General features: G+C 39.6%; 10 protein-coding genes across 12 annotated transcripts in view; 6 read left to right on the top strand and 4 right to left on the bottom strand.

The window, feature by feature from the left end:
* Positions 1-15055, top strand: part of LOC129358304 (E3 ubiquitin-protein ligase MARCHF9-like) — a 16550-nt gene extending 1495 nt beyond the window's left edge. Inside the window, exons 2-4 of the mRNA XM_055027245.1 lie at positions 3521-3676; positions 12566-12758; positions 13928-15055. Of these exons, the coding sequence (XP_054883220.1) occupies positions 3521-3676; positions 12566-12758; positions 13928-14247 (669 nt within the window). The 3' untranslated portion in view covers positions 14248-15055. The remainder of the gene's footprint in view (positions 1-3520; positions 3677-12565; positions 12759-13927) is intronic.
* A 593-nt stretch (positions 15056-15648) lies between these two features.
* Positions 15649-28810, top strand: mettl1 (methyltransferase 1, tRNA methylguanosine). The gene is made up of 6 exons (XM_055027248.1): positions 15649-15831; positions 17142-17269; positions 17382-17566; positions 23373-23486; positions 25547-25648; positions 27134-28810. The coding sequence occupies exons 1-6, from the start codon at positions 15749-15751 to the stop codon at positions 27248-27250; spliced, it is 729 nt and encodes a 242-aa protein (XP_054883223.1). The 5' UTR covers positions 15649-15748; the 3' UTR covers positions 27251-28810.
* Positions 28811-44363: 15553 nt separating this feature from the next.
* On the top strand, positions 44364-52371 carry LOC129358301 (25-hydroxyvitamin D-1 alpha hydroxylase, mitochondrial). The gene is made up of 9 exons (XM_055027242.1): positions 44364-44663; positions 46535-46725; positions 47017-47207; positions 47388-47588; positions 47989-48152; positions 48246-48412; positions 48490-48571; positions 49834-50031; positions 51434-52371. Exons 1-9 carry the CDS (start codon positions 44436-44438, stop codon positions 51545-51547), a joined length of 1536 nt encoding a protein of 511 aa, XP_054883217.1. The 5' UTR covers positions 44364-44435; the 3' UTR covers positions 51548-52371.
* Positions 52372-54469: 2098 nt separating this feature from the next.
* mcrs1 (microspherule protein 1) lies at positions 54470-61417 on the top strand. Its single transcript, XM_055027243.1, is given in 15 exon segments — positions 54470-54639; positions 56126-56291; positions 56378-56516; positions 56612-56740; positions 56742-56765; positions 56904-57013; positions 57102-57210; positions 58086-58224; positions 58534-58609; positions 58722-58750; positions 59337-59429; positions 59852-59934; positions 60010-60097; positions 60335-60462; positions 61113-61417. Coding segments are annotated over 14 exon segments (1389 nt in total). The 5' UTR covers positions 54470-54639; positions 56126-56136; the 3' UTR covers positions 61200-61417.
* A 4335-nt stretch (positions 61418-65752) lies between these two features.
* suox (sulfite oxidase) lies at positions 65753-77263 on the top strand. 2 transcript variants are annotated; one of them, XM_055026259.1, is made up of 5 exons: positions 65753-65915; positions 68421-68491; positions 68636-68807; positions 70777-71046; positions 72358-77263. In XM_055026259.1, exons 2-5 carry the CDS (start codon positions 68433-68435, stop codon positions 73567-73569), a joined length of 1713 nt encoding a protein of 570 aa, XP_054882234.1. In that variant the 5' UTR covers positions 65753-65915; positions 68421-68432; the 3' UTR covers positions 73570-77263. The 2 variants fall into 2 exon arrangements, with proteins under 2 accessions (XP_054882234.1, XP_054882228.1); XM_055026253.1 differs by lacking the exon at positions 65753-65915 and having other exon boundaries at positions 68409-68491.
* Positions 77264-78974: 1711 nt separating this feature from the next.
* Positions 78975-83540, top strand: mmp19 (matrix metallopeptidase 19). The gene is made up of 9 exons (XM_055026275.1): positions 78975-79726; positions 79813-79898; positions 80030-80160; positions 80833-81045; positions 81162-81407; positions 81623-81730; positions 81896-82060; positions 82154-82281; positions 82888-83540. The coding sequence occupies exons 1-9, from the start codon at positions 79616-79618 to the stop codon at positions 83113-83115; spliced, it is 1416 nt and encodes a 471-aa protein (XP_054882250.1). The 5' UTR covers positions 78975-79615; the 3' UTR covers positions 83116-83540.
* A 1198-nt stretch (positions 83541-84738) lies between these two features.
* Positions 84739-99737, bottom strand: LOC129356746 (transmembrane protein 198-like). Of its 2 annotated transcripts, none has more exons than XM_055026304.1 (5): positions 99247-99735; positions 88194-88446; positions 87524-88099; positions 85953-86101; positions 84739-85781 (listed from the first exon to the last, which is right to left on the bottom strand). In XM_055026304.1, the coding sequence occupies exons 2-5, from the start codon at positions 88345-88347 to the stop codon at positions 85632-85634; spliced, it is 1029 nt and encodes a 342-aa protein (XP_054882279.1). In that variant the 5' UTR covers positions 88348-88446; positions 99247-99735; the 3' UTR covers positions 84739-85631. The 2 variants fall into 2 exon arrangements, with proteins under 2 accessions (XP_054882279.1, XP_054882284.1); XM_055026309.1 differs by having other exon boundaries at positions 85628-85781; positions 86024-86101; positions 99247-99737.
* A 2924-nt stretch (positions 99738-102661) lies between these two features.
* Positions 102662-115346, bottom strand: timeless (timeless circadian clock). The gene is made up of 30 exons (XM_055026338.1): positions 115263-115346; positions 114417-114545; positions 114174-114327; positions 113944-114058; positions 113762-113824; positions 112911-113012; positions 112675-112830; positions 112463-112596; positions 111580-111667; positions 111327-111503; positions 110545-110762; positions 110347-110450; positions 109402-109571; positions 109191-109316; positions 108931-109082; positions 108309-108406; positions 108110-108227; positions 107629-107830; positions 106760-106899; positions 106575-106654; positions 106336-106459; positions 106175-106257; positions 105873-106039; positions 105510-105729; positions 105281-105349; positions 105050-105168; positions 104175-104412; positions 103682-103733; positions 103526-103602; positions 102662-103249 (listed from the first exon to the last, which is right to left on the bottom strand). The coding sequence occupies exons 2-30, from the start codon at positions 114496-114498 to the stop codon at positions 103119-103121; spliced, it is 3759 nt and encodes a 1252-aa protein (XP_054882313.1). The 5' UTR covers positions 114499-114545; positions 115263-115346; the 3' UTR covers positions 102662-103118.
* Positions 115347-116208: 862 nt separating this feature from the next.
* On the bottom strand, positions 116209-123310 carry prph (peripherin). Its single transcript, XM_055026266.1, has 9 exons — positions 122675-123310; positions 121173-121233; positions 120500-120595; positions 118952-119116; positions 118390-118515; positions 118060-118280; positions 117915-117967; positions 116985-117058; positions 116209-116908 (listed from the first exon to the last, which is right to left on the bottom strand). The coding sequence occupies exons 1-9, from the start codon at positions 123295-123297 to the stop codon at positions 116846-116848; spliced, it is 1482 nt and encodes a 493-aa protein (XP_054882241.1). The 5' UTR covers positions 123298-123310; the 3' UTR covers positions 116209-116845.
* A 6540-nt stretch (positions 123311-129850) lies between these two features.
* On the bottom strand, positions 129851-138782 carry pmela (premelanosome protein a). The gene is made up of 12 exons (XM_055026249.1): positions 138621-138782; positions 137750-137845; positions 137450-137596; positions 137177-137311; positions 136173-136334; positions 135797-136075; positions 134547-135227; positions 134277-134432; positions 134078-134180; positions 132019-132224; positions 131840-131930; positions 129851-130371 (listed from the first exon to the last, which is right to left on the bottom strand). Exons 1-12 carry the CDS (start codon positions 138667-138669, stop codon positions 130221-130223), a joined length of 2256 nt encoding a protein of 751 aa, XP_054882224.1. The 5' UTR covers positions 138670-138782; the 3' UTR covers positions 129851-130220.
* Between the last annotated feature and the right edge of the window lie 1932 nt (positions 138783-140714).

Below are 140714 nucleotides of genomic sequence, written 5' to 3'. Positions count from 1 at the left end.
CAAAATTTAAATAAAATTATATGGACTGTTTAAACCATCGTCCTGATGGTGCAGAGACACAACAAAGACTCCAAACGTATCCAAGATTTTGTGTGTGGTTGTTTTCATCTGTAACACTCCATGCAACGCGGCCCAATTTCAAAGTAAAGTCACATACTGACTAAGATTAAACCAAACTGAGCATTCAGTTGTGATCTAATAATAGCTGCAGGTAGACAAAGAACTTCTTTTAAGAATAGTCTGAGGAGAAAACTCAGCATCACAGAAACCACCAGAAAGCAGAACAGAGCTCTTATCTTATATTTTCTGCAAATTCATTTAAAAAAAAGTATCATAGTGACTTGTATTTTTGTTGTAATTAAAACAGCAAGTATTTTGAGATCTGGAGAAGAACTTTGTTTTGTTTTTTTTGCCTTTATCTCTTAGTAGATAAAGCTTAAACTCAATCATATTGGATTGAGGCAATCTGTGAACAGAACTGATCAAGTTTTACATTAGACTTCATCTAATGCATGAATGATTTAAATCATTTTACTGCAGCTGTGGTTGTTTGTTTGGGTTTGTTGTCTAGAAGGTGAACCTTCACTGAATCTCAGGTCTTTTTCCATCGAGCAGCATCCTGTGTTTGAGCTCCAGCCATCTTCCCATCAGCTTTGACCTGCTCTTACTTGAGAATGTGTGAAAAACAGCAAATGCAAAGCAAAAATACGTTCCAAATCCCATTTCCACAAAGTGTTGGTCTGAACTTGTGAGAAGCATGCGCCGCTGCATGCGTCAGAAAGTTTTAGTTTCCTCTCCAGGTATAAAACTAATTAAAGACCCTCACACATCCCCCGGAGTCAGACAGAAAATAGAGCTGTCAGGCTGAGAGCCTTCAGGGAGCTGAATGATTACAATGACAAGAAAAAACACTACTCCAGATGTTTTCTGATTTCCTTGGAGGACTAGGGGAAAATATCATGAGATGAGGCCAAATGTATTTGTGTGAAGGCATTCAGGAGCAGATGCATCGTGAATGCCTCGCAGCGACGCTTCTATCTCAATCTGTTTTTAAATCTGCAGCCCCGGGTTCAATTCTTTAACATTTTCTATAGATTATCAGTTGAATTCAGGCGTGAGCTTTGACTTTTATCATGTTTATCTAAGCCTTTGCACTGTGGTTCTCTGGCTTTGTGCTTTGAGTTGTTGGGCTAATGGAGGATGAACTTCAACCCCAGTCTCAAACTTTTTACAGACTCCAGAAATGCATCGACACTGGCAGATTTTTTTTTTTTCAACTAAAGTTTTATTCATGTAGCGCTTCATAGCAGCAAATAGCACTTTGCAACATGCACAGATGACACAAAGAAAACAAAAAAAAAATGTTAGAAACTTAAAAAGTCAAGTTATCAACAGTGATTAGAATTCAACTCAAAGATATTCAATCAGTTAATCAAAGAGTCTCTTTAGATGATCAATGATCTAATGTAGAGAGGGAGACTGATCCAGACACCGCAGAACGCAAACTGTCACCAAGTATATCTTACTGCATTTAAAATAATGCAAGTAATATAAAAGTAACTTTTCAGCAACATATAGAAGCCTGCTTTAAGTAAATAATTCCTTAGCATTGTTGAAAAAGTTCTTGTTCTTATTGGCAGATAAATTAACTTGTAACATGGGAAAATTGTCTTGTTATAAATTAAATAATCTGGCAATGGGACTAGAACTTTTTTTAACAATATTGAGGAATTGTTTACTTATAACAAGCTTCTGTATCTTATTGAAAAGTTACTTATAAATCAGTTTTGTCTTACTTCAAGTTTGCTAAGATATTTGCACTAGAAACTAGACCCAAAATACTTGGTGAGATTTTGTGTTTTTGCAGTGGGAACAGCAAGGACCTTTTGGTTATTTGACCTTTTGGTTCTGGATCCAATGTTCATATATACTTACAGTAATTTACCAATAGTCCAAAAATAATCAAAGAAATGCAACCATCTTCTATTAAGACATTTCCCGGCATTTATGATCCCATATTGTGATGGACTGCAGATCGGCACTTCACTCATTTTTAAATGTTCAGCACTTTTTTGTGACAATTACCTTCCTGGAAAAGAAGAGAAACGAAACCTTCTGCGGCTGTCAAAAACACGGTAAAACAAATCATGTTCAAGGCAGTTAAGAGAATGACAGCGAAGCCGCTCTGAAGAACGTTCCTCTGAAGAGGAGGACGAAGCTGTCGGAGAGAAGACGGCGAGTCAACCACATCTGAGGGCTCTGAAAATAGATGCGGGATTTATCGTCACTGATGAAGATCATTTATCACTGTGAGTTACAGCCACAGAAAAATGAGGCTGTTTTAAACACAGAGAAGGTGGGAAACTGTAGTTCAAATGAACTTTTACACGTCAGTCTATTTCTGTCCCGTTTAATTGTATCTAAATAAAACGATTCACTGAGAGGGAAAGAAAATACGGCCGAATGTTAAAAACTCCCATTCAATCAAATCCGAGCTTTATTGGCCAAGATTGTGTGCTCAAACAAGGAATCTGACTTCTGTTTCAAGCACTCAAATAGGCATTTAGTATAAATATGCAAGATAAATGATTAAAGTGACAGTATGTACATGCACAGCCATTATTAAACATTTACAAAGAAACTAAAAAAACGGACAGGAGGTTGTGAAAATGCAAATTTGGTTATTTTATTTCTCAGTAGTTAATTACCCACCTCCCAAAGTTGTTATTGTATTCATCATAGTGACAGTCTGGGGACAGAAACTGGCTCTGTTTTCTACAAATAATATTTATGTTCTGCATATCACCAACCTGACGGTGAAAATTCAGCAGTTCATGTTTCATGTATAGTTTCTACAATTCTGATACTCCTGATGTTGAAATCCTTAAAATAAGCAATTGCTCTTAATAGTCCCCAAATCTCCCTCTTGAGCCTTGTTCATCACAATCTCAGCTAATTTAGCTTTTCATTTGCTCTGACTGTTCACTATTTTCTTGGATCTTTTTCCATCTCATGCAGTTCGAAACACATCTCAACCTTTATAGCAGGTTTTCTTCTCTTTTTCCCCATTTTGAATAGTCACTAAATCAACCAACACTGCATCAAATTCCTTACAACTCTGAATTAACTAAAACAAAATGTTTCTGCTACATTTATTTTATAGGTTTTTCAAACACATATTTTACATATCAGGGCTTTTGTTTGTGGTTTCCCAAAGAGCTGAAAATTGTCGCTTGCTCTGCATCTGTGTATTTAAATGTTTTTATATGCAGATTTGATTAAAAGCATCTGTTTTTTGTTTTCTTAATTGAAACTCCTACCTTATGGACGAACTCTATTCAGCGTCCACAGCTGGTGAATTTCCCTGTAATACTGCCAACAGTATGTAAAGTTATGCTTGAGTTATTTATTTGTCTGTCTTCTTTTATATATGTTTGGGTTTTATTTTTGTTTTTTTCTCAACGTTTCAATAGGCAACTCAGCTGGTGGTCTCATGCAGTGGCCTGTCTTTGTCCTGCAGGGGGAGCTGTTGAGCCCTTGTCGCTGTGACGGTTCTGTGCGCTGCACTCACCAGTCCTGCCTCATCCGCTGGATCAGTGAGAGAGGCTCCTGGAGCTGCGAGCTCTGCTACTTCAAGTACCAGGTTCTGGCCATTAGCACCAAGAACCCGCTGCAGGTACACACCCAGAACAAGAGGGGAGATCAGTTCATGAAGATGTCAGGTTTTGAATTTGGACAACCGGGTTGCATCTCAGAAAGAAAACATTTTTCAGTATTTGAGTGGTTGAAGAAAAAACAGAAAATATAGCCATCGCTGTGTGAGAGTCAGTGATCACTAAGTTGACACAGTAGCGTTTACAAAAAGCAGTAGAGTAAATTACTTCCTTGTGCCATTTTGCCAGATGTATTATATGTTCAGACAAATTAGGTTAAAGAACATTCAGAAATACACTTGGGTCATGGTTCAGCCCAGTTTGTTGCAGTTCCAGTTGGTTTAAAATTGTTTCATCGTCCCTGTCTTGAAGCGTGGCGTAGTGACGGGTTTACTGGAGGTCTTGCTGACATTTATGCCACATGCATTGTTAAATGTGGTAGCGGTGGCTTCAGGGCAGTAAAACAAAGCTAAAATTAAAAAAAAGAATGTGGGGTATTGTCTTTTCCACTCCAAAAATGTTAATCAATGTAAAAGTTCTATTGAAATAAGATAAATTTATGGTATGCATTTTATTACCCTGTCTTGTTGCATATTGCTTCATCTTTGCCTCTCTCTGAAATGAGAGTTTGTGACACAGTGGCAATTAATAGGTAATTTGGATAACTGAAGCTCTTGTGTAAATGAAACCATGATAACTCTGAACAAGTGGCCTGTTAAGCCTTATGTATATTAGAGAGACATTAGGGGTAGGTTCTCATCAAATCCCATTTTGACAGGTACCTTTGACCTCTATTTACCCCCCCCCCCATCATCCCCCCCCTCCCCCTCCTCCTCATCCTCCTCCTCCTCCTATTGATTTTTATCTTTTTTAAAGAGTAATACCAATACAACAACAGTTATTTAATCAAGAAAAATGTATATAATTATATACTATGCCTACTGAAGTTTTAAATAGATTTGGAATGGAGATGTTACTTCTGATTCTGTGCCTGGCCTACGACTGGGGTCTGAGCTGGGGGGCTTGATCAGTGACATATGGTCTGTGTGTTAGGTTTTTCTGTTTTCTCTCTGCTGAATTCAGAAAATGCCGTATGTCTGACTTTCTTTTTAAGAGTAATACAGCACCCAACAACAGTTATTTAACCAAGTAAAATGTATTTAACCAAGTAAAAATGTATATAATTATATACTAAGCCTAGTGAAGTTGAAATAGATGCCGGAGATGTTGCTTCTGATTCTGTGTCTGTGTTCAGCCAGGCCTACAACTGGAGGTCTGAGCTGCGACACGCAGGGCCTGCGAGAGAAGGAATGTAGTAGCTGCATACTTGCAAACTTTGCAGGATGCAGACAGAATGATAAATTAGCCACCTCGGGGGAATTCAGAGCAAGGCCCTCATGAACCCTGCTGGTTCATGAGGGCAAACCAGACCACATGTTTTTTTTTTGTTTTTTTTTCTCAGTTTATCGCTCTTTGTCTAAAGAGTAATTACCTTCAGTTATCTGTGAGCGACACACGCTTTAAACACATTTGAAACTCATAGATTTTTCTGTAACACTCACTAGTGTGATACATTTCAGTAAATGTTTCTCATTTGTACATGTACTTCTTAAGAATATGTGACTGTTTGTAAGCAGGCCAACGGGAGGTTATTCAAATTAGACTTTTAACTTTCCTTGGTTAAAGAATTTGTCCAGAATTTTCCAAAATTTATCCTCGCATCATTGTAAATGCTACTTTCGTTCAATTTTTTTTCCTGCTGCTGAATCAACACTGATCTTCCCAGAGCTTCATGCTTTCTCCAAAATATATAAACACATTTGAAACTCATACATTTTTCTCTGTAACACTCGCTAGTGTGAAACATGTCAGTAAAAGTTTCTCATTTGTAAATTTATTTCTTAAGAATATGTGACACTTATTAAACAGACCTTACTGAGACTACTCATATTTAAGTTTTAGCTTTCCCTAGAGTTGAAAGTTTTTTTTTTTCTCTCTTTCTTTCTTTATTTTTTTTTAACACTGCACAACTACGCTCCGACATGGTAAATTATTTTGTTACCTTTATCATTATCCACTACTTTTGTCTCTAACTTATATGCTGTATGTTTCTCGGCCCAAATGATGCTTTTTTCCTCCATCCATCATTTTACACACTTGAGTGTGTTCAGTAACAAAATGTAGTTGTTGAATTTTCCATTACTGAAGCTTATAAATGATCAATGTAAACTTTCAGTCTGTATTCAGATAGTGAATACAATTCATATTATTTAGATTGGATGTTTTAATGCATGCACTTGGATTTCTATCGATTTATTGAATAATAGTCTGCGTAAATATTTATCAAACTGAATGGCCAATAAGGTTTCATATAATTTTTTTAGTTTGGTTTTTGTTGCACAACTTCAAATATATGCTGGCTATCAACCAACCATTCAATCAGTGATTTTTTTTCTTTTTTTTTTTAAAATAACCCCTCTCACATCTTCTGACAACTAGCCCCAAGTTATAATAACATTAACTAAGTTTTGCTAATGGTGCACTTTACCTAAAAACAAATATTAAAAAAATAAAACATACTCACTACACAGCCCCTTCTCCCAGAGCTGGTCACAACATGGTGATTGTTTTTTTTTTTTTTTTTTTACCGTTAAAATTATCTACAGCTTTTGTTCCTTGCTTCTCATGATGCTATCTGTTCACTAATGTTCACTAATGTTCACCTCTTGTAAATGATAAGCTTATTAACGAACAATATGAACCATCAGCATGCGTTAAAGAAGATCATATCAGTCAGATGAAGTAAAAATATCATGATACTCAAAGCAATCAAAAATATATTGATCTGAAAGGTAATTTCTCCTTTTCAGGGAGCTTAGACTGAATGAAAGGAATTATTGAAATACACGACAAAATATTTAATTTGCAGAATTCCGATAATAGAACTTCAACTATGAATTGAAAGATTACATTGTATTTATTAACTGAAGATCACTTAATAAATCAACTGTTAATTAGTCATCATACTATGTAAATGACTAACAAATTTGAACAAACAAGAAACTTGACTACCTCAAGGGATTTCTCACATTGGAGAATCAACTGTCTGATTTTCTTTAGCCCATTAAATTTAACCTTACCAAAGCTCTGCAGTAAAGCAAACGGGTACTTAGTTTGAAGCCTGAATCAGATGCCTTCAGCCTTCTGCTGAACCTGGACTTTGGCCGCTCTCAGTGTAAAATAAAACATCAGACTTTTTTAAAAAAAAAAAAAGTCCAAGTGAACATCACTTAATTATCATCAACTAGTTGTTTATACTCATCTTAAACCATTGGCAGGAATCTTTGGATAAAACACACAAACAATTTTTAAAAAAAGCTTTATCAGTTAATCTATTTAAATTGAGTCCACGCAACAACTAAAAAAAAAATAAAAAAGTGAACTATATGAAAGTAGTGAGGATTTTGTGTGCTAAATGTTTCACGTTTTAACATGCCCAGCACACCACACCATTTCTGCTCAAGCAAACCACAAGGTTTTGAACAGGACAACTATGTCCCAAAAAAAAAAAAAATGAGACCGTGTATCTTTATTGTATGTAGCAAATATATTGCTGCTGGTGCTGCTGCTGCTGTAGGTAGAAAATAAAAGAAGTTTTTTGCAGAGAATAATATTCTGGATGATTTAAGAATATTCTTTGCCAAAATTACACAGTGTAACTACACTTGTATTTTATATGTTGCAGTAACTGAATCTTTTGAGGCAATTGGTTTGCATAAATTTAAGTAAATCCAACCTATTTTCCTGTTCTACATACTTAGCTAGCAATTTGCCAGTTAGCTTCCCAGTCTGAATTTCTGTGCAACGTCTTTATTCAGTCAACTCTTCTATCCTGTACTCCAATTCTATTCCAGAACTCTGATATTCTACATCCACTCTGTGAATGTTTTGCTTGCTTGTTGATCTTCAGCATGCTCTTCAGGCAGTATCAGGTTTCTCTTACTTTAAACCGCCCAACTTGCACCTGATTGGCACTTTAGCCTTTTGATTCCCTCCCAGTGAGGCGGTGCTTCACAAAGCAAATTGATTGTCAATCTGTTGCTCTCTGCCTGGTGGTTGTTTCAGAAGATGAGGAAACATGGTGACTGAGGTTTACAGCCAACTAGCCAGATTATGCAGCTTTTTTTTACTAGATAGCGGTCCTAAAAACTACATACCTTTAAAATATGAACAAATACGTACAATTCCTTAATTATTTGATTCATGGGTGATACAAGTTTGGTCATTTGGAATGCAACTCAAGGACTGTGGCTTCTTAATGTAAGTATTTCTGCTACTGGACAAGAAACAAGGTTAAAAGATGACAGTTGTATTTACTGAGAGCAAGACTATGTCTAGTTATCAGGACAGACTGAGAACTGTAAAAAAAAACTGTTGGATCCATATGACACAATTATGATCTTAATATGACAGAGGAGGGAACCGGTTATCTGCTCCAACAATGTATTAGCCTTCAAGGAAATCATTTTGGATGCAAAGAGCAGAAATATCTCAACATCAGATTATTATTATTGTTTTTACTCTTATATCAGTGATTTAAAACATTTTTTAAATTTTTGATACCATGCGGTGCCATGCAGTACCATGTGGTCGACCGCAAAGTTGTGCGTGAATGTAAAAGTCAATTATTTTTGTCACCCAAAGAAAATTGTAATGTGTTTATTATGAGTAGGATTAACCGAGCTGAAGGGAAAACAAAGAAAAAAGGAGAAATAAATATTCAGCGATACAGAATTGACTCAGCAAATATGAACCTAGGAAATTATTGAAACCTTCAAGAATTTTATGTGGCGTAAGATATTTAAGAAAAATAATCCTGATTCCATACTCATGAATTTCTTTATCTGGTTGTTATCTCTAAAATACGTTTTTATGTTGAACCCCAGACATCTCACCTCTTTCCCACAGTTTTTTTACACTTTGTTCCACTACTTATAGTCAATGTTTTAAAAAAAAAATAAAAAACCCAGTACAGAGTTTTGAAGCGATGGAGGAAATTTACGTCATATGGAACCTGTTGAACAAAGTGCATCTCATCCCACAGGTAAGAACAAAGTTACAGAGAAATATAGTATGTATTTAATTTAATTACATTTTGCTAAGGCTCAGGTTTCTGTTCAGGTTTCTGTTCAGGTAGCAGCAGCAGCTCCAAAGAGAGGCTCTGCCTCGGTGTGGCCGTATCTTTGGGAATCCTGAACGTTTTCCTTTTGACCGAACTCATCGCCCTCAGTGTACACAGTGAGTCTTGTTATAGTCATCTTAAAGATGTAAAAATGAGTACATTTTATGTTTCTGTTATAAAAAAAATGTCATTGATTCCTTTCTGAAATCGAACTGATGAATTAGCAAGGGTATAAAAAAGAATAAAGCTTGGTGACTCAAAGTGATGCAGAGAGCTGAAACATTACGCGATGTTACATGAGTTTGAATTATTTTCAGCAATGCTTGCATTTGCAGCATTTAGGGTAGAATGTCTCCTCTTTCTTTTTTTTCAAACGATTTTCTGTTCAGCGTTACCTCAGTGAAGTTATCAGTGAAGTTATCAGTGAAGTTAGCGTTCACGGAGGGAAACTTGTTGCTGTTCTGCTCAGTCAGAATGTTGCTGATGTCAGAAAAATCTGCTGTCATGTCATGAGCTGGAAACAAAATAAATAAATAAAATCAACAAACGTGTTTGCAAAAACAAGTTGCATCGTATTTTCACTTAAGACTTACAAAATAATTTCATGATTTTGGCAAAAGTGCCAATCAGGTGTAAAATCTGCTGTAGAATTTAAACTGAGGTAACGCTGAACAGAAAATCGTTTGAAAAAAAAGAAAGAGGAGACATTCTACCCTAAATGCTGCAAATGCAAGCATTGCTGAAAATAATTCAAACTCATGTAACATCGCGTAATGTTTCAGCTCTCTGCATCACTTTGAGTCACCAAGCTTTATTCTTTTTATACCCTTGCTAATTCATCAGTTCGATTTCAGAAAGGAATCAATGACATTTTTTTTATAACAGAAACATAAAATGTACTCATTTTTACATCTTTAAGATGACTATAACAAGACTCACTGTGTACACTGAGGGCGATGAGTTCGGTCAAAAGGAAAACGTTCAGGATTCCCAAAGATACGGCCACACCGAGGCAGAGCCTCTCTTTGGAGCTGCTGCTGCTACCTGAACAGAAACCTGAACAGAAACCTGAGCCTTAGCAAAATGTAATTAAATTAAATACATACTATATTTCTCTGTAACTTTGTTCTTACCTGTGGGATGAGATGCACTTTGTTCAACAGGTTCCATATTGACGTAAATTTCCTCCATCGCTTCAAAACTCTGTACTGGGTTTTTTATTTTTTTTTTTAAAACATTGACTATAAGTAGTGGAACAAAGTGTAAAAAAACTGTGGGAAAGAGGTGAGATGTCTGGGGTTCAACATAAAAACGTATTTTAGAGAAAGCAACCAGATAAAGAAATTCATGAGTATGGAATCAGGATTATTTTTCTTAAATATCTTACGCCACATAAAATTCTTGAAGGTTTCAATAATTTCCTAGGTTCATATTTGCTGAGTCAATTCTGTATCGCTGAATATTTATTTCTCCTTTTTTCTTTGTTTTCCCTTCAGCTCGGTTAATCCTACTCATAATAAACACATTACAATTTTCTTTGGGTGACAAAAATAATTGACTTTTACATTCACGCACAACTTTGCGGTCGACCACATGGTACTGCATGGCACCGCATGGTATCAAAAATTTAAAAAATGTTTTAAATCACTGATATAAGAGTAAAAACAATAATAATAATCTGATGTTGAGATATTTCTGCTCTTTGCATCCAAAATGATTTCCTTGAAGGCTAATACATTGTTGGAGCAGATACCGGTTCCCTCTGTCATATTAAGATCATAATTGTGTCATATGGATCCAACAGGTTTTTTTTACAGGTCTCAGTCTGTCCTGATAACTAGACATAGTCTTGCTCTCAGTAAATACAACTGTCATCTTTTAACCTTGTTTCTTGTCCAGTAGCAGAAATACTTACATTAAGAAGCCACAGTCCTTGAGTTGCATTCCAAATGACCAAACTTGTATCACCCATGAATCAAATAATTAAGGAATTGTACGTATTTGTTCATATTTTAAAGGTATGTAGTTTTTAGGACCGCTATCTAGTAAAAAAAAGCTGCATAATCTGGCTAGTTGGCTGTAAACCTCAGTCACCATGTTTCCTCATCTTCTGAAACAACCACCAGGCAGAGAGCAACAGATTGACAATCAATTTGCTTTGTGAAGCACCGCCTCACTGGGAGGGAATCAAAAGGCTAAAGTGCCAATCAGGTGCAAGTTGGGCGGTTTAAAGTAAGAGAAACCCGATACTGCCTTCAGAGCATGCTGAAGATCAACAAGCAAGCAAAACATTCACAGAGTGGATGTAGAATATCAGAGTTCAGGAATAGAATTGGAGTACAGGATAGAAGAGTTGACTGAATAAAGACGTTGCACAAAAATTCAGACTGGGAAGCTAACTGGCAAATTGCTAGCTAAGTATGTAGAACAGGAAAATAGGTTGGATTTACTTAAATTTATGCAAACCAATTGCCTCAAAAGATTCAATTACTGCAACATATAAAATACAAGTGTAGTTACACTGTGTAATTTTGGCAAAGAATATTCTTAAACTCATCCAGAATATTATTCTCTGCAAAAAACTTCTTTTATTTTCTACCTACAGCAGCAGCAGCACCAGCAGCAATATATTTGCTACATACAATAAAGATACACGGTCTCATTTTTTTTTTTTTTGGGACATAGTTGTCCTGTTCAAAACCTTGTGGTTTGCTTGAGCAGAAATGGTGTGGTGTCTGCTGGGCATGTTAAAACGTGAAACATTTAGCACACAAAATCCTCACTACTTTCAGATAGTTCACTTTTTATTTTATTTTTGTTGTTGCATGGACTCAATTTAAATAGATTAACTGATAAAGCTTTTTTTTTAAATTGTTTGTGTGTTTTATCCAAAGATTCCTGCCAATGGGTGCTGTATTACTCTTAAAAAGAAAGTCAGACATACGGCATTTTCTGAATTCAGCAGAGAGAAAACAGAAAAACCTAACACACAGACCATATGTCACTGATCAAGCCCCCCAGCTCAGACCCCAGTCGTAGGCCAGGCACAGAATCAGAAGTAACATCTCCATTCCAAATCTATTTAAAACTTCAGTAGGCATAGTATATAATTATATACATTTTTCTTGATTAAATAACTGTTGTTGTATTGGTATTACTCTTTAAAAAAGATAAAAATCAATAGGAGGAGGAGGAGGAGGAGGAGGAGGAGGAGGAGGAGGAGGAGGAGGAGGAGAAGGAGGAGGAGGAGGGGAGGAGGAGGAGGAGGAGGAGGAGGAGGAGGAGGAGGGGGAAGGGGGGGGGGAGAAGATGGGGGGGGGGGTAAATAGAGGTCAAAGGTACCTGTCAAAATGGGATTTGATGAGAACCTACCCCTAATGTCTCTCTTATATTTATTTTTATACCTTGAATTGAATTTGAAATAAATCAAGCTCAGGTTGCCAGTGTGTGCACCGTACTCTCTCTCTCTAAAGCAGAAAAGTTTTGCTTCAAAATGGATCGAATCTCATTGCCCCAACCCCCCCGCCCCTCACTCCACCGCCCCCCCCCCCCCCCCCCCCCCACACACACACACACAAACCTCTCAATTTCACCACCACCATGATAAACAAGAATTTCACTAGACAATAGCCTTTCTTTGTTCATTATGCATACATATACTGTACATAGATTGAAAATTGTTGGGTTTTTTTTTTCTGCATTCTGTCTTTCTCTCTGTCTTTGAGTCCAGTGGCAGGCCATTTCTCTGACGGTGATTGAAAGGGTGCAGATTGCTGCCATTGTCCTGGGCTCTCTCTTCCTATTTGCCAGCATTTCCTGGTTGGTGTGGTCGTCGCTCAGCCCCTCGGCCAAGTGGCAGCGGCAGGACCTTTTGTTCCAGATATGCTACAGCATGTACGGCTTCATGGACGTAGTGTGTGTAGGTAAGAGATTGGAGCTCTCTGCTGCGTTTTGTGAAAGTTTTCAGACGTGTTGAAGTGCTTCATAAGTTTTTATTTCAGTCACAAACATCAGTGTAATTTATGATATGAGAGACAGATGAATCAGTTGACCCAGCAGCAATTAACTCAACTCCACAAATCTGGTCTTTATGGTAGAGAAGCTGTATGTGGTAGGAAACTAACGCTGCACACCAGCCTGAGCAAATCCTCCTGACTGTGAAACATGGCAGCGGTGGCGTCATGCTGTGGAGATTCTTTCCTTCGGCATGGGAATTGTAACCGGTTAGAGTTGACAGGAACATTAATTGAGCAAAACCGAGACAACCTTGAGGGGAAAATCTGCTGAAGACAGCAAAGGACTTGGGACTGGGAGAAAGTTTCACCTCCAAACATCCAGACCTATGATGGGATGTTTTAGATCAAAACATGTTCATGAGTTAGAGTGGCCCAGTCAAAGTACAGATTAGGAATCAGTACTAATAATGTTGAAAATGATTGAGCTGTTGCAAAAGGAGGATGGGCACGAATATCTGTCTTTACATAAGACATGACATGAAAGAGCAGCATAGGATAGATCTTCAAACTGATTTAATAAAATTTACATGTAAGAATTTTGGAAAACAATGAATCCTTGCACTTTACAGCCATGTTCTATTTTGTGGTACTCTACACAGAAATCCCATGTACTGAATTGAAGTCTGGTAGCAGTAGTTAGCTTCTTCCACTAACAACAAAAATAATCAAACTCCGCCAGTTTTCCAGTTTCCAACTAGAACACAATCAATTTTTAAAGCAAGCACTAACAGTGAACTGCGCTCCTCTGCATAAAGGGAAAGTTTTACAAAATTATTAAAATATTTCCTCCAGCTCAGGAGCACAATAACTTAAATTAATCTGTTGAGGATGAAGAGTTTTATGATTAGTTGTTCTCTCAAAATGTTCTGTACTTGTTTACAAGTCTGAGTCCACATTTAAGTGACAAACACTTATTGTATGTTGAAAAATTATTTGTCTGGCTGTAAATCTCCAAAATTCAAACCCGGTACATGACGTACCTTCTGTACTTTTTAGTGCTCTTGTTGAACAATAATTCTGTTTGTAAGACTATTTCCTGCCCCAATCTCTCCCGACCTTTTGCCCTTACCACCCAGGCCTTATAATCCACGAAGGATCATCTGTTTACCGGATCTTTAAGCGCTGGCGGGCGGTGAACCAGCAGTGGAAAGTGCTGAATTATGAGAAAACCAAGGATCTGGGCGACTCCATCAGTTCAAGCAGCAAAACCGCCGGTCAAGTTGAAAGGAACTTTTCAAATGGCATCGCGGCCGACGGGCGGAGAACGAGTCGACACGTCAGGGCTATCCTCACCCACCACTGTGGCTACACTATCCTGCACATCCTCAGCCAGCTGCGGCCCTCGAACCTGCATGGTGCCAACCAGGAAGTGGTCATGAGAGTGACCACGGTGTGAAGTCATGCTGCGGTCTTTGAAGAGGAAATAAAAGTGCTGATGAAATAAAATCCTTACGTGCCATAAAAACTACCTGAGACTGAAGTGGTAAGATGTGCTCTCAGGTTCGTCCTGAGCCGTGACGAACCGTCTTTTTCAGACTGAGTAAAAACACATGACTGGAAGAAAAAAACATTGATTTGAATTGTGTCCTGGTCTGAATAAGCATGAAAAAAGAGAGTCAAAGGATGAAGAAAATAACATTTCCAAATTTTGTTCAATAACACCTTTTCTGAACGCATCCATCCTTCCTTTCTTCCTTCTTCCCTTCAACATATTGAAAGCCAGCCCGTGGCTGAAGTATCTTCCAAAGCCTCATGGTGAGGGGCAAAGGATACAGAACTGTGGAAAGTCACGTTTGGAAAAGTCTGGGATTATTCTCCAAAAACCTGGGCAAACTTTTTATTTATAAACCCTGTGACAATTTTTACCATAATAAATGTCTCAAAATGTGACTTTGACTTTTTTAAAACTTTATTTTATATATATATATAAAAAGGGCAAAAAAGACATGTCACAGATATTAATATTGCTCCCATCCTTTCCCTCATAAACTGTACTTTCACAAAGAAGCACAAGCAAACACTCCTAAACGGTTTAACGGTTTACACCCACCTTCAGAAAAAAAGTTGATGTGGCATATTTGTTAAAATGTTTTAAACTGATGTCTGTATTAAAGTGTATGTTGACTGGAGGACAAATATGCCAGTTTCATGTTGTTGTTGGGTTTGATGGAGAAAACTTTCATCTATTAAAAGGCCTTAAAATAGTTTTATGTTTTTAACCTTTTTCTGTCACTAATGTTAAATCAGCTTAAACACTTTCTGTGTCAGCTCAGGTATGACCGGAATTATTTCTGTCTACAGTGTTTTCTTGTGTGGCATCATCAAAAAAAATAACAAGACAACATAAGACATCAGAAAGAGAGCATTTGCCAAATCTGGTTAATTTTTGCATTTTGGCCTGAAAGTCTCACTTTTATCTATACAAACAAGTTTATACAAATATGAACAACGTGGGGATGTTCAGCCATGATACAGTTCAGGTTCAGTTCATTTACTAATTAAGGTATTATTCATTTGGATTTTTTTATTATTTTATTTTAGTCTTTAAATATACACATTTGCTCATGGTCTTATATTTTTGTCTGCCTGATGACATTATAAAATCTTAAATTAGATGTCATTTTGCTTGATTTCCCTTTCTACAAAATACTTTTTTCACTCTTACTCTTTTTGAGTTCTCTGTTTCCTATGTCAACTTTCACATCTAAAATGAAAAACGCCTTCGTCCACGGTGAACAAACCTGGCAACCCTCACCGGACGCTTTCTGATGACGTCAAACCTCCGCGACTCCACGCATACGTGACAAACAGGAATCAACCGCGTTCAGGGCCAGAAGTGGCTTCTTTTTGCGTGTGTCTGTGGAGGTTTTGGCCCGTGTTGCGTGCTGGAACCCAGCATGGCTTCCACATCGATGCCGCAGAAGCGCTACTACAGACAGCGAGCCCACGCAAACCCGATGGCCCACCACACGTTTGACTAGTGAGTGGATTTGTCCCACGAGCACAACATCCAGAGTGATGTGCAGAGCCACGTGTGCCTTTTCCTCTTCTATTCCGATAGAACATGCAGGACTGAGTGTCTTTAGTGGAGCGATGCTGTTGTTTATAGACAGTTATGGGGGTTAAAGATGCATAAAATAACCAAACCTTTTTAAAATAGCAGACTGTGGCTCTTAAAATGAAATGGGGGCAGAGGGGAACATTCAGAATGACGCTACAATCCCTAAAACTAATATTGTGCTCATTTAACTCCTCCTGGCTCATTAATTATTGTGTCTCCACATATAATCTTTCTAATTTCCAATAATTTCGGTGTCTGGCTTTTCGATTCCGATTTTTAGGGTCATAATTCGATACAGAAACGATTTTTAGTTCATAAACCAATTTTTTCTACTCAAATGGAAAAGAGATTGTTTAAACCACTGACAAGAAAAAAAGACGATGTAAATAAATACATCGTATGCAAACAATTACTTAAGGTTCCTTACTGTGTCTGATTTCATCAGTTTATATTAAACAAAAATAGATTTCTATGTTAAGTTTTCTAACTTAAATGACCAGTATTAGGTTAGTTCAACTGTCTGGCTTTTTCTTACCTAAAATTAAAATATTCTCAATGCATACGGTGGCCGAGTGCGTAGTGCGATATAAAAATACAATTAGAAGCAGTAAAGATGTACAACTTAAATGTATTTTAAAATCAAATTTTGAGCATTTTGATTTATTTTGACGTAAGTTACATTAAAGAGAAAATAAGTTTTCAAATTATTTATTGTAGTTTTAATTTTTTCATTGTAGTAGTAATTGTTTTAAAATTAGATTGTGTACTCTTTGAAATGCAGATTTTTATATTCTCCAGTTAATATTTTGTAATTTAGTGACATAAGGTCCCCAGTTCCTCTGAAGTAACAAGAAGAGCCTTTTGTCTTTTTTTAGCTCCTGTCTGTTTATCCATCAAATTTATGGATCCAGCTGCATCATCTTAGTGGTTACTTCATCACATAGTTCCCTCACCTTATAGACAATTCAATGCTCCTGATTAACTTTACAGAATTTTTGGACTTGCCCCCTAGTATTGAATATTGGTCATTATCAGAGATAGTGAAGAGAAGGACCTGCGATGTGTTGCATTTTCAGCTTTGTGCTGCATTTTGAAGTTCTGAAGTCATCTGTGTCTGGAAAATCTCTTTTAATGTTCCTTTCATCAAACCAATAATGTTAGTTTGGAGAAATAATTGTGATCTGACTTGGATTTTCTATAGCTGACCATGTTTTGCTCCTCCTCTCCAGCCCGGTGTGTCCTGAAGAAATGGACTGGTCCAAGCTTTATCCAGACCTCATACCTGGTCCCTCACCAGAGACGGAGGCCCCTAAAGTCGAGTTTGCAGACATCGGCTGTGGATACGGGGGTCTTCTGGGTAAATAAGTCGCTGATCTGAAGGCTGGCGCTTTTCTCTGTTTTAAAATAGTTCTGTATTGATCCAAGATTTGTGTTTCTGTCTTCACCCTTTCTTCTTCTCCTTTTGCCAGTGGAGTTATCTCCACTATTCCCAGATAAGCTCATGTTGGGCTTGGAGATCAGAGTGAAAGTATCGGATTACGTGCAGGACCGCATTCGGTCTCTGCGTGAAACGAACCCGGGAAGCTACCAGAACATCGCGTGCCTCCGCAGCAACGCAATGAAGTACCTCCCCAACTTTTTCTTCAAAGGACAGGTAGACTAACCTCTATGGATTTATTATGGGATTTTCTAAATCAGAAACAAAAAAGTGAGATAAAGGGAATAAAGGAGAGAAAGACTAGATATTTTAACACAATTTGTATTTATTTTTTACACGTTTAAGTTTTGTGTTGGTTTTCAAAATTCTGTATTTGTCAGTCGATCGTCAGCACTTACCGGCTCTTCAACCAGTCAGATATTATTGGTTTACTTCTCACACAATTAGGTCAGAATCAGTAGCCTTGTTTCTCTTTGTCACATACATACATTGTTTGAGCCATTTTCTACGACCTATTTTTTTTATGGCCAAGTCACTTTTTATTAAACAAGCACATCGTAGGGGATATAAAAAGAATCATGGAATCATTTTTTTCCAGCATGAAATAATTATGTAAAAAAAACTACTTCAGTTTATTTATAGAAAGCAGATATACAACAAATGTCAGATCAGAGCTCTTTACAAAAAAACATCAAGTATATACCCAGAAATATACAGTCAAATCATGCCGATAGATTCAAAGTCAATTACATACATTTAAATTTGATTCTACGTATTAAACAATGCATTTTATTATTCAAATAAGTAGAACGGCTAATTTCTCAAGAAACCCACTACTCCCAAACGACCATTTTTGCGACATAATTTTGTCGTCGTGCTCTGATCTGCTTTATGAAATGTATCAGTCCCTCCTGCATCCACACATCATGATTCTTCCACCCCTTTAATTCACCGCTGGGTTTTCTTTTTCCTCTAAATAAAACACTTTTGGGTTCGTCAGACCACAGGACTCATCTCCCAGAATCAAAGCATTCATCTCTTCTACATTTACAAATTATAATCTGGCTTTCATGCTTCCTCCTCACTCAGCACTAGCTTAGTGCAGCACTTGTTGCTGTAATAAATTTCTCAGCGGCTTCAGACAGCATCTTCTAAAGATGTTCCTTAAATTACATCCATGTATGTGTCTTATACTTGTGAATGAGCCCGTCACAGGGTTCAAGAACCCAAGACTTCATCTGGCATTTCTCAACTTGTTTAAAGGCATAATCTTAGTTTACTTAATGCAATAAAGATATGTGTAAAGATGTCTCTCTCTTTTTATTCTGAGAAGATATTTATATCTGAGCTAGTTAGAGAAATACTTTAGATGTGTTTCTACAAAAGCACCAGATTTCAAAACCTCAACAGTTGTTAGTCCATGTAAGGTAGATGTGTCACGTTTTAATCCATGAAATCCCAACGGTCATCATGAGATGAAGAGAAACCATTTAGGATGTTCAGGAAGAGAGCTCCTGTTGACAACAGTAACACAGTTTACTGGTGAATTTACACTGAAAAACTATTTCAAAGTTCTAGAAAACAAGTGGGGGTGTAAGAACGAATAAAACTCACAAGACACGTTCATGAGAACAACACGAGATTTTGCTTTAAGGAAAATTTTAAATGCAAATGGTCCTTTAATTTGCAAGATTTTGCCCCAAACTGAAATCATTCTTTCTTTTGTCTCTTCAAACTACCAACTACTGATGTTCTGCAGTGCAACATCTCTAATTTCCTACCTTAAACCTAAAAAAATGAAAAGTTTTCTGTAAAGACACTGATCCCATTTTAGCTGTTCAGCAAACTGATTACTGCACTGACGAAAGCCCAGGCCATGTGTTTCATAAAAAGGTGCTTCGTTTATCTGTAACAGATGGAGTTAATGATATTATGCAGATTATTTAATACATCTAGGAATTTTACAACAATGGGTTCACTGACTGGGGAAGGACATTATGTCGGCTCAGCGCAGAGGCTGTTCACATTAAATACTGTAATCTGGGACTTGTTTGAACTTGCATTAGATTACACCGTGTGCTTTGTGTGGGAGGGGGGGATAAATTAGCTAACCTAGATAAAACAACATTTCACCTTAAATGCCCCCTGACTGGGTATAAACTCGGAAACGAGCGCGCGTACAGAAGAGCTGTAAAAGTGTCACGTATGTATAATTCACATCACAAAGGTGTTTCATATAAAAGTCCACACACGGAATCAATCTGCTGTGACTTTGCCATGCTGTTCAGGTTAAATCAGAATGATGTGAGCTTTAATTATGCTTCCAGACAGGAGACGCTGTGCCAAACCCAGATTTGAGGCGCTTTAAATGAATTCACATGAACTGAAAGGATCAGGAGAGACTGGTTTTACTTTAGGTGAAGACAAGCTGAGTGAAAGTGTTCATAACCCTTGACCTCTTTTCACATTTCTTTTTTTTTTAATCTCACTTTTATTGGGAATTTATTCGTTGGACGTTAATAAAAGACTCAAGTTGTTGACTGGCACAAAAAGGGATGAATTGGTTTAAGAAAGAATACAACAAAAACTCTGAGAAATATGCAGTTCATTTGTATTCAACCCCCTTTTCATCTCATACTTGGTGGTGGCAGCATCATGCTGTGGGAATGCTTTCTTTCAACTGGAGCAGAAAAACTTTTCTAGTTTATTAGAAGATAGATGGACTTTAACTTAGACTGGATAATAAATCATAACAATATGTGTCGCAATAGACACATTATCAATATCAATAGAAAATGCATCTGATAGAATATTCCAGGGGTGTCCAATGTGTGGCCCGGGGGCCATTTGTGGCCCTTTGTCTGATTTTGTGCGACCCCTAACTGCAATTCAGAAGTGATACAAATTTGTCCTGCAGATGAAGACTTTAAGTTTGTAACCAGGGTAAAAAAATTGTAAAAATTGTGGATAAAACAAAATGATATTGATATTTAAAACAAAAAACGAAAGAATAATTATCGATTTCGAACGATATGAAACACATTGTGATACGTTTTTCAGCCCTATTGTTCAGCCATAAATCCAACTGTGTGTCCGTCCGGGTTAGGACTTTCCATCCAGTAAAAGAGATCAAAAGTATGGGAAAGACATAAATATCTCCAAAGAATGAGAGCTGTAAAGCATTTAAAGGAGTTTCTACAAAGAGGAGATTGCAGAGGCTAACGATACTGAAACCAGCTCTTTAGGTACTATGTCTGGAAAGTCTTGAACCTTTTGTTTCATAAGCCCAATTCACATGGGGTAAACATTATCTGGGGATCGCATATATTAAATAAATGACTCACCTATGTCTTTTTTTTTTATGTGGCACAGGATAACCAAAGCCTGAGATTTTGCTGATGTTAGCCTTTTTGCCTCAACTCTGGGAATGACGTGAGTCAATGTTGAAACAATATTACAGGCTCCTGGGTGCTGTGTTGTCGCTAGCGCTAGCCAATAACAGAGGGCTTCAAACAGAGGATATGCATGATGTGAGTCATCACTTGCATCTGATTTTGCTTCATCCTTTTCGTTTTGATGCCGTGTGTTTCGGGACGACAGGGTTTTGCTGTCCCAGACCCAAAAGGTTTTCAGTGCAGTCTAATGCAGCCTCCATTCTTAAAGCGCGCTTCGGATCCGCCCACTTCTGTCCAAATCAAAGCGATTCCTATTTATTAGTGTTTTCACGTGACTTCGTAGTTCAGCAAAATATAATTGGCAATTTGAGAGGAAAGTTTTACTTTACACATTACTGACATGGCCGATTCACACCGGATTAACAACACTGACGATCTCCCTCATTATTACAAGCAGCATGTGGTTCCTAGGTAAAACTAATCCCATCAGAAAAGGGCTTCAGATGACTAAACAGTTTGGAAAATCCCAGACGATGATGTCAGGGCTTCATGAGCTTCACAACATTTGCATTAATTGCAAATGTTACTTTAAAGTAACACCTTAAACACGCTGCTGCCGTGTGTCACAGCATCGTGACATTAAAACAGAAAAGATATAAGACAGAGCACTGTGGATCTTCACCAGTCTGATTCATCCTTGTTTACAATCAGAAGCATGAAGCTGAAATATTTATGTATTCAGATAATTATAATCAAGCATAAATAGCATGGGAATGTCCTGCTGTCGTTCTGTAACTTGTTTCAGTGTGAAATGGGCAAATCAACCCCAGAACCCCAGAAAGCAAAAGACATTGTGAAGATGTTTGCTGAAGCTGGGAAGATAGCAGGGCTGCAACGATTACAGTTTTTTGGCCGATTACCGACCTTTAAAAAGCCTGACCTGCTTGTCCTGATTTTGGCCGAAATTGTTTTTTTTTTTTTTTGTCTGAAATGTCGCTAAATATAGCTAGAAAGCCACTGAGTTGGTAACAGTGGGGTTACTATTGTTAACTGCAAACATGCAGACATGACCTGACCTCAAACCTCTCTTAATGGAGAGCAGAAAAGAACAGTGGCTGACTCTTAGGGCTTTGTTGAGGTAGATAAGCGTCACACGTCGGTATCGGCCAATCACCGATTTTCCAAAATTACGGAAATGGATGCCGATGAATTGTCTGGCTAATAAATCGGTGCACTCCCGGAAAAGAGTGTCAATATCCTCAGTGAAACATGTCCTGTACTGATGTGGGCTGTAAGGCGGCTCAGAGAGGAAGAAGCTATTACTAGAACATTAACATAATAAACTAGACGTTCTCTGCCTAGACGTCTTTTGTTGCAAAGTGTTAGTCAACCATTTTTAGCAACAATGACTGGGGCAACACTCTATATTATCCTACATACTCAACAGGAGAGGCCCCACATTCTGGATCTTATCACACTGGATACCTGAATCCAGTGTGATAAGATCAGGGGGTCCGGGGCCCAGCGCCACTGCCTGTCACAATAACAAATTGTCCCAGAAGTTCTTGCAATAAATTATATATATTGGTATTGGTATGACGATGTAAGCTCGTGCTCTCAAAGATTAATACACTTTAATTTTGTGCAGAACACTGGAATATATTGTAAACATCCAAAAAAACATATCTAGAACTAATGAATAAAGAGGGAATAAAAAAACCAAAGCCATAAACCAAATGGATTAAGAAGAACAAAAATATTAATTAATTGCTTAATAACATTGCTAAGTATGGCCAGGTTCACAGGTTATAAATACATCAGTTCGGGAATCATTTGTAAAGTCATTTAAATGTCCCTCAGAGGAACAACTGCTGCATCGTTCATCTTTAGTTTTCTGTGCAGCTCATAATTAGCATAAAGAAGAACGAAGAGAGGACCACCCAGTTCAAAAGTTGGGCATGTTGCGCCTTTCTCTCTCTCTCTTTCTCTCTCTCTTTCTCTCTCTCTTTCTTTCCTTCTCTCTCTCTCTCTTTCTCTCTCTCTCTCTCTCTCTCTCTTTCTCTCTTTCTCTCTCTCTCGCACACGCATGAGCCAGCATATTCCACAAAGCCGAAGCACTTTTCTCTTTTCGCCTCTCTGGTTTGTTTTGTACCCTAAAAATGATTTGAAGCATTGAAGTTTTTCCATCTTCCATCAGCAGCTCGGAGCCCCTGAGGCTGTTCCCGGTGATTATCCCCCACATCGTTCTGCCTGTACCAGATGTTATTTATTTTAACGAATAAAAGGTGACTGGAGTTATCTTTTTCTTTTATATATCAGCCAGACTCATATCAGTGGTGCCTGCACTTGAGCGACTGTCAAAGACAAACATGGGGAAGTTTGTGGTTAAAAAAAAAAAAAACGTCAAGAAGGGAAATTCCAGTCTTGCAAGAGTTTATGAATATTATGAAATGTTCAGCAGAGAACTTTTCTGGTCCTTCTGTTTTGTTCTTCACTTTAAATGAAGGGAATAAAAATTTTGGTGAACTGTTGATGGAAATTTTCCTAATTTTTTGTTTGGCCAACACAAATGACTTACTTGTTTTCTCTGTTTGCTTGACTAATTGTTCCCACTGTTTGTCTTGTAGCTCAGTAAGATGTTCTTCCTGTTCCCCGACCCTCATTTCAAGAAGACCAAGCACAAATGGAGGATCGTTAGCCCCACGTTGTTAGCAGAATACGCCTACACACTCAGGATCGGGGTATGTTTGAGCGCTACTTGTGTGCAGAATAACATGAACATTCAGAAGTGGTTGGATACTGTTGAAATCATTTCGCATTTTAGTGTTTGTTGAATTGTCTACTGAGTTCAGCTTTACGTCTGCATCTGAATAAATCAGAATATCATCAAAAATTCATTTTATTTCTTTGGTTCAGTCATTTACATCTTCCACAAGGAGAGCAGATCTACAAAAGTGCATTTTTGAAGAAGCTCCTTGTTCGTAGTGTTTATGAATAGTGAAGGAAAGTTCGGTGGAAGGAAAAAGTGTGGTAGTAGAGTGCGCATTAGCCAAACTGATGCAGACAGTGTTAAGAGGATTGTGAAGTAAAGTCCATTCAGGACTTTGGAGGAAAAATTTGGATTCTGTTTGCCTCGTCTGTGATCAAAATGTTTGAAACTCTTGGCATCTCCTGATGATTGTAATTCATGAATGATACAAGTGATGGAGACTTTTCATTTCCATGAAAAAATATTTTACGTACAGTGGATAAACACACTTTTACTTTCTCTTTAACTTCATATTAAATAGCATAACATCGATCCTGTGACTTTTACATGAAATCAAATATTTAATTCATTTATTAAATGTGGCTAAAAACAAAGAAAAGTGACCCAAGTCTTATTATTTCTGAGAAAAAAAGTTATATATTTTTTCAATTTGTTTTCCAGTCAATCCTAAAGTAATTTGCAAACTGAATTCCTTTCTCTTAATAAAGAAAACGTGCAAAACCCAAAACTACAGTGATTTACACATTACTATTCTGCAAAATGCTTGACGACTGTTTAATTGTAATCTTGCATTATCAGTTTATTATTGAGCAAGTTAAAAATATATATGATTTAGTTTTTATAATGTTAGTTTAAATAAGATGTATTTTTTGCTGTGGACTTGAGGATTTTGTCCCACTTGACAAAAAGGTTTGAATATTAAGGTATTTATAAAGACATAACGATGTGGGCCATCATAGCTATAAAATGAAATCATCTTTTGTTATGTTTTTATTATGCGATTAAAAAAAATAACTGATCAGCTGTATTTAATCTGTGTAAAAATTTTAGTTGAATTACTAAAATAAATTTTCTGATTTACACATAAGCTCATTTTTATCTTCATCCCAAAACCTGCTGCAGCAGTGGAAAGCTTTTTTTTCCCCTTCACTGTCATTTTATCAGCAGCTTGTGTTCAGCAGAAATCAGTGAATTCAGTGAAATCAGTTCGGGCAAGCCGCCTGCGGCCGGGTGTCGGCCCCGCCCCGTCGGAGCCGACCCCGCAGCTGCGGCACGTTTGAGCAGAGCAGCGTCGCTGACGGAGGGTTCAGAGAACAATGGGAGGCTTGTGTCTAAATGGGACTTTATTGTTTTTCCTCAACTGACGGATTTGTGCGTGTGTCGGGGAGTGTGTCGACGGGCCTTCGGCGTTGGCGCGTTGCCAGACGTTCGCCGCTGGGTGGGAAGACCGTGAGCAACCTGCCTATTTATAGAGCTGCTCTCATAGCGTATCATTTAGTCATCACTTGGGTTGAATTTAAAGTATGATCAGATGACACCACAAACAGTAAACAGTAGTGATTGAGCAACAGAGATTAATGTGGCTGCACTGCTGATAATGCCGTCTCTCATCATCGTTCTGCCCTGTCGGAAGAAAAAAAACAACTAGGTTTTACGTGCCGAAATGCACCACTGTGGAAATTTGTTCCACTGCTAAACTTACTAAGAAATCCATTTTCTGGTAACTTTATCTTCCTCGCCTCCAATGCAAACTGTATTGACACAGGTGATTCACCTCTGTACTGTCTGTTTGCTATTTTTATCTTTTTACATAAATTACCCTGTCAGGGTGGTGAAAGCATCAACTTTGAGCCCAAACACTGAACTTTTCAGAAAAAAAAGAGCAAATTTTATTATCAGTGGAAAAGTTCACCTGAATGATAACTGGATGTGTGTTTGAATTTTAGCCAATTTTTTTTTCCCAGAAGTGTCCTAATGACCTTCATGTGAATATTGTTTTTTTTTTTTTTCCGTTTTCCCTGGTTGCTGCAGGGTTTGGTGTACACCATAACAGATGTGGAGGAGGCGCACGTCTGGATGGTGAAGCACTTCAGCGAACATCCGCTGTTCGCACGTGTGCCAGAAGAGGATCTGGTATGTCCACATGCAGCTTTCAGCCCCAAGTTCATGGAAAAAACGACACATTTCAGGATGTGACATTCAGTGTTTTTACACTTAGCTTAATTTGCTTTTATGTTAAGCATTAAAAAAGTTATTCTTTATGACACAAGCAGTGTTTATGCCCTTCAAACCCATCCTGAAACGTCACAGTGTTTTAAGATTTTGTGTGATAGGGCATGATTTTAATGTTGTTTTTTTTGTTTTTTTATCAGCAAAAAATATTTTAAAAACACCCCAAACACTGAGTAGAAACGTTTTTTTGACATAGTTAAATCTCTCCCAGCTTTGAACATCTAACCTTCTGATTGGTTCAACAAACTGCCTGCTGTTTTTTTCATATGAAATGTTTTATTTCTTGCTTCGCCGGAGCAAGAACCCTAACCTCTCTTTGGATGGATGGTTTCCATTTTGTTTGCTAATACAAATCTGAAAGCTTCTTAATTCTTTTTATTCAGTCCCCGTTTCTCTGATACCCCTAAATAAAATCCAGATCCTTTGTGAGTCACCTGGTTAGTGAATGCAGTCCGTTTGTGTTCACTTCAGTTCCCTGAACGCCTCAGAGGTTCGCCAGACTCGACGGGTCAGGCAGAGGCTTTAAAGCAGGATTAGGTTGTTGAACAATGTATGAGAAGAACATGATTGTTGAAAGAAAGCAAAAAAAAAAAGATTTGAGACTCAAGTGGAGGTTCATCTTCCAGCAAGAGAAAAGCTCTAAATGTACAACCAGACCTGCAATCCATCCATATTCACGTCGAAGTCCAGACCTAAATTCAACCGAAGGTCTGTGGCACGATTTGAATCTTAATGTTCTTGTTACGCAAAGAAGAGAGGAGGAAAGGTTTCTACCTTTATGTGTGTAAATCTGCTGGAGACACTTGCAGCTGTTTTGAGTCAAAAAGGATGGAACATGCACACCTTTCAGAATATCATTCAAAAAACATTTAAAAACCATGTTTATAAATGATTTTGAAAACATTAATGAGCTTCTTTGTGTTGGTCTGCCACATAAATTCCAACTAAAACACACTGAAGTTTGTGATTGTAGCAAAACATGGAAACGCTTAGCAGTGAACCTTACTGTATTTCAGCTGCTGCTACATTTCATATCTTTAACAATGAATAAATACATTAGGTCAGCTCCTTTATCAGTGTTTAGGACGAGACGTGGATTATGATTACGCCAAGCGATCATTGCACAGCAGTGTGGAAAACTCACAAAGTGTCAGAGAGCTTTGGATCTGCTGCAAAGTCCAAACGATCCCCGATTCTGATATTTGTCCTTAAACACATCCTCTGAATGAAGTTTGGAGGATTTCAATCTGTCCTAAGTGAACCAAATCATGCACTTTTCAGATTATTTTTTTTATTTCCAGACTTCCATGGTCTGAACGTCACAAAGTCTTTTATATTATTATTACATATCATTTAATAATAATAATAACAACGTTTATATTACAGGTGGATGACGTCATCATAAGCCGCTTGAGTTCCTGCACTGAGGAAGGAAAGAAGGTGCAGAGGAACGGCGGGAAGACCTACCTCGCAGTTTTCCAGAGGATCGAGGATCCGCTTTGAAATCAGACACTTTGGACTTTAATGCAATACTTTAATGTGTTTAACCACATGGACAACAAAGCTCCTCAGTCGTCTGGAGACTCCTTCTCCTTAAACACCAAGTGAAAACAATGGCTCACTAGACAAAAGGTTATTTTCTTTTTTTATTTATTTTTATTTCTTTCAATGTACATTTCCCTCACCGGCTGGCCAGGCACCTCTAATTTTGAGGTTGTTTATGTTTTTTATTCCAAACCTGGTTGAGTAAACTATGCAGCTTTTTATAAGACAAGATCTCTGTGTTTTCTTTGCGTACCATTCCTTCAGCGGCTTGTTTGTTTTGGATCGTCATCTGGCTGCAAGATTAGAGAGTTTTCTGTCATGACTCAACGTGATGAACATTTATCCTTATCTATCGGCCCATCTTTGTGAAGTTCAAATCAAAGTGGTGTTCAGCAGTAACAGTAGCATTCAGTGTGCATTGTGTGATTGCTAGCTGTATATTACAGGTCGGTATGCGGGTCTGTCAGGGGCATGGAAACGGGACGGCGCAGGTCTGAAAAGGCCTTGTGCTGCTTCGGGCTGTGGTGATTATCAACAGGACAGCACATGCCTTTACGTTCATAACCCAGACACTGGAAAAACTGAGCTGAGGAGGGAAATGCTGAACCCTAAACACTGGTTCAGTTCTTGAACTGAGACGTGTCCAATTAATCAGGTTAAGCTTTTTGTTTTTGCTAGATTCATATATTCTTCTGCATGTCCTACATGAAACATTTTTCCAACCAAATCCAGGTAAACTTGAACCACATTAACCTCTGATTAGTAGATTAAATTGCGCACATAATAAGCGTGTCAACCAAAGCCTCCTGGACACCTGAAGGTGAAGAGAAACAATGTTTTTGTAGCGACTCCTGGGAAAAATCCAAGGTTAACCCAAACATAAACCAGAGACCAAACACTTCCCGGTGCTCCAGTGGTTTTCCCAGGCGCCTGAAGGTTTCTTCCCATGGGACCGTCAGCTCTACGCACACAGAAAAAAAAAAGAGAAAGAAGCTTCTCAGGAACGTTTTCATGGCCATCACAGCAGTCCTGAGGCGCTGACCTGGTCCTGAAATTCCCCAGATCCATCCCCAGGATCTGCCAGCACAAGCCCCGAACCATGAAGTTCCAGGTCCGGGTCTTTCCTCTGGGCTTCTGAGTCAGAGCTCCAGGTAACAACTGGGCTGCGTTCACACAGCAGCCAAATGCAACCTAAACCTGCCTATTCTCTGTCAATATGCGACCCATATCCGGCTTTCTCACCGGTTTGAACGGCCCGATTCAGATCTTCTGACCCAAAGAATCATATCAGTTCCACTTCTATACATGGACCTGATTGTTTTTGAAGCATTTCATCCGGCTTGTACGCATTGATACAAGACATGCGTCATAATTCCTCACCAGAAAAAAGCAGAGGCGGTAAATCTGTACATAAACACTGGTTGGAAATTATTATGAACTTATAAAGAAGTCTGCATCACATCACTGTCCCTCCACGCCCAAACAAGAGTCAGTTCTCCACAAAGAAACCATCGCTATTAGTTGTCCTCCATGTTGTTATGATCTTGCGATTATATCATTAACTCTCATTGCTGAATAAATGCTAAAGATTGATCCATAATTGACTCCATCCATTATTGCAACCATAAATGCGCTGCTGTGTGCATGCAGGTCACTTTGTGGACGTAAATCGTTGGCACAGAAGTCTGATTGCGGTCGGGTTGAATTAGTAATATGAACAACCAGGCTAAATGAAAAAAAAACTGCAGGGTGAACGTGGCCTTGGTGCTGATCAGAACCGGACACACAGATCCACCACGTCCTGGGAGTCACTTCCTCTATTCTCTCTCAAGCCAGTGATGGACTTTTGTTTGGTTTTTGATCAAAAAATCAAATTTGAATTTATCTTCCCATTATTTCATCCTGGGTGCTACCCAGAGTAAAGCCATAGATTTCACCCCTTAGTGACGCATTGGAGGAATTTGAGTAGCATGACAGGGTCTGAGAAAAAAACGCAGCTGTTTGATGCTCTGAACTTAGACTGAATGTCGGTGGTATTGAAATGTACCAGCTTTTCACACTCGTTTTTTCTGGTCATCTGAATGCATAATTTTTGTGCTTCCCTTTGAGTATAAACTGCTTCTAAAAAGAGCCCAAGAGCTTAAAGAAAACAGATCTCTATTGCTGTTTTTTGGTATCTGGAAAACGAAGGAATGTAACATCACAAAGCAGCAGGAACTGCCCAACCTGTCACCAACAACCCTAGCTTAGTTCCAGGACGTCTGATCTGTTGGTTTTACCAGAGAAACATCTAAAGCGTGCAGGACAAGCGTCCTGAGGACCACGGATGTTGACCTCTGGTTTAAAGCACTTCCCTTGGTGAAGCAGAATGAAGAACAACATTCAGCAGCTGTAAAGCTTGAAGGAGTAATGTTCTGTGAGATTTTGTCTCTTAATTTTTATTGGACCAATTTTGGCGTATAATTCTGTGCTTCAGCCAGATATTAGCTGTAGGAAATAGGGCGTCATATTTGCCCAAGAATACTTTGGCTTTCTAATGACTTCATGGTCTTGCCGTTGACGGCGAGGCTCCTGCGTCCAATAGCCACTAAAAAAAGTCCAAATTGTGCCCCCTCACCCCCAGGCTTAACGGAATGCAGTGTTTGTACTGATTTAATATTTAGTTTTCTCCAGACATGTCCACTTTAGTCTCATGAGTCATGAGTTGTGATCCATTCAGATGATACTTAACCTGCTAAATGAGGTCTGACACGCAGCTTTTAGAGTTTTTGTTGTTTCCATGAGCATTTCGTGGTTTGACCGTAAGGGTGAGTTTACTTCTGGGAATATTGACGACCGTCTTACAAGTGGAAATGATTCCACTTGTGAATAATTTGTCTCAATGTCAAACGGCAGACTTTACTTTCCTTGTGGCATCGTAACCTTTGCCAGATTGGTGGGTAGGGACGGTCTCTCTCCTGAGGTCGCTGCTGATGCCTCCCCTCCCTGGTGGCCACACCTCACTCACTTAACCAGGAGCATTATTAAGAACACCTGGCTGCTGCTTTCCCCTTTAAAACCTCCGAAGGGTTTAGTTTCTCTCACTTTTCTTTTCTTTTATAAGTGGCACCGTGGGATCCGTTGTTCGTCTTTGTACGCTTGATGACGTAAGAGCTGACACAGTTTGGATTCTGGTAAAGAACAACATCTTAATCGGTATTAGGGCTGAAACCACTAATCAAATTAATTGATTACTGGAATAATATTCAACTACTTTAGTGACTGATTAGCAGGAGTATACACACTTTAAAAAGGCCAATTGCTGAAACAGCAGTAATTAAGTCAAAGCTGTATAAAAATATAAACATGTTGGAGTTGAAATAAAAAATGAGCTTCATCTGAAAATGATGATGGTTATTGACTAAAATGTCTTCGGTTTCAGCTTCACTGGGTACAAATTCTGTTAGATAAAATCTCCTTTTTGATATCCAATTATTAAACGGCCAACGCAAAACATTGTCTCCAGATTACTATTTATTCAAATAGAAAGAGCTGAGTTTATGTTCATGGTAGAATTATTTTGCATCTTTTTCTACAAAACAATGTGCTAAAGAAATGCTGGCCTGTTACAATTCAGGCAAATGCAATAACATAAAATGTTTTCTTATTTAAAAAATATCAGAAGTTTGAATTTGTTTGCTTGTATTTCTAATATCGCAGAAAAAGACTTAAATAAAAAATCTGCAGAATGTGCCAATATTTTGTACGATCAATCAATGAATTGTCAGAATAATCGATAGATTAGTCGATTATTAAAATAATCACTGGTTGCAGCTGTAGACCACACACTTTGTTTGCTACACCATCCCAGTTGATAATGCCTCCTTTTGCATTCACACTCAGAAATTTGTTCTGGATTGACATGATACACAAAGCTTCTTTGAGTGTCCTCAACAGCTCTTTAAGATTTGATGTGTTACACAGATTAGCTGCACATTTGTTAGCGGCTCATCCACGACGTGATGCTATTGGACTGATCAGTAGATCACCTTTGGATCCATCCTGCCGCTAAATGTTGCAGCTGAAATCAAGACGGGTAAAACCCAGCAACGTCTTTCCAGTTTGTTATTGTCCAGTTTTGGTGAGTCTGTGTGACCTGTGGCCTCGGTTTCCTGTTTTCAGCCAACAGGATGGGCCTCTGTTGTGGTCTTCTGCTGCTGTAGTTCATCTGCTTCAAGGTTCATCATGTTGAGCCCTCAGCGACGCTGATATGAGGCGCTGCTGGCTTTCCTATATCTCAAACCACTCTGCTTATTCTCCTCACTGCTTGTTTCTGGGCCATCTTTTAAAACGCGAGCGACGGCTGCGCTTCAGATTTTGAAACCAGCCAATCTGATGCCAACAACAAAGTTTAAGTGAATCTGAACTGCATTCAGATTCACTTAAACTCCCTTTCTTCCCCATCCTGATGCTGAGTTTGGACTTCAGCAAGTGGATGCAAACTCCATCTACTTAATAAGGTCATGAAATATCACTAACGAATGGAAACATCAGGATTTTATGCCGTGAGCAGGGATTTCCTGTTTCTTTCAAACATTTAAATGCCACCAGTCACCATATGGTTTGCTAATTACAGGATGTATTCACCGGATTACTTTTACAATGCGAACATTAATCGCTCCAATAAAGCACTAATGCAGATGAGGACATGCTCTTCTTTATTTCACTTATTGCTACCACGTGGCAACAAAGCCCTCTCAGCGTGCCAGAACTGCATCATGCAGCAGCATTTAGTCATCATGCAGGATTTTACGGGGCGAATGTGTTGCCTCTGCGGAGAATTCATTGCATCTGGATGTCTGAATGTTGTGGAGGTCAGGGGTTAATCCTTCTCTGAATGTGTTGAAAGGTGGCAGCTGCCTGCTGTTATCATTACATAATCATAACAGCTCCACTGTGCCATTTTTTTTTTTTTTTACTCCTCAGGTTACCACACATTCTTCACTGTGTGTGGAAAACCAGCTAACCAAATAGCTTTGTTTTAGCTTGATACTTCACTACAGCTGGGTAAAGTCTGACCTTTTGGAAAATTCACTTTCATAGTTTTCTTTTTTTTTTTTTTTGGCAAGAGTTGGATGATAAATTATGGGTTTCTCACACGATCAGCTAAAACTATGTGCCCTCTGGAGTATTTATCCAGCTTCATTTTTAGATTTTAATTGTTTGGAAACTTTTTTTTTTAATAATTTAGCATCTTTTGTTATTTTTACAGCTTTCAAGATCTGAACATTCTTGGAAATGTGCTGCTCTTTTTTCCCACTATGAATAAAGTGGAAAAATAGAGCAGTTTTTTTTTTCTGGTTCATGAACTGTGAAAGTCACGACGACCCTTTGACTGGAGCTGTTTGGGGTAATAAATGTTGAATGTCCAGTTCTCCACTTATATAAGTGATATAACGTTTTTCTTATAAATCTATTTCAAAATCTTCAAAATTCTGTCATAACTTAATAAAAATAGCTTTTTGCATGTTGGCTGAGATTATAATGTATCTACCTCAAAGAGCAGGAAGAAAGGCTTAATTAATGATGTTTGGTCATAGCCGCTTGTGATTTTTTTCAGTGAAGACAGATTTAAACGATCTTTACAGCTCACTTTTTTCAACATTAAGGTAATAGGAGATATGAAATTTGTCGTAGGGGGCAACAATAAGAAATGGGCCCAAAACAGAGTCCTGGGGAACCCCACGTCATGGACTGAATGTGGCAGCTCAGAGGCCTTCACAGGTAGCACAACTCACAAACATCTTTTGAGGATCCGCGTTCTCTGATGCTGAAAGAAACCATTTCTTATCCTTCACATGAAGACGGTTGACAAATGAACAGGAGTGCGGAAAATGTTTGGCAGCAGCACAGGAAGTGATGGGAACTGAGACGTGGATGACGGTTGTGCAAGACGAGGGCTGCAGGTGGTGCTGGAGTTTGGAGCGGTACAGTGAAAACAGCAGCCAAAGAAAAGGAAAGAGGCGTCTGTCTGGATGTAAACAGTCGTGGTTGTACATTGTATCTAATCTCAGCTGTTAGCAATGCTCTTTAGACAGAGGGAGGAAGAACACTCCCAGATAAAGCTGAAATTGTCAATAAACCTGAAGTTGAGAGAGAGCAGGTGACTGAAGTGATTCGATCCAAACCTACCAGTGAGATAAAAACATATAGTTCTCTCTGCTCTGCTGCATGAACAGCAGCGTCGTCTGTATAGAGTTATATTTCTCAGATGCTGTAAAGGCCCCGTGATCAGATCTGCTCAAACTGTTTCATGCAGGATGAGATGAAGTCTATATTATATGATTATAGACTTTAAAATACTGTTAGTTTATAAATCACTGGACGGCTTTGCACCACAGTACGTTAAAAATCTGCTGGTGTTGCATCAACCTTCCAGACCTCTCAGGTCTTCTAGCTCTGTTCTAGTTCTGGTTCTGGTTCTGGTTCTGGTTCTGGTTCTGGTTCGCATCCTCAGAACCAGAACCAAATGAGGAGAAGCAGCATTCAGCTTCTATGCATCGCATATCTGGAACAAACTTCCAGAAAACTACAAAGCAGCTGAAACACAGAGTTCCTTTAAATGTAGACTAAACACCAGCTGCTTAGAGTTGCATTTGAACATTCATCAACATTTTGATGTGTAATGACGGCAAAATGTTACATTTCAATTGTTGGCTGTGTTCACTGAATTTTAATTTTTGTGTTTTTCTGACGTAAAGCACCTTGAAATGCCTTGTTGCTGAGATGTGCTACACAAATGAACTTGATTGGTTGATTTTCACATTTAACCGAAGAAAAAGGTTTTTCTTTGTGTCATTTAATAAATGACACAAAGAAAAACCTTTGTGTCATTTAGGTATGTGAAATTGACATTTCACATACCTCTCTGTGAACGAGCCATGAGTTTTATCACAGAGCTCAAATTTTGACCTCCGACCATCAAGAGCAGAAAACCATCTGGACCATTTCATGTTCAGCCAGTGATAAATCTGAGAGCGTCCTGCTCAATGTAAGCAATATTAGCTGTTCCTATGGATCTGTTGGGGATTTTACACATTTTTAATAAGCTGTGTTGTTTTGTTTTATTTGAGTTAGAGATGTTTTTTTTTCAAATGCTGAAAAAGTCTGTTTATTTTCTGTGTTTACATTTATTCTTTTTTGCACAATTTCTACATAGATCACCGCCGCTTCTTGTTGACCACGCAGGCTTTTTTTATATATAGTACTGAAGTCTTAGTGACTAAAATGGCCTTATTTCATTATATCTGGTGAACCTATTTATCCTGTTAAAAACTCCAAGTCCAAGCAAAATTGATCAAACTTCAAATTGATGAAGGACAGAAAAGACTCTTAAAAGATTCATTTATTTTGAGTTTTTTAACACATCTTTTTCAGAGTTGCTAACCAATTTCTCTACATCTGTGAATTATATAATAACATAATATGGTACCTTGTTAAATCTTCAAACTATTACAAAAGTCAAATTTTTTAACACGTGTTTTCCGCCCGTAGCGAAAAACTCAATATGCTTTTTACACCAGCCTATTCTTAGCGACACTGGTTCATGTCTGGCTGTAAACCAAGAAGTATTATGTCACAAAGCGTGCTGGTACATAAATGTGTTAAAGTGACAGTTAAATTGTGCACAGACGAGCTTTGAATTTAGTCCCAGCCGTCTGATGTCAGGCTCTGTTTTTATGGCTAGAAGTTTAAAGTAGCAGCAGGCTGAAGCCAACGCTGTGTGTCGCAGGCTGCAGACTTGGGTTTAGGGCTCAAGGTCAAGGAGCAAATTAGGTGAAGAGGCGGTTGTGCAGCAATGAGGTGAAGAATCAGAGAGGATAACGTTCTCGACAAGCTGGTAATGATTCAGTGTTGGAATAAATGTTAAATCTTTCCAACTATGCAAGCGGTTCTACGTCAACTAGCCTTATATAACTACGTTTTCATGATGTTTACGATGTTTTCATGTTTTCTAGTTGCACGGTTTAACTCAGTCCATGTCCAGCATGTGTCCAGCTGACACATCAGAAAGTGGCTCCTGTTCTCAAATGTTCAAGGTAAACGTTGCTGCTGCGCCTATAGGAAGAAGCAGCTGTGGGGAACTCGGTGAATGTTTATACCTGCTGGCCATGACCTCAGTGCCAACAGCATGCATGATCACTGAAACACATGGCCAAGTGGTCATCAGTCATGTCTAGACAGCTGCGTGCTGGTAAAATCTTTATTTAGGCATTTTTGTGACAAAAACAAAATGTTTGGCCCTAAATGTCGTCTTATGTGTTTTTTTATTTATTTATTTTGTTTTATACCTTTTGTGACTTTATGATAATTCAGAAAGTCCAGATGTGAAATAATTTATGTTTTTAGTCATCAATACGTTCAGCAGCTGTGCGGTTCTCCTGTCAAAAACTGCTGCCATCTGTACATTGCGATTCTTCTTGCAAAGTCATTGAGTTTTTTAGGTTGGGCTCATGGAATATAAGATCTATACAAAAAACTACAAAAACGGTAATAAAAAAACAAAACACATCACGTTAATTATTTCTTCCAAATGAAATTATAAATTATAAACAAATCCATCACGTCTCACCCCCTATTTTCTGAATTTGATTGATTTACAGTGAATGAAAATGACTGAATCTGAATGTAAATGTATGTCTGCTTGTGATTTAATGCATCGAGTTGAATTTTATGAGCCAACATGTGAAGGTGCTATTTAATTAAAGTGAACTGTGTTAAACTAAAAAGTCTCTCCAGTGAGGTCTGGGTTTGATCCTGATCCGTCTCAAATTAACCTGCTTGTATTATAGAATATAATCCTTAAGAGACATTCACCCTCCACACCAGTAGGTGGCGGAAAAGCACCAGTTCCTTGTTTGTCAGCTTTCAACACGTCTTCTTTCTAATACAGCTTCAGTTATCAAACCCAAAGAACAAAACCGAGCAGGAGCTGAAGGAACAATGCCATTTCCTGTTGAGAAGTTTAAGCAAGTTTTTTTATTTTATTTTATGGAAAATGGTAAATAAGTGGGCAATAAATACTGTCCAATAATATACAAATTATGGCTAAATATATGTGGTCACTACAGATGGACACCAGCTTAAGCTAAATCTGGGGCAAAGCGTCTTTTATTGATGCGCACAGTCTTTGTTTTAAATAAACTAATAAATAAAATTTATCTGAGCCTCCTCAAATGTCTGCAGAGGCCTGCTAATGAACCATTGTTTGATTCAGGTATGTTGAACCAGAGAACAAACTAAAACCTCCAGGATTGACTCTGGACACCACTGGCTTACACTGACATGTGTAAGCCCATAATATTTGTATGATAAAATGTTTTAATTATGTTCCAGCTTAGCAGAACATCCTGTTTTCCTCCATTGTGAGCTGTGGTTTTGTTACAACCAGCCAGAAAAAAAAGACGTCTGGACTAATGAGAACAGGCCAGTAGCTAAAATTAAATATGTGGCGCATCATACCTAAAATGTGATGTCATGTCAGGGTTGTACAGGGTTCAAAGATACAACGTACAAGACATTAATAATAATAAATCTGAGTAAACAACAGTTAAAAGTTGATACATTTTTTCAACCACGGACAATACGGAGGTCAAAAGTCTATTCATCCTGTGCAAGTTAGCAAAGATGGGGAGGACGTTTCAAGTTCATCCATATCTTAGTCTCCTGTCTGGATGCCTTTTGTGACTGGTATTTACAGATTTAATTGAAAGGAAGAAAGAATAATTTTCTTTGTGATCACTCCCAGCCTCAGCGGGTTTATGTCTCACGTCAAGCTCAAGAGTGAAGACGGATCATTACCCGCTGCACGTGTGCACTCGCTGCAGTACGTCATATCGAACCCAGATGAACAACTCCTTCTCTTATGTCAGACACATCTGCAGCCCAGATGTGTTCTCAACCCAACAGATGCCTATTCCCACACCTTAAACACCTATTTGACATCCAGTACATGTTATTTTTTTTAACTACACAATCTTCGTGAATTACCACATATGTACCAGTAAAAGTCTTTCTTTAGACATTTCATTGCCCTTTTTGTCCCTTTTTGTCTTTATTACCACATCTTCGTATGCTGTGTACTCTCAAAACACTGTTGGGCGTTTGGCAAATGGTCAGTTTAACTTAATTTATCTGACTGGTTTCAACCGTACGCACGTAAAAGAGCAAAAATGATTTGCAAAAAGCCCAAATGCTGGGAAGAAGTACATTGTACTGGGTAAAATGATACAAAACAGTGAATAGCATGCACTCATAGAGCACAAAGAGAATGGACAGGAAAAATGCAGTTCACAAGTTTTACTGTTTTAACCAATTTAACCTTTCTGCCATCGTGCTGCGCAATACTTTGCAGAAAACAAGCAATCCACTTCACATTGAACACACCATCCCCACGGTGAAACATGGCAGTGGAGGCGTCATGCTGAGCGATGCCATTCTTCAACGGAGACAGTGAAGGTGGTTGGAGCTGATGGTCAGATGGATGGAGCCAATTCTGGACCAAGAAATGTTTTCTGTCCACAAGAGACTTTAAACTTTGGGAATAACCCTAATCAATACAATATAATGCAATAAGATAAAACGGTTTAGAGTTACATCAAAAAAACGTGCGTGAGCCAAATTCATATATTCATGTATTTTGCTCCACCGTCTCAGATGAAGCGAAGCGATTCATTATGGATCCAGTCCTTCTTTCTCTAAACCCAAACAAGCACATTTGAACACCTGGTTCTTCCTTTGGTTTCTCCTATTCTCCCTCCATCCTAAACTTTCCAAAATAAGGTTCTGTCATCATCTGACGTTGGCACACCAGGGTTGAGTCAAGCCAAAGGACATCGGTGATGTCGGTAGCTCTGGTGTCCAGGGGAGTGACAGAGGAGTTCCTGCCCACTGGAGCAAGACTGGAGGAAAAGGCCAGGCCCCTCCAGAGGTGTCATTCCAACGTGTTTGTTGCTCGCTGACAGCAGAAATCCTCCTTTAAGCATAGACAGACCTGTGTAGATGTTGTAAAACACTTTGTTCTATAACAGGACTCTTGAGAGACACATAAATTAACTAAAACAAAAAAATGAATTAATTAAAACCACTGATCTAAAGCATGATTGTCTCAGTGCGACCCAAAATCTGCAGCAGCGGCAGATTTACTGTTTTAACCAATTTAACCTTTCTGCCATCGTGCTGCGCAATACTTTGCAGAAAACAAGCAATCCACTTCACATTGAAGTGGATTGCTAGCGAGGGGAGACCCTCGCTAGGCCCCCTCAGGACGAGCCTGAAGACTGAGAAAGAAAGAGACAAATGGACATTCATGTGCACCTGGGAACACAGACACACATCTCTGTGTGTACAAAGAAACTCTTCTCTTGACACTCAGGCATGCAGACATGAACTATAACACACTAGTCTGAGCGTAAAGCAGACCCCACCCCCGGGCACGCCGCCAATACAGCATGGGGGAAATACCTCTGCCGCACCCTGAAGCATGGCCTGCAACATGACCGCATCAATGCACCCCAGCACAATGAAGCCATTATGGGAGAGTATTCATGTTTCTTATAATCAGTAGTAAAGACGCCATTTTATTTGCAGGTGAAATAAAATATCAGATTTAGTTTTACGTGCCTACAAACTGTTTCTTGTTACTTTCATTGCCGTAGAGAAAGAAAAAAAAACCCCTGAACTTTTGCACATTTTCTTCAGCTGCAACCACAAAGTTCAATGTGTGTTATTTGGATTTTATGTGACAGACCAACGCAAAGTAGTGTATTTGAATTCAGGCTGCCTGAGTCAGCTGCAAGTCTTTTAGGGTCTAACAGCTTGACACATCCAGAGGCTGAAGCGTTCGTCAGCTTTTCATTGTGAAACAGCTCAGTCTCACTTTGGATAAAGACCATCTGTGAACCAGGAATCATAGGCCTTGCTACAGATTCTCAATTGAAAATAGGTCTGGGCTTTGACTGGGCCATTCTGACAAATGTATTTGCCATTCATTGTTAGACATTTTCTTTGTCTAAATGCATCTTAATCATTGGTGTGATGTGTTCAGGGTGATGTGCAGTGTTAGTTTTTCTCCTCACTCAGTGTTTTCCATGTATGGCAGAAGATCGGCTCTGGTCTGAGTAACTGGGGAAGCTTCTTCCATCCTGTTTTCCCTGCATCACTTTGAGAAATGTGCAAAGAAATTGTTCTGTCAACAGATTCACCCACCTGAGCCGAGGACTCCTGTACCTCCTCCAGAGATACAGTTGGCGTCTTGGCCTTGGTAGTTTAGGTGCATGAGTGAGTCTCTATTTCCATTTTCAGACGATGACCAGCGATGTGCTTAGGATGTTGATTTATAGCTTAACCCTGCTTTAAAGGGGCGGAAAATGTCAAATTGGCTTTTTGCATCATGTCATTCTCTCATCAGAAACATACCTGGAATGTTGCCTGGATGTTTTCAAGCATGTTTGAGAAATCCTTTAGTCTCCCTGGCAACCACTGAACTGTGCAAAACGCCGGGTTGGACATAGCTCCGCCTTCAAGACGCAGTTCCTTCTCAGAGTTGCAGTTTTCAGGTTTTCGAGCTTCCGCCTCGCAGAGCGAGGTCATACTGTAAAACATATTTCTCCTTGATCTGGTCTTTCTTGGTCTGTGTGATGCTTTTTATGGCTGTCAGAGTAAAGCTTATTGTTATAACAAAGAGGGAAACCTTTGGCAGGACACTTTATGGTCATTATTGGGAGGAAAGCTGTCTTTATGTCTTAATGGGGAGTTGTTTTTCCTAATAGTTGGTCAACTTGAACTCTTTATCTCCACCTGGCTGTGCACCGTAATGAGTCAGGCAGTTTTAGATCTCCGGGACAATCCTCTCAGGTTTGATTTGTTTGCAGTTTGAGTTGTGCAAGACCAGAACCAGTCAAACATTCGAAGATCTTGTTCTAAAACGTTGTTTATCTGCTCAAGCAATTTCAGAGGTCACCATTTATCTCCTATTCTCTGAGATAGCTATGCATGCGTAGGTATCTTTATGCAAGTTCAATGCGAGAGTCTCACACACTTTTGTCTCATGTCTATACATAATGTAATGCTGCAGGTGTGATTTCTGGCACACGTTGCACACTTATCCCCCACAACTCTGCGGCGTCTTGCATAACAGATCAGGCAGATTCACGTGTTTCAAGGTCAGGTACTTCAAACATTGAGGTCAGACAGAATCAGTTCTGTAGCCATCATTCAGTGCTGCATCTGCATCGATACTACTGTCTGTAATCCAACGCTAAGAAACTCTAACTTGATTTCATTGTAAAATTGCTGTAATCCATGTTTGTAAATCTAAAGGGTTTTTTTTTCCACTATGCTATTAATTGAACAGTGATTGAAATGAATGTGCTTTACAAGACGCATGGTAAGCACTACTGATGTAACCTCGATTGTTGTTCGACAAAAAGAGTGAAGTCTTTACAAAAATGAACCAAAGTACAAACAGTCCTGCAGGCCAGTCAAATCAGTCATCCGACAAATATTGTTTTTTTTAAAACACCAATCACTGTTTCATAACCATATTTTTACATGACTAATACCTTACTACTTGGGGTATAGAGTTAATAAAAAACAAAAACAAGTGATCACTTGCATTCTGCTAATTCTGTTTCACTGAATCATTAATTGAAAGTGTGCATTCAGTCACCGAACTCAGGTCGCTCATGTTTTGAACTAACAGGAGCCTTTATTTACAGATGAAGGCAACCAGTCAGTGGTCTCAAACCGCTGTCCTCTGGAGCCGGAGTCCTGCAACTTTAAAGGGCAAAACATGTGGAGAAAACTATGTCAAGTTATTTAAAACATTGGAACCAAAACCATAAAGAGGTAAAAAAAAAAAAAAATCCAGAAAACGACTATTTTGAATGGAAGTAAGTGGGAAATACTCAGCTAATGATTGACAAAGTCTGAAGTTAGTGAGAGTATGCCCGTGTGAAAAATGGAAACTTGTTGAAGCATTTTGCTAAACCACAGGTTTCCTGACCAATAGAAAACTGGTGCAACATTTTTATGAGCTACGAAAGAAGACATTGACAGTTTGTCCAAAAGCCATCAAGCGCCACAGCACATTGAGATGCATGGCGGCTCAGACATCATGGTACGGGAATCCCTTATATGCTAAGATGTTGGGCCTCTTTGTTGAATCCAAGAGATTGTGGATCAGTTCAAATACATCCAAATAGTTAAAGAGGTTGTGTTGAGTTTTATCGCAGAGGAAATGCCCTCGAAAGTTGTTTTTCCAACAAAATAGCAACCCTTAACACACCAGTAAGCAAGTATTGGTTCCAGACCAACAAGATTAACTTTATAGGCAAACCCAGACATTAATGGAACAGAGAAGATTTGTGGGGATGACATCAAACAGGTCGTTTCTCAGGCAAAACCAAGAAGATTAGAGGAAATGTGGAATCTGTTCCAATTGTTCTGGACTGGAAAACCTGCACACAGGTACCAGAAGATAATTGACTCCATGCACAGATGTGAAGCGTTTCGCAGAAGCAGGGGTTATGCAACTAAATATCAGTTCAGTGGTTCACGGGAAAGCCAAATCTTTCTGCATGTTTAGGTCATACTGTAAAACACTGAGTTTTCTAGGAACAGAGCAAACAGTGCGTTTCCTCACGTTCTGCAGAGTGACTGCAAGCACAGAAAAATTTGTAATGTTCCTAACAAAAAACTAAATATGTTAGCCTGTTGAACTACATTTTAAAATCGTAGCTATAATTTTAAACACAACAAAACATCACAGTATGCAGCAATAAAATAAATAAATAAATAAAAAGAAAGAAACGCGTTGATTCTTTCACTCATCCTGTCCATTCATGGTGGAGTTCAAACTTCACAGGACAAAGGTCCACACGAGCAGATTACAGTTACTGCAAGTCATTGTTTAAGAACTCCATAATTTTTAAAATGGTCTCTTCCACTAAGCTTGACGCTTTAAAATGTGTTTCTTCCTGCTGGATGCAGCTCATTGACATGTACATCCTTAAGGACATATTTTGTCCATCACTAAAGCTAAAGCCAAGCACTGGGGGACAGGTAGCTCAGAGCAGGATTATACTGTCGTACGTTTTACATCTCAAAGTGATTCCACAGGAAAAAATAAATAAATAAAAAAACACATCAAAGCAGTGTGACAACATAAACCTCTTTTAGTAATATGGATTTGTGGCACCAAACTGCAAGCTTGTGATGGGATGCCAGCTGACACAACATCTTAGTGCTGCATTGGACTGAAGCAGAGGATCTCCAGCTGCTCTTTTGCTAACCCAGTCACCCATATACCAGGGATTATGTACATCCACTGCTAAATATGCATACGCAATCTTTTGAATGGTTTCTGTAAATGTGTCAGTCCGTCTTGGTGCTTCGAATGAAAGACAGTCTCATTTTAATGTTCCAGGGCATCTGAACAGATTTCAGTAAATTTAATCTGAGCGTACTCCGTCTGTAATCAGATGTAATAACAGCTGTAAATCTATTCATTTAAAGTAGGGATGTCTAGAGAAGGAACAAAATGCAACAAATGAGGCCCTACTCTGAGTCTTTGGCATCCACAATTAGAGCCATCGTCCACAAATAGAGAGAACATGGAGCAGCGGGAAACCTTCCCAGCACTGGTCAGCCGACTAAAGTTACTCCAAGAGTGCATCGATGATCTGCATTCATCTAGAAGATTTAAAAACAATCAGGACTACATCTGCAGATGTCATTTGCTTCAGTGAAGGTCAGAGTTCATGGCTCAACAACAAGTAAAGAGAGACCAGGCCAGAAAGGCCTCCGTGGAAGAGTCTCTGTGGTTCCATTCCAGTTTTAAGAGCTTTTGAACACATCAGCTTGAGAAATAATCAACGTTATGTTGATCCCTGTTAACCAAAACACCAAAGTCCGATTTTTAATGTTTGGCTGTTTTATCTTAAATTCTTTGTTGAAAAGGAAAATGGATCAGTGATAAGTATGACTGGTGCATGAAATATTTAAATTTTTCTTAGTGTTTGTAGCCCATGATGTCACCCAGTCAGCCCCCATCATGCCTCTGGAACCCGGTCAGAGGGATTTTAATTAAGCACAGCGCACAATACCTCAACCTTACGACCAAGTTACGAAATGATCTCCTGCCCACCTTCCTGCTGGATTTTAAGTTTACGTACAAATTACAGTTGACTTTATCTTTCCAGTCAGGTAGATAATAACAGCTCAATCAGTAAACTGAGCAGAGACAAGCTAAATAAATAAATAAGTTAACATTTTTCAGATTTGGGTGGGAAGAAGACAAGAATTTTACCAGCTGGAGGACAAAAAAGACAAAAGTGAAGGCATGCGAAACATTTGAGTTCATCTGTCCTGCAGCCGTCGGCGCACTGCTTTTCTCTGAAACTGGGTGATCTAAGATTTCTGGTGAATCGAATGTCAGGGCAGATTCTGACCACAGGACCCGGGGGCAGTTACTTCACCATCATCGGTCACTGTGTGCCCTTTGGATGAATTCCAGTGCAAATGAATTCAGGTCAAGATTTTCTCCCTCACCAGGAATCTCAGCGATTCAGTGTCACAGCAGTATGCATATTAGTTCAAGTAGCCTATTTTTCATCTTTGTGGTTTTAGACACTGGGGTTTGCAGAATTTGCATTTATCAGATTAACGATTTGGAGAAAAATCCACCTGATTTCCACCATTAATACAGTTTGCCCTAACAATGGCCTGGGAAGGAGTGGGTCGCCAGAAAAGTGTCAATTTTTAAGAATATTGAGAACAAAGTGCCTCCCAAGGGTAGAGATAAGCCTGAGAGACTACAGAAATCATGCATTATTTATCCAGGTTATCCACGTGTGCTGTTTCTGGGCTGGTCTGACTTAAGGCCTCTGATTGGACACACCTCCTTCTCCCGGCAGCAGTCCCCGTCCAGGCGGGGCGGGACCAGACCAGCCTTCACACCCATGATTGGTCTGTCATAAGAAAATTTACATCTTTCGCTGACTGGGTTCCAGAAGCACCTTGTGCGTTATAAATACAGCCTGCCGCCGGGAAAACAAAATGAGCATCGACGTCCAGGGGATCCGCAAGCAGACGCCAGCGCTCCATGATCTTTGTGAGGAGGATGGTGCAGCAAGCGCTCCGAGTGTCCGTCCGTAACGCCTTCCCCCTGGTCAAGTGGATGGAGAGATGGGCCGAGAGCGCAGCGGCGCCTCCGCTGGGGAGCGCCCAGCAGGCGGTGAGGACCCTGGACGACATGCCCGGACCGACGGCCGCCAGCTTCGCCTGGGACCTGTTCGCCAGGGGGGGTCTGTCCCGGCTGCATGAGTTACAGGTAAGGAGGAGAGGCTGAAAAGGTGCGGGGAGGGGGGAACCCATCCCCAGCTCACTGATTATCCATGCAGGGGTTTTTTTTTTTTAGTCAGTGGCGGTGCATGGTATAATGGTTCCCTGGGCGAGTCCCTCCTCCTGCGCCCCCAATCCTTCCCAACAGACTCTGGGTTTTTATTCTGCGTTTTAATGACTGGAATGTTAGTTAATTGACTGATTGTCAATTTATTCAGGTGTGAAGGTCAGAAACAGCAATGAAGAATCTTCCTGGAAACAAAACCTTCCTTTTAGTTCATTTTCAAATGAAACAGTTAAATCCTGACATAAGACTATTAACGATGCTGCAGTGTGATCAGCCGCTTATATTTCTTGAATCTCAAAATGTGTTTTTGAAGGATCTCTGTTTAACACAGACCAACAGTACCTGAGCTCAGTCCTGTAGGCTTTTCCAACACACCTGAATCAGACTAATGGCTGCTGATGAGGGAGTTCAGCCATTTGATGCAGGTGTGTTGGACCAGGGATGCATCTAAAAGTATTGGACCTTTAAAATAACTCAAACAGAGATTGACCAGTTTCAGTATTTTGAAGTTTGAACTTGAAATAATAAAATGAAACAAACCTTTCTTTACAAAAACAGCACAATTATCCTTTAATTTAACCCCAAATTGGAAGCTCTGCAGCTGACACCAAATGTTCTGTAATTAGCATCCTCATAAATATTTTGTTATAGGGCTTTTGGTTGTCCTGGTGCTACACTACAGGTTTCACCTGTGGATCTAGAGATTTTCACCTGGGGGTCAAAGAAGAGGTAAAGAATGTAGCTTTGCTCATGCAAAACTACATTCTCCAAGATGTAAATGGAGCAAATAGAACATCGACAAAAAATGCTTTTTCCAAGAAAACTCTCATTTTTTCTGTTTCTTACCAGATATTTCATTGCACAGTCTCTCATTTTCCAAGTGTTACAAACAACTACACTGCAAACAAACGTCATCCTTTAAGAAATCCTCCTCCCCCCAATCACCTTACAGCGGTTTGACAAGCATCTATCTCAGATTCTTTCAGGGCAGAATCTGAGGAAGGAATGTACTGACTCTGGAGGCGTTTTTACAGCTTAAATTTTAAACTCAACTAGAAGTGATCCAATTAAAGAACAAATACAGGGACGGACTCAAAATATCATTTACCTCCTGCGGGTTAGACAGATTGTTCTTTCTTTCCACAAAACCAAAACGTGAACGAAACGTCTTTGTTCTGTCGTTCTGCACAAGTTCTGATTTAGTTTGCAGTCAGTTTTCATGACAAAGTAAGAAATAAAAGGTTGTTGATCCACTCAAACTCCCAGTGCAGTGTCCAAAAAATGCTGACAAGGTGACCCGACTCGGATGCTGACAGACATAACTACAGATAAATTGATTATATTGTTTATTCATAAAAATAACTTTGCATATTGGACTGTTTGTGCACAGGGGCTGACCAAATGTATAGAAGGTGCCACTGTCCTCCCTGATCCCCCTTTAGTTGCAACCCTGGATGCTTAAGAGCATTTCATTCAGAGCAAAGAATTCTTTTTTTTCTGTATTGTCATAATCCAAAATATATTCAGTTTGTTTCAGTATTTGTGTGTGAGCTCAACATTTCAACCCCCATCTGCTCATTCAGAATTATGCCTAAGACGCCATGCATTTTTAATGCAAACCATTTCATTTTAGCCCAATTTTTTTCCCACCACTGCCCTCCAGGCATCCCATTTTCTGTTCTGCTTTAATCTAACAGAGCCTGCAAATCAAAAGAGAGCAGATGAGGAGAAGAAGCCAGTTATCTCGTAGCCTGCAGAGTTTTTTTTATAAGCCTCTCTTGTCTCTTTCCCAGCTGGAAGGACTGCAGCGCTATGGGCCCGTGTGGAAGGCGAGCTTCGGCCCCATTCTGACGGTTCACGTAGCGGATCCGGCCCTCATAGAGCAGGTCCTGAGGCAGGAGGGCCAGTACCCAATGAGATCAAACCTTTCATCCTGGAAGGACTACAGGAAGCTGAGAGGACATAACTTTGGACTTTTGACTGCGTAAGTGTTGCTGCCTCCATGAACGGCAGTGATTCCAGTTCAATGACTGGCTACAAGAAAAGACCAGCCAGTTAGTGAAAAAATAAGCTCTTCAGACATAGGTGGTCTGTCTAAAAATGTTTAAAAAAGACCTCCATTTGGGTCAGAAATGTGAAAATGATCCATAGAGAAGATATTCAATGGATGGCACAATGGCTCCATGTTAATTGCACATACATTTGATGCGTGACCCACATGATGACTTGAATTTAGTCCATTTGCCATCACTAGCATCACTATTTCTGCCCACAGCGAGGGAGAGGAGTGGCAGGAAGTGAGAAGTCTCTTGGGGAAGCACATGCTGCGTCCGAAGGCTGTGGAGGTTTACGACGAGACCCTGAACAGCGTCGTCAGCGACCTGATTTCCAAACTTCGCTTTTGCCGTTCCTCCCAAGGCCTCGTAACTGACATCACCAGTGAGTTCTACCGCTTCGGCCTCGAAGGTAAGGCCCCGCGTCGTCTGAGAAGCAAATCCATGAAAACCAACCGGGATATCCAAAATAGCCTCTCGCTGCCTTGCAAGGCATTAGAATTCAAATATTTCCTCCAAGACCCAAGAAAAGTAGCTGTTATGGAGTTAATTATTTTCTTCATCTCCTCCATTGTCTTCTTTTTTTCCTCAGGTATCTCCTCAGTGCTGTTTGAGTCCAGAATCGGATGCCTGGACCCGGTTATTCCTGAGGAGACGGAGCGCTTCATCGAGTCCATCAACACCATGTTTGTGATGACTCTCCTCACCATGGCCATGCCCAGCTGGCTGCACCAGCTATACCCTAAGCCCTGGAAAACCTTCTGCGACTGCTGGGACTACATGTTTGAATTTGGTAGGCGAAGCAAACGAAGCCACAAACGTCAACAGTGCATCTTAAATATTTCTTTAAAACGATCGGCACACAAAGAGGCTTGAACTGATTCTTGAAGAAATTTTAAAGAAGGATCTAGATAAGCTTCAAGTTGAAGGGCAACATGTAAACATAAGCGAATAAATAAGTACAGCATGCTGTATGTACTTTTTTTCCGATCTCCCATTGGTCGTTGAAGACGTGCACAGGATTTATGAGAACATCAAACATGTTCAAAAATAATCAGCCTTGATCGAGACACCGCAAGCTCCTCTGCCCTGAATGTCAAGCGTGTTCTCAGGATAACTTTATATGATTACCATCAAGACTTGAATAGAGCTGCAACATCCTTGCCTTATTGGCCGTTGATCTCCTTTTACAGCCAAAGGTCACATCGACCAGCGCTTGTTGGCCGAAGCCAACAAGATTGCCAAAGGGGAGAAAGTCGAGGGCCGTTATCTCACCTACTTCCTCTCACAGACGGGGCTGCCGATGAAGACTATATACAGTAATGTCACAGAGCTGCTTCTGGCTGGAGTCGACACGGTAAGGGAGAGGATTTTTTTTCTCCTGGCAGATTTTCCTTGGATCAGAGTCCAAGGAACTCAAGTAGGTTAAATCAGTCCTGTTGGTTTTCAGATCTCCAGCACTATGTCCTGGACTCTGTACGAGCTCTCCCGTCACCCAGAGATCCAGGATGCACTCAGGGAGGAGGTGTTGACCGTACTGGAGGGTCGAAGGATACCAAACAACTCAGACGTGGCCCGTATGCCCCTCATGAAGGCCACAGTCAAGGAAGTGCTCAGGTATAACTCAGTGATTTATCTGCCGTTTGTATATTTCTCTCTGTCTGACATTTTGGAGTTTTTTTGTTGTTGTCCAGGTTATACCCAGTTATTCCAGCCAATGCACGGGTCATTTCAGACAAAGACATTGAGGTGGGAGGCTACCTCATTCCTAAAAACGTGAGTAAAAAGCAACATGTGAAAATGCTTCTAATTGTCAAACAATCTAGCTTACTATCTAGATCCACTTTAGTCCACGAGGTCCAGAGTCCTGAAACTTTTTGAATGACCTTTTTAGCATTTTGATGAGCTTTACAATGTCTTGATAATGGACATACTATTCAGTTCCACTCTGTTGAAGCAGACTGACTGTGATATGAGGAGTCAAGATCAAAGGTGGACAGTCTCCCTCCTTGTGGACTAATGTCTTGCATGTCTTAGATGAAGCTTTGCACCAGGTTTTTTGGGATCCATTCATTGAATCAAGTGTGTTTATGCAGAGTTATAAGACAGAATATGCAGCATATGACTGGAATTGCACATCTTGATGTAGCTTCAGGTTCTGTCCCCTAACACAAATATTTTTGCATTTTACAATCCATTTGGAAGTCTTTTAGAGGAAAAACCTGCTTTAAACGTGTAGTTTTTATGTACAGCTTTCACTGGAAGTCCAGGGATTAAAAAAAAAAGTAATAACTCATGCTTTGATTCCACCGTTGTAAAATTTTATGGTCAAGACAGTATTTCCACCACCAATTGGACTCACTGAGCAGACAGGGTTAAGCCCTAATGCTCTATATGACATCATATTAGTCCAACGATAAACATAATGCATTATGTCTCATGCTTGTTGCAAGCAGGGACTGTTTTCTGTCTTCCAATAAATGGATTGATGCCAGCAGCTCCACCCTAACCACACCATTGTCCTATGGACCTGCAACTAGAGGAAGCCCAGAAATAGTGCAGTACGGGTCAATTGTATGGGCCGCTTTTACAATGGAAACAGACAAAATAGTGTATGGAACCGCGCCAAGCCGGGCCCTTCTGATCAGTGGAAACCCACTTTTCACATTCCCAGTTTGGGTTTCTGTTCTAAAGAACAATAACGGCATGAAAGCAGTTATTACGGGACTTTTCCCTCATCTGTTTTTCTCTGATTCTTTTGAACTTGTGAACTGAAGACGTTCGTGTCAGGGATGAAAGACTCACTTGTGTCAAACAAAAAACAGTGGCTGCAGTTGCTTTGGGAGGATAAGTAGCCTGGTATTGCTTTAGTCATCCTCTGAGTGAGCTTCTGCATCTTGATGTAATTTCTGTCAATATTAATGGTTCATATATCCACATGCTGGCAGAGCAACTTTCTCAATATGTCGGTAGAAATCAATTTGCAAAAATCTAGAATGGTATCTCTATACATCTGACTAGAGCTTCTTCTCCAACAGACGTTGATCACTTTGTGCCAGTTTGCCACATCCCGGGACCCGGCTGTGTTTCAGAATCCACATGATTTCCATCCCTATCGCTGGTTAAACAAAGACGGGGCTCATCACCCCTACGCCTCGGTTCCCTTTGGCGTGGGAAAACGTAGCTGCATAGGTCGCCGGATTGCGGAACTGGAGCTTTACCTCGCTCTATCTCGGGTAAGTTAGCTTAACTTAATCCTTTGTTTTTCTGGCATTGAGAACAGGTGACTTGGTATGACCCTTTGACCTGCTGAAAAGTCTTTACTTGCAATGCATAGCTTCACCAATAAGTCTTTGCTCTAGTTCAAGAATTGAGTTCTGTATCTTATGAAGGTATTTAACAGGAATCTAAGGGGAAATTAGCAGCTTTCAGTTTGCAGGACAAGGTTGAAACTACATCACATTAATCAGATGAATTTCTAACTAACAGCAGGTTTAACTGAATGTCAAAACTGTAAAATATGATTTTAAATATGATTTGCTTTTACCCTTGACCTATTTTCTGGGAACAGATAAACTGTGCTAACATGCTGCATTAAAGTATCTGAGCGTCGTAACTCTGCTTTTAATTGCTTTTAAAGCTGTTAACAGGTGTAACAATTTTGTTTGGATAAATTTGAAGCTAGCTGCTGTCTTTTCCTTAAAGGCACCAAATAAACGTTGGTGCCTTTAAGGAAAGCTTCATCTGAATTGTCTTTATTTCCATGCTAAAAACAGCTGTTTAATCTCTTAATCAGAAACTATCAAGTGATTTGGATGCCTTAAAGGTGCTTCACTTCATTTGGAAGTTGAATTTATGTTGTATTAAGACTTTAAAACCTATTTTCCACTTTCAGCTAAGCTTACTTCTGCCCCAGAGAAAAAATTTTCTCTTTAAATGCTGAACTAGGTCAAGTCTTACTTGAAAGACTGGTCCTACTTTGGGCCACTTGGTAGTTGTATATCTAAGCAAACAAAAATGAGATGTGGAGTACCTCAGGGCTTCATTCTTAGATAACAATTGGTGTCGTCACACTCTCTCTTGCTCACATTATTACAATCTTTCTGCCTATTTCTATGTGGGAAGACAGGCGTCTTTATTCCACCGTGTCACCCATGGCCATAGTCCATTACTGTCATTGTTGAGTCAGGATTTTCTGTCATATTAGTGAGTGAGAGGCAGACAAAACGGAATTCAGAGATCGGGAATTGAGAACCAAATCAGGAAACAGTAAACCAGGAAAATGTCACCTCAGTCCTTTAATAAACGTCGTGGCTCCAGAAACAGTTGGCGTTGCAATATTATTTTACAGTTTTGTTTTATTACCTTGTCAGCTATTTTCTACTGAGTTTATTTCTGAGAGTTGTCTCTGACGATGTTAATATTTCTAATGACGTTTACTAACTCAATGTTTAGGTAAAACGAATAAAAGCACAAATTACAATTAGAAGATTAAAGTAATTAAGCAAATCTCATTCCTTATCAATTAATTGGATTATGTGGCCGAGGGATTTCCCATCACAGCCCAGGACTTCCTTACTTATTTGCTTATTTGTGTATTAATTTCGAGTTGCTGTGTCGTGTTCCTGCTCTCGTCAGATCCTGATGGAGTTTGAGGTGAAGCCAGACGCTCAGGGTAATTCTGTGAAGCCGACGACTCGGACGCTCCTCGTTCCTGAAAATGCCATCAACCTGCAGTTTGTTGAACGATGAACTCCTCTTCTGATCCCGATGGGTGAACGTGAGCTGTGCCCCCTGCCACCCGGGCTGCCCTTTACTCGGGCCGTGTGAGGTGGGAGAACAGGCAGGGCAGCGTTATCGCATGCACCACGAGGCTGCTCAGGCGCAGCGGTTCACGTCAAAGCGGGTCTTCGACCTTTGACACATTTATTAGAAAAGCCCGCCTAACCCCGGCGTGTGCCGGCTGGCACATAAAGAGGGAGAGGGCTTAACAGCACTTTTAATGCTGAGAAAGATGTGACAGAGAAAACATGAGTTACCTGCACTGTTCCTAGAGAAAAATCTTTAGAATTTCCTGTTGGGCTCATTAGATCAGTTCAAGTTACGAATGAATGCGAGCCGTGCTCAAATTAAGTGGATTTGTTCTTCTTTTTTTTTCTTGAATCTTGTAAAACCTATGAATTGGAAATCTTGCACTATTAAGCACAGTTACAGTGTCCTGAATATGTGAACATTTTGTGTTGAAACATTGGAGCCGATTGTAGTGCAGTAAGAAAGCTGTGTAGGTGTAATGATTAACATAGTGGGACCAGTACATTTTGTCAGGGAAAATGCTTTAAAAGGCAGCTATTGAGAACATACCTGTGTGATGTCACTGAATTTGTGGACGTAATGTCCTGAAACAGGAAGTACAGTGTGTCAGCTCATCTAAATGTCCAAGTTACAAGTGGGGCATTATTCTGCAAAATCTTATGGATTTCACCATTGTATTTATTCCAATATGATGCCGCTACTGTAAATGTCAATAAATGCATTTCAATAATTGACACTTAAGTCGATTAAAAATGTAAAATCTCTCCTGTCAATGATTTATTTCTTTGTGCATCTATCCATCCATTCATTTATGTCTGCAAAAGGGAGGTAAAAGCAGCAGTTTGACATGAAAAGCTCCCAAAGCATCACAATCTTCAAGGTGAAATGAACGACTTGCAAAAATATCTCTTTGAATCTCACACATTTCAATAAATTTTACCTGGATTTTCTAGGTAGGACAAGTTGGTGCTTATATGTGAAGTGGAAGTAAAATTTTGCATGGGTTTCAATATCTTTTGCAAATAAAAGTGTGAGAAACGTGGCAAGCATCTTTATTAAGGACGGACCTCTGCAGATCTGTCCTGTGCTGCATTTCAGCTGGAGGTCTTCAGGTGTTTCACCTTTCAACTTCCAGAGAATCGGAAGTTTACATTTTTGCACATTTGTGAATTTTTACACATTCTTCTTTGCAAATTAGTTCAAGCAGACTGGATGGAGAGCTTCAGTGAACATCTTTTTTTATCCCTGAGGAGTTTTTGTTGGCTCCAGTGGCCCATATTTTTATGAAAGTAGGCTGACAGGAAAGAGGGGATGGAGACAGATGCTGGCAAATGTCGCCGGGGCCGGGAGTCGAACCTGCGACAGCTGCGTCAAGGACTAAGGCCTCCATATGCGAGTTGTGCGAACCCACTATGCCACCACAGTACGCCCAGAACATCTTTTTTAAGTCTTTCCACAGTTTGTGGGTCCTTAGATTTATATTTGTACTTCGACTATGCCATTCCAATAGATACATTTGTTTGATTGAAACCATTGTGTCTCTGGTTGTTTTACAAGAAAGAATAAAAGTTACATTTTGATCTCATCTGACTTGATCACTTTTTGAAGAGGACATTTAATGGAGTGAAAAAAGCAGCAAGAAGGTCCAGGGTTCGATTCCCGGACCGGGATCTTTCTGCACGGAGTTTGCATATTCTCCCTGTGCATGATGGATTATCTCCGGGTACTCTGGCTTCCTCCCACAGTCCAAAAACATGACTGTCAGGTTAATTGGTCTCTCCAAATTCACAAACACATACACACACATGTGTGTGCATGTTTCTGTGTTGCCCTGCAACAGACTGGCGACCTGTCCAGGGTGAACCCCGCCTCTGTCCCGGAACGCAGCTGGAGAGAAGAACCAGTACCTCCCGACCCCATTAGGGACAAGGGTGAACAGAAAATGGATGGATGAATGGAAATCTGTTTACCAATTCGGTGACTTGTAAAAGCAATTCCTCACTCTGGATTTTAGTTTTGGGGACCAGTGAGCAGAGACTGAAAATAGATTCTTGCCACTTTTCAGATTTTACGTTTTAAAATGTCCTGAAGTTTAGTGGCGGCTCGAGGGGTACTGATTGGGGGTGTTACAACATTCCCTGGATCAGACACCAAAAATACCCCCCCAAAAAAATAACAATTTCAAAAATGGGAAATGATACTTGACCAAGACCTAATTTAACATTCCATAAACCAGTTGATGGCAGAGCAGGATTAATTGGTCATTATGCAGATAGAAGGGTCAATTCTGCAACAAAATGTTTGATGCTCCACTTCAGATACAATTATCAAAAAACAGATTATGCTAATATCACATGACTAGGTAATCAGCAAGGAGAACTAGGAGGCAGAGCTTCACCAAGTTAAGGAGATCTTATATGTCATGCAGCATTACAAAGACAAATTTCTAGAGTCATATAAGTTGATACCTGTGTCTATGACATTTCCTGTTCATCAGTGCACTGTGAGCACACTTTATGTTGTTTGTTTAATTAAAAAAAATACCACGATTCCAGAGCCAACAGTTCAACCGCTGACCTGGAAAAAACTCTTGATGATCTTGATCAAGTCATGGACCTTCTCTTTCTACTACAGCAGTTACATGTTCCTGTGGCGATGACATCTAAGAGGAAAGAAATGCCCCGTCTTTTGGCTGTCACTGCTAAATAAACTATTTTGTGTGTTTGATGGTCTTCTGAACTCGCAACAAACACATGAATAGGATGCCACAGACATCAACACAAAATGTGCGTTTTCAAGCAGCCCGGGTCTGTCTCGGTCCGGTCCGCAAGGTGGCGGTAGTGCATCTTAAGACTGTTTGCCAAACCGTTTCCCCTAATAGAAAACCAGGAAGAAAACATGAATGTAGCCGAGCGGCTAATGCTAACTAGTTGGACGTTAAATGTTTCAATGTAGTTCTGGAAAAGAGGATTAATTAAGAACAAATTGAACCTGGGATTTATAAGGGACTGACACCGAGCTACATATAAAAGGTGAGTGATAAGATAGCAGAGCTAGCCTTCATTAGCTTGGAAAGAAGCGCTAGTTACCGCAGGATGACTGTGTTAGCTTAGCTAACATGATCCGTTAAAAAGAAACACTCTGGTGTTTTGTTGTGTAGCCAAATAGACTGTTGTTAAATGTTGTCCTCGGTTAACATTCTGCTTTTTTATGTTATTGTGTAACTTTATGCCGCATTTAAAAAAATAATAATTAATAAAAAACAGAAAAAGGCCTCAAACTAGCATCGCATGTAAACAAAGGAAGTACAAAGCTACAAACAACTCATCAATTAACTAAGGTCATTAACTATAAGTCCACATAAGACACCTTCAACCTATATGTAATTTATACTCTTTCGTTAGTTTTCAATCCTTAGTTTGAACATTTATCTGCAAAATAGGAATTTGCAGTGTAAAACGGTGTAAACAGTGGTACTCCTTGGTATGGAATTTAAAATTATATAAAGTATATTTTTATCCTACCAGTATATGGAAAATTACTGCAATGAGTAGTGCAAATTGAACGAGCAAGATGGGCATTTTTATCCCTTTTACACTGGAAAATAATCACATTGACCAAAAGTGAATCAGAATCGAGTAATAATTTTACATCGAAAGACAATTGGACTGAGAACATCAATTACCCCGTAATAAAACGACACTACCGGGAATGTTTTGTTGTTATTTTGTTTTTTTAGCCCCTTTTCGGTCATTAAGCTACAAATGTGTGCTAAATATAGAAATTACTCAACCAGCCTTGATATGCTCAATAAAGTATTGTATTCTCTTCTTAAAAAAGTTTACAAAAATCAATATAAAAATTAACATTGTGATTTTTCTTTTCAAAAAACAATACCAATGAAACAAAACGAATTAATCAACCAAACAAGTTCAACTGGTTTTAAATACAGATTAATTTTATTTAATAGGAGTGAGGGCAAAAATGTCCTTCTGATAAAAAACCCAGAAATTGTTTATTTTACATTTAAAACAGGCGTTAAAAATTTGTCTTTAAAAATTACATTTGTAAAAATTTGTCCATTAAAATTTAAAATCTGTCTAAAAATTTTTGTTTAAAATCTACAACTCCGATTCGGAAGACGTTTACACAAAATATCAATGAGAAAAAAAAAGAATGTTGTGATATTTAAATGTCATAAACCCACATTTATTCACAATGGGACATGATAAGTTAGGAAATTGTACTACTGCAGCAAAAAATAAAATAATTGTCTATTCAATGACAGCAAAATGTTGAGACAGGGACAACAAAAAGCTGTAAAATCAAGAGATGTATAAGAATAAAATGCAGTGCAGAAAAAGAACATCTTTAAGATGTAAAAATGAGCAAAAATTTCATTCTGAATCACTTAAAAGTATAAAATAATGCTCAGCACAAAACTCTGAATATCCCCTCAGCTTCAGTACAGTGTATTTACCGAAATGCTGCATCAGATCTCCAATATGCTTCCTTCAGTGAATGAAGAGATGCAGGCTGGTGACCCAGGGGTCGGCGCATCAGTGGGGGTGTCTGGTGTTCAGAGCCGGTCGGAGGATGAAGAGTCGCTTGGTGTGAAAGATGTGAAAAGGACAGCAACACAAGCACTTGGAGTCGGTGTTCCCAAAAGGAGAAGTTCATCCAGGTACTGTTGCATTACACAGAAAGGATGCCATCGTGCTGCATTTAAAAAAATGTTTCTATTTCGCATTAATGTTTCTGCAACAAAAGGTCAATAAAAAGAAAAAAGTTTGACGATGAGCTGGTAGAGAGCAGCCTGGTGAAGTCGTCCAGTCGAGTCAAAGGGCCTCCTGTCATGGAACCTATTCGCTGTTTGGGCAGTGAACCTTCGCCCATAGAAAAGAAAAAGGTACAAAATTTTAGATTGTCAAGAGAGCATTATGAAAAATATGAAATAGTTTTAGAAACGGATGTATTTTCCTTTCTTTTTAAATCTTTTTTAAGGTGACAAAATCAGGAACTGCTCTCACACCGCCTCTCGCCGTGATGTTAAACCCTTCACCTCTGCCCAAAAGAGTGAAGAAAACCAAGCAGCCTTTACCCTCATTCCTTCATCTGCCCCCAGACGACCTTTATGCTAATAAATGCTGTGCTACAGGTGAGCACGGAAAACTTTGTTCAGAACTAATAAGCTCTCCTGTATGATTGTTTTTTTAGTTATTTTCTGTTATGATGTGACGCTGGTGAGTGAAACACTTCTTCATCACTATGTCCGTGTGTCGTCCCTTGTTTCCAGACTAGCGATCTAACTTCAGTTCATCTGGGAGTGAAGTTCAGCTGCCGCTTCACCTTGAGGGAAATTAAAGAGAGGTGGTATGCTTTGCTGTACGACCCCATCATCTCCAAGTAAGAGCTTTGTTTGATTCTGTGTTCTTATCCTTTCTGCCTCGTGGATTGTTCTAATCACGTCGCTGTTTTTGCGTTTTTCCGTCAGGTTGGCATGGCAGGCCATGCGGCAGCTTCACCCAGAGGCAATCGCAGCAATCCAAAGCAAAGCTCTGTTCAGTCAGGGGGAACAGGCGCTGCTGGCCAAGATTGGCTCAGTAAGTAACAAATTACTTGTTTGGTGACCGCTCAGTCTTTTTGGGTTGTCTGAAACTTAAGGAATGTCAAATGTGTTTGAAGTTTCATGATAAATTTCTGATTGCTGATTTTGCGAAGCTCTGACCGGCTGAGCTGGATTATAGTCGGGTCTTATTTCTCTGTAGAAGTTATTAATAACTAAAGATTGTGTTCTGCTTTCAGGACGAGATCAAAATGTGACAGCTTTAGTAAAAGTGAAACAATTTCTATCTCTGCGTCAGTGAAAAACAAAATAGCAGCAAACCCATTTGGATTATGGGATGGATGAATCTATAGATGAAACTAAAAAACATTTTTTTACTCTATATCAAATTTACCTATTTACAAGACAGGTTTGTTTTATAAATCTCAAAATGTACAAGTTTTGTACATCACAAGATATTCTATCTTCTACAAGTTAGCTTCAACATAAACAACAGTGTCCAGTTTGATGTATGAAAGTAAAGAAAACTGTTTCATAGTTTGAATCATTTATTAATTCACTGGAACTACAAACATTAACAGCAGTGTGTATTTTCTACAGAATATAGAGCCTTTACCTTTTTAAAAGGCTGCCAATATCTCTTAATCCTTTGACAGGGATCGCTTGTTAATTTAGTGAATTTCTTGCTAATTAAACATAAAATTTTTTCAGTAGAAATGTTCTCGTATATTGGAAGTTTTAAGGTAACATCCATATTATTGTAAAACTTGCAAAATCGTACCGTGTTTGTCAGATTATTGATCCTGCAGGCTGCAACCAATCAATCTTTTCCAGATTAGAACTGCCGATCATTTGTTTACCTGCAGAAACAAAGACTTCTGATTTATTCAAACGCCACTTTTTTCTAAACAGACCAGTCAGCCTAAAATGGACGTTTTCCAGGAGCTTCTGAGCAAACACCCAGGCATCTTTCACCCATCTCGCACCCCCAAGAGCCTGATGGTTCACTGGCAGCTGCTGAAGCAGTACTACCTGCTGGACGACCAGAGCGGTGAGTTCGGCCAGCCAATCATTTCCATCAAATACGTTCAAATTCTGGTGCAGTTTTCAAGAGGAGATTTGTATGAAATCTCCACTCAGTTGTTGATTCTGCAGCGAAGCTCCACTATCCAAGCTGAGCCAGATGTAGAAAAGTTGTGACATTAACCAAATAAGAAAAAATGCAAACTGTTGTCTTCGCTGATATCATTTTAATGGACAGTATGATAAATAAAATATAATAAATATAGGAGAATTATTGTCAGAACTTGTTCATTTCAGTGAAACACTCCAGCTAAATCGTCCGATTTTGGTCTTGCAGTTCAGCCCCTTCCTAAAGGTGACCAAGTCCTCAACTTCTCTGATGCAGAGCAGATGGTCGATGATGTGAAATTAAAGTGAGTGTGTTTTTAAATGCAGAAATTAAAATGACTTTTTAATAAGTAATATACGTCCTCGGGTGCTGCTTTACTTCTGCTACTAAAAGCTGCTGTTTTTGCTTTCTTGCAGGGACAGCAGAGACGAGGTGCTGGAACACGGTAAGAAATCAAGTTGCTCATTTCAGCTAACATTGTAGCAGGAGAGGTAAAATATTGGATTTTGTGAAAGGTTTTCTTGTCTGACCTTACATCAGTCCAAGCCATTTCTTCACTTTCTTGATAAGGAAGTAAATATTTGCGCCTCTCTGCTGACAGCAGCTATTGACGGATGCTTTGTGTTCCTCGCTTGTTCAATTGTACGTCTCTCGTGTTCTATTTGTTTTGACCCTTTTCAGAAATTTTAGCTTTGGTACATTTCTTCTCTTATAATTAACGTCTGTATATTTTGATGCTGCTCTGATTTGTGCTCGGATACTTGGTTGTATTCAGGATTTCTGAGTTTTATTCCAATATTTTTCCAAGTACAGAAAGAAAATATGAAAATATATTTCTCTTCATTCCAGTTTGTTTTTGCACATTACCTATTCAAACCCACCTGCTGTCGAAATGATTGTTAAATGCAAAGTTAACTCTAATATTTTATATTTTGAACTGAAGGCAAATGACTGAGATGTTTGTAGTTGAGATGATTCTCTTTTGTGAAATTGTTTGCGTTGAAATTGTTTACGTTGCCGTTTCCCTTCAGAGCTGATGATTTCAGACCGTCACCAGAAACGGGAGATCAGACAGCTGGAGCAGGAGTTGCCTCGGTGGCAGGTTCTAGTGGACAGCATCACAGGTTGGTTACTTTTGGTGAGATTTTATATTTAAAACTATCATATAATAAAGCATAGTGATGGAGTGAAGTTTGGATTCAACTGAAGTTTGGATTCCGTATTATTTGAGTGACAAGCCAGCAGTAGAACCAGAAACAAGACTCAGGAATCATCATGGGAAATAAAAAGGAAATAAAATTTAGTTTTGAATTTGATTAAAAATGCTCATCCAACTTTTTAGACTTTTGTTTGTTAAAGTTTTGAAAGCTGTGTATCATTTTTCTTTCTCTTAACCACCATACCAATAAAATACGTTTAAACTTCTTGATTGTAACGTTACAGAGTTACACGTTCAAGTTTTTTGGTGGCCTTCACAAAGAAAAAGAAAGATGTAAATTCTGAATTGCATAGATTAATTTAAACTCCTCTTGTCCTTCACCTGCAGGGATGAGCATGCCCGACTTCGACAATCAGACACTGGCAGCGTTACGAGGAAGAATGGTGCGATACCTCATGAGATCAAGAGAGGTGGGAAGACGTTTCTGACAGCTCTTGTTGTTCTAAGTTCTTATTCTGTGAGACTTAAGAACTGTGTTCGTTCAGATTACACTGGGCAGAGCGACGAAGGACAAGCAGATAGATGTAGATCTGTCACTGGAGGGGCCCGCTTGGAAAATATCCAGAAAGCAAGGTGAGTTATCTCTACTTGTTGTCATACCAGAACGATTGAAATTTCACGTTGGTTGCGAGAAACGACAGAAAGAATGGAAAAAAGTTGAAAGCTCAATGGTCATTTGTGCTGCAGGTAAAAGTACTGCACCTAAATACGAGCATCATTTGTTTAATGTGTATTTGAATGTAAACGATGTGAAAATATAGCTTTTTCTCTAGCGGTGACAGAGCTAACAGCGACTGTTTGTCTTGACAGGAATAATCAAACTGAAGAATAATGGAGACTTCTTCATAGCTAACGAGGGCAGGCGACCCATCTACATTGATGGCAGACCGGTTCTGTCAGGCAGCAAGTGGAAGCTAAACAACAACTCAGTGGTGGAGGTGTGTAGAGAGCCTTACACCGCGCCCTGCAGGTTTATTGCTGCTAGATGAGTATAAAGTCTTCCACAATCATAGAGATTTACAGAAAATCAACAGAGCCCTGCAGATTTTCCTCAAAAACTGTCAAAAACACTGAGTTTGATTGACGTCTAATTCCCTCCTGCAGGTGGCAGCATTTCCCACTTCTACGCTTCTGCCTCAGCCTTACTTGATGTGAAGTGATGGTTTTGATCAATATGGCAAATAACAAAAATTTGCATGTTCTATTATTTACAAGCGCAAATTGCACAAAATTCCTTGCAAATATTTAAAAAAACTTTTCAATTTGCATTGCAAAAAAAAAAATCACAAAAACAATCGCAAAATTCTGGATGGACTGATAAAACCTTCAGTTACATAATATACACCATGGATTAATAATATATGTATGTATATATTTCATTAATCCATGTGGTCCTGTTTCCATGGGACATGGCAATAACTTAAAACAGAGCCCCAATTTATTTCAGCCACTGTAATAAAATGTGACTTTATTTTAAGGTTGTTGTTTTATTCACATCAGGTGAGTCATAAAGATAAAGGGCTGAACTGCCAGGTCATGTTTAATTAAAGCTGAATGACAAATGTCTCTAATGAATTTGTTTCTTCAGATTGCAGGCCTTCGCTTCGTCTTCCTAATAAACCTGGAGCTCATCTCACTGATAAAAGCTGAAGCTGCCAAGATGACACAGCAGTGAAAGGCCAAGAGGAAAAGGACTCAACAATAACCGTGACCCTCAGTGAAACTCTTTAACAGACTGAATCCTGGAGCAACATGTTTGATGTGCTGTGTGGATATTTTATTTGTAATGCTGACACTCACGGTTCAGTCCTGCTCTGTCCAGTTTTTCAGAACGTTGTATTTAAATTCTCACACCAAGCTTTTTTTTTAAAAATAATAAACTTGTTTACCGAATGCCCTATTTTGTGTTTTGGTGCTTTTAAGAGTCAGATCCGCATCTGAAAGAATAATTTCTTCTTCCTGTTTGGTCAATTTACCTCATCGCAGTTTAGTGGTTAAGAATTTCACATTTCTAAATAGTTGACTACTCTTTAAGTGGTTCGTACAATATGAATAGAAATAATCAGGACTCAAAAATGATCCAAAGGTCTTGATAAGAGCTAAAATGCCGTCGTTAGTAGAAACAAATCCTAATTTTGCCCTCAGAGCCATGGAGTGCTAGATCGTTTCCATTTTTGGTGATTCTTCAGAAATCATTCACTCTTCCTGCTCCCCTCTTGTTGGGTCGTGCCCATAGCAATGCATAAGGAGAGCAGTGACTGATTTACGAAGCATCGCTGCGAGCCCATCCACAAAAGTGGTATCAAAACGTGCGGCTCGATCCCGGCATTGGAGCTATTACTTTGATGGGGAATCGGCATTACGACAGCGACGTAAAAAGCGAAAAACAAGCTAAATTTCCAACTTCCGAAACGCAGAGAATAACTGCCACCAACTGCCGCTCCGCTAGAGTGAAAAATGAAGTGGATTTTTGACTCCAAATAAATTTTGAAATCGCTGTCGCGCCCACAAATATCGCCCTATCGGTATCAAACTCGGTCATGACATCGATATGAATGCATTCTCCGGTAAAATGTTTTTGAAATTTTTCTAGGGCTTACGGTTTTCTGTCTAGGTGCTTCAGAGCGAAGTCATGCGACAGGATTTCCACACGCTCAGCCAGGTTCACTTCCATGTATTTCTGAAAAATGTCAGACCTCAGCGCACACCATTTTTATCTCATCGCTGTTACTGTGAGTGATGTACAGATATGAATCGTTAGACTATCGGAGACGAAAGATAGCCCTGTCATACGCTTCAAACGGTTTTCCGATACGTATCGGAAACGTGATACGTTCAACTCCAGTCCTGTTTTTTTTTTTTCAATCAAAATGACTGGGTGTCTCACAAAGATAGAAATCTTTCTCCACCTTTCTGTCTCACACATGACAGCTGCAGAGGATCCATTACCATAGCAACGAAGGACAGCAGGGCCGAGCAGCTAATTAGGACTACAAAAACGCATCACTGTAGTTTTTACTATGGCAGAGCTCTGAGGAAGGAGCTGGCCTTTAGAACTACTTGTGTTTTGTGCATTTTATAACTGATTTTAACCAAACATTGTTACACATGGACTTAGTATGGCGATTTTAAATTAAGCTTGATGAAAATTTCAAAATAAAAGCTTGAATATTTCTCTCAGGCCTTTTACAAAAACTAACTGCTTCAAGCATTTAGAATTAAGTCTCTCTTTGTGTGTCACAGTGACATGGCAGTTGACCTTCTCTTTAGAACTACAATGACTGCAGGTTAGGACTACAACATGGCGGAATACTCCGTGCCTCCAGAGGAAGTCAGAGCTAATTGTCTCCAGAGGAAGTCAGAGCTACAGCATGGCAGAACTGTCCGTTACTACTGTGGAGAAATGAGCTGGCTATGAGGAGTACTTGTTTTTTGGGAATTTTAGAACTGATTTCAAAACATCATAGTTACACATGGGATTAGTGTTGCCATTAACAATTAAGCGTAATGAAAATTTCAAAATAAAAGCCTTGACAATTTTTATATCAATTGCTGTTTGGGGCATTTTATAACTGATTTAACCCAATCACTGTTACTCATATGATTAGATTGGACATTTAAAACGAGGCTTACTGAAAATTTCAAAATAAAAGCCTTAAGATTCCTTTCTGGCTCATGCCTGTTTTAGTGAAAATGGCTGCCTCACACTGATAAAATTATATATATATATATATATAATCAAATCCCTTTTTGCCCTGTCACTGGAAACATTAGTGCCTCTTGTGTAATTATGAGAACCTAGCTTCAGGTCACTTATGCACTTCACCACGTGGGGGCGCCAAAGAAACTAATAGAGAAAATGGTTGAAGGTTTCACAATCATAGTTTGAATCCCAAGTTTTAACATACAGATTGGGACATTTCTCTGCATAAAATTTTTTATTTTATTTATTTTTTGTCTTTTTACTTTGAAGGTAAAATGAAACCATTCTAGCTTTAAATATAACTATTTTGTAACCTGAATCCTTTATAAACTATTATTTATAGACTGAATTGGAATAACACACACCTCAACAGTGTTAAGATCTAAAACATGTTTTCTCCTAGCACCCGATTCATGTGTCTCTCAGCTGAGAGATGGCAGGCCACCACCAAAGGGAAAACTGAAGCTTTCATTGTCCAGATTGCAAACAGACCAACATTTCACAGACCAACATTTCAGGCTTTGAAATCAGTCAGTGAGGTCGCTGCCACTTTTATTCGTAAAGAACAGTAAATCAGGGCGCCGTCTGGAGAATCCCCTGTTGCCATGTCGACAGTCTTCAGACTTGTTTTGACTGGGTTCATCAAACGTGGCACAGCTTAGCCCGGCTAAGTCAAACAATGGAAACAGACAACCCTGAGCCACAGTTTACGCAACAGCGTGGTCCGATCTGGACGCACATAGTTGTCAGATGTGTGTCATTCCAAATCACTAAACCTTCAGAAACGAGGCCCTCACAGGGCCCTGACACAGAGGGCACAGAGACAGCTGCATATATTGGTTTAGTGGTAATAAAACAAATTTATAACCTCTTTTCATAATATGTACATTAATCTGAGGTCCATTTCTTTTTATTTGTACCTCAGGTATATATTTACTATAGTGTAATAGTAAATACTTGTGTTTCAGACCGCTTTTGTCTGCTACTCTTTTTTGTCTTTTCATTCCTACGGTGTTCTCTGTAAATTGAGATTAATGTAATAAATCCAGTTAATCCTTTCTGCTACTATAATAAGAAATTACAATATTGCAGCTGATGTGCTGGAGCTGTTCCATGTGGTTAGATTAAAGTTTTTAAAGTTTTTATCTCAGAGAGCTTTCTCTGTGAATAAAAAGTTTTTTTATGTTCTATTTAGTCACAGTACAATTTCAAACCTAAATATATATTATTGTGATTTTACTGTGATTAAAGGAAAATAATATGTGGTTTTCAAATTTTTCTCTTTTTTTTTTAAATTGTCTATAAACAAAAGTTTTCAAGTCTTGCCATAGATTTTCAACTGGATTTAGGTCTTGCTTTGACTGGGCCATTCTGGCATTGGAATATGCTCAGATAACTTTATTATCAGTCAGACTGAAGGTTGCAGTTAAGCTGCTGCCTCCGAATGAACCTTAATAGAGTTCTAACTTTATGCTTAAGGTCGTTTTTCTGCTTCAGGACTGACAAACTCCCTGCCGATGACGTCTTGCAGCTTCTTTGTTCCTGGCGTTACCTGTGTGCCAGAAGGTGATCTTCCACCGCAGTCTCAAGTCTTTTACAACCTCCGACATGTTTTCTAACTGCATTTATCTCCATCAATCTTTCTGTCTCTCCTGTGATTTGGAAAATTACAAACACAACTTGGATTTCTGTCAGATATGGTTTCTTTCCTGCCAATCTGCATAAAGACCAGATTTGTGGCATGCAAGCCCAATAAAACGCATAGAAAATTGTGGTCATGCATCAAAGTTAAAAGGTACAAATGTGTAGGCTTTATTTTGTTTTTGTAATTGTTTCCTTTTCTCGCTGTCTCAGGCAAATGGACATCAATGCATGTGACATGCTTACAATGTAATAAGTTAAGAAAACGTTAGAGTTGCAGGCTGCAATTTAAAGTTCATTGAGGTTTTTCCATGTACTTTTTCTTAAAATTGTGCTTTCTCTGTAAGAAAAATGACATTTGTGGATTGGACAGCAGAATCATGAGGTTATATGTGTTGTGGTACTTGTTTAACCTGCTTTGTAGTTGATTCACACCCTAATAGATGGACTGTACTTTGGCTTTCACCACACTGGATGAATATGTCAGATGTTTTAAGTTACTGTGCGGACACAGATGATCTACTCATCTGTGTCCGCACATGGCTGCATATAGAATAAACAAAAAAAATGCGTGATATGATCTGTTCTGATCTTTTAGATTAATGTCACCTTATTTAAAAAAAAATAGCCAGAATAAGCGCTGATAAATAAGTGCCCTACTTTCTCATCACAAAGTCATACATACTTGTTCTGGGTAATAAAACGTTCAAATGTTTTGTTGCACGTAAAACAGAAGAGTTTGCTTAATTAGAACCGCTCTGGGATAAGCTGTGCCAAAAGCGTGCCACCTCCGTCACGCTCCCTGTATTTTATAGGGCACCGCGTTACAGCTGATCTGGGTTCAGTTACGCCGCTGTCCTCGCGCTGCGTCGTTACGTCGCCGCGCGCCGCCGTGGCTGTTCTGAGACCAGCCGTACCGGCGCGTAAAGGCTCCTCGTGCTTCGCTTCGCTGTTATGAAACGCTCAGTCGGAGAAGCAGGCGTTACTTCGGTGGAGCTTCGTGGAAATCATCTGTGAAGAAGCAGACGACGGGCCGACTACCGAGCAGTGAGTGTCCCGCTGTGGGTGGAGGAAGCTGGAGTCGGCCGTTAGGTTAACAGAAAGGATGAAGCGGCTAGTTTTAACGTTAGCTTCGCTAGCTACGTCAGTGAGGACGTTTACTGTCGGACTCTTCATCTCCGAACCTCAGCGGAACCGCCCGGGTCATGTTTATGATTAGCATCAGTGCGGACAGTGTTGATATTTGTGTTGATATTTATTTGGTTTTCTGGCGGTTTGTAGTTAAAATGATGCTCCACAATGAATCGGTGCACAACTGAGGCTTGTTGCTATATTCAATATTCTGCTCAAGATACACAAAGTAACAAAAAACATTAGAACGCACAAGTTTAAAGTTCTTGATTAACTGAGCACAAAAATTAAGAGCATTTGTGTTTTTAACAACAACGGGAGACATCCTCTCTGTCAATGCCGAGTAGCTTTTGGTTGAGGCAGTGTGATGCTGAGGGCTGACTAGACATTGACAAAAACAAGGCTTTTCATCACTGGAGTCTAGATATGATTTTGTGACCAGCAGAAATCCCAATTATATCCGAACACCTCCCACAGAGGAGGATTTATCTCAGACCTCCAGAATTAGGGGGTACAAATGATTGCATTCCTGTCTTGCAGTTCTGACCTCAGCCCCACTGCTGCTAACTTTAATCATTTTTAAAAATCACACCAAGAGTCGGTAGTGGAACAAGCTGTCTGGCAAGATCAGGCAAGTATCTCCTCCACTCGGCCCATTAAATGTCTTGTTGGAAGTTGCAAAGGAACACATTTTTTGCAGACATTAACGTGATTGTGGCTTAAATTTGGCGGGATAATTGATCACTCTTCTCTGCAGAATTGGAAGAATTCACTGAATTCCAAGCAAGGTTGAGGATAAGGTTGCTTCATGTAACCTCTACCATAGTAAATAGTGTTCTTTGCTTTTCTTTGAAAGTCTCATTTTTCTTGGCTTGTTGATTAAATGCATCAATATTTGACTTGTCTTGAAAGCCTTTGGTTTTTCCACGAGAGCCTAAAAGTGTTGATCATCTTTGTTGTGAAGGAGCTGCTATTTCTTTGTCAGGATCAGTCTATCTGTGGTGTCAGTTATTTAGAAATGGGGCTGGACGATATAAGCATGTTATAGCAGTCTATATCGGTAATTATGGGTTAGTTTTTTTGTTTCAAATATCCAACTTGCTTCTAAACCTTTGGCATGGCGTTTCCTGTTTTATCCAACATTTTCCCTCGAGCTGTTGTACTCAGTTTCATCTTTCACTCACCGGCATTCATTTTACGTTTCAAGATTTATGAGGCAAAGTAGCAAAACCTGAAACTGCTGCTGTTTAAGTTACTCAACAGGTTGTTGCTAAGGAGTGAGTGATAGACTTTTCAAACAATCTGCACCACTTATTCAGAGATCACCTGAGAGTCTGCACATAAGAAACTGAAGGATTTTTCTAACCTATTGTTGAGTAAATTTAATGTCCTGAATCATTACAGTTCTGAATGTTCTCTGGCCTTTAAAAGGTATGAAGATGAACTGGATCTGTCAGTCTTCAGCCTTCACCTTGTAGCCTTTCTGAGGTTCACAATATGGGTAATAACATTATCATGCTTGCTGTGGAAAAAATATAAAGGTATAAAGTTGCAGACGGATGTGTTATCTCAGTAAAAACTGCTTCAAGATAACCCTGTGTAATCTTAATGGGCCTTGCAGACAGAGATAAGACATGTGTGATTCACCGATAAAGCAGAGCATCTCTTTTAGCTGCTTTATGAGCCTAAAGAGAGAGTGCTGGTTTTCACAAAGTTTGTGCTTCTATTTCCAGAGAAAAGCAGAAACACAGATTCATTCCTCCTGTCAGCCACAGATTTTTTTTAAAAATTTTTGGGAAAACAGCACTGTTCACTTTTTTATGTACTTTATTGAAGTACTAATTCAATTAGAGTTACTAGTTTGTGTGTGTAGTCTCGTTTTGTTTACTGTAAATGACGTGCCTGAGGCATAACGCTTCCTCTCTTTGCGGCTCACTCCCCTATAGCTGGTTGGCTCGTCCAGCTGGTTAAGGTAACGGCTGATTGGTCAGTTCAGTAGGAGGTAAAGGTTTAAAGGTTCAGTTTGATTGTTAATAAAAGCACATTTTGTCTGAAAAGGTGAATAAAGTGTTCCTGAGCAAAGCCTTGGTCAGAATTTAAATGCTGATTTGAAAACCGAACATTCAAAACCGAACATTGTGTACACAAGTGTGAAGGTTTAAAGTCAACGACTATGCTTTCAATTTTTTTTACTGCTGCTTGGTTGACTGCAGCATTACGAGAAAACTCATTCATCTTTAAGCTTCTCTGTGTTGTGGACAGTTCTTCCTAGTGAAGGTCATTTTGTGTAAAACTTTTAAATCAGATTGTTTTGAGCTGAGCAGAGATTATATATAATTCTCTAAAACAAAGGCTATTATGTGAGTGTGTATCTCTTTTTTTTATCTCTGAACTTAATTAATTGCATTGATGTTTTCCCAGGACATCAATGCAATGCTGCTTCTTAGGCGCTGCCAGAGCCTGACGCGACTTGCCGCTGTCGGCACTCAAGGGTATGTAGCAGCAACCCCACGGTCGGCTGTTTTCATTACATTTTATCTCAGCTTTGTAAAATGTGGCTTTAGACATCAAATCAAATATAAGTAATAGGAGAGGCTAGTTCAATCCGTATGGTATTTTTGTTATTTTTTTATTAGGCATCAGGCGGCTCCTTGTTTTGCATCTCGTGCAGTTCGTCTCTGCAGCAGCAGCAGGGAGGATCAGAGATCATACCAGCGTGCCAACTGGAGTGCCAACTGGAAACGTATTGCTGCTGGGGTGCTGGCTGGTACTGGGGCTGTACTGACCTATGGTCTACTCCACCAAGAGGTCAGAAATGCTTTGTAGCTTAAAAAAAACAATTTGTTTTGTGGTTGGTACAAGTTTTTGCATTCACAGGTTTTTTTTTCTAAGCTTTTCTGCCATTAGATGTCATTAATTATTTAATTATGAGTTTTAAATCTCGTTTAAAAGTTTTGCCCTGACTGAAGTCATGGATGCTGGCATGTCTTTGTAGTTCATATATTTTTGTTTTACATTTATTTTTACACCTTCTGTGTTTTTTCTGGCAAGATTTGCAGCAAGGAAAAAAAAACAACCTTCTTTTCAGTCAGTAATAACTTCTTCACCAAAGACTGTTTTTTTAGCAGGATTAAACTCCTGGCTCTTATTTCTGGAGGATTCAGACGTGCCTCCGCTGACCAGGTTTGATCAGGCTGATCACCAGCAGATTTATTGGTGGGACTCTCTCCAGTCCACTTGTCTGTTTTTTGGTTACATCATTTTAACCATATTTTTATCTGCTGCAAAGCTGGACAGTAAACACTCTCACAGGGTTTGTGTGCAATCTGTTAAAGCCTAGGAAGTTGTGCTATGTTGCTGAAATATATAGGTTTTTCGTTGTTTGCATTTTCAGATTTCTTTGTTATACTGTTTCAGTCCTTGGGTCCTACCTTCTTTCATTTTTTTTTTTTGCTTTGTTGAATCTTCACTCATCATATCCACCTTTCCTCTTATTATTCTTCCTTCTTTTCCCTCTTCTTTCCTTCTTTCTTTCTATACCTTATTCTACGTGACCTTACAATTTTCATACTTTGCTTTTTTGTGTAGTGTCTTTGTTTTCTTCCTTTTCTTTCTCTTCCTGGTATATACATTGATTTTTTATTATTTTTTTTATCCTTATGTTCTCTCTGCTGTCTTTTCTTGTCTCCGTCCTTTGTTCTTTGTGTCCTTCTTTGTTCTCTCTCTTTCCTCATGTCTTGCCTTCTTTCTTTCAATCTTTCTTCCTGTCCTTTCTCCATCCTGGTCTGTGTTTTCCATATTTAAATCCTGCTCATTGTTAAAATACTTGTTACAGATTTATGCTGGAATGTTGTATTTTAAGATGTCTAGAAATGGGAAAAGTTGTGCAAACTAATGATTCAAATAAGTGGCCGAAATTTTCTCCATAGCCAACTGAACAGCATTTCTGTTTACAGATTTTTTTTTGTTGCAGCTTCACTAATCCTGGTAAATCATTCGTTTAATGTTCTTGTTCACCTTGTGTTCCTTCGGGGATTATGACAGTTTCAGAAAAGCATAAGACACATTAACCACTCTCGAGTTTGAAGCTGCTTAGAGATCAAAGTGATCCTGTGGGCCATAGTTATGATTGACTCAGCATTAGTATTATGTTTCACTTCGCAGTAAATCAATAACAGCCTATAAGAACAGACCAGGGATCAATATCAACAGATAATACATCTAATATCATTTCACTGACCGTCACTCCAACCACTCTCCTGGCTAGCTGCTAAGCAAAGTGTGTGGCTTCAACTAACTCACTCACTCTTTGGTTACCTAGCAACAACCTGTTGAGTAACTTGTGGTTGCCTAGCAACAAGCTGAGTAAGTGGCACAGCAGCAGTTTAAGGTTTTGCCACTTGCTTGCTTACAAATGAAACGACGGAGTGGACTGAAAGGAGACGAGAAGTACAACAGGGGAAACTGTGGATAAGTTGGACACCATTTCAGATATTTAAAACGAAATCTAATATCCTTATAATATTGTGATACATTTTTCAGCCATATGTTTTACTACGAACTACTTGTGCAAAGGGTGTTGGCTAGTAAAGTTAAAAATAAATTTAGTTTGCAAGTAAATTTAAACAGGAAATGTGATTCAGTATAGATCTACGTGTTGGATGATACCAGTGTGCATCACTACGTACTGAAATTAGCCGCTGGTCTAGTCCAAGCTGACGTTTCTGAGCGTTTGTATCATTTTAAATAAAGGGATGTCGGCTCTGTCCCTGTTCAGGTTGAGCAAGCAGACGCTGGCTTGCCCACCACAGAGAAGAGCTCCTCTCTTCCCGTCTTCAGCCTGGACGAAGTCTCAAAGCACCGCTCTCTGGAAGACGGCGTGTGGGTCACGTACAAAGGAGGCGTCTATGACGTCACCGAGTTTGTGCCGATACACCCTGGTGGGAATAAAATCTTGCTAGCAGCAGGTGGTGCCCTTGAACCTTTCTGGGCCCTGTATGCTGTTCATGACCAGGAATATGTGTTGGAGATCCTCTCACAATATAAGGTTAGACACATCTGTGTTGGTTTTCTTTTCAACATTTAAAATGCCGGAGATTATCTGAAACTTGATTTTACTTGAAAACCATGCAGGTGCAGTGATCATTCAACAAAATTGTCAATTTTAAAAGGGATCATTTTGTCAGTCTTTACAGAAAAAAAATATAAGTACAGGTTTAAATAAATACAGTTTTGACCAGATATTTACAGAATCTGTCTGAAAAGTCACAACCTTCTTTCTGACATTAAATCAGACCAAGCTGATTTAATGTCAGATGGGTCAAATTAGGTCAGTTAATAAGATCAAAACTAGTTTGCTGAAAGTTTGTGAATGAAACAGAATTCACAATAAATCCTGCTCCTCGTCATCTTTAAAAAGTTAATTGAGCCATCAAAATGACAAATTGTTAAATTCCTTAAGTAACATGCCATAATTAATGACACTCGGAGCCATGGAGTGTGTATGAAAACATGTGACCAGTCCTGTAAGATAGACACAACAATGACTAATTTGACATTTATAAGAAATAACTTTATAACCATTGTCTATTTAGTGAAGAAAATGTATTTGAATGAAAAATGAAAGCACAGAAAACTGCAAACTCCATTAAAGAGGAAATATTTCTAAGTAATGTTACAAAAAAGTTGCACACATCAAAAATAAAGTTGATCTCGCATAATGCCCCTGTTTTTAAAACATTAAAAATTGATGTCAAAATCTGTTGTTTGGAGTTGAAGTTGGAGCATCAGTTTGTGCCAGTTAGAGGGAAAGTTCACCTGAAATGCCTGCTGGTTCCTGGAGTTGTTAAAACCGTCACTATGTCATGACAGAGTGATAATCTGTGAAACAAATCTAGCTCCTCTGCCTTCTCCCTGCTCCTCCTTATGTAGAAATAACCAGTCAGAGCGAGGAGGAGGGTCTTAGGGCTGTCAATCACCCTCCATGCTGTGCTACTCATGCTTCCTTCCCTTTGCAGCAGCTAGCATAGCATGCTATGAATATTCAGGCTAGTTAGCTTGGCCACTGATGACGTGGGATAAATGTTTGTGTTTTTTTGCATCGGTAAATTGTTTCTCTGTGAGGTTGATTACAACACTAAGACCCTCCTCCTGGCTCTGATTGGTTGTTTTTGGTCGGGAGCTGTGCATTTCTTCAGATGGCAGTAGCGGCTCAGGGAGGAGCTGGAGGAGAATAATCTCACAGATTATCTGTCTCATAACAAACCTTCACAAACTGGAGACAGTTTGAACAAATATGGAAAATTATATTTTATTAAAGTTACTGCAGCTTTAATGTAACCTTTCTGTTAATACAAAGGTTGGTGAGCTGAGTGTAGAGGACGTGAAGAAGCAGGACGATGCCAAAACGTCGGACCCCTACTCTTCGGACCCCCGGCGCCACCCGGTGCTCCGGGTCAACAGCAAGAAGCCGTTCAACGCCGAGCCTCCTCCTGAGATCCTGACGGAGAACTACATCACTCCCCAGGTGTTGTTCTTCAAGCGGAACCACCTGCCTGTTCCTCAGGTGGACCCGGCTTCATATCGCCTCCGGGTGGAGGGCCTGCCCAGAGGAGCGCTGACTCTGTCGTTGAAGGACTTGAAGACCCGGTTCCCCAAACACACCATCACGGCTACGCTGCAGTGCGCCGGGAACCGCCGCAGTGACATGAACAAGGTAAAGGAGGTGAAAGGACTGAACTGGGGCATTTCTGCTATTGGGAATGCCAAATGGAGCGGAGCGCGGCTCAGAGACGTTCTACAGGCTGCCGGGTTTGGCCCAGAAGTGGCTAAATGGGCCCGCCACGTTCACTTTGAAGGACTGGATAAAGATGTGGCAGGGTCAGCATATGGAGCCTCGATCCCCATCAACAAGGCCATGAACGAGGACGGCGACGTCCTGCTGGCGTACGAAATGAACGGCGAGAATATCCCCATTGACCACGGCTTCCCGGTGCGGGTCGTGGTTCCGGGCGTGGTGGGAGCGCGCAACGTGAAGTGGCTGGGGCGGATCGTGGTCAGCGCAGAGGAGAGCGGCAGCCACTGGCAGCAGCACGACTACAAAAGCTTCTCCCCGGGGACAGACTGGAGCAAGGTCGACCACAAGTCCGCTCCGGCCATCCAGGAGCTGCCCGTTCAGTCCGCCATCACCGTCCCGGCAGACGGAGCCGAGATCGACCGCAGCGACAAAACACTGACCGTCAAGGGCTACGCATGGAGTGGCGGCGGCAGAGAGGTAGTGCGGGTCGACGTCTCTCTGGATGGAGGGAAGACGTGGCAGGTGGCTCAGCTCAGGAGTGGGGACAAAGGTCAGCCGGACGAGCCTTCGCCTCCTCCGGGTCGGGCCTGGGCCTGGAAGCTGTGGGAGCTGACCGCTCCTCTTCCTCCTGACGCTGACGAGCTGGAGATTATCTGCAAGGCGGTGGATAACAGCTACAACGGGCAGCCGGACACAATCCCCCCCATCTGGAACCTGAGAGGCCTGCTGAACAACGCCTGGCACAGGGTGAAGGTCAAGGTCACCGAGGGTTAGAGGGAGGCCCGGCCCAAAACTCATCATCAAGGACAGGGCTTTGTTTTGTGTCGGACTGCACTGTTAACAGAATCTGTCTGAAGTTTACAAAGTATTTATGTGATCTTGTTGATTGGGAGATTTGAAAAATGAAAGTTTTATATGAATAAAGTCAAACATAGAAACCGTATCTACCGTGCCGCACAGGAAGTTCAGGGTGACGTACGGATTAGAGGTCAGGCTTTTTCTTATCAATACTGATATCTGGGTTTTTATGCATTTTTAGACTTTCTTTGTTAAAGGCCCAAACCAAGAAAATTGCTGCTGGTTCTTTGATAGTACAAGTTAGGCTTTTTATAAATGTATATTTTTAAAAACGATTTCATATGAAAAATCATGCTGTTTGTTGACGAGGGTGAATCAGAGACTACTGAAAATCTTTAGTTTTTAACAACTGATGTTACTGACTCTATTGTGATCAACTTTAGCAACATCTCTTAATTTAGTTAAAAAAGGACATTTTTTAAAAAAAATACAGCACGTAATTTACAACATAAAGTAACTGAGCAAGAAAAAAGCAATTTGTTTGGGATTCTCTCTGATGTTGGAAAACTGGAATTTCTTAATGCCTCTTTGTAACATAATGGCTGAGTTCTTAATAACTTGTCAGAGCCGTTGTTCATGGGGCCAAAGAGCTGCTGGTTGGACCATAAATATAGTCATAATAGAAAATGCTGAGAGATCTTGGATTTGACTCACTTAATGACTAAACAAAAAGAAACAAATCAGTCGTTCAATACAAAATTGGCTTAATTTGTTTCTTAGATCAGAGCTTAATGTTTTCTGTAAGTGATTTTTCTCAGCATTTGTGATTGAACCTCTATTTCTGATCATGTGGTGGGTTATATATTTAAATCTCTTCAAATAGGAACGTTCTAAGGACATATTTTATTTAGCGTTATTGTTGACACTACTGCTTATTAAATGTAATATCTACAAAAGTAGCGATGGGAAAGTCTCCAGCTCAAATTTTTATTTGCTGAATTTACATGTAGTGTTGGTGTTAGAATCCCGTATCGTTACTTTGAGCACTTGCGTTCATCAGCATGCCTCTCTCAGTAACTCTCATCAGACAGTGCACACTTTGTGAGGCATCCAGTGGTTGTGCAAGTCTCACTTTTTTTCCACATAATCGGCCTGTTTTCAACGTGTTTCAAGGTTTCATTGCACTAAAGCAATGTGCGGGGATCAGAGGAATGTGATCCGCGCACAAAGACTGTTTTTTTATTGTAAAAAAGCGATTTTAAAATTACTTTTGTTTGAGAAAACAAATGAAGAGACAAACATTTATTTGGGTTTCCTACTAGCTTATAAACTGGCACTGAAGAAAGTCTCTGCCCAAGATTTTTCAAAGTAGGGGATTAAAAAGTATTTCATCTCAAGCTATGTTTCAGTATAAAAGGACACAAGAGACCAGTCAAAAAACTTGTTCTTGGTTGTAATGGGAATATTTCAGGTCATTCATTGTCAACACACCTTTAGCCAACACTGTGTTGATGTCATAACTAAAAGTGTGAACTCATGTAAGGTACAACACCCTGATATGGTTGTCATGTGTATTTATGACACAGCACCAGAGGAAACCAGCATGGATTTAAAGAAAGTTGTTTTTTGACTTGGCAGTGAAGAATATTTTTGAACAGGCCCTGAAGTGTTGAGCCAAATGTACAGTTTTCAGAAAGAAGGGAGCACATTTTCATGAAACTGCAAGTGTTTTTGTTCTGTTGAGTCACATTTATAAATGGTTTCCTGCTGATGTGTCATATCCAGCAGGGCTTTTAAAATGCGTACTGTGCATTTTGAATTTGAGGATAGCGGAGATGATGTTTTCTTCCAACCTGACTGACTTCCTTCTGCTGATTTTGTTGCTGCTCAGTGTGAAAACTGTCATGGTGCCAAACTAAACAGCACCTCCTGGATTCGCACTCTCATTTTATATACCTGGTACATTTTATTTTTCATAATTTCTCTCAGTAAGATAAGCTTAATGTTTTCTACTAACAACACTTTAGAATGGAAGGATATTTTGCTGTGCAGTCATCTTTTTATGCACTTATTTATATTAAGTGTCTTTTTTTCATTTGTTTTGTTGCGTTTGTGAATTAATAATTTCAAAAATAAAAAACGTGCTCACTTCACACATGTTTACAATAAAATGTGGTCAGGATTTTGTTTATTCCTTTCCATATGACCATTTGTAGTTTAAAAAAAAATGTTTCTGAATATGTGGGATAAACTGGATTTGAAACCTAAACAGCCTCTCGATGTTTGATGTTGGGAAGGAGGCAAGAAGCAAAGTTTCTTAAAACTCGTTTACATGACCAGTCACTGATGAGCAAAGCCGTTGTGTTATCTCTGTGATGACTGAGTTTTTGTTTCGGCTTGGACATGATTCAGTCCAGATGTTCTCTCATGAGCCTGGGACTGGGAGAGACTCGGGGAAAAACATAATAAATCAGGAAACATTCAGGAAGTTCTGTGATGCATGTTTGTGTGACTGGTGCAGAAGAAATGTTTGGATGAGCAGAAATGTTCTGCAGATAACCAAAAGAGAGATTATGGTGATTTATGCTTGACCGTTCTCTGCTCTTTAAAACTTTGAGATAAATTGGAAAACTGGAAATCAAATAGAAAATTCTGCCTTTTTTTTTTGTGTCACTGTTCCAGAAAAAATGTCTTTTTGTACATTTTCCTTTAATTACCAGTTTGCTGCCATAAAACTGACAAATACAGGAAACACAAAGCTGACTGTTCTCAATAAAGCAAGTGTGTCACTTTATTAGTGAATTAAAACTTGTAAATGTTTTTCAGTGACTGAAGTTGTAAGAAACAATTGTGGGAGTAAATTATTTGTTGGAATTGGGGGAGAAGGTTTTCTCGTTTTACCAGAACGTCGGAGTCCTTTAAAGGAGCAGTGTTATGTGTTTTCCAGGCTCATAGTGCCATTTTATAGCACAATCAAGTAACCATCTCACCTTCAGTTATGAAAGTCCTGTTTATGTCAAATACCACTTAAAATAAATTTCACTATACAGTCAAATGTCACCGGAAATGCTGGTTGATAAAATATTGCTACAATTGCAATATTGTGCATTATTTTACAATTGTTAATGAATATTTATCAGTAGTTAGGTGTTTGATCATTTCCTGAAGCAACAGGAAGTGTGCATAGATCCAGGCGAACGTGCAAAATTGAAAATATATTTTTCTAATTTATAAAAAATAGTCACAAACTTTGGATGCAAAGCAGATGAGTTCAAAAACATGTAATTTACTTCCCTGAGTGACTATGAAGACAAGAAAAAGAATATTTATAACTTCTGAAAGTTAAAAAAAAAACAAACTTTTTGCATACATATTCTAAAAATATATATATTTGTAATATATATAAATTGAGGCCAGAAATGTGTCCTAGATTCTTTGAAAACGTAAAACCAAAAAAGTTATCTATTTTTGGAAAATTTAATTTGTGAATCGTGACAAAACTTTAGCTGCAGCACATTTAGATTTCTGACTAGTAGATGAAATGAAAAAATATGAATGAAATGTTTTTCATTTTAAATCTGTGCTCCGATGTATCTTGAGACAATAAAGTGTAGATGAGATGTTCTGCAAATAATCCAGTTCGAGTAAAAATATATTGAATATACCTGTATGCATGTGTGTGTGTGTTTGCAGGGGATTGTGTTGCTGTCCTACTCACCGAGATGTAGAGAAATAGAAAAGCATTAAGCTTTCATATTTTATGAAACATAAAATCATGTTTCTGCTTTTTTGTTAACTCCTCTAATCTGTTGTAACACAGTCAGACACAGGAAACATAAAACTGACTGTTCTCCAAGTCACACAGATGTGTCATTAGAGCGGTCAGCTCAAACCTGCAAATGCTTTTCAGTGACGTTTAGTTTTTGTACACTGTGGTATAAAATGAGCTGTAAACTGCAGCTCATTTTAGATTTTACTGTGGTGCGTCCAAATACAAAAGGTGTTTTAAAGGAGGAAAGGTTGGGAGCTTTGATTTGACGTCACAAGATGCACAAGAATCAGGCCGGTCAGATGACTTTAGTTAACAACACTATGGGAGAAAGATATTTGTCAGATCTGAACATGGATACAGTAAAATTCAAGCTGCATTGAGCTGCAGGAGGAATCTGAAACAAATAATGAAGACGATGATCATCTTTAATTAATTCTGTTTGATATTCCTCGTTGGATTTCTCCGTCTGGTGGCTTTCGGTGCACATTTGCAGATTATAAAAGCAGTAAATATCGTGTGCTTCTTTTCTCACCCTAAATAGTTATGTGACAGTCTGGCTGTTTGGTGGAAGCAGTGAGCGATCCAGCACTTTTGCTTGTTGGTACTTAGAAACTCATTAACCAGGACATGTGGTTTTTATAACAGCGTCTCTTCCTGTTAACTTTTAAGATCTTGGCAATTAAAACCCAGCCTACACCGGTCCTCTTGAGAAACCACTTCCATGTGTTTTATTGTCGCCCTGTCGTTCACCCCAAATGTGTTTTGCTGCTGCTGTAAAGAAAACCAGTCAAGACCAGTGATGATCAAAAAAATTAAACAATTCACAAATTAAATAGCAAAACAGCCTTAAAACTTGACCATATTCTGCTTGGTAACTTTAAAATGGACAATGCCAAAAAGAATCAACATCCAGATGCATAAAATATGAAGTAAAATGAGAAATATACATCGTTTTCAAAATTTCACTGGCATCCATTTGTTTCCAGGCCTCTTTACTTTGATACCCTTAAATGCTTTAGGAACTACCGATATCCAATATCCAAGCTTTAGACATCTTTCGGAGAACTGTTAAATCTTTCGTCTGAAAATGGAGGATAACTCAAACTCCTACCACAGTTATTCAATATACCTGTGAAAAGTTTTAGGAGACGCAGAAAACTTGGAAAAGTGCTAAACGAGAACAAAAGTGAACGATTTGACCTATAAGCAAAAGATAATGCAGAGGAAACCTAACCCTGTACAGCGATCTGAACATCTGGGCGACACACGGCAGTGGTCGCCCAGAGCCCTGTGTAGAGGCTATTCGTCAACAGGGACAGAGAAGCTGCTTAGACTTGATAGGAAAGATACAGTGAATCATGTAGGAAAACATGTTGAATTTTGATGCAGAACAGATTTTGTTTTTTTAATTGGAGAAAAATGTTGAAAACCGTCAATCGTATTCAGTTCTGTTAACAATTGTGCATCACTTTGTGTCGGTACATCTGCTTGAAGTTTTTGTTTGTAGCATGTTAATATGTACAAAACCCCCAGGAGTATAAAAACTGCAGATTCAATTCGGTTCAAATGTTGGGGAAAAAATGTCAGTTTTGACCCCCTGTGGAGCAAATCCTGGTACATTTTGTACTTTGTTTTAGCTGCATTTCTAGATGTCGATGAATTCGACCTTAATCATACCAAATGCTTTTATTGTAAAGTTGTGTTTACGCATGATGCACGTACGTCACAAATCTATGTCTGTATAAAAGAGAGAACACTGTTCTTTGTCAACAAGAGAAGTAAATGCTTTGTCCCAGATGAAAACATACATATTTGTTGGTCTGAAACAGGAGTGTGGGAGACAGAAGGGGAGTTTTACCCTGTGTTTTAGGCCCATCATTATCATATCCAGGACGACGGGGAATAAACACAAACCCTGTGATTCTGGAGATTACGTTGCTTGTTTCGCCTGTCTTCGGGAAGAACTTCCCTCTAAACGGAGCTCAACTCAGACAACTGGGTCAACTCTGCGGCGCGAGGGGAAGCTGCAGTTTAACTGCACACATGTTGGCTGAGGTCAGCTGGCTGCTCTTTGTAATTCTCATTCCTCGGAGGTGGATCATCGCAGCCGCGGGGCTGACTCACGCCCGGCTGAGTTAAAACGGCTGCAGCGCCCGGGAACACAAAGAGTCTGCTGTGAGGCTCCTGCTGAACACTTCTCACTCCGTAAAGCGCCGGCTGTGGATCCGCGGGACCGGACCTGTGGACCTGATGATGGACGGATCAGGACTCCTGCCGCCGCCGCCGCTGCTGCTGCTGCTGCTGCTGGGCCTCAGAGCTGCACTGTGTGAGGTGGAGTGGACAGAGCTGAACGAAGCAAAGGTAAAGTACACATTTATTTACCTCCGTCTTCCAAATGTAGAAATGACTTCTTGTGAAGTGAGTGTATCTTTTTCTTCTGCATACAGGCGTATTTAAAGCAGTATGGCTACTTAAATGACCCGGCTGACCCACAGGACCCTTCTTACCTGGAGGAGGTCATTGAAGCACTAAGGTGACTTTATTGTTGCTTTCTTTCAATCACACAAGAAACTCAACGGTGCCTGTCGTTGCATTTCCAAGCAACAAATGCGTCAATCAAGCATCAGTTTGCAGACGTTTAATTGTCTCAAATTGTCTGGTCAGAGTCTTCCAGGGGGTGAATGAGCTGCCCCCTACTGGGGAGCTAGATGGAGCCACGCTTGGAGTGATGAGGCAGCCCCGCTGCGGCTTGGAGGATCCGTTCAACAAAAAGTTACACAAGTTCAAAGTGATGGGTGAGTCAATTGTTCGTTTTAGTCTGAAAACTTCAGTCGCTGCGTGAGGGGCAGAATCTGAAGTCATAAACTGGACAGCTGGAGAAAAATCACACTGCAAAACAAGTAAAGGTTCAGAAAACATAGTACCTTTAGCAAGTACTCGAACCTGCTTCAAGCCAAATTAGCTTTCTAATTTGGTTTTGATGTGGGGGATTGTTTTGGTCATCAGATGGTGAAGAGGAGTTTGTGGAGTTAAACACAGGACAGGAAAACGTACTAGAGGCAGTCAGATATGTGCTAAAATGGTCCAGTCAAAGTCCAGGTCTAAGTCTTTTTGAGAGTCCACTCCACTCTGACTTGGAAGAACAGGCAGAGATTTCAGTTCCAGATGTGCGAAGCTGGTGGAGACATAACACAAACGTTCTGCAGATGTAATTTGAAGTATGACGACTGAAAAGGCCTGGATCCAAACGCATCACACACTTTTTAGGTTTCAGTTTGTAAACATATGAAACCTACGTATCATTTTCTTCCATTAAACTGTGCACTACTTTTGCACTTGATTCAAATAAAATCCTGATGAAATACTGTGAGGTTTGGCGATATGTCGCTCCAAAACATGAAAGGTGCGACTTCCTTCAAACGAGGTTTTAATGGCGACTCACAGTAAAGGATTCTTGTTTTTCTCAGGTCGTTGGAGGAGGAAGAGACTCACTTACCGCATCTATAACTACACACCTGACATGGTGAGGTCGGAGGTCAGGAAGGCCCTCCGCTCTGCCTTTAAATACTGGAGCGACGCGGCTGATCTGACGTTCACAGAGATCGACTTTGGCAGAGCAGACATCAAGATCTCCTTTCATAAGAAAGACGGCTTCTGCCCAGTCCCGTTTGACGGCCGGGGTCTGTTCCCTTTCCAGATCCACTTGTGTTCCCCTCACAAACCATTTAGCAGGAACGTAATCTTGCTGTGTGTGTGTGTGTGTGTGCGTGCGTGCGTGTGTGGCTGGTCCTTGCAGGTCGCGTACTGGCTCATGCCGAGTCACCAGAATCTGGCGTCGTCCATTTTGACGAGGACGAGTTCTGGACGGAGGCATCGTACCACGGCACTAACCTGCGTATCGTGGCTGCCCATGAAATAGGCCACGCTCTGGGACTGGGCCACTCCCAGTTCAGGAGCGCCCTGATGGCGCCGGTTTACGCTGGTTACCGCGTCAACTTCAGGCTGCATTCAGACGACGTTAACGGCATTCAGACACTTTACGGTGAGTGCAGTGAGAAGAGCTCCTGTGACGGTTCACGATAATTATTACGATTCTGACAAAGTGAATCAACCTTCAAATAGACGGCGAGCATTTAAATGAGCAGCAAATCGTATCCCAACTCAAGAGAGCAAATCATTTACTTTCATGTCCCAAGATGTCGAAAAGGGGAAATATTTATGATTTCCTCAAACTTTAGATTCCAATTTGTGTTGCAGGCAAACCCATCAGCACCATAACGTCCAGTACACCGACCCTGGGCAGCCCGGAGCAGGGCAGCCCCATACCGGACCCCTGCACTGCAGACCTGGATGCCATCATGTTGGGTATGTCACCTTGAAAATAACCAGAACTATATTAAATTTTCCTTCTATTTTCAAAGTATATGAAACTTACAGGACACTGTTGACTCGATCGAAAGCGATTGTTAGTTGATTTATACATAAATGTTTAACAGATTCTATAATAATACCAGAATCTGTTTTACTCAGGACCATGGGACAAAACCTTCGCCTTCAGTGGGGACTATGTGTGGACGATCTCTGATATGGGCCACAACAGTCCCATAAGGATCAACAGACTGTGGTGGGAACTCCCGGGCAGCCTGAACGCCGCCGTCCACTCACAGAGAACCAACAAGACCTACTTCTTTAAAGGTACAACCATTTCTGAGCCTCTGTTGGGTTCATTCTGCTCTGCAGCTGCTGCTGCTTCTAAACATTAAACGTCTGGACTCTTTGTGGTCACAGGCAGTAAAGTGTGGCGGTACACCAGGTTCACGCTTGACTACGGCTACCCCAAACAGGTCAAGCGCGTCCCTCCTAACATCGACGCAGCCTTGTACCTGCACATTAACCAGAAGCTCGTGTTCATAAAGGTAGGCAGTTATCACAGTTCATGAGAAACGTCACATTCCAACGTGTCGAATCCACAATCCTTCTGTAAAATCATTGAATTATTGTTGAATTATGAATATAATCTCATGTCACTCTTCACGCATGTGGCTACCATTATTTTTAATGAGTTATTGTTAAAACTCATTACAAATAAATTGTTTGTGTGATTTTGATTTCATTTTTTTTATTTAAAGGAGACACTGCAATTGCAAAATTGTGCTTTTTGACAGTAGCAGATTTAACATTTATGCACATTCGTAATGAAAACGCCGCTACGTAAATTCCTTTGAATGGAATTTGCCTACGGTCCACTTCGCCACATTTTTTCGTTCCACTAAACTTTCCATTAACACTCCCCGAGCAGTCAGTTTCCCCAGCTCTCTGTAGGCGACTCTCCTTTTGAATGGAGTCAGTGACTGAGTCAACAGTCTCCCCCTTTGATTTTGGACGTATTTTTATGAGACACTGAATTTGAGATTTTCATTCAGCCGAAAGCCGCAACACTGAAATAACCCAGAAGATATTTATTGAGATGCACAAGCCTTCATGTTTAACAACCTTGACTCTTTTGCTCTTTGTCTCCGCAGGGGTCGGACCACTGGCAGTTTGACGAGGTGAAACCCAACCTGTCTTTCCACCCTAAGCCGCTGAGCAGGCTCATCAGCGGCCTGCCGTCCTCTCCTGACGCAGCCTTCACCTGGGACAACGGAAAGATCTTTTTCTTCAAGGGCGACAACTACTGGCGAGTGAACGAGCAGCTGACAGTGGACAGGTGGTACCCGCAGAGCAAGGCGAAGCGATGGATGAGATGCTAGCGACCCACCACCAGGGGGCAGCAGCAACTAGAGGACAGGGCTCTGACTCCAATCCGAGGGCATTGACTAATAAACCTGGACATCAGTGACTGTGAATTGGGTGAAAAATAGTGAGAGACTGACTGACTTCACTTCACTGGATTTCATTACTGTTGAGCCCCTTCAGGCTGATTCGTGGAGAGCAGAGAGTCTCCACAGGCTGATGAATTATGTAAGCTTCAGTATAATCCTGAGGAGAAATGGAGGCCATCTGTTTTCCTTTTTTCTTCCACATATGTGTTGGATTATGTGTTGCAACACTTTTCTTAAGATGTTACATTATGGCTTTATTTCTTGCATGTTGTGCATGTTTTGGATCAGATTATTATTATTATTTTTACAGAGAAAATGTGAGATTTTATTAAATAAACAGACATCGTCAACGACGCAAACGTTTTGCTCTGTCAGCAGAAGAAGCTGTTCGTAATTACATAAAAATCAGACAACTATGCTACGTTCATAATGATGAAAGAACGGTCTGTCCTGCATTGTGCTGTCTGCACAAAAAAAAGAGACTAAAAAAAAAAAAAATTTGGAGGCGCCATGGCAATTCCAACCAATCAGAGGGTAGGAAATCCTCCCCATGACCTCTTTATTGAGGATGAAACATGCAGTGAGTAATGCTGCCGGAGTTGCTAAGAACCAGAGGAGACAAACAGTGCTGCACATTCGAGCCAAATTTTGAGTTAAAACTGGTTTTTTTTTATTAAAATCTGTGAAAACTATTAACAAGTATTTACACATACAGGCAACAAGTGTGCTGTTTTTGAAAAACAACAAATGAAACATTAAATCTTTAAACACAACCTACAAAAAAAGGCAAAAAAAACTCTCAAACATGCAGTTTTGCTCTTTAAAAAAAAAACACTACCAGGTACTAGATTATCACATAAATTACGTTTATAAAACATGAGCATACATCTTTTACTGACTGTGTTCTGACCAAAACTATTGCAGTAAAAACAAGAAAGAAAAGGAAAACAGATCTACGGTAGATCTAAAACAGATCTTGGAGGCTCCAGCAGAAAAGATTGAAGAACAGTTTCTGCAGATTTCTCATACTTTACATTGTCAGACGCCATGAACTCGCATCACATCTCACCGTTTATCACAAAACAAACAGAGATGCACCAATCAATCGACCAGATATTGGAAATGAGCTAATTTTCCTTCACTGAGCTCTGATCAGCAATTCTGAACAAGCCAACCATTTCTTCCCCACATGCATTTTGTCAGTGAATGACCCGTCTTGGGTTAAAAACACTGTCTATGCAGTAATTTAATGCTAATCCACTGGCGCAGATGAAACAGAACAGTGTCGACATTCTGATGTGTGAATGTGATTTAATCTTCTCAGAACTTTGTGGATCAGGGTTTTCTAATATTCCAGTAAAATGTTAAACCAAATTCAAAAAAAAGAATGCGAACGTAGGAAAGGCCCAATATTTCCACCAAAATATTATTAATCACACCAACTTTTTGTATAATGTCTAAATATGATTAAAATGTCTTTTTTTAAAAATCATCTAAAGATTACAATCAGTCAATTTTTCTTGATCAGCTCAAATACTGAAACATTTTGGATTTTTTTTTTTTTTTTACGATTTAATAAATGGATAAAGAAATACCTTTTTTTTAAGTTAAGTGGAAAAGAACTGAAAATATTTAAATTTTTAAGGCTGCAAGTCAAACAAAACCAACAGCAGGTACCTGGATGTGTTTTTCGCTGAACATCAGATAAAAGTTAGGGAGTTCAGAATAGTTCAGATAAACATTAGGGGAAGTGCTGTGACGAATAAATGGGGATGTTTTTGCTGTTTATTTTCTATTAAATTCAACACTGGAACGTCTACCGAGGAACCTGCAGTACATGTTTTACAGAAACTCAAAGACGTTTTGGAAAAAAAAAAAAAATCTGCAGAAAAACAAAAGATTGGTGCGTCTATAACAACAAAAGAAGTACATAAAATCAAACGCATTACTTCATCAAATCCTACAACCACCCAACTAGCATGTAAGACGTGTAATACTAAAACTCTTTGTGGTAATGGCTAACTTCTGAAGTACAGTACACTAAATGCAGAGATGCGTCTGTTTCTGAGGCTTCCAGTTGTTGCTGTGTATCAAATACACAAGAAGTGGAAATGGGAGACCTTTTCCTGTTAGTATCGACTGGATACTGTTTCTCTGAGAAACACAGTGGTCATAGTGGTTTTAACACCATCAAAACAGAGTTCGATGCTTGTTATCCCTCAGTGGCATTCTGTTTGACACACAGGACTCACCGCAAAACAAAACAAAAACAACAAAAAGAAACACATCCTCGCTACCAGATCTACTTCACAGCAATTAAGAGTCACTAGAGCAGTTGGCATGTGCTGCTCTGCGTGAGGAAGATCCCTAACCAAAGGAATCTCCTGATGAAGATACCTCCCACCAGGAATCAGGAAGTCCCGCCTTTTTTGCTCTGCGTTGGGTCAGACCCTGACGACTGGAGTGGTGGCTGTGAGGGGAGCCAGGGATCCGGTCTCGCAGTCCATGTCGACCATGGTCGGGTTGGTGGTGCCGAGGCTGCTAAGGGAAGTACCTGTTCCCGTCTGACGATCTCGCAGACTTTGCAGGTAGCTCTGAGAAGACCAACGGCAAATACAGAGAGACGTGAGTTACGGAGGGGAAGTAAGGCAGAAAACATTCCCCACTCATAAAAGATGTTTGCTCCTCTTATTTAAATAAATGAGAATAGGAAAAAAAAGAAAAAAGAAGTCACTACAGCACACGCCTTGTTGGGAGACACTGACCGGTGCCAGTAGATCCCCAGCGTAACGTTTCACTGGCGTGGCTTTACGGCGGTATGTGCCTTCCTGCCCACCTGCCTGCTGTCGCTTCTTGGCGTCCTTCTCTCGAATCCGCATCAGCTGAACCCGCTTCTGTCTCCGGCTGATGACAACTGCAAGAGGAAGGGCAACTTGAAAACGGCCTTTGGAAACCGATCGTGTCTGTGAAACGCTGACCGAAACATTGATCGTGAATACTTTCAGCAAACCGTCTGAAAGTATTTTAAAGGAATAGTTCAGATTACTGCTGCGATATTTTTCCGCTGGCCTGAAATTAGCTTATTCTTTAAAGATTCTTCAATAAGTCGTGTGATAAAACTGCCTCATTCTTTACTTGGATATTGAATGAGTTTTAATCTCTGGGTTTCTAGTGTGAAGAGAGCTTGTGAGGTTAGCAGAAAAAAGTTTTGTGTTGTCAAAATATTTCTGTTTGAGGTTTTGAGCAACATCTAAAAAGTGTCAGCGGAAAGAATTCCTGCAATTTGTCCAGTGTGAAAAATGTAACTATAAAATGTTTCATGAGATACGACAGATTTTCTTTTTTTTAAATTGGAAATCTATCTAGTAACATTGTAGACAAACTCAATTGTTCAACTGTACCAAAAACATTGTGATCTGGAAACCCTTCACTTCTCTCAAACTTGACTTTCACCCTCCGTGATGCTTTACTGCGCACTTCTCCAGCTGCAATGTTTTCAAAATCATTTCATTTTCAGCCTGATCCGTCTCAACCTGTGACCAGCAGACCACCAACCAGTCAAAGAACTCACTGTGGTAAGTGTCACCAATCGATACTTAGACCAACCCTCATCTGTGCAGATGCTGTAACCATGTGAAGAAGACTACTAAGTTATTTTAAGTGAAGTTAGAGGAAGCACAGGGAAAAAAGAAGAAGTGAAAAGGAAAATTGCCTTCAATGATATTTCCTGATATTTGTGTGGTTCAGTTTGTGAGAGAGTACGATAGACAATGCGAGGGCTTCATGTAAAATAGCAAAAAAGCTCCGTTTTGCTTGTATGTTTTCAATCTTTGTCTTCAGTGGAAAACGCTGAATTTTGAAATGCTGAACACCTTTTTAATAACTCAGAGTCAAGACATGGATCTGCGTGCAGCTCGATCCAACTTTGTCGGGTATAAAACCATCTAACTCAGAAACACAGCCCCGTTCAGTGGACAGCGAGGAGTTCGAATAATGAGTGTTGCTGTGGCGATCAGTGCAAATGTGTGATTTATGTGCAGTGTGGAGTGGAATGGCTCTCCTGTGCTCTGACTATTGTCAGGTATGCCGTCGAATGGACGGCTGTCAGAGTGACTGCAGTGGCGAGAAAGCGAAGGCGTTGTCTCCATAAAATCTCCAACAATCCAGAAAAACAATCGCTAAACGTATCACCAGTTGATTTAAAAAATATATCTGAAAAATCGGTAAATATAGCAACAAAGTGGGTAGGGCTAAAACATAAACATACCATGTAAAGTTAAACAGGACAGTTGTGATGATGTTAAATTTCCTCAGCCAAACCGTATGTTTTCCTTACCCTCCGTGTGTGAGAAGCTGTCGCCTGTCATCTTCCACTGGATCAGTACTCCTATGAGGCTGAGGGCGGGCCAGATGCCCAGAATGACCCAGCTGTACCAGCACAGCGCCGGCCCGGGCGTGAGGCGCAAGCAGTCATATACATGATTGGCAAGAGCCAGCATCTCCACGAAGTAATCGGCGCACACGGTCATGATGGCAGCTCCGAACACGGCCGTGGAGAGCATGGTGAAGACCTTCTGCCACTGCAGCGTCAGCACAGCGAACAGCATGCCGGTGCCCAGCAGCGTGCCCAGAGGCACCCAGAGCGTGGTCGGCGTGTAGAACTGGTGAGTGACCAGCAGGCCGGCCAGCGCCAGCAGGAGTCCCAGCAGCAGGCCGGTCATGAAGAGGCCGACGCTTCGCACCAGCATGGTGACCAGGCCGCACAGCAGGCCGATGCCGAGGCCGATGCCTGCGCTGGCCTCCACGCTCAGCTGAGTGTCCAGAATGTGCTCCTTGTGGCACAGCAGGAAGATGATGACCGAGCCGAACATGAGACCGGACAGGAACATGACGGCCTTGAAACAGCGGTAACCTAAAGCAGGAAACACACATAGAACTTTATATACTTCATAAACTGTGAAAAAAGTAAATATATTCAGGTGTCCGTGAGGAAAAGCGGTCCTCACCAAAGAAACAGTAGATGATGCCGAAAAGGCAACACATGGAGCAGATGATGGTCGGGATGATGTCATATTTTCGCTCAATTTCCAAACTACAGGCGTTGACCTCGGCCACACCTGCCCCCCCGCCCTCGGGACTCATCCCAGTGGGCTCGGCCATTTTGGTTGGACGATGGGAGCCTCGAGGCCGGCTGAACTTCAAGATTAAGGCAGACCTGCAGCTGCTGTTATCTAAGGTCCATCTGTACAGGATTGGTGACTGCAGGAGAAGAGATAAATATTAGGACAAACCTAAAGTTATATGAATCCAAAATCTGAGTTTTGCCCACTCTTTGTAAGAAAATAAAAACAGAAAGACTGACTCTGAACATGAACTTTCTTATACTTTTCGCCCATCATAACTGTGTCTGCACAGAGACTCCGAAACTCCCTGAAGAGTTTTGTGTTTCTTCCTTTGTTTCAAGAATGGTCCTGCATTTACCACCATCCATCTTTCCATTAACTCCAATGAAGTTTGATCTTCAAGACAAACATCCCCACAGCATGATTCTACCACTACCATGTCTCACCGGGGGGATACCATCTTTAGGGATAAGAACTTTTTTTAATTAAACGAAAGAAAACTAAATTTAGTTTCACCCGAGTTTGCAGCACGTTTCAGATTTAGATAGTCGACTGGTCTTTCTCACATAATCCCACTAAAAAATGCTGAAGTTTATGCTTGTGAAGTAACGCATTAGGCATTCACAAGCTGCTTATTACGCAAAGGAAGGGTACTGGTTCTTCTAGTCTATCAGGACATGTTCCAAACTGGTCTGCAGGCACAGCTGCCATCATAACCACTAAAGTCCATCTGCTGACTCTGCAGTTTCCTGTGAAGAGCTCGTGTCGTCAACTGAGAGTTCTTGGATTGATTTAATGAAGTAGCAAATGAGCCGTAACATTGGCTTTTCAGTGAAAACCGTCTCCACCCAGCTTTATGATTTTTAAAAAGAAATTCACTGTCGTCAATTTAAAACACGTCGCCCCTTATTGGGTTAAAGCTTGACCGTACGCATGCACAATATCCATATTTCTCTTCCACTTTAAAACATTTTCGAGAACTTTTCCGTTTCTTCTCAGGATTTCTGAGGGTGGACGGCTTTCAGAAGTCGTCCACCCTCCATTTGTCTTGAAAAATTATATGACATTTAAGCCGTCAGGTCTTCGGGGAGCCGCAGAGGACCGAAGGCGTATGGGTGGACTGCTCCTTCTCTGCGAGGCTGCTGGCAGGCCTGCTGTATGAGCTCACCGCAGCTGAGATCAGATTACAACTTATTCCCGTTGTCTAACTCAGTCAAACACTCAGGAACAGGCATTTCTGCCTTTGGAGCGAAATAACGCCCTGCTTCCTTCTTTATTCTCATACCTACTACCATGTTCTTCCTTACCTCAACGTGTTTAAGAGGAGGAATACGTTTCTTCTTTTTAAAGGAAAAATGAGCCACAATTATTTTGACATGTTTGCAGACATGAGGCTGTGTAATTTGCATGTCCTGCCCAGGAATGACTTTAGTAGGAAAAAATGAGACAAGCGGAAAGTTTTCCTCTCTTCTTCAGTCACAGTTTTTCTACACCTAAACTCTTGAGACATTTGCCTTTTACACCAATTCAAAACAGAAACAGATTATATGAATTTAACTTTTCCCTTAAATACCAAAATATAAAATGTAATGTATTTAAAATGGCATGCATTGCTGGCAAACAATTTTAATATGGGAAAAACAAAACAATGCAAATTAAAGAGCTTTATCAGTGAGGAAACAAATAGTTTTCTGGCAGGAAGAGGGTTTGGACTGTTGCCTTGAAGCAAGAAGACTCTTTGTGACAACTGGAGGGTGTGTGTCATGTACATTTCAGGAAATTCAAAATAAACTCCAAATTTGCAACAGATGTGAATTCATGGTTGCAAGAAGAAACTCTGCAACCCCAAATCTGATTAGAGTTCAAAACAACAACTTTTGTTTCCTTCTTGTTCGGGTGGTGTCGAGATCTAACTCTTCGTGTTTAAGAGGAAATACGTTCCTGCAAGTCTAAACCTGAACATGATTTGAGTAAAAGTGAAATACGACTGAAATGAAATAAAAAGATAACTAGCATGAAATACATTCCTTTTGTGAGTGGATGTCAGTTTAGAACCCTTTCACCTCGCTGGCTTTTATCCAACTTAACGTGACATCTGGTGTGGAAAACCTGATTGGTTAAGATCTGAATGAACCTCAGCTGAATGAACCTCTGAAACAGACCCCACCTGTGCGTCACGCGAGCCTTAAAACCTTTGATTATTTTTTGGGCTGATCAAACATAGCTAAATCTATACAACATACAAAAGTATTAAGCTTCAATCCCGTTTACTATTAAATGTTTACACAGATTCAAACACACTACACACTAACAAACGCCCACAAACCTGTTGCATTTTAAGAGCTAATTAGAAATTCACCAGTTTTCAACTTGACGGGCCCTGACCATTAAAAAACTCAAAATTCTACACTTCCCCCCATCAGTGAATGCACCATGCTACAAGTTACCATGTTGTGCAGATGCAAAAAGTTGTGAGATCAGTGGAACACTGACAGCTAGATCCCTAGAGACTATTCTGACTTTTAAGATAGATGATCCCTTTAAAATGTACCTTTGCTTCAGCTACACCACACTCACTACACTTCTCATTTTAAATGTTAGATGCCGCTGTAGATAGAATGACATTTATAAATAACAGACAGATGAAAAACCAACTGAACCGTTTTTAGTAATGTACAAGGAATTTTAAAAAAATGTTATGTGGGTCTAAATGTTGGGAAACAAAGAAGTTCTTGAGGAATATCCCATCCTGTAGTGTCTTAGAAGTTGGGTCTCATTTTTAATACACTCCCTTTTACGAATAGAGTGCGTTTACTGAAAACAATGCAGCTTTACTGCATCCAGAAAGTTACAAAAGTTTGGATGTCACAGCTTGAAACAAGATACGAACACATCCTTCCCAACAGCCAAAAACAAGATTCACAGACCAGGTGAATCACTGGTTTATGAGTGTAAGCCAAACTTACACGCTAACATCGCTGTACGCCAACATGTTTTAGCTTACATTGCTAACAGTAATTAGCTCTACAAAAAAAAAAAAAAAAAAAAAAAAAAGTTTCTTCCTAACAGATTGACTTCTCAGGAAAAACACAGATTTAAACTTTAATGTTTAGTTTTACGTCACATGTAACAGATAGAAAAGGTAAACTTTGCTTCTTCCATCAGTAAAATGCCCAGACTGCAATTAAATATATATATATAATATTATATTTATTTTTTTTAAGGGTACAGTATTGGATAGACTGGCATTCAAGCTAAATGTTGTCCAATTTCACACAGTTGCTGAGCCTAGTACAAAATAAAGTTGACAAGAAAATTGTTGGATGATGCAAAATGGGCTTTTTGTCCTTTCCCTGTTTGGAGTATAAAATGTGTTTTCAGTAAAAAGATACAAATGATTATGACCAAGGTTTTTATTGACGTTCTTTTGCAGAGCTTGGAGAAAACTAGCTAACTTGCACTGAATATTCTCTCGAGGCTCAGGATCGATTATTCATCATCAGGGGTTTTTGTGATTTTTGCGGGGCTTCACAAAACTTTAGTTAGTCCTGCTTCTTTTCTGGACCCCCCACTGCTGCCATTCACCAGTTCACTAAATTTGTATGGTCGGCATGTATATAAAAAGCAAACAACTCGGGTTGTAGCAGTATCCCTGCTTCTCCTCTGCATCTTTATGTGCTCTCCTTTTTGAGTCTGCATGGTTTCCTCTCAGTGCCACTAGAGGTCACAGCATGGGCCTCAGAGTCTTTGTTTTGCCCCATAATGGCTCTATTCTCCCCCTTCAGCATTGACTTCCAAGCCTGCCTTGACATAAGACACCACTGTGATGAAGGGAGGTAACGTGAGACAGAGACATGGGAGTGTACTACTTCACACTGCTAATGCTGACTAAAACAGTACTTTAATGTGAAACAAACTGTCAGAGGTGCTGATAAACAGGGCCTCAAGTTTGTTAATGCACATTTCAACCTGTTTACATGGAGCACCATCGAACTCTGGGCTGTTTTACTTTTGGTTTTCCGAGTCAGGATTCCAACTTTAAGGAATCTATAAGACTTGTTTAGACTTGAAATTCAGAAATGACTACTTGTGAGTACAAATTGAGAAGTGTTTTGCAGCTGAAGTCTAGCCCATGACATTTGCCGTCAGCGTTTTCCCATTTGATTTATGTAGATTTCCAACGGAGCAAACCGGATCCACAACCAAAAACCTGGTTTTTGTACAACTGCTTGAGCTTCTTTCAAACCTGTTAGTATGACTTTTAATCTTCTTAATTAAAGTCAGGATTTATAAGCCGAGAAGAACAGTTTATGTGTGTGAAGAAACACATATGGTGTCTTACTGCAGTGTGATCAGAAAATTATATCAAAACTGTCTGGAAAAATAACTGGACCTTGTTTCAACAAAATCATTTCAGAACTAACTCTAAACACAGAATTTTTATTTTACTTTATAGAAATGTTTTATGGTAAAGATTAACAATTTTTCACAGCAATCAGAAATGACAATAAAAAGTTGCTTGCCGCCATTTCCCAGTCCTTAAAGTGAAATTGGACTCAGGCAAATGGATAGATAGAATAGACAAAAACAACATTTTCTGGTTCTAATGTCAAATGACTGGCTTGAACACTTGCATGTTGAATGTCAGTAAATATTAAACGCTTGCAAATAATTAAGTCGCCACTCCTTTTTTCTACTGTGTGGAAAACATAAAGCAGGCTGCAGAGGGGCTGTCAGAAGATATTTTTTGCTGGCCTTAGATACCCCCTGGTACAATTGTGAGCAGAGCAGGTTACGGCGCTCGGCTGCTGGGAAAGACGCAAAGCTGACATTAAGTTCTCCACATTGCTAATTTGGGTGTGTTTGATCAGGGCTTGGTCTTGTGTGGTTACAGCCAGGGGGATTCTGCAATTCCTCCACTTAAATGACAGCCAAGACCAGCTGAGAGGCCAGAAAACCTGCCGCGTTACGGATCGCTCTCCCGCCTGCTGGCTTTAAAGATCCGCCCAGGATCACACACACTTGTGGCTATAAATCACGGCACCTTAGGAGCCAAACACAGCAACCAGCTGAGGGACCGGCCAGGTCTTGACAACTGTAACTACCGGTGTGAAGCCGAAAGGTCTCGGAGGGAATACAAAATGATGCAACAATGTGTTGTCTACATCACAGCTCCTCATCACAATAGCGTGCTCCAAGCCATTTTGAGCGAGACATCAAATACCCAGTTTCCTGTCCCTGCACGGCAGGAAGTGCACAACCAAAAGAGGAAGTGGAACATCATGTTTCAGCAGGAACTTAATCCTGTGTTTGTGACAAAGAGTAGAGACAGAACAGAACAAGTTTGGTCATCACGCACGGAGAGCAAAATTCACAAAAGAGAGCCAGGTGAAAGTATAGCCGGTTAAATAAACACTTTGATCCGAAACTCGAGGAGAAAAGTGAGCAGCGTAATGAGACACAATAAAAATAAGCTTTTAATCTGCCCTGCAGGCTGATCTATAAGTGAAACCATTGTGTTGCAAATTTCTAATGTGCATGGCTGCAACTGAGACGGGATTTTGCACACAGCAGTTACTATGATTTATGTCTGTTGAAACAGCTTGACTAAATAAATACAGTCAGCTGATTTTTACCTTTACCACTCATTTAAAATATGCTTTCGCTGAACTCAAACTCTGTTTTTGAGCCTGTCGCAGTTAACACAAACATGTCAAAATTAATTAATGTCCAATAATAAACTTAGAAAAACTGATCATTTATTGGCTTATTCACCCTTTCTACCTCCTGAAGAAGTAAACATAACACAGCACTGAAACTGGAGAAGCACAAAAAATGTCGGCTTAGTCCAAGTATGGCTCTGCTTTTAAACCACTTGAGTTAAATATACTGGAAAACACTAAGCTCATCCTGGGGAAACTTTATGTTCCGATATCTGACACCCGATGAAACGCCTCGGATGTGTCTCCAGCTCTGAGGAACGATCCATGCTTTTCCCCACTCTACAAAACTAGCAGCCAACTGGACACATTTTTGATACCTACTTAACAGGGGCAAACGTCTTTGACAAACTGTGAAGCCACTGCTAAAAAATACTCCTGATTCATATATTTTCAAGTGAGATTTGTATCTATACGTTCTCTGGGATTCTAGTCCAAAAGGTGTTGACACATACATGGTGATTAATGACGTCATAATTTATTTAAAAATTGTATTTTCATTCATATTTTATGCCTTAAACAGGGACTGGGTCTGCAAATAAGACGGTAGCTGGTCTGCTGAAAGAAAATTTGTCAATGTGACAACGTTTACCAGAAGAGCTTTAAGGTTCTCTTTTAGTTTGGTTCGAGAGTATCATCTCTCATGTTTCATTTATCAGAACCGTAATCAGTGGAAATATAGTGTAAACTAGATAGTATAAAGAAAACCTGATATTTAATTTTACCACAATGTTATTTATGGTGATTTCCCACATGTTCCTCACTTGAGTCTCCCAACACAAAGGTAAAGTAAATGGAGCACTGTCTGGCAGTTTTATTTACATTTTCCTATCAGTCACTCAACTTGTTGAGTTTATTTTTGAAGTTAAAAGAGCCAGAAACAAATGAAACATGAGTGGGAAAACCCCTTCAACACCATGTCTCTGCTGCTGTGGTTTCTAGTACAGAAACACAACGGTTGGCATGCAAGGACGCTATTTAGAAATATGCGTATATCCAGTCCACAAACCATGTATGCAGCTCCTGAAAAAATTGTACCTGGAAGTTGATGGAAGTTAGTCATGTCAGAAAAATATCTTTATGCAAAATATTTGTATCAGTGTGGATTAAGCATTTCTTAAAATTCAGACATTTCCACATAGTCATGTTAAGAGAAAAATGCACTTTTTCAGATTTCCAAACATCTGTTAAATATGCTCTCTAATTAGCTGCCTTAGTACTTTTTCTGTCCACTCTGGATAAAAACTAAGCTTCAGTTCCTTCACTCCTGTTAAATCTGCAAAGGGACTAAAGCATGTCATTGCATGATGCATGCTTGTGTGTCATACGCAGCATTTTCTCATTAATCTGGTGATTTCCATCTGCAGATTGAGTTGCACCAAGTCAGAGCTGTAATTCAAATGTTATGGGTGGAGTGCGCAGCATGTGGGGTAAGGAGGGGCCGTTGCATAACTCTCCATTAAGGTCTCTAAAGTCTAGAGGAATTAAAGGTAAACTTTTTGGCGACAGCATGTGTGTATTCTTTGCTGAAATTTTTCTGAACTTATCTAGACTTATGTTTTTTACTTTCTTCCATGTAGATGGAGTTATTGTACAAGATCCCAACAGGTCAGTGTGTCACACAAAAGATACAAATGATTTAAAATGAAGAGTCAGATAAAAACAGAGCTGTGTTTCAGACCTCCAGAGAAGTGGCCATATATGTCAGCAGCAGCTCTGTCATTTAGCTCAGCCGTTTAGCTCTCTCTGTTAAATTTCACTCTGCGGTCACTGAACCTCCTACAGCAATCTCACAAACCTAGAATGTCATCCATGGCCTTTATTTTCCTAGTCAGCCAGGCACCCTATCATATGAGCTATGTTTAAAGTGCCATAAGTAGTCCATAGTACGGTGTTTCAGAGTCACTGAAACCACTTTTGTTGTGGCCACCATTTGGACAATGAGGGTTTTCTTGCAGGAAGGAGTCACCAGACTCGTCCATCTCTAATACAAACTTGTGTTGTTCTGCATTTCAGCTCTTCCAGATGAGACTACCTCTACTCCAGCCACTCCATACTACAGATAGGGTGGAATCATAACCGAAACAATAAGGACAGAGTCAAAAGCAGTCCAACTTTGATCAGCCTCTGGCTCTCTGTGCCTCTTTTCCTGCCTACCCTTACCCCCCCCCCCCCCCTCCTCCTACCCCCAGAGCTAGGAAGAGTTTCCTCTTTGGGTTTTCACAGGGATTAAACCATCTGGTGCTGTTAGAGGAGCTCTGCTCCTCACCAAGTGGCTGTAAGTACAGACTGTAAGCACCCCAGTAAAGAGAGGGCCTGAAGGCTGTCATCAGAGTCCCAAACCAAAAGGCAGTCCCAAGCTTGATCACAGTAAAACCAAAGGGCAGGGCTTTCTGGGAGCAACAGGGATCATAAGTAGACATTATAAATGTTTCACAAAGGAGGGTGGAAGATATCTCATACTAGGCCTGGCCCGGATGAGATTCTCTCAGGATGACACCCCCCGAGCAAAGATTTCACGGTTTTATGGTTTCTATACAAAGCTAGCTTGTACTTTAAGAAGAATGGCTTTCTTTCCCTCCTTTGGTGTCCAAATCACAGCTGTTCATGTTTTTTTACAACCAGAAATATATATATTTTTCAGAACAGTGGGTTTTGTAATTCTTGTAAGCAAAAAAACAAATATATTAACTGATTAGCTTTCATTTGAGTATCTAACCAGCAGTGAACAGCAACAAGTGGTGGAGGGGAATAGACAATTCAAACAGTCAGAGAAGATTCTGCTAACTTCAGCATTTAGACAGCATTTCACACTAAGCAATGCATGATGATGCTAAAGCTGACGCACATTAGCATCATCATTGAACACATTTAAAAAGAACAAGAAAAAAGTCAATTATATTAGTTTGATTTTCACAAAATTAACTCAAATTAGTCTTTACTAAAAGCTGAACAACCTTCTTTTAGTCACCTTGTGGCATGTCCTCTTTGTTTTTGAGTATTTTGAGTCCAAAATGCAGTTAGTCCCTCACCTGAAGTCCAATTTCAGGCTAGAACCCGACATTGTCACTGTGCATAGATAATGGAGGGAAAGCTGTTAGTATACACTTTTGCATTAGCACTTCTGTTTGCTTCTCATTGGAACAAGTGGCACAAGTAATGCTGTAAAGTATTGATTTGTGAGCATGTACTTTTACTGTTTCACCACACAAAATGAAGAGAAATCCATTGTTTTCAGCTGGAAACATGAACCAGCTCAACATGGGTGATGCCATTTTCACACCCGAGCTCCGATTTCAGAGAACAATTCAATTCATCGTCGGACTCTCACATGCTCTGCATAACAAGCCGGTACTAATTACCATATAGTTCTGTGAAACCCTGATATGAACGCCTGGTTCGGTGCTTATGAATACAGCCTTTATTACTCTGGGTCATCACATCTTAGTCCTCAAATGCTTTTCCTTAGTAAGTAAGGATAATGAGGGAACTCTTGTAGATTCCAAGTTGTCACCGTTTGTGTTTTTCTCAGCAAAAAACAAACAAACATATTTGTTCAAAAGACAGGAACTAATCTTTAAGCAAGAAAATTAAAAGTAGCAGTCTTCATTTAGCCATCTGACAGGCAGTGTGCAGCAGTAGGTTTAGGATGGTGCCGAGTTGTGACTCATTGAAAGGGCTTAAGGTCATTGTAAAGGCATAACAAGCTTTTAGACTTAGAGACTTAGACTTAGACTTGACTTTATTGATCCCTTGGGAAGACTCCCTCAGGAAATTATAGTTACCAGCAGCTCACAGGCAAAAATGTGGCACACAGTAAGCATACACAAAATACAAAAAAATACAAATTAAATACAAAACAAAGAATATAAATACAACACAAAAGGAAATTATAGCAATTTGGTCGATAGATTGACCAGTGATATGATATTGAGGTTTGAACCTCAAAAGTTAAAGGTTACCTTTAATTAATTCTAGAAAACTCAAGTCTCTCTGGTATTTTCACTGACATCTCATTGAAATATCCCTAAACCCTACTAAAAGTTTCAAGAAAGCAACTTTTAAAAAAACCTTAGTGTACAAGATTTCCCCCAGAAAACTTGCTAAGCTCTGTGGTTGGGCATTGGGGCAGACATTCATCCAGCAGCCCGTTGTGTTTTTGAGTAAAAAAATGTTTAAAGTTGACAGAAAATATGAAAATATCACATGATAATTATGTATTATTGAAAGATTGGTAGAGAAATACCTGAACAACTATGAAATCTTACAAAAAATACAAACATTTTAAAAAGACTTCAATAAATAAACAACGCTTAGCCTGGTGGCCCGCCAGGCTTACAATACTATGTCTTGACATCACCAACTGTCCTAATATATGCCTCTACCTGTGCGATAAACACCTGTTTCAGTGCTAAACATTACAGCCCGTATTAGTCCGTGTCATCATGGATATACAGCTGCAACCTTGAGCAGTTTCCAAGACCTCAGGGTTTTATATTTTTTGCAGCCGGACATACTTGTTTTTTTTTTTTAAATACCAGAATTTCAGCCAGCTGACTGGCAGTGCACGGCGACATGGAGGTTTGCAATTATTCTTATGCAAAGAACTTGAAATTGCATGGACGTCTAAACAGAAACATTTTTAAAAGCAGTTTTAAAAGCCAACTTTAAAAAAAAAACTTTAAAAAAAACTGCTACAAGCTCGTGGCTTCTGGTTAATTCCACTAACTTGGCTGTATTTAAGTTAGCAACAACAAATGAAATCACAAATTTGAATGAGATTTTGAGAGCTTTCTAGTCACTTTTGGTTCTGGTTTATCTAAGCCAGGACTAATTAACACACATTTCTGTGCAACTTTGGTATGAACGCCTGATTCGGTGCGTTATGAATACAGTCTTTATTAGCTCGTCTCGTCATGTCTTTGTCCTCAAAGCCTGCAGGATGAGTTGAATTATGTGTTCGGAACGAGAAACGGCTAATTGCAGCCATGGAGGCAGCCTGGCGACGAGCTCTGGAGCAAACATCTCCAGCTGGAGAGACTTTGGCACCAAGGATCCGGGATGAAAGCGTTTTCCAAAACAAAACCGGTCCAGGTTAATACCTGGTGCTGGTAAAGTAGTTTAACTGACACCGTCTTAAAACTTTTCAGAAGAGCTAGCGTAAAAAAAAAACCACACACACACAAAATAAACAGCAACATTAAAAAAAAACTCACCGGTCAGCCGAGCGTCGGTTCTCCAGCTGAAACTTGTCAGGCAGGAAAAACAAAAAAAAACTGCCCACCATTCAGAAACACAAAGACAGGGAAGCTAGCTACCGAGGACGACCGCTTTTCTCTCACTTTATCCCGAGGCTGTGTTCAAACTAGGAGGCTTCCTCCAACACCAGCGGCATCGTTTTGTTCCCCTCCCTGCTTTATGCAAATCTCTCTCTCTCACTTCTCCTGACGTCAGATGTGAAGAAAGTCAGAGCGGCTTTCTGCTCATGGCCGTTAAACTTTCCGTCTGGGACTCGACAGGAGTTCAAACCTGTCGCTCTGAAAGCAGGAAAAATAAATAAATAAATCTCGACATCGCTTCTTTTCTAAAACAAATAGCACAACAAAAGAGAGGAAAGTTTTCTCCCTCCTCCTCCTCCTGGCAGCCTCCAGCCTCGGCGGTTGGGCCGTTGGAGAGCCGTTGGGAGGGGGTGTTAGCCTGCGGGGCTAGCTGCCCCAACAGGCTACTAAAATGACTCTTTCGCCTCTTGTTGAGTCTGAACGGAACAATGGTGGACTGACTGGGTTATCGGCTGCCGATTTCATTCAAGCCATTGTTTTCTGATTAAACTTGGAAATAGCGTTAAGTTAGCCAGGGGCGGCCCAAGATGTTATGGGGCCTTAAACAGAATTTGATTCGGTCCTTTCACACACAAAAAAACAAAAACAAAAAAAAACAGCTTCTCAATATTCATCTTTTGAATACGCGAAGGAAATGCAGTTTAGGTAGCTGAGATACCAAGGTGCAATCTGCTTGACTTATTATTAGCCGGAAGCCTAATTCATCTTCCTTGACTATGATTTCCTGTAAAGCCTTATGGTGACCAACACGGCCATCTTGGATTCCATCTTCAACCTTGAGACTTTTTACTGCATATCCTTCTCCCTTCTCTTTCTGCCCATTTCAATAAAGGCCACAATTCTGCAAAAAAATAAAAAAATTAAGAGAGGATAGATGAGAGATACAGATGTGCTACTCAAACATTTGCTAAACAGCTTTGTGTTGTAACTCATTGGGGCCCTAAGTCATTGCTTACTATGGCTTAGGATCACTCTGAGGAAGTTTGCTTTTACTAGATGAATTTAAACACAGAGGATAATGCTGGGTTAGTGGCTTAACAATCATACTTTCTGATAATATCTCTAATCTGACAACAGACTCAAAAGATCTCAAACACAATTTGGGTAATCAGGGTCTTATCTGTGTCTTTGAAGCTAAAAGCTTTTCAAAACATTGATTTAGTCAGTCAGATGGCATAGTGAGTGAAAGTTTGAAAACATCTCAGCTCTTTGTAGGATTTAATTGCCCTTAAAATGATTCATGAGCCTGCATTTTTGGGCAAAGCCATGTGCTTCGCCCTCATTTGTTCATTATGCAACAGCATTATGAACAAATGACGGCATTTGGCAATCAGTACTCTCTTAATAAGGGCCTCATTTGTGAAAATCACTTCAGTCAGTCTCAATAAGATTCACGTTGGGTCAATAACACAGGATTTGGATTCAAAGCTGGACATTTTAATCAATGCTATTTTTTTTATGTTTTGTATTGAAACTTGTCTTTTGATGGGTGCGGGGGGGTTAAAAGCTGCAGACAGGACCCTGACAGATTGCACCGGTACGATCAGAAATGAACTGCAGCTGAAAGGATTGGCTGTAGAAGCACTTTTTCTTCGCAGCGTCTGCCAGACTCACAGGAGGAGGTTGTTTGAGTACACAAACAACCTCATAAAGATACCTGATGAATAAAACCTAAGCATATGTATGCATGAAGTTAGTACATTATCTGATCTTAAATGGTAAATACGTGATTGCACAATGTAATTACGACATGATTTTTGGACAGTATTCAGCAGTTTATGCTGAATACTTTTTTATGAGAGATAAATAAACAACAATGTTGTTTCTCCTTATAACTTTAACACCTAATGATTCAGTAATAAACAATTACAAGGGAGCTCTAAAAGGCCTTTCAAAAGTTGAGTTATAATTACTATCTGGCAAGAAAATGTGTGTTTTGGTCCTTTCTAATCACTTAAACAATGCTCTATACCTGCCAATGTATAGTTTATTAAGTATTTACCATTACGTAGCTAATTAACTTGTTATTTAAAAGTGGATATGCAAATTTCTTTAACTGTATTTTACTTTGGATTTATTAGTAAACAAAATCTCTTATTACAGTATGCAAGAAAATATTACTCATATACTTCTCTTGAAAATGGAGATTAGAAAATTATAAGTTCTTCGTGCGAAGAAGCAGTTCAGTATAAATTAGATTGCTGCGTCTGTCAGAAACCAGACAGATGGAAAGTATGAGTGTGACTTTAAGGTGCGTTTCAACATGAAACTCTTTACAAAATCCAAGAGAGGAAAGGGAAATTACCGTTCCTATTCTGGAGAAGGGAAATTATTATTTAGTAATAAATTCCTTGTTAAATGAAAAGCCTGGCAGGTTTCCCTGAGAACTAACCTCAGGCAGTGTGACGAATAATTGGAGGGATCTCTAACGGCCTAGTTCATGTGACCTCTGCTTTGACTTGAAGTAAGTGCCTTCCAGTGATTTGTTGCCCAAATGTAAAATCACTTTAACTGCAACATTATTATTGATTTCTCAAGTTTTTTACTGGACTTCTGTAAGGCTAATGGTCTAAAATTGCTCAAAAGAAACCAAACAAACTAAAACATTTAGTTTATAATGTCCTCCTTATCCCTTAAACTTTTTCAAATGTTCTTACAACTACAATTGTTTTCCAGTAAAAAATCTGATGAGTCTTTTCATCCATCTTTAACATTTTACCCTTAAATTAAATCCAGTGCAACTAATTGCTCTCAGAACTTACCTAATTTCTGAATCTATTCAGTAGAAGTTGGACTTTATGACTTTTAAAAGCCTTTTTTTTGTTTTCGCGTGGAAAATCCAGCTTGCAGTATGTCTGTTCACACAGGACGAGTCACCATTTTTATTAAACTCTGAAACCTTCACCATGCAGAACATGGTTACCCCACTCATTACTGTGCTCGTCTAATAACAGCATTTCCAGGTCTCCTTTGAATCGGGGGCAGAGCAGATGTTGTGACAGGAAGTCACTAATGCAGTCCAGATGTGACGGCAACAGACCGCCTCCGACCCAGAAGGAAAACTGACAACACTGTGCATGGTGACTGCAGACATGAGAGGCAAAAAATGGAAGAAAATCTAGCAGGGGTTGCAGGAAAAAAAATTACTTTGAAGTTATTTGATTTCTGCTCTGCTTTTTTTTTAGCTTCTTATCTGCAAAATGAAACTTTTTATTAAACAAATCAAGGCTTCACTTAAGTCATTTATTGATATGACATATAGTTAAGACAAAGTTTTTCTTAAATTTTGCACTGAAATGAAAAAAGGGGCAAAAATTTCTGCCTCCTTGTGTTCAAATTCTGTGTTGCACAATGTGAGAAGCAGAGCGGCTTTTTTATTCTGATAAGTCGTTTTATTCAACAGTTTTACAGACATATAAAATTGTACATGTGAAAAGAAGCACTTTCACCTGTGGCAAAACTTTTAAAGATCACTGAATTTGAAAGAATTTTACAGAGAATGATTGACTCTAAGAAGCTACAATGCTAGAGAACTGGGAAATATAGCTATAAAAAGCCGAAACACAATCAGATTCTCTAAAATTTTACCATGAATTACTGGTTCACATAGTTTATATATATATATTTACATCATAAACGAGCTGTTTGGGATTCCAATAAGCTGGTCTGCTGTTCGGCCCTCCAGAGGACTGAATCCCCTCTAAGTAACGTGAGGGACCTGCCTGTATGTGGTCCATTAAAGACTTTCACTAATCTTCGTCTTCTTCATCGTTTATTACGGCCATCTTCCTCCTCCGCTTCACGGGAGCAGAGAAATCCTCCGTGTCGGAATCTGCATCCTTATTTGTATCAACATCCACGGCCTTGGAAGAATAATTTTCTGTAAAAAATTTTTAAAAATGAATAAATACAAATTAGGTGTGCGTTATTCAAATGTTGCAGTTTGGACAAATTAAAGCAATAAGAAGGATTCTATTGATTGGTCTGATCAGAAGAGTAGCACATGTTACATCATCTTTTCTCTGACTGAACGTCTTCAGCCAATGTTTGGATTAAAACAACTACAGTTGAATATACTGTCCCAGTACATTCAGAAAACTATGAGAACGTCCATAACTAGCTGTTTGTTGAAAATTAACATCAGAAACACTAATACCTTTCTCCTCTTCATCATCATCATCATCATCCAATATCCTGTTTCTGCTTCTTTTGGTTGACGTCTTCTCCTGGGATCTGTTGGATCAGAACAAAATGTGTGAAAATGAACAACATTCAAAAAACGTATTTACTGAAAAATGCTGTCATTCGCTACCTCTCAGTAAGACCGTTTGCTTCACCAGCAGCAGCCGAGTCTGACACCAGACCTAAAACACAAAGCAACAAAATTAAAATCGCTGAAGTTCAGAGGAACGACAGATGATCTTAGAGAGAAAGTGTAATGTTCTACTTCTCTGAAATTAGGAAGATTTTTTTCTCGTTTCCATGAAAAACACCTCCAGCGGGGTGCTTTTACCTCAAATGCTCTGGAGGGACGCTTATTTATACGCAGTTTTTTTTTTATGGAGCCATTAAATCAGAATTGCTGCTTTAGATTTACCTTCATTTTAATCTGCCACCTCTCCGGGGGAACAAAGTCAATTTGCATAGTTATATTTAACTTTGTGGTTTTGTGTTGCACCTTGAAGTTGATTTTCCTCAGCCACAACATGCACAGGGAAATGAGACAAGCAGACGGCCGTGGAGGTTTTGTGTTGCGTTAGAAAGCTGAAGTCAAAGTGAGTCGAGGATGGATCCTCCATCTGTACCTGCATCCTCTGCAGAGTGGCTCTTCCTGCTGCGTGCCAGCAGCAGAGCTCTCAGAGCCTGAATCCTCTGTTCACTGGAGACCTCTTCATCATCCTCCTCCTCTTCCTCCTGTGGCCCTTCTCTGGGCCCTTGTTGCTCCTCTGAGTGTTCAGGTTCGTCCTCTCCGGGGGTCAATGCTGCAGCCACACTCAAAAGCTGAGATTCGCTGATGTTTTCTGGAATCCTCCAGAAAGTTTCCTGATTACAAAAAAAAAAGAGAAAGAAAGAAAAAAGATAGAAATACTTAAATCATTTCTTTGGGAGCAGTTATAATCTTTCAGGCTTTATTTGTGTCTCCATTAGGCTAAGCATTGTTTATTCATTTATGTATTTATTTTTTTAAAAAAATTTTTAGTTGGTGTTTAGGTATTCATCTTCCAGTCTTCCAATTACACATAATTATCAAGTGATGTTTTCAAATTTCCTGTCAACTTTAAGCATTTTTTTTAAAGCCCCGGCACCCCGAGGAAAAGGCTTACTCATTTAAAAAGATGTAAATATAAACTAATGTTGAATGAATGTATTTTTTTAAATAAAAAAATAAATATTCAAATAATTTATTGAATTGTTATAACTTATTTACTTATGCATTAAATAAGTAAACTAGATAAACTAGAAAAATCCATCCATTGATCCATTTCGAGGAGGAACTCATTCCCATTTCCAGCCATTATTGTGCAAGAGGCAAATTCATTATTGCAATTTAAATGTATTTGCTGTATGACAACATAAATAACTGAAAACAGAACAAGAAAGAATTTACATAATTCCTGGCTGAAACAGTAACAGCAGTAAAGTTTCTAATAATGGACGATCGCTGTACATGTGAACCCACCTGTTCATTTTCAGGTGGCCTGATTCCCAGTTTGCTCAGCAGCTTCAGGAAGTTCCTGTTCTCCATGGCGTCTTCATCGGCCTCTGAGAAAGGGACAAGCGGAACCGGCTGGGATGGACCTGGCGAAGAAAACAGGGCAGCAGCAGCAGCAGTGTTAAATAAATGAACTTTTCTCATGAATGCTGCAGGATTTAACGAGGCCAATCCGCCTGAATAATCAGTCATACTCACAGTCGTCTGTTCTATCTATTGCCGTCTTGTTTAAACTGTTCTGCAGCCACAACAGCGATCCAGACAAACCTTTGACAAAATATGACAATCCAGACTTCAGCTGAAGAAACAGAATTCATTTTCTATGCTACACTAATTTATTATGGTATGTTTTAATCATTACTTGACAAAAAAAATAACATGGGAAAACCTTAAAAATAAGAAAACCGATGGGCAGCTTTAATCTCACCTTCTTGCTGCAGAGCGTTTACCAGCGACCTGATGTCTGCTCTGCGCTCTGCTGTCAGGTTAAAGTCTTGTCTCCTTTTTCTAACAGGTTGTGGCATTTCTCTCTCATTTCCATCTTCCTCGCTATCCGCAGACTCATCATCCGTTTCCTCTTCGTCGTCTTCATCCGCAGCTTCATCAGCAAGGCCTTGAGTGAGTTCAGCCAAGAAGTCTTCCTCAGTCTGCAAAAACAAATTAAGCATTTAATAATAAATCACATGACTGGACTTAAGGCTCAGACAAACAAGAATGTGTTGCATAGAAAGTACAATCAGGGATGATTTTTTTAAAAATACCTTTAGAAAGCAGACCTAAGGGAACCTACCATGCCCTTTCCGGAGCTCTTCCCGGAGCTTTTTCCGTGAGCGCTGCGGCTTCTCTTCTTGTGAAGTTGGCGCCTCTCGGACACCAAGCCCATACTCAGCAGCTTGTCCACAACGCGCGCTCGACAGCGCTTGGCTGTGAGCTTCTTCATGATGTCACCCAGAACATCTGTGTCAACACAATCGCTTTAAAATCATTCACCTGTCAACGTCAAAGCCCAGATAGGAACTGCTGCAGAAAACACAGACAGGCAGTGGGAAATCAAATAGTTTGCGTAGTGATGAGAACGAAGCCTCCGAATACCATCAGAGTCTTTGTACTCCTCAAACAGCATCTCCAGCTCCACTTCCTGCTCCTCGGTCCACAAAACGATCTGAGTGCCCTTCCTTTAAAAAAACGATTAAAAAAAAGCTCTTTGATTTTCTTCTACACACTTTTTGATAGAAATAAATCCGACTGCATACTTTTGTTTCTTCAGGTCTTTAGCACTGTCCACCAGACCCATGTGGACCAGCTGGGTCACCACCTGCCGCCGTGTGCGGTTGCTGTTGCTTAGTAACTGGATGACCGTCTCCACGATGTCTGGCACTATGCGCAAAAATTAACAGTCAGGGGTTAAAGTTCAGAGGTCAGCCTGATCTGGTCATTTTCAAGATGACAAACCAAACAAAAAAAAAAAGGTTGAGCTTCGAAAAAGTAAAACCTTCAGAGTCGAGATGCTCCATGTAGAGCCTTCGCAGCTCCTCTTCCTCCTCTTCAGTCCAAGATGGCTTCGTTCCCTCTCTGAAATATTTTGTTACAATGACAGATTACACGTTGGATTAGGGATTAATAGTTGCATCAGATTAGGCATTCACTTCATAAATGCAAACAAAGCAGAGCACGCACCCGTCTTTAGTGTAGCCTTCGGTCATTTCACGCACAGCGCCCACGTTTTTCCAGAAGAGTAGCTCAACATAAGCCTTGTTGTTCTGAGCTGCCACTGCGAAGAAGCGCTTCAGCACGAACTTGGCAAAGGTCACCAGCTCCTGTGAAGGGAAAGGAGAAAAGATTAGACACACATCAGTATATGATCAACGATCGGCTTCATATCCAGGATTCCTAGAGATTCACTCCAGACTGAACTGTGCAGAGGCTTCAATCCTTTATATTAATTCTATTATATCAAATATTAAAGTCCACCGTGGATTTATGGCTGATATTTCTGCAGTAGGAACACTTCACAAACTGAACATGGATAGACAAAAGGATGGAAGGATAGAAGGAAGGAAGGAAGGAAGGAAGGAAGGAAGGAAGGAAGGAAGGAAGGAAGAAAGTATGGAATCAAGGGAGAGATAAAAGGAAGAAAGGAAGGACATGACAGACAAAGAAAAGAATGTAAAGGAGTGTATAGTGAGGAAAGAAAAAGAAATGTAGGAAGAAGAGAAAATGTATGCAAGAGTAAGGAGGGAAGTAAAGAATAAAAGAAAGGACTAATGTAAGAAAGGATAAGTGGAAGAGAAAGAAACAAAGAAAGAAAAAAAAAAGACAAAAATAAAAAGTAAAGAAGGAAGCAAAAAAAGTAAAAAAAACTAAAGAAACAAACAAAAAAGAAAACAAAAAAAGAACAGAAGTAGATAATGGGATGGGATGCCAAGTCTGAAAAAACTTTTTCAAACCTATTTTCTTTCCCAATGCTTATCCAGACCATGAAATTAATCAAATTGAAATTCCCAACTTTCTCAGCCTGGGAAATAGTTTAAATTAAATTACAGCACCTTGTAAGCGTCTGCGGCGGGATCATTCAGGATTTTGTTGAAAAGGTGGAAGACTGACAGCTGGAAAAGCAGAGCGTCCATCTTGAGGTCGACGGCCAGGCGGTGCAGCATCCGAGCTACGCAGTGGTTTGTGTGAGGCGTGTTCCTCGAGTAGGATTTCAAGAGGAGAAGATACGAACGCACGATGCTGGGGTTGGCAAACCTGCAACAGCAAACAGAAGAGGTGAAATCTTCTAACCGAGAGCTTGGAATGTCTTTCTGAAGCCAAATAAAAAGATACACTCTGAGTGGGTTGAATGCACACATTGTTGGGGCCTCCTTTAGTTGAGGTTTAAGATGCCAGCTTGAGCCAGGCAGAGGAAATCAGGAAGGAACTTCTGTACTCTTGATGTTCACAAAATAAGGTTTTATTGCTTTTTTCAAGCAGATTGAAGGCAGCCTTAAATTCAGCGTAAAGAAGAAACTTTGGTCCGTTCCTCACCTTTTGATAAAGTCCAGGATATTGAACTCTTTTTCAGAAAGCTGGACAGATTCTAGCTCCTCCTCTTCCAACTCTGCTCCTTCATCGTCGTCCTCAGCAATAGTCTCAGGAGGAGGCCCTGACACACAAGAACAAATGTTGTCAAATCAAAAGAAGAGAACAGGTGGAAACGAGGGCGAACTTGTCGCTAAAGACTCACTTGGCAGGTTGGCCTGGAAGATCTGTTTAAGAAGATCCAGTTCTTCTTCTGGTTCAACGTCAGATGAACCAAACACATCACCTTCTGGCCAAACTTCCCTGAACGAGGCATAAAATTACACTCAGTTACATAAATGGATGCCTTTCTGGTTGAAGAGAAAATGTCAATAATATTCTGATAATTAAGTCTGTTGCAATAATCAATTAATCACATAATAAATTAAAAGGGAGCTTGATAATTTCCACTTTTTTGAAACATCAGAATCCATTTTATTCATGAATTCCATTGTTGTGTTTTACTTTGGATATTTAAAATATTAAATTCTATTGATCTTTGAAAGCACAAACTTGCATCATTGTGCTGTTATCACTTCAAAAATCCTTTCTAAATAACCAAATTGTAACTTAATGCAATAATTATTGGAATAATTTATCATCCAGCAAAATTTGTTATCGTGAAGGACGAACAGTTTATTTAGATTATTTCAAGACTTAAAAATGACAACTTGCTGCTTGTTTTTATGTCACTTTAAAATGAAAAAAAAAAACTAGTTAAATTTGCTTCAAAGACTGTAGATCAGTTAATTGCAACGTGGCTGGTGAAACATGGATGTGGTCCAGACCTGGCGGCCCTCAGCAGGGCCAGAGCTTCAGGTCCCATTCGGGCCAGCAGAGCGTCCTGCACCCGAATCATGGCCTCAGTTCGCTGCTCCTCCAGAGGCGTTTCTGACGCAGCATCAAAAGGCACGATGCTTTCAGTCAACGACGCCGACAGCTGAAACCAGAGGACAAAACTTAGCTGACATGTTGAGTGGCTGATTTAGTCAGAAAACAGATTAACGTTTGGCTACTGCTCCCCCTGGAGGCCAGTTCTGGCACCGACCTGAAACTCAGTCGCCCTCAGCTCTTCCTCAACAATCTTCCAAGTCTCCTCCAGCACTTCTGGACTCGACTCCTGAGCCGGCTGCTTCTTTTTACCTTGAGACTTCTTCCGCCTGACCTTCTTCCTCTGAAGACATGAAAGATGAAAACATTCACACCTCAAAGAGGCTGCAAGCTATCCAGAAACCCAGCAGGAACAAAGAACAACTCACCTGAACGATTAGGTTCTTCCGGCCTTTGCAGAAGCGCTCCAGCATCCGTAAGAAGAGATGCGTTGATTCCACCAGGTCTTTGAGGTAGGAGAGAGGCTGGCTGGTTTCGTCGTATTTCCTCAGCAAGGTCAGGAAAATCTCTCTGTACTCCATCAGGTAGAAGATGTTGCCTTTATGAGGAGATTTCAGATGTCAGTAAACAATAAAACATCTTCTCATGCCTTTACGAAGCAAAAATGCTCCAATTGATACCCCAAAGCCGGTTGGTGCATATTTCACACATAGTAAAGGCCAAATTTAAAGCAATTTGCTGCAATCTTGTGTTCTGAAATCTGTAAAGCTCAGTATAATAAGTACTGAGTTTACATTTGTTATTCGTCGTTTACTTAAATTAACAGTCTCCACTAATTTTAAGATTTTCCTTGAACACAAAAACTAGTACAATAATTTTTTTATATCATCCATAAACTCAGAAAGTAGGAGTTAATAACACATTATGCTGTGAATTGACTTTTAAATTAGGTTTTATATGAGAAATGATATAGTTATATTTGATTTATTTAATTTAAATACTATTAAGAATGAAGTATAATTTTAGCTGATGTTAATTTGATTAGTTTTAGAAATATTTTAATGATTGTTCTTGTTTTATTTTGTTCATATTCATATGAGCTACAATGTAGATAAATCACAGAAAAATAATAGCATTTTATCTGGTCCACAATGACACATTTACACAGAATTCAGTGCACTTTAGCTTCTTACAATTGTTTTGTTACTATTTTGTTTTTTGTCAGAGTGGAAGCTTGCTTCTAATTTTTTGTAAAATACTCCGTGCAAAGTTGTAAGAAAAGTAGGCTAAATATAAATGTAATCAATCTATCGTGATTTTAAAAATGTGTGCTTGTGCACCTGCCCTCCTAATTTGACTGAGTAGCATCTCACTTTTAATGACATTAGCGCTCTGACGGATGCCTTCGTCAGCAGAGCGGTCCATTTCGTTCACAGTCTGCAGAAGTTCCTGATACGCCTTTAGAGCGAGATGCATCCTGAAAACAACAAGAGGTTCGAACATGTGAGAAAAAAAAATCTGATTATTTGTCACGAATTTGTCCTTTTTGTGGTCTGTGCAGCTGATTTTACCTGCGGGACCAGGATGTGGCCTCTTTGCGGTCCGTGAGCAACATTTCATAGTAATTGGTGATGTTGCGTTCAATGAAGTGAAACGTACGAATAGACATGGTCTCTGAGACGAGGTCGGCACGGAAAGCGTTGCCACGGTTGAAGGCCATGAAGAAGCTGAGCGCCCAGAGGTAATAGGTCTCGTCGTGTTGCTGCGTTTGTTCGCGGATTAAGCTTTCCTGGAATAGACAGAAATATAAATAAGAGTGTGAATCATCAAAATGTTTTGTTCAAAATAAAATACAGCGAAAGTAAATATGTATATTTCTGTTCATATCAAATATCTTCATGTTTTAATTTGAAATTTAATTGTAGAAAAAAAAATAGACACTGCTGTGGTCTTAGTAAAACAACAAAAAAGGTTTACAATAAATCTACACTTAAAAGCAGAATGATAATAAATCTGTTATTTTTTTAAACTAGCTCACACTTTCCAAAACTCAGATTTTCTGATATTTTTGGTCAATTTCAATCCAGTTTTAATGCATACATTGTAAATTTCCAAAATATATAGTAGTAAAACAAACTAAACACTCTAGCAGATATTTCCACAGTGATTAAATACCAGAAAATAAACCCCCAAAGATGTAAGTGAGCAAAGAAATACATGACAGAAATCTCTGCTGTTCTCCAAACGAGTTAAACGTTTCTCGGTTCACCGCGGGTATTAACTGCGTCACCGTCACGTGGAAGTGAAACATGCATCCATGAAACATCGACAGCGCATGCGTCTCCCCACAGACCTTAACGAGGTACATGAGTCGGTTGTAGCAGTTCTCCAGGAAGTCCACGCAGAACTCTCGCAGAAAGAGCCGAACGTTTAGCGCCGAGCGCCGTTTGTCCCTGCAGTCCTGGGCCTGCCGGTTTCTCTTAGGAACACGCCTCACTGCTTTTCCCAGGTCGTGAGTGTAATATTTGAACTGCAAAATCAAAACCGAAGACATGAGCTGCTGACTTCTCAACTCGAAGCAGAGGAGAGGTTGGTTGATGACTCACATTGTTTAGATTTCGGTGATAGATCACGTCCTTCTCCCCGATCGCTTTCAGGCCTTGAACCACAAAAGATCCCCCGAAGCGAGAATGTCTGGAAGAAACGGCAACACAAAACTCACAGCTCATGGAAAATATGTGCTACAGTATAGCTAAAGATCCTTGGAATGTGGTAAAGGAAGCCCAGTGTCTGGAAAATAAAGGTTAATTGTAATTAATATCACAATTCTCAACAATTATTTACAGGATATGATTTACTTCCTGTAAATATTATTTACTTATTACAAGTAAATAATATCCTGTGCTGTACCACCTGCAAGTTGTCATGGAAAATACATTAAGTAAGACTTAAAGATACAAATTATTGTTTTTGCATATAAATAACTGATTGTGTCTAATGAATCTTAATGTTATTTCTACAAGTGCATGAAAATAAACCACAGTGCCTCTAAATAAATCATTAGATTACCGAAAAGGGAATTAATGTCCATAAATTAATTCAAAAATGGAAACAAATTGCATATATTCACTAAACATAGTAATATATTCCAGACCATTGATTTCCGGTTTTATTTCAGTCCATAAACGTCACACAGCAAAAACACTGACAATGAAAAGTTTGCCTGGTAAATGTCCTGAAAGGTCTTAAATGGAGGGAGAACTTTTAAATCCAATTTAAAATGAAGGGATTATAAAGTTATTTCCACTGATGCGTCAAAGAGTTTGATTCTAATCTCATTTACACTAAACTAAAAATGAAGAGCATCAAATGGCTCATTCTCCTCATCTAGAGAATGAAGAAATAGAAACGTTTTTAATTGTAATAAAGCGGGGAAACTTTCAGGAGCAGCACTGCAGGATCTTTTTACTGTCTACAGCCTGTTTTTACCTGGATCCTCTCTGCAGCGTGCGGGAGCGTTTCTCTGCCTGCTCCTTCTGCCTCAGCGCCTCCAGCTCCCGAGCGTCTCTCTGCTTCTCCTCAGCGGAGCGAGCGTGACCGGCGCTCACCAACGCTTCGGGAGTCTGAAAAATTCAAACGCGTCGCTTTGAGCTCGTCTGCAGATCCATGGATGAAAGGCGGAAAGGCTTTCAACACCTCACCTGGTCTCTGAACATGAGGGAGATAATTTCCAGCACGTGCATGCTCCACTGCTGCTCGCTCTGAGCCGACGCCAGAAACTTGACCAGGTCGTCAAAACCGCTCATGTGAACGGCCCACAACACCCGGTCATGTACGCTGGCGTCGTCGTCCACCTTCTGACAGCAGGGAGACGACCACAAGTTAGAAAAGAGAGGATCGGTGAGATATAGAGTAAAGGATCAGTTATCAGTCAAACCTTCTCTTCACAGGGATCTGCTGGCACATGAAGGACGTTTCTGACCAGCAGTAAAATCCTCTCGATCAGCAGGTTGTCCTCGTCCTGTCTTTGTTCCCAATCCTGGATGAATGAAGGTGCAGCAGGAAAAGCAGTGAAAATAATCACAAAACGGAATTGTCTTAGTATTGAAAATGCAAAAATGTTTGCACTTTGAAGCCTTGCAAGAGTTTTTACCTTCCTCTAACATTTTCTGCATTCTGCCAAGCTACAAACAAAAGCTTCAGTGCATCTTATTGTGATTTTATATGACAGATCAATTCCAAGTAGCACATGAATATGATTGATCTAAACCATTCCAGTTCTACCAGGAAGGTTGTTGTCATCCTGGTAGGGGAACCAGTCTAATCCTGGATTTATCTCAGATTATTTTTCAATTAGATTTATCTTCTCCTTGTTTAGTCTGTCAGTTTAAGAGGACAGTCACGTCTTGGTAGCATTAATTCTTCCACTACCACATCATGGACCACACATCGCTTTGTGAAATGTCCAAATCTTGGTGAGATGCATGTCTGCTGTGTTTCTTGGTTTTTGTGATGTTGTTTGTTCACTTTTGTCAAAAATAAGTTAGACAAAAGTTGACTCTTCTTCCTTCCGAATGCTTGTTACGCTTTTTGGATTGTCATTTATAAAAGAAAAACAGAAAAAAATGTGTTTTTCTTGGACTTCACAGATGTGCACTACTTTGTGTTGGTCTTTTACACAAAATCCCCACAAAACCACTGACGTTTGTGGCTATTAAGAAATAAACATTTAGATTTTTAATTTCTATGAATAGTTATACAAAAAAAAAATAAAAATCACTGACTTACCAGTTGAAGTAGGTTGTACAAAGTCTCGCTTAAAACACCAAACACCTTCTCACTGGCAAAAGCCTTGAAACAGAAACAAAGCGCAAAAATATAGTCAAGACTAAAACCTAGGAATTCAAATTACTGAGGTTTAATTAGAGGACAATGTACCCGAAGTTTACAACTCAATGTTATAAAAATACCTCTTTATAGGCCTGCAAATGAGATGTGACTTGCATGAAGTGCTGCCTGAACACTGGATCATCTGGGATTTTACCAAAACACAGCATGGCAGGCTGGGTGAGGTTAACCATGAGCCTAAAACGAGACAACAGGATAAAAAACATTCTAACGCCACATTTCTGCGCGAACCAATACTCTGTAATCAAATATGCATATTACCATACCAGTAAAGCTGTGTAGAGAGTCATACCTGATGCAGGCGTCAAACAAGGTTTTGTCTTGTCTGTACTGGACGATAATCGGTAGCAGATCGTTTTGAACAATCTGGCTGTCGCCGAGCTGCTGCCGAACATCACGAGTGTCATCTTCATGACGCAAATACCGGATCAGGTCTTTCACGCTCTCTGTACCACAGGGGGAAATGTTTAAGGAAAGCCCATCGAAATCTGAGAATGCCCATTTTGTTAAATGTTGGAGTAAATTAGTTACTTGCCCAAACAGTCAGGCTCCTTGTGATAACTGTCTCCCTCGAGGTAACCCAGAGCGCTGCACGTTGCCAAAAGCTCACAGTTCATCCTGAATGGGTTTATGCACCATCAGCCAACCTGATGAATCCAGAAGCCTGAGTAGAAAAAAGAACATCATGTTGTGTGTTTTAGTCAAAGAGATTAATTTGTAATTAATAGTCAGCCTATTTTCCCTAAACTGGATCGATAAATGCATCAGTCAACATGCAGTCTGATGCATGACTTTGAGTTTAATAACACATTCAGGTTAGGGACTCTTATGATAATGTCAAAAATACAAAAGCAGGAAATATTTTATTCTACTTTATGTGTTATCATCCTTGGTATTAAAAAAAACTATGACTACAGAGCTGGATCAGATGCATTCAGTTATTGTTTGTTGATTGGTAAATATCTGCCCTTTATAACTTTTTAATTAAAATAAACACAAACTTGGAACATTAGGATTGTGTTTTGGTAATATCTTGCTGTTATTACATCCTTACTTTCGCTTAAATATGCATGATTACATTTACCTCCAACTTCCTGCTGATACACCTGGTTCACTCAATTTAAGGATTCTTATATTCTTCACAAATGTGACTCGATTAAGAAAAACTTGGGGGCTAATTAATGAAGACATCAACAGCAAGCTATCTTACGGCTCTGGTTTCTAAAGAAAAATACAACATTTCAGGTGTTTTTAGAGAAGTTAGCTTGCAACATAACAAATATGCCTCTAAAATAAATTAGCTCCTTAGACGCAGTCGAAAAAATAACAAACCAAGAACCTCTTTCGGACGTTACTCGTGTCCAGGGTTTGAATTTCTCACCAGTCAGTGGATAAGTTTGAAGTTTCCTCCGGTTGAAAGGTTATTATCGACCTGCTGTTTCTATAATCGGACACAAGTTCCGCGCCAACACAGAGAGCGGAAGTGGAGCTTCGTCACTTGGTGTGTGTTTCTGTGCCCTGAGATTTGTATTTCAGGCACCGCGGGCAAACTTTATATTAAAAGATATAAAGTTTGATGGCTGTCTTTAAAATAGCTTGATTAAATTAGACATTGGTCTGACTCTCTGCGTCTGAATGCGCCGCATTTTTATCTACTATAGAGTTTAAGTTTACTTTGATGTAATTTGTCTCCTTATCAGTTTTACCTGAGGGAAAAATAGGCTGTTAGATTATTAAAAGGAGACGATTTTATCACTTGTTTTTTAATATGTTGACACACGTAAAAAAATAAAAATAAATACAGGACATATATTTAATTAATTGTGAACAGGTCAAAGTAATCTGGCATTTCTAGTTTTGTTTAGTTTCTGCAGTTTTAGTTTGAGCCTGACGTCATGGAGCTCCGTCTGACACAGGGGCGGTGGATGGATGATACAAACCCTGGGCAACTCAACTCCTCAACTCCCCCATTCCAAACCACACATCAACTCCACCCTTCCAGCCCATCATTCAGACAAAATTTATTAAAATATATTTAGGTTAAGCAAGTTCAAAACTGAAACGCTGGTAGTAATATATGTACATTTCTAAATATGTTAAAGTTATTATCACCCAAAATCACAAAAACAGGGATTGCCATAAGTGTTCAACAACTTTTCTGAATCTTCTGACGTTTTTAGTGCTTAAAATAAGAAGCAGTTAATTAACTCGTACTATTCCTTTTTCACCCTGCTCTCTAAATCCTCTTACTCTGTCTCAAAGATATTAAAAACACATACTAACATAGCTGATATTGTAAAAGTGTTCAAGGAGACAAACGACAAACATTTGTTCCAGTTATATTTATTTGCACATTCATATTCTTTCGTTATTCGTGCCAGAGTCACACATCATTGAAAAGCACATTCTGCAGAAGTCTAGTCGGACATATTTTCAGTGTCAGCATTTTTTCTTTCCGTCTTGGGGTATTCATGAACTAATCCACGTTATTGAACAATGAGAGGACAGCAAAGCTTCTAAAACAAAAGCCAACGGTTTTAAATAATCTCCGTCTTGTGTTTTGAGGTGTGTTGGCCAGAGGGCAGTGTCAGCAGGTTTGTTACTATAAGGCGTACATAACTCCAGCTTCAAACATCTCCTATCTAAGCCCCCCGTTTCAGTCAGTACTTCACTTCAATGCACGGTTGTCCAGTTGTCCACAGGACTGAACTGTAAATCAAGGCCTCAAGTGGTACAGTAGTAAAGTGGATTTGAACAACTCATTAATTGCTTCCATAGCACCAAAGTGACTCTGTCCAAAGGGATTCATCCAACACGGCATCTACGCTGAGACAGCACATTGCTAGACAATGACACACAGCCTAACTAATAGAAACGAAAACTAAATTTGCCAGAATTATGTTCTACTTTTTTCACTTTATTTTGTTCCTATAATGGAATGGCATCTATCGTCACAGTTTACATTTACTCGTCCTTGTCGGTTTTTCCCGAGTCGCTCTCCTTCTCCCTCCTTGATTCCTTCACCACCTGGTGAAGAAAGCACACATTTAGAAATATGGATTTTCGCAATTTAATCGTCAGACTACGTCATAAATCCTTCTACCTCTCCATCTCTAGTCTCCACAGTCTTTATCACCACGGTCTTTTTGCCGTGAGTGTCCGGAGCTCTTTCATAGTCTGCAAAGACAGTCAGACCCAAGAGAGACATAAAGCTGTTGTCGTAAACGTTCATTTTTATAAACAGCTCTGGAAAAAATGAAGAGACCGCTGCACTGAAAACCCACTGAAAACCTCAAGGTTATTCCACCAAACATTGATTTCTGAACTCCTCCTGAGTTAAAACATTAGATTTGTTGTTTCTAAATGAATCTGGATTTGTTTCTTTTGCATTATTTCAGGTCTGAAAGCGCTGCATCTTCTTGGTCATTTTCTGCAAATAAATACTCCAGTTTGCTTGGAATTTCAGAGACATGCTGTCAGGAGCTCAGAGTAAAAGAACAATGTTCATTTTATTCAAACCTACAAAGAGTAAAATCAGAGAAACTGATCATTGTCAGTGGTCTCTTAATTTTTTTCCAGAGCTGACCATTTAGATAGAGCTTTGCACCAAAGACAAAAAACTGATAAGTTGAAGAACAAACCACCAATCACACAAAGACCTGGTAAACTACAAAGAAGCCGATTAGAGTAAAAAAATGGGTTTTGAACAACTGGATTAGGAAAAAAAGTTTAAGTTTGCTCAATGTAGTTTGATTTTCTGGTTTAATCCTTAAAATAGTGGGGCAGGAAATCCTCCTTTTGAGATGAACGAACAGCTGCTTTGAAAACAATAAAATTAAATCAAAGAATACAACACTATGCAAACTTGAGCTTAAAAATGTTTCCGTCATTTTGTAATTTCAGCTTCAAAAAATGCATATTTATTTATTTATTTTTTCTGATTACACAATAATTTGCATCCAAACAAGAAATTAGTCCTGATTAGATTTCAACTGTTAATCTAATCTAGTATGAAGAGTGAAAAGCGTCTTACCTCGGTCACCAAAGTGGTTGCTCATACCGATATTGAGGATTGGAACAGAAATCCTGTGAGATAAAAATGTTTTTATTATAAAATATACAGTTTAAATGTTGAATATTGTGTCCATGATTAAGACATGAAAGGTTTTCAGCTCCACCTGCTCTCTTCTCCTTCCAGCAGCTTACGGTAAGTGGCAATCTCAATGTCCAGGGCCATTTTGACGTTAAGGAGGTCCTGGTACTCCCGCAGGTGGCGCGCCATCTCCTCCTTCAGGTGGCGGATCTCGTCCTCCAGTCTGCCTACATTGTCCTGGTAGTTGCCGATCTCAATGCCAAACTGGTCCTCCATTTCACGCATCTGCCTCAGCAGAGCTTCGTTCTGGAAACACAGAAGAGCAGCAGCGACTTTAAGCAATTATAACAAACAAACAAAAAAAAAAGGAATAATGAATTTACATGTAGAAACCATGATCTGCGTTTGCTCTTACTGTGTTCTTCAAAGCGTCGATTTCACAGTTTTGAGCCTGAATCTGCCTCCTGGACTCACTGGCGTCCTGCTTGGCCTGCCTCAGAGCATCAGTGTTGCGCTTTGCAGACTCAGTCAAGTCTGCAAACTGCCAGAAGAATAAAATAAAATAAGCACACGAACCTACTCTGCAGAAATACAAAATACTGCCAAGTATTTTTATTCTAATTTCTAGTGAAAATATCTTAGGTCACTTGAAATAAGACAAATCTAACTTACAAGTAACTTTTCAGCAAGATATCAGTAATTCCTTAATATTGATGAAATAGTAATTGTTCCACTGGCAGATCATTTCAGTTATAACATGGGGAAATGTCTGGTCATAAGTGAAATAATCCTTTTTTTAACAGTAATAAGCAATTAATGACTAAAAACAAATTCCTATATCTTGCAGAGATTTACTTCTGTTATTTTGTCTTCTTTCAAGTTTACAAAGATATCCACACTAGAAACTAGACTAAAAATACTTAATACAGTATAAACTAACGAGCATTTCAGAGTATATGTGCGTGTGTGTACCCCACCTTGGACTTGTACCACTCCTCAGACTCCTGCATGTTCTTCATGGCGATGGTTTCATATTGCGCCCTGATGTCCCTCAGAGCGCCGGTCAGGTCTGGCCTGGAGCTGCTGTCCACCTCCATCTTCAGCTGATGGGTTTGGACACTCACTTGCACATCTTGAATCTCCTGCAAGGGAAGCGTTATAAACAAATGTATTCAGGCACAAACCAACGTTGATTTCTGCATTAATGACACCAACGACAAACGTCTGCATCGCACACGCCCATTTGCAGGTCACCTTTTAATTCAGTACATCTTATCAGAAACAACCACAACTAAAACAAAATTAGCATGTTATATATTACTTAGTTTGATGGATGGCAGATTGATTTCTACAATGCAAAACACTAAAAATCCCATTTTTTAAATTTCCTCATCCGTAGACAAAGTAAAGTGATTCAGACCTGGCATGATTAGATGTCTCAATCTAAGATGCTCCTAATTTCAAGAAAGCATTGAAAAATACTTTTGTGAGCGTTTTTTACAAACAGAACAAAGGATTCTTCATCTCAAATTGCATTTTATACATTTATTTTTGCTGTAGAATAACTGAGTTATTCTGAACAACATATCAGACAGCTTTTAAAATTGGAGGAAAAACCCTTTAAAATAAAATAAGGCAATCATTTAATGTGAATCAGACACTAAACTCAGTCATCAGAAATGTGTCCAAGTGTTAAATGTGAACCACAGGGGGGCGCTCATTCCCACTGACTAAAATGAATGTGCTTTTGAATGTTTGTATAGAAATGCAAAATGCTCATTTTGAATACTTGCATTTTATCTTTCCTGTTGTCAAAAGTAGAAATTGTTGCCTGTTATTTTTAATCTAGTTAAAATAGACATTATCTATTAGAGAGAAATACAAAATGACCAAGTTGTTAATTTATAAAACTTGCTCCTACTTCTGCCTGTAGGAGGCGCTGTGTCTTCTGAAACAGCCACATGTTTTCCAAAGTAGTTTTCCAACACAAATGCAGAAACAAAAGCACATAAAATTAACACATGTCTGAAAGTTTGAAAAGTGTGGACACAGATAAGTATTTTTTGTCAAGTTACTGCATGTTCTTATTGCACTGTGTCAAAAATGTTCACCTCTACTTTATGTGTGACATCACAGGTTAAAGCAGACAAACATAAGGTGAGTGGTAATATGAGACAGCTTCAAAAAGCTAATTTTCAATTTCTAAGCAGCAAGGCTTTTTATGCACTAAGACAGAAAAATTAACCTGAACGTGAAGACAAAGTCTTCACTTTAGTGAAACTGAAGTGAAGTTTCACTTACATTAAACTTACTTACTTCACTTACTTTGAAAACTGATATTTTCTAATTCAAGTTGATTAAATAGTGTCTTGGGTCGTAACGGTCCAGTTCTGGCAAACATTTTAAAATAGTTAATTGAGAGTTTACTTGGAAACTTGGAGTAATGTTTATTTATTTGTACTACGAGATTGCAAATACCGTAAAAAAGTACTTTTCTACAGTGGATCAGAAGAAGCGTCACTTACCTCATCATGGAGTTTCTTCAGGAATTCAATCTCATCCATGAGAGATTCAATCTTCCTCTCCAGCTCCAGACGAGACAACGTGGCATCATCCACATCCTGGTTGTTCCAGAAGAAAAAAGCAAGTTAAAGTGTGAGAAGCTATCAGGAGTTTTATTCTCCTGCTGTGGTTTTTTTATCTTTCCCATGTGGTTTCATACACACACCTCTTATGTGCACAACCATCCAGGCAATACAGAAATATCCGACTAATTTGCATCATATAATTTCTATTAAAAAAAATTTTAAACTAAAGAGTTGATTCTTCATATTTCTGTCAAAATGACAAACATTATGACCTTGTGTTTATGCATGTAGTTCTGATTTATAATGCCTGTTTTTTATTTCACAGAATGTCTTTTAAACGCATACATTTTATTATTTTTTTAATGTGAATTTCATTTTGTATGCCTGCTAGTTTGAACATCATTTTAAAGACGTAGCTCAAACAAAAATGTCTCATGATTTTTGTTATTTGTGTTTCATCGTATTGAATTTATAATTCAGTGCAATGTTGAATATCTCCTTTCATATGATTGTGACGTTAGCATGGAAGTGTTGGCGATGGAACGTGCTGCAGGAGCAACAAACCCTGGAAAGAATACAATAATCCTCATCGAGTGACCTCTGTGTTTACCTTGCGGAAGGCAACCAGATTACTTTCAGCGTCCGCTCTCTTCTGGGCTTCTTCCTCCAACCTGCGAGCAGAAAAGAAAATCACTCAAAACATTAAATAGATTCCTCCAGGGCCCTAAAATCTCATTGTACTTTCTTTCTCAAGAAAGGGAAAGTGGTATAAAAGCTTTTTGGCTGTGTGAACCTTCCTGTCAAAGGTGGTGCCAGGGCATCAGATGGCGAAAAGCGTCCTGGATCAATCTGGTAATTCACCGCCCTGCTAAAAGCAGAGCCGGCCCACTGGGACCACCGGGTGCTTGGTTGAACTAAAGCGGCTTGTGTGCAGTTCACTAAGGTCAAATACACAAACCAAATTGGGCTGCACATACACACACTCATCTGGAATCCCAAAAGATCATTTCTGTAACAGTGCAAAAAATGATGTTACTAAATTATAGTGCTCTTGTCCAAAGTCCATGTTAAATGAAATGAAAGAGGAAGTGTTTCATTCGATTTCAGCCTCATCCAATTATGGTAATGGTCCCGCGGTCATGAGCATCCGATGAGGTTTCTTTCATTTTCTGACTTATAGGGAGTGTGTGTGTCGAGGTGTAGAGGTGGACATAAAGTATTAGCCGGCCCTCTGCTCTCATCTTTTATTCATGCTGTGCTTCACGGGGCCGTTTTTGTCCTAATGGGCTGTCTGGCACCATCCCAACAGAAGGACACTGGAACACAACTAATGGAGTTATTGAGTCACATTGATTTTTTTCCTGATGCTATTCTTTCTGATCTCCATTTTTTTTTAACCTTCGTTTTGTCTCCTCTCCCTTTTTCTTCTTGCCCCTTCCTGTCCCTCAGCCGGCCCCACCCTGTCACTCGTCCCTCCGCCCTCAGTCACTCCACAACACCGAGTTTTGATCTGGTAAGATTTAGAGCTGCACAAATCACCACCACCGTAATACGAGCAAAACCTCCACGTCTAAGGATGTGACGATTGGTTTGCGACTACATTTTAAGCATAATGCATTCAGATTCTGCATGCTATTAATAAATTTGGCTTGCTGGATGGTGTTTCGCTGCCCTTGGATTGATTTTGCTGAGATACTAAAATTATCAAAGCAAGCCTGGAAAGTCATGACAATAGAAAAGAGAGCTAAGATTGAGGAAAATGTGGGTTTATTGAAACTGATTTAATCATCACAATTGAATAATTTCCTAAAAATATATAATTTGAGTCATTTAAGCAGATGCTATTCCTAAGAAAACTGAATTATATTATTATCATTGTTGTTTTCTGTGGGTCTCTACTTCAGTAAAAAGCCATTTTCATCGTGCATGGCTGCAGTCTGCACTCCTGCTTCAGGTTGCTGCCAGAGTGCCACACCCTAAAACACCAACCGCAAAGTGCTCTCTATCTATTTGTGCCATCTAAACGCTCACAGAAATCCAATGTTTGTGGTGGTGGCAGCATAATGCTGTGGGATGCAGCAGTCTGTCAGTGTGTGTCACTTTCATACCAACCTCTGCTTGAGCAGGGACAGGTCTTCGGCCAGGTTGTCCCTCTCCATCTGGTACTGGTCCCTCTCCTTGCCGACTGCGTCCAGCTGGCGCCTCAGCTCCCTCAGCTCCTCCTGGAACAGCTCGGAGGCCCGGTTGGGCTGGCCGTGCTGGTACTGACCCTTGAACTGGTTCAGCTCCTGCGTCAGGGCCCCGTTCTGCTGCTCCAGGTAGCGCACCTTCTCGATGAAGCTGGCGAAGCGGTCGTTGAGCTCCTGCAGCTCGGCCTTCTCGTTGCTGCGCGTGGCCAGGAACTCCTGGTTGATGGCCTCGGCCAGGGTGAAGTCCACCTTGTCGTAGGAGAGGCGCGGCGCCTGGGGGACGGGACGGGACCGCTGTTGGTGGTAGGTAGTGGAGCGGGTGGCCACCGCAGGCGAAGCCGACCGGCCGTAGCGGCCTCCAGACATGGGAAGACGAGAGGAAACGGGGGAGTAGGAGGACAGGGAGATGGGGTGAGGGCTTCCAAAGGTGCGCCTGTAGGAAGTGGAGGTCACAGAAGAGTGGCTCATGGTTGCGCTGGTTCTCTCTGCCGCAGAGAAAGGAGGAAGAAGTGGAGGCTCTGAGATGCTCTTGAAGCAACAGGACATCAGACTGAGGAGAGCTGAAGGTTTTTATGCCCTCACCCCTCCCTCAGCTATCCTCACCCCACCCACATCAAGCCTTCCTCTCTCCATCCCTCATCACCATGCATGCTTTGGCCACTCCCTGCCCTCGCAGACAGGATCTGCCTCTCTCCTTCCTGCTGCTGCAAACGAGATCTGTATCAACACTTCTCCATCCTTTTTTGATCAGATAATTTTGCTCTAATCCAGACTTAACTTCTTCTTGTCTTTGCATCACATATTGATTTTGTCATTGTCACTTTTCCAGCTGATTAACTGGTTAGTTTTATCTGTCTTCCCCAGCATATACATATGCACTCGCTGCTTAATGCCTGGCAGTAAGGGATTTGAAATCCTAACCGGTACTGATTCTCCTGGATGATTTTATTTGATTCTTTCTTCCTCCCCGTCCATTTGTCTCCCTGCCTCTCGCCTCTGTGTCGGACTCTCCTTTTACAGTAATGGAATACTTTATTGATATTCCGGCCGTCTGGGTCGGCGCCATGACTCTGCAGTTATTTTACGCCTTTGGAAAAAGCTCCATGTCCAGTAATCCCAGTCGGGATTGGCGTTTTCAGACCATTAAGCCCGTTTGCGCGCCGTGGGTTTCTAGTTCAACGAGTTCATGTCGGGGCAGGATGCGAGGACGCCTCCAGAAACAGGCGGTGGCTGTTGTCATTACAAGTTTACTCACTCAGTGACATTAAACAAACCAGTTTTAGTTAAGCAAGGTGCCTTGCAAAAGTATTCAAACCTTTCAGCTTCTCCACATTTTACTGAACTAAAATCAGAAACATAGTGTTTTATTAGGATTTTATGAGATGTGCCAGCAGAAAATGTCACCTTTATTTGAACGTCTCCATCTGAGATGATTCCTCTGTGCTAGATTATTTATTCTGCAATAAATTCTTAGCTCATTTAAAACGGGGTCTGCATCTGGTGACCCTGAAGGCACATGCAGTGTTTTAGCTCCTCCCAAGTGACTCTTTAGAGCTAAAATTAAACAGAAACGAGCAATTATGTTCATAATAACAGTGATAGAAGAGATTAATCAACATGAATATATGGGCCAATGTTGATATTCTATATCAATATTGCTATCATGCCAAATAACTAATATAAATAATTTTACTAATATTATATATATTTTTCTACTCTTTGGACATTATGAAAAACAAATTAAACATGGCCAACACCCTTTTCTCCTGGAACACATTTATTTATTTATTTTAGAGACGATAGAAGTATAAAATAACCCACATAAAGAAGGAATGGAAAAGACGCCTATTTTTGTACAATAATCTTAACATGCTTGAAAACATGAAAACATAATCAGATAGAAATAAAGATCAAAATATGCGTATAAAAAAGCCAACATCAGACGTACTGATAGAGTTCATAATGCTGATATAACACACCTCCCCACAGAAAAGGGGCTTTTATGAGTTCCTTTTGTACGCTTTTATGCAATATTGCTTTTATGCAATATTGCATAAAAGCGTAGTGTATAAAAGTGTATAAATCAAATTTAATTTGCACAATATGTTTTTCCAAATTGTTCACTGTAATGTTATAATTGTCTAAATGTTTCTTTGTCTGCTGCTGCTACAAACATAATTTAAAGTGCATCTTATACTGTAGTGTGTTGTGTTGTATTTTATTTTATACTATCCTTATATGTTTTATTATAATAGTAGAACAAAACCAAAATAGATATTATACATTTAATACTTGTGAAGTAAGTTTTGTGAACCTAGACAAGTTTTATTTTGGAGGGAGAGCACAACTTCCTCTTTGGATTAAAAAGGTGATTGTTGAAGCAACAAGCTAAATGTTTTCACTCTCAGCTGTGTTGGTCATCCATGTAAATAAAACACAGTTATGAAATATATATACATGCATAAATCTTGATATCAATAAAAAATAAAACTGTGACTATCAAAATAATTTCCCCATTAAAAAAAATATTTGTACATGTTTTGTTTTTTATTTCATGGGGACATCTATTTGTCTGAGAGTATTTCTTAACTAACAACATAATTAATTTATGACAATATTTGTTTAATTTTGAATGAATCACTATCCATGTAGAAGTCTATGTGTCCAGGTAGAGCTCAGAACCAAACTCTTAGAAAAGCTTATTTGGACAAAGGAAGTAGGACCCGACCAGGTCAGGCAGGACTAATGGACCGCAGGGCTGAACCGAACCCATCACCCGCCTTCCTGTGGAGACACTGAAGTAAAGACTGCAGAGAGTCTGACTCCACCATCACCTTCTTTCCTGTTCCTGAGCAGAGTCTCTGCAGGTCTGTAACTGTCTCTGTTTCCAAATGTTTCTTCAAAATTACCCTTCAATCATTAATATTTCCCCCTTGACAGTTGAGAATGAGGCGTCTCTTCTTCTTCCTTTAAGAGTGCACTTCTTTAAAACCCAGTGGGAACCTGTAAATCATGCTGGTAGTGTTTATTCATGAGACTTGATGGTCATTATAATAAAGTCATTTGCACTAGAACAGAGAGTCTAAAATGATTCATTGATGATTTTACTGAATGTTTGTTATTTACAACCATGTGAAGCATGAATGTAGATGACTGATTTCACATTTGCTCACCTTTCAGAGTGAGATGGGTTTTTGCAGTCTTAGTTGATGTCATACAGAGCATGCTCCGTGTCGACTGGGTGTGGTGATTTCCTCCCTTTGTGTCCCAATTGACGCTTCATGCATTTAAGCTCTGTCGCATTTCCAAACTTAACATATTCACATGTGAGCACATTTGGATAATTGCTTTTATAAAGTTGCAGTTTTGTAATTGAATTTAAAATCTGGCTTCATCCCTGTCCATGAGTTCCCACCTCAGCTCTCTGGTTATTTCTTACTCTGGCTAACTCCAACACATGCATGCGCACTTCTCTCCCTCCTGCATGGCAGCCACAGCCCAGGTCTGTTTCTCTGTCTAACAAATGGCCTACTAGACATTGCTCTGTAATCTAATCAACCTGCTTTATGCGCAGTAACTCTCTCCTCTCCTTCCCTCCCCCTCCGACTCGTCTGTCTGCGCAGGGCAGAACCTTACTTCCTCCATCCTGCCTTTATAGCATCTCTGATGGGTTTTTCATCATTGTTAAGGCCATTTGAGTTTCCATGTAGTTATGTAGCAGCCCACACTCCAGGAACATAAACTTACATCCAGGCAAAAGAACACAAAATAGCCTAGTGGTTTGTGTCACTAACACCAACCCCGGCCAGATGCCACCATTAGGAAATGATCCCCCTGCTTGTCTTAGAAACCCCACAGGAGCCAGAATCCAATTCAAGTAATTTGACACGGTCAAGTGAAATATCTGTTATCATTTCAATACAGTGAACACAGTGTGCGTGTGTCTGTAGAAATGTATCTACATTTCTGCAGAAATGTAGATACATTTCTGGCTTTCTGGCTTCTAGATAATAAAAAGTTGCCAGTCACAAGGAAAGTAAGATGAAAGGAAGATTTTATTGTGGGGGCAATGATGACACTTAACATTCCTCTGTAATAATGGATTGGGAGTCGTCTCCAAAGGTAATAGAAAACACATGGCAATAATAATTTAAAAAATGTGTTTACTACAAGTATTGTGTGCAACAATGACATTTAGGTCTAGTTGTAAATTAGAAGCATAATAAAAAATAAAATGGACTTGCGTTTTAAAATGGACAAGCGTATACTTTTGCGTTTTTCACTACTCACGATGTTAATGTCATGATAAGGCAGCTGATTATGTTGGGTTTTCAAGGTTTACTCAAGTAAATGTAGCACTGCTTCAAAACTATTTTTGCTCTAGTAAAAGTAAAAAGTTGCCATTCAAGAAATTACAAAAGGGTGAAAAAGTATTTGGTAAAAATTTACTCAAAGACTGACTGATCAAACTATCATCCGCTTAATATTTAAAAATTACATCATCAGACAGATCAAAATATAAAATGAAGTGGAAATGTTGGTATTTTAAGTACCAAAATGATAATAATACATATGTGAAACAAAAAAAATCCCAAAACAAAATGGTGTTTTCAAAAAAGAGTAACTATAACTAATTACTCTGGTATCATAGAAACATGACCATGTATCATTTCCCTCCACTTGACGCTTTGTGTTGGTTAAGCAAATTATATTTCCCTGGCATAAGCTGAGGATTTTGGAAAAGTGTAAAGGGTATGAATACTTTGGCTGTGTGCTTGAAGCAGCGCTGCTTCGGCCTCCATTGCAGTGAAGGTTCCTGCGGGGCTGTGCACAGATGAAGGTAATTACATCCCTTTCAGATCTGTTGCCAGGGAGTGGCGAGCTGCAAAAGTCGCTCAGATTAATGAGCGCTTCCGGGGAGATGTCCTCTATCTGACTCATCTCAAATTTGGCTTCTGCAGAAACCCGACGTTTTCCAAAAGCAAATCAAGTAACAACAGAACAACACAACATTTCCTCTGTGCTCCAGCTCAGCTTGTTATTGATGACACTGTGTGACACTGACCTACAAAAAGCTGCATGGATGCTTTGGCTGAGGCGGAGAGATCGTCTACTATCTGTGAGAAGAGAAAGAATGGCCTCCCAGAAGGGCTGTTATAGAGTCAGAGGTGAACAGAGACGGCTGAACCCTTTTTAATCCATGCATGGCAGAGAGACATGTTAATAGCTGAGAGTGATGGATGGCCTTGTTAGACAATTACTGTAATGGACTACTGCAGGTTACGAAGTATGTTGAGTGTATACTGTATACTGTAAGTAAAAAGAGAGGAAAACTGAACACATGCTGATATCTTCTTTATGTTGAGTGTGATTCATCTCGTTATACTACTGGAACCCTTCCTACCTGGAAAATTCAAAAATAAGGAATAATTATCTGTAAAAAATCTGAAAATAAATAATAAGGCAACATGACTGAAAAGGTAAAATACCTCATTTTAAATTTATGTTCTGAAAAATCTGTTTTTACTTCCTCGTTGCTCTGCTTCTTTGTTTCCACCAGCGTACCGAGGCCAAAGCTGCTTCCATTAAATATTTTGCTGCAATGACGTCAGTTTTATTCCTGCACTGCAGTGTGTCATCGGGCATTGTGCATTGTTGCTCTATAAGCTATAAGTGGTCTATAACGTAATCATAAATCTACTTAAAGTCAATAACAGATCACAGTAAGAAACATTTTTTTGCACATTCAGCTCAAGGAATCCTTTAAGAACTGTGATTCTCCATTAAACTAGTTCCTGCTGAATATTTTACTGCTAGTTGTGTAATTTCTTACAATAAAGTTAAAAATATATTTTTGTTTCTTTTTTAACTTTTCTTTTTATTTACTTATTGTGAAATAAAAGTATCTAAAACATAAATAACCTGATGCTTTAAAACACCAAGAATTTACTGTGGTGAAGTATAGGCATAATATGTAGAAAACATTATTCTGCTGCAGTTTTAGTTATAGTTTAATCAATTTTTTTCACATATTTTTATATGGAATGGATAAAAGTAAATATATTTCTCACTTAGTACCAATAAATATTTGCTTAGTGTGTCATAAAATACATGCAAATTCTGCAACAGATCACATGAAAACAACAGAATTAAATAGTTCATTAAAAAAAAAAATATATATATATATAAAATATTAATATATAATTTAATTTAAATATTAAATTATATAATATAATATATATGTATACAAATATATTAAATTCTTTAAAGGTAGAGACATTTTATAGATAATTTTAAACCATAAAGTTATACTTCTTTGCGTGACAAACAAGAATGAAGACACTCTTCCCCTCTAGTGATGGCTGATGGATATTACAGCCTAAAGAGACTTTACATGAAGTCTGAAGCAAAGGAATGGGCTTAAAATAACAATAATGATCATAAAATATTTGTTATTATTGAAAAGCTACTAGAAAAGCAAATCCTGCAGCACAGCTATCTGCTACAGCAGGTTAGAAAAGTTTCAATTTAAAACTCCATTGAGCTTTTTCTTCAAAAATAAGAGATAACCTTCATTTTTTAGCATATAGCAACCATTGGACAGCTATTTGTTTCTTTTTGTTTTATTGTTATCGAGCATTCTGGAAATGACTCACAATGATCAGTGATGTCAAATTGCTTGGACTTGACTCACTGCCTGTCCTCTGTGGACAGCACTGCTAAATATAACAACTGTTGAGTCAAGAATCCAGAGAAATGGATGAGTGCACTTTTAGAGTTTCTTTACTTTTTCTAGGCTTGAAGTCAACTTCAAATTGATGCTACTTGATCCTGTTCCCATTGATTTTAGTTCTGCTCTGCATCAGTCAATGTAAAAACTAAACCACATTTGTGTAGTCATGAGTGAAAGGCTGTTTATCATTTCACAAATTGGACTAGTTTGTTGCTTCTAAATAAATCCTGCAGTCGCAAAAAGTCTGGTTGTAAAATTTCAATAGCAAGACTTTGATGCGAGCTAAAGCCCATTGCTCATTTCACGTGTGATTTGTTTAAACCATTTACACAGAAACTTAATTAAAAAGCATTCAAGAAACAAAAATGGTGATAAACTTTCACTTTTATTAACTTTGTGGTGGCACATACAATACTTTCTGGAACAAACTTTGCTTGTTTAGAAGTAAAATGAATAAAAACTGATTTGTTAGCAGGTTAAAATAAGTAGGCCACAGATTGAACTTCTTGTTTTAACTACGAGTGACATTTATAAGATGTTGCAGGACAAATAAATAACTTTCCATATTACAGAAAAGACACCTGACTGTTATTATGAAGACGGGTCCATAAAATTTGAAGTGCTTCTGTTTTGTTTCGTTTGTTTTTACAGATAATCTACTAATTGGTGTCACATATATAAGGCCTGTGTGTTAGCACAGTATGTACATGTCAGGTACATGAACTGGTGATAATTTTTAGACAATCCTTCCCTGAAGCAACGGGCGGCTTTCTCCCGGAGACTGTCGGCTCAGCAGGTTCCACAGCAGCAATGGCACCGACGTCACGAAGCTGCCGCCGTTACCGGCGCCGCGCTCCTCCGCCAGCGGCTGGTACTGCTTGAAACGCCTTTTCAGAAACACCAGCAAACACGGTTCATGTGTGAAAAAAATATAAATAAAGAGAGATATTTCTCCCTGTATTGTGTGACATTAATAATTTGCAAAAAGCAAAGCCATTTTTTACATCCCGCTTCTTCTGTATTTTTAAAAAAGTACATTGTAATGAATACTACCAGAATAACACACCAGTGTAATAATTTAAAATATGGATTCCACATAAGTCACCAGAGGGCTGTAAATGGCCCACAGACCACCCTTTGGACATCCTTTATTAAAATAATATAGTTTTTTTATTTTATCCAGCTTATTCCTCAACTCCATTTGGTTAGAGAAAGGGGTAAAAATTAACATTTCTTTTTACATTTTCTGTACTTTTAAATCTGTTCACTATAAGTTGATTTTGTATTTGATTGAGGATGGAAAGATTGAACAAACAAAAAAAAGGATATAGCTGTTTCCTGTCTACAGTCAGAAGTTTTTCTATTTCTTTTCAGAAGCAGATTTTCTTTTCTGGTGGTCTGTCCTGAACGTTGAACGTTATGTAGCCAATGTTCAGCTCAAATGCTTAAGAGAGATTTAAAATTGCACATCGGGGTGAAAATAGGAGCAAAGTCGGATCGTGTGTGACAGGAGACAGCAGATATGAAAAATGGCAAACAGAGCGTGATCAACACAATTTTTCTCTACAGCTGTAAAAAGATGTTGACAATTTAAACTCCTTTACAATTCAAGTCAACACAAAGCACAATCTTTCGAGTGTAAAAAAATATGTTTTTCTTATGTGAAACTTGACATTTTTAAACACACACCAGGTGCATTTAAAAATATCATATTGAAAGTGCTAGCTCCATACCACAGCTTTTTTTATATTGTATTTTTAATGGAGTGGAAACACAGAGGGTTAATACTGACTCTCGGAAATTACAGTGGTTTATGGAAATGGCTGCTGTGAGAGTCACTCTTTACGATAATGTTCAGTGACAGAGGGACTGAATCGGCTGCTGCAGCCTGTCTGTCAGGTCATCTGTTCTGCTCATGTTCACAGCAGAAGTAGCAACAGTAAAAGAAAAAACAAATGAATTAGATAAACAATAAAATTGGCCTCAAGCCAAATTATCAATGAGTCATATTAAAACATGCTAACATCAGCTTAGCATTTTTTTTTTCAATTGGTTTTAAATAAATAACTGTTATCCAATTTGGGTGCTTTGCATGAATTAGAAGGAAATACAACAAAACAATAAACCAAAGGAAAGAGCAAATGTGCTGCATTATCTTTCTGTGTATGTTTTTAAAGTCATTCACGTCATGGCTCTGCTTAATTGATACTTTATTAAGTATTAAATGATTTGGATTTGCATCCAGAATAGAGAAAAAAATAATCAGGAGATTCCCTAAATTACTTCAAACGGAGAAAAAAACTTTCTATAAATAAATTAATCTTGTCTGATGCATTTTGGATCTTAATAACTCACCTGTACATCAACCCAATACAACAAACAACACAGGCGAGAGCCATAACTCCCAGTACAGTGGCTGCCGTTCCAGCTGGGGAACCACCAGAGGCTGAAATGAATTGAATATTTCTCAAATTAAATGGAACAACATTCAGAAGTAAGTTTTGTAGATGCTCATGGTTTTTCCTGATGCTCACCTACTGCAACATTGACTCTGGCGCTCGCCACAGCCAGGCTGACGTCATTGGTCAGGGAGACGTTGAGGCAGAACACGCCTGTGTTGTTGAAGAACTGGCGGAGGATCATCTGACAGTCTGGAGAGGGCGAGGCTGCGCCGCAGACGGTCTGAACCGGTGTGACACAGTCAGCATCAGAGATGACCGTGCACACTTCACTGGGCAAGCTACGGAAAATAAAAACAGTGCGAGGAAAAAAGACCTTGGTCTGAGAATAACAACTACAATCTGATGTTTTGGGGGTATTTTTTCTTCATGAGGTGCAATGTGAAGGCAACGCAATAGTTATATAGTTACCTTTAACATACAAAGATAATTGGACTAGAACAAACCCAATTATACCCACATATATGTACAGACATAAAATACATTAAGTGGATCAAATCAGAGTAAATATAGTGTGCTAGCGGACAGAAAGGTATATCAAAAAACATAAATAAAGTAAAAAGGACCACAGTTGTAAATATATGTAAATCTCTTTCCCTCAATCCATATAAACACACACTCAAAAACAAGTAAAAAAAAAAGAAAGAAAATAAATGAATAAAATAAATTTAGGTGCCAGGGGATACTTCTGTCAATATATCAGTCAAACTAAAGAAGAACGATGAAAGAAAAAGAGATATTGATAAAAATAATAAACATCAGCTACGTACGTACCACCTCCCTGGAACATTAGGGAAATTAAATCTTTCTGAGGGTTCTTAACAAGAGGCTCCACAAACCCAAAAACCTTGTAGAAGAGCCTCTGAAAGTAAAACAAATTTTCTCAAGTTTAATGAAATCCAGTGTATCTCGAAGGCAATGGAAATATCATGGAGGTTGAGGCAACTTTCATTTTATCATAATCACTCTCCGTGCCAAAAAAGTCCAAAAAGTCAAAGAAGATTTCTGAAAGGAGGACAGGGTGGACTCCAAACAAAGCAGTCCAGGGGTCAAGCTCCAATTTCTTGTCAAAAATGTCCGACAGAATAGCAAAAACTTTGGACCAATAGTTAGAAAGTTTAGAACTAAGCCTGATGGTGTGAATCATATTGGCTGGAGAATGCTGGCATCTATCACAGGCAGGACAAATATTTGTGTAAAACGTGGCCAGACGTGCTGTAGTATAATAGGTGCGATACACAAGTTTGCATTTAATGAGATTATATCTGGCACAAATAGAAGATTTACGCACTAATGACAGAATTTGTGTCCAAAGATCCTCTGAAATGGCCTGTCCAAGGTCTTCCACCCAACATGATTTAAAGCACATATCCCACTGGAGCACCAGCAGCAACCCCCCCCACAAAATCTTTGATGATTGTTCATCCTGTCAGAGATCAAGCAGGACTGACCATAACTCTGGAACATTTTTGCCACATTAGAACAATGAACTTCTATGTATCTAGTGGGATTTTTGACCAACAATAATAACTGTTAAACAGAAGGGAATTGGTATATGATTTATTTATTTATTTTAAAGTTTCTTCTTTTGGAGTGTGTAAGTGCCAACTTTGCAAATTTAGAGGCTGGAAAATTTGCCAATTTTTGTCAAAATAGCTCAGATTTGAGTTATTTTAACAATAGAAACTGTAAAAATCTTTACATCTGGACTTTGACTTGATCATTCTAAGAAAGTCATGCCATTGTTGCTCAGGCTGTGATTTTTTTTAGGGTTGTTATTCTGCTGTAAACTGAATCTCCATCTGAGTCTAAAGTCCTCTGCGCTATTTAGCAGGTTTACCAGCATTGATATTTATTTAGCTCCATGTATGCTTCCATTTACTCTGTGCATCTCCTGTTTCCTGAATACACTTGCAAAGTAATGTAACAATTATTTAAAAAGAAATTACACCTTAAAAAGTGTGTAAAAAAGCTTTAAATGTCATGGTTGTAACACTTCCAGTTTTCATATAATTCATCTTTAAGCTCCAGCACGTTTTTTTAGTAAAGTAACTCTTTTTGAAATAGATAAATGGATGATTACTTGCATTATTTATTATATGCTTTAAATTAAATGTTTAAAGTTTTCACCAACCTTCCTTGACAGGAAATGGTGACATCCACGGCGGTCTGATCCAGCTCAGACGCCATCGATAGAACGTTGGACATCTGAACAATCTCCACACTATCAATTCCCTCTGCGGGCCCAAAGGACAAAAGTAACTTTTGAGTTTGTTATTAATAACACAGCCGTGTTGTGTAAAATTTGATGTAAATTTCCCAATGAGACTTACGAACAACATCTACAGATGCAGTGAGGGAGCCGTAGCGGTCGATTATGCAGTTTTCTGCTGGGGCCTGTCTTTTGGCCACAACGAGGACAACCTGCGCTGGATCTGCCTCCACCTCAGCTTGAACTTCACCCTCATCAGGAACAGCTTCTGCTTCCGCTGTTTGTTCCCCCAGTGAAAAACAAAGGGGGTTATTATAGCAGTGCTGTAGTGGATCGAAGGTGGACTTTTTAATCTGTGGTGTAGTTGTATAAATTTATAGAAAATCATCACCTGCAGCAGCCACAGTTGCTGCAGCTGCATTTTCAGTTTCCTGAACTTCAGCCTCAGTGTCAGCCGCAGCTCCTTCTGCTGCTGTGGCCTCAGTGGCCTCAGTGGCAGCGACAACGTTGTCAGCAGCAGCAGCAGCAGCAGGGACTTCTGTTTCGTCTTGAACAATCACTGGGGCCACGGAGGCGGGTTCAGCTGCCTCGTTGGCTTCCTCCTGCACAGCAGCATCCACCACAGGTGCGACAGTGGGAGCCTCAGCAGCCTCTGCAGCTTCTTCTCCATCTGCGGCAGGGACAGCTGAAGCAGCAGTAGCAGCCTCCACAGCTGCCTCAGTGCCATCTTCTGCAGCAGCTTCCACCTCTACCGGTTCCTCAGCTGCTGGGGCAACAGTGGCCACCTCTCCAGCTGCAGCCTCTGTCTCTACTGCAGCAGCATCGTCTGTGGCGGCGGGATCTACTGGAACAACAGCAGCATCTACTCCTGCTGGAGCCACAGAGGCAGACTCCACAGCCACGGTGTCGGTATCAGCGGCTGGTTCTCCATCATCAGCGGTGTCGAGAGGAGTGGCGTCTGCCGCAGTAACATCCAGGGCTGTAGCATCCTCACTTTCGGCTGCAGGAGGAGGTGCAGGAGAGGAGGCCACAACGACCACAGCTGGACCAGCAGAGGCATCGATGGGAGCGGCTGGATGGAAAAGTGCAAACCCAGTCATCTTTAAAAGATATACACATGTATGCTCACCCTTTAAAGAGGCAGCATTATCTCTTTTCCAGTCATACAGTGACATTTAAAAACACAATCAAGTAACTATGTTACCTTCAGTTGTTCTAGAAATGCTGCACATCAAACATGATTTTAAAGAAATTTGACTTTTCAAGTTAGGGTCTCGAAATTGGGCCTTTGTCTCTTTAAGAAGCTCCTGCTCTTTCAGACGCTCCACCTTCAGCACAGCAACGCTTCTCATTATGCAATTTACAGCCATTCTGGGCTGAGTTCATCAGATGTTTATTAATTGCTGCTGTCACTAGTCTGGAGGAGCTGAGTGGGGGAGGAGCTCTGTGAGGCAGAAGCTCGGTTTGGAGACAGCAGCTCCAAAGAGAAGCCGAGTGGGAGCAAATGTTTTTTGAGAGCAAGCTTCCTGAATGGCTTGAAAAAAAAAATCAAAGCAACACTACAAACCTTTAAAACATGATATAAAGTTTTAAAAAGTTGATTTTACATAATACTGGTACATGATCAGAGTATGGTCTTACCAGCTGTGGGGTTTCCACAGGGAATGCTCGCCATCAGAATCACCTGAGGTCTGAAGGCTCCCACTGACAGGTATGTGTGTGTGACGGTGAGCTCTCTGGAGAGGAGCGTCCCACTGTTGTCCCCAAAGTCCCAGCTGAACCTGATGTCAGCGCTGTTCAGGTACTGGCTGGGATCGTGGAGCGCTACAGTGAAGGCGATGGCTTGGTTCTGGATGAAGTTCTGGTCATTTTGATTGACATCATTGACTTGAGAAAGGGACAGACTGAATGGAACCTGATCTAATGACAAAGTAAAGCATTTAGACATTATGTTATGTGACTGGTTGGTAGTATTTATTATTTGTAAGTGGATTGTGAAAATTGTTCTGTGGGACACCTGTGATGGTGAAGACTGACGAGGCGTAGCCCAGGGGGATGAACTTGTCTCTCCCACGGCAGTGATAGATGACCAGCTCCATGTTGTGGGAACCCAGCTGGATGTCATCCGTCCCAATGGTGAGGGAGGAGGACGGTCCATCTGCCACCTGCCAGTAACGCTCTGAAATACAAAAATAAAAATGAGGACGATCCAAGGCAATCTCTGTAAAAGTTTATGAAAATGTTTGGCTCCTTAGAAACAAAATATTAGAAGAGCTGACTTAAACTTTTTCACAGCACTGTGTATTAATGCCTTCAAATTATATTTTGAATAAGAGTGAAAAATCTCCATTAAAGCTGGTGCTGCATAGTCACTGAAAGGGATAAAAAAAAGTGTTTTCAGATTGAACTTGATTTATTTATTTCATAAGAGACTAAAGAAAAATCCCAAAACAGGAGACAGCTCTGGAAAAAAATAAGAAACCTCTGGAAAATGATCAATATCTGTGATTCTACTTTTTATAGCTACATGTTTGAGTAAAATGGACATTGTTCTTTTATTCTATGAACTACTGACAACATGTCTCTGAACGTCAAACAAAAATTTTGTATTCATTTGCAGAAAATGAGAAATGGTCAAAATAATGAAAAAATGCAGTGCTTTCATAACTCCAATAATGCAAAGAAAACAAGTTTGTGTTAATTTAGAAACAATACTAATTTTTTAACTGAGGAAGAGTTCGGAAATCAATATTTGGTGGAAAAACCAGGAGGTTTTCAATGGGTTTCAGTGCTGTGGTCTTTTGATTTTTCCAGAGCTGTATTTGTAGCAAATATATTCCTAATTTTCCGGTGGAGATTAAATGTTTTAAAGTAAAAGAAAGATAATCCATTCCAATTTTAATAATTTAAACTTGGATTCATCACAACATAAAAGTTGCACAATAAGAGCACCATAAAATCCTGCATCCCATCACACAATAAAAGCTAATCTGCGCTTCCTGCAGACTCTTGGTGATTTACCCAATGTCTTCCACACAAACACGTAGCGAGGTTTCCTGTTCTGACTCCTGTTGAAAGGCGTGCCGTCAGGGAAAACTCCAGTCCACTCGTCGCCTCTGTCCGGATAAACGGCCTGGCCCTCCTGATACTCACGGCCTGAGCAACAACAGCAGCCACATTCACCACACAATCACAACGGCAGACATAATAAACTCTGCATGCTGAACGGGAAATAAAAGAGGCTGAAATTGAATCCTGCTGACAGCATCACAGCCTTTTTTACTGCCTTCTCACCGTCGACGGTGCAGTTGCGTGTCCACACCACCTGTCCGTCAGGCAGCACTGTCTGGTTAGGGGGGAAATTGAGGTTGATGGTGAAAGTTGTTTTTGCTCCCTTCAGGGTGGGCGCATCGTTTTTAAGGTCAAAGGTCACGTTGCCACCTGTAAAACATAAACATATTAAACTATATACAGCTCTGGATACAATCTCTGGATGGATGGATGGATGGATGGATGGATGGATGGATGGATGGACGGACGGACGGACGGACGGACGGACAGTATTTAGCGAGAGAAGAGCTAAGCGGGCCTCACCTGACCAACAGTTTCTAAACCTTGCATCTCCAACTTTCCACTTCGGATACATCTCAGCGTTCCAGTTTTGGCCACGTCTGAACTGGCTTCTTTGTTCTGCAAAAGTATCACTAATTTATTTAAAAAAAAAAAGTCCCATAAACAACGACGATCTAAGGAAGCAACGTCTAAAAGAAAGAAAAATCATTGATTCAGTTTGTTTTCAATTGTGCAGAAAGTATTTAAAGTGATGATGAGGTAACAAAATAAAACGTTTCATTGGTGGTGGAGTTGAAGGTGAGCGTTCTCAGAGGCGGCAGTCACACGACCCACAATCCCCCTCAATCCTTTTCATGTGACTTTCAGCTGAGCAGGAGCAGCACCAGTAATCCCAGTGTGAGGTAGAAGGGCTCCCAGACACACTTTCATCCAAACCTGTTCCAAACTATGAGTTTTCAGATAAACAAAACTCTCTTTAAAGAAAATAACAAGTGACTTTTACATTATCTTTTATTAATACAAAGGTTATTTCTCACCTCCATCTCAGTTTGATGGACTCTAGAACATTGAAATCATTCAGAAATCCAGATTAAAACTATTTCAAAAGAAAGAAAATCTTTTAATGACATAAAATTGGCATATAAATGTTTATCTATCCTCTCACTTTTAAACAGAGAGCAACTTGTGTTTCCATAAAACAAGCGTGAAATAAGAAGTCAGTCTGTTTGCTGTTCAATTAAAAGTCCAAACCATAAAAACCAACAGTGAATCAAACAGAATGATGTGTTGTTAGAAACCATGAGCAAACAAAACGAGTAGATACTTGAAAAAATAAAGATTCAACAGAAATATTTGTATACGTTTTGTTGTCTTTAATTTCAGGTATACTCACTAATTGCCATGGCTGTTGTGAAAGCCAGGAGTAGCACCAGAGTCTTCATCCCTGCTTTGGTAGTTTTTGGTTTTTTCCTCTGAGCCCAGATCCTCACCCTGTCGTCCTGAATCCCAACACAAATTCCTAAACAGGACCCACAAACGCCTCCCTCGCTGGTTTTAAGATGGATCCCGAACCTGAATTACCATAAAATCCGTTCTCACGTCTGACATCACTGAGCAGTCGGTCGTCTGGGTCCAGCCCCTTTCTGTGAGGTTCTGTTTGCATTAGCTCCTTCTCTGAACTCTTTTATTTTACTTCAGATTTTTACACGTCACTGCTGTGTGTTGTGTGCATTTCTTTTAGCGTAATATTCCATCCGCATTATTTTATTGGAATCGCTTGGGTCATGTTTGATGCAACAGCTTTCACATAAAGAAAGTGAATAAATGAATTCCAATAAATGCAATTCATGTCCTGAGGTATTTACTGCGAAAGCAATGTGTGCATGACGCCTGTGACGCGCAAGTCATTCCTCAGCTAAGATATGACCTTATTACAATGTGTGCATGGAAATCACAAGATCAGAGTGTGGATGCCCCATTCAATAGCTTCCTTTTATTTCCTTTGCCTCTCCTCCTCATCCTACTGTTAACCCCAGCAGAAAATCCACTCTTGATGCAACAAAGACATGTTCAGATCCTTCGAGAGGATTCAAACCTTTATTAAGAATACAAGTTGGGTGAATTTAAAGTTATGTAACTAAACGAGTTAAATTCTAACTTTTGTTTAGTCAAAAAAAAAAAGACTAAAAAAGTAACTAGAGATGCACCAACCTGAGGTTGATATCTGTAATAATTCTAATACAGATTTTATCAGGGTAGTCTACTTATTGTTTTAGTCAGCTTCTGTTTCTTTATTATTTATTTTACTTTGGCTGTTCTGCTCCTAATTGCACTGAGTGCAGCAGTTTAAAGTTGTGTTGTTTTAATATGTTTGACCAAGCTTGTGAAGCTACTGGTGTGTTTAAGTGTGCTGCACTGCTGCAATTTGTAATCCAGTACACTTAGGTGTGTGTTTAAAGGAAAGAAACGTTTTAAGTCAATTCAGCACTGATTTTCTGTACTGATGCTAAATCTCAGAAATCTGTATCACAAGTGAAAAAGTGGATTGGTGCATTCTTAAAAAGAACTAATGTTATTGTTGGATGCTGTGATTTTTTAAACATCTAAATCAATTTTTAATGACCAATGACTATAAGAAAAACTTCTATAAATAAAAAAAGCTATATGTAAGAACTGAACAGGACTGTCTGGTCATGTATGGGGTGTTCATGCTGCAATGGACTGTGTCTATCAAAAGTGTATCAAAGAAAGAACAGTAGTGAACCAGTGGCAGCGTCTTGGTTGGCCGTGATAATTGATACACGTTGCATTGATGAAGGAGATGAGGGTGACCATGCTGGCCCGCAGTAAATTCTGCAGAGTTAAATAAACACTATGCCGAGTCTATTTGGTCCTCATCAGAATTGGTGTTAATTTAACTCTTTCCAGATTTATTTCAAAACGAAAATGAGTAGTTTCAACACTTATAAACACTTAAAAAGTTATAACTACTCAAACTTTTGTTGAAATGACTCTGAAAAGAGTTAAATTAACACCAATTCTGATAAGAACCAAATAGACTTGGCGTAGGGTTGATTCAACTCTGCAGAATCTGTCTACAGGATACATTCTGCCACAAAGCAACACTTTTTCAGAAATGATTGGAATAGTGCAACGATTAGCCAAGGGAGTTGACGTGCACATTTCCCAGATCTTAATCCAACTGATGAAGATCAGTTGGATGTGGCATGGGCCTTAAAATGTTTATTTTCTAGCCACCAGTAGCAGCGAGCTGTGCTACATGCAATGCTAATTGTATCTTGCACCAAACCAAGAGTAATATGAGGTGGTTTGGTTTCAGTTGCATTATCAGTTTTTATTTTGTTGTCTTTCTCTGCAGTAATAATATATCTAAAAAAAATTATTCAAAATCTCCAACTATTAAAAGCATATCTTGATCCTTTTCTGCTGCTTGTGTAAATTTTCTGTCAAGTCAAAATAAGTTTTT

The sequence above is a fragment of the Poeciliopsis prolifica genome, unplaced genomic scaffold (assembly GCF_027474105.1).
Source record: "Poeciliopsis prolifica strain line A6 unplaced genomic scaffold, Auburn_PproV2 SCAFFOLD003, whole genome shotgun sequence".
Taxonomy (NCBI): Eukaryota; Metazoa; Chordata; class Actinopteri; order Cyprinodontiformes; family Poeciliidae; genus Poeciliopsis; species Poeciliopsis prolifica.
Note: the sequence above shows the minus strand (reverse complement) of the source record. Positions and strands in the feature narration are given on the sequence as shown.

Excerpts from the sequence above, each read along its gene's own strand:
- prph (XM_055026266.1), bottom strand. The coding sequence starts at position 123,297 with ATGTCCTGTTGCTTCAAGAGCATCTCAGAGCCTCCACTTCTTCCTCCT. Across the intron at positions 120,596-121,172 it reads ATCTGGTTGCCTTCCGCAAG|GATGTGGATGATGCCACGTT; the intron begins GTAAACACAGAG and ends TGGAACAACCAG. Across the intron at positions 116,909-116,984 it reads TGGAGACTAGAGATGGAGAG|GTGGTGAAGGAATCAAGGAG; the intron begins GTAGAAGGATTT and ends TTTCTTCACCAG.
- suox (XM_055026253.1), top strand. The coding sequence starts at position 68,409 with ATGTTTTCCCAGGACATCAATGCAATGCTGCTTCTTAGGCGCTGCCAG. Across the intron at positions 68,808-70,776 it reads ATGGTCTACTCCACCAAGAG|GTTGAGCAAGCAGACGCTGG; the intron begins GTCAGAAATGCT and ends GTCCCTGTTCAG. Across the intron at positions 71,047-72,357 it reads AGATCCTCTCACAATATAAG|GTTGGTGAGCTGAGTGTAGA; the intron begins GTTAGACACATC and ends GTTAATACAAAG.
- LOC129356746 (XM_055026304.1), bottom strand. The coding sequence starts at position 88,347 with ATGGCCGAGCCCACTGGGATGAGTCCCGAGGGCGGGGGGGCAGGTGTG. Across the intron at positions 88,100-88,193 it reads CATCATCTACTGTTTCTTTG|GTTACCGCTGTTTCAAGGCC; the intron begins GTGAGGACCGCT and ends TTCCTGCTTTAG. Across the intron at positions 86,102-87,523 it reads CAGCTTCTCACACACGGAGG|TTGTCATCAGCCGGAGACAG; the intron begins GTAAGGAAAACA and ends TTCCTCTTGCAG.
- mmp19 (XM_055026275.1), top strand. The coding sequence starts at position 79,616 with ATGATGGACGGATCAGGACTCCTGCCGCCGCCGCCGCTGCTGCTGCTG. Across the intron at positions 81,046-81,161 it reads AGTCCCGTTTGACGGCCGGG|GTCGCGTACTGGCTCATGCC; the intron begins GTCTGTTCCCTT and ends TGGTCCTTGCAG. Across the intron at positions 81,731-81,895 it reads CCTGGATGCCATCATGTTGG|GACCATGGGACAAAACCTTC; the intron begins GTATGTCACCTT and ends TGTTTTACTCAG.
- mettl1 (XM_055027248.1), top strand. The coding sequence starts at position 15,749 with ATGGCTTCCACATCGATGCCGCAGAAGCGCTACTACAGACAGCGAGCC. Across the intron at positions 15,832-17,141 it reads GCCCACCACACGTTTGACTA|CCCGGTGTGTCCTGAAGAAA; the intron begins GTGAGTGGATTT and ends CCTCCTCTCCAG. Across the intron at positions 17,567-23,372 it reads ACTTTTTCTTCAAAGGACAG|CTCAGTAAGATGTTCTTCCT; the intron begins GTAGACTAACCT and ends TTTGTCTTGTAG.
- LOC129358301 (XM_055027242.1), top strand. The coding sequence starts at position 44,436 with ATGATCTTTGTGAGGAGGATGGTGCAGCAAGCGCTCCGAGTGTCCGTC. Across the intron at positions 47,208-47,387 it reads CTACCGCTTCGGCCTCGAAG|GTATCTCCTCAGTGCTGTTT; the intron begins GTAAGGCCCCGC and ends TTTTTTCCTCAG. Across the intron at positions 47,589-47,988 it reads GGACTACATGTTTGAATTTG|CCAAAGGTCACATCGACCAG; the intron begins GTAGGCGAAGCA and ends CTCCTTTTACAG.
- timeless (XM_055026338.1), bottom strand. The coding sequence starts at position 114,498 with ATGAACTGTGAGCTTTTGGCAACGTGCAGCGCTCTGGGTTACCTCGAG. Across the intron at positions 109,083-109,190 it reads TGAGGGCGACTGAGTTTCAG|CTGTCGGCGTCGTTGACTGA; the intron begins GTCGGTGCCAGA and ends CTCTGGTTTCAG. Across the intron at positions 103,734-104,174 it reads CCACTCTGCAGAGGATGCAG|GTCTGGTGTCAGACTCGGCT; the intron begins GTACAGATGGAG and ends TTTGTGTTTTAG.
- pmela (XM_055026249.1), bottom strand. The coding sequence starts at position 138,669 with ATGAAGACTCTGGTGCTACTCCTGGCTTTCACAACAGCCATGGCAATT. Across the intron at positions 134,433-134,546 it reads AGCAACTGTGGCTGCTGCAG|CGGAAGCAGAAGCTGTTCCT; the intron begins GTGATGATTTTC and ends GGGAACAAACAG. Across the intron at positions 130,372-131,839 it reads TGTATTGGGTTGATGTACAG|GCGTTTCAAGCAGTACCAGC; the intron begins GTGAGTTATTAA and ends GTTTCTGAAAAG.